This window comes from Chlorocebus sabaeus, chromosome X (genome assembly GCF_047675955.1).
Source record: "Chlorocebus sabaeus isolate Y175 chromosome X, mChlSab1.0.hap1, whole genome shotgun sequence".
Classification (NCBI taxonomy): Eukaryota; Metazoa; Chordata; class Mammalia; order Primates; family Cercopithecidae; genus Chlorocebus; species Chlorocebus sabaeus.
Genome location: NC_132933.1, coordinates 43,826,673 through 43,970,851, shown reverse-complemented (window position 1 = coordinate 43,970,851; position 144,179 = coordinate 43,826,673). Strand labels below are relative to the sequence as shown.

At 39.9% G+C, this 144,179-nt stretch overlaps 1 protein-coding gene across 1 annotated transcript; it reads right to left on the bottom strand.

Moving 5' to 3' along the window:
- Positions 1–37,213: 37,213 nt before the first annotated feature.
- GUCY2F (guanylate cyclase 2F, retinal) lies at positions 37,214–137,173 on the bottom strand. Its single transcript, XM_007992542.3, has 19 exons — positions 136,178–137,173; positions 126,176–126,477; positions 114,444–114,798; positions 112,960–113,044; positions 109,043–109,139; positions 104,305–104,436; positions 95,745–95,834; positions 73,637–73,813; positions 68,957–69,113; positions 63,182–63,331; positions 59,970–60,118; positions 57,559–57,722; positions 56,584–56,776; positions 53,160–53,334; positions 49,891–49,989; positions 46,837–46,931; positions 40,813–40,901; positions 40,632–40,720; positions 37,214–37,629 (listed from the first exon to the last, which is right to left on the bottom strand). The coding sequence occupies exons 1-18, from the start codon at positions 136,905–136,907 to the stop codon at positions 40,633–40,635; spliced, it is 3,327 nt and encodes a 1,108-aa protein (XP_007990733.3). The 5' UTR covers positions 136,908–137,173; the 3' UTR covers positions 37,214–37,629; position 40,632.
- Positions 137,174–144,179: the final 7,006 nt, after the last annotated feature.

Below are 144,179 nucleotides of genomic sequence, written 5' to 3'. Positions count from 1 at the left end.
ATCTGGTATTTGATAGCACAGCAGGGTGGCTATTGTCAATAACAATTTAATTGTACATTTAAATATAACTAAAAGTGTGTAATTGGATTGTTTGCAACACAAAGAAATAATAAATGCTTGAGGTAATGGATGTCTCATTTGTGATTGATGTGATTATTATGCATTGTGTTCCTGTATCAAAATATCTCATGTACCACATAAATATATACAACTACTGTGTACCCACAAGAATTAAAAATTTAAAAAATAAATAAATAAAAGAAGAGTGCTGAGAATAGAACCCAGGGAAACAATGACATTCAATGGTTTGATAGAGGAAAAGGAGCTTGCAGAGAAGACTGAAAAAGTGCAATCTGAAAGACGGCGGGGGGTGCGGGGGGGGGGCGGGGGGGAATAGGAAAGAATACTGCCATGGAAGTCAAGAAAGAAAAAAATTTTAAGTAGAAGCCAGTGACCAATAGTAGCAAATGACGCAGAAAATAAAATTAGGTAATAATTGAGATATGCACATTCAATTTCACAATTATTAATAGATAATCTTAAAGTATGTTCAGCCAGATTGCAACAAGTTGTAATAGGTTACGGGAGTGAGTTCCCACTGTAGTGAGACAGTGAAATGGATAGAATGAAAGCTGAAGGAGTTGTTTCTTGAGGAGTTTTTCATTGTTGTTGTTGTTTATTTCTTGTTATTGGAATAAGACTTGATGATTTTTAAATTCTGAGAGGACCCCAACTAGGATATTGGAAAAGATTAAAGTCAGAGTTGAGCAAAAGGAAAATTAGTGAAGAAAGATCTCTCAGACTACATATGAAGTGGGGAGTTCTAGAGAACAAGTAGAAGGGAAGAAGACAATGGTGGGTATAGGTGTAAGTGTATTTTTCACCATGTCAAGGTAGAAATTTTGAGATGCCCCCTCCCATATGGCCTCTATTTACCTGATGATAGAAAAATTAAAGCAACCTGCTGTAAGAGTAAGGAGTAGGTGAGGTGGAGAGGGAGTCTAAAAAGACAGGTTATAAATTTTGGAATAAGCATTAAAAGAATGGGGAATGTAACTGACTGAGGCAATATACAGGTATTTCTGGGTAGTACTGTAGTTCTGCTTGCTGAAAACTAAGCTTTTGTAAGAACTCCAGTGTGGTTGTGTGATTATCTTTTTCTAGGCCAAGCAGCCAGACACATAAGTAGAGATACAATAGCTTGAAATACAACTTCGTTTAATGAATACAATTTGAAGACTGCTGGGGAGTAATGAAGTCTCATAGCTCAACGTATCTGGCCATTAAAAATGGTATGAGTTAGCCGGGCATGGTGGCTTGTGCCTGTAATCCCAGCAATTTGGGATGCTGAAGCAAGAGAATTGCTTAAGCCCAGGAGTTCAAGACCAGACTGGGCAACATAGTGAGGCCCTCTCTAAAACAATTAAAATTTAAATTAGCTAGTCCTGGTGGCACATGCCTGTAGTCCAAGCTACTTGGGAGGCTGAGGTGGGAGGATCGCTTGAGCCCAGGAGTTTGAAGCTACAGTGAGCTATGATCACACCACTGCACTCCAGCCTGGGCCACAGAACCATATCCCATCTTTATAAAATGGTATGAGTCAATTGTGTTTCACTACTGAAGACTACCTCAACTGTGTCATCTACATGTGTGATTCCTCACATGAAAAGTTCAACATTATTGTCGAGGCTAAGAAAGGGAAACTTGTCTATATTAGGAAACCCATTTCCACTTTCTAGGAGTGAGATATTGCCAATATCAAGTAAGATAATGCTAGTGTCTAATATGTTATGTAGTCCACTAGTCTCTTTCTTCTCTTGGAGAAGACTAGAGTTCACATTAGAGATGGAGGCACATTATCTCTTCCCATTCTGCAGATGGCTCAACGTTTGTGATGTAAGTGAACCATGAGAAGTATGACCACTTCTCCTCTTGTACCACAAACTCTCTGGCCCCCCTAATCAAGGTTATCCCTCTATGACAACTTTGAATCATGGAGATACTCATTATCACAGTTCACACCATCACTTCCATCCTGAAAAGTACAGATGGTTTCTTAATAGGAAACTGTGGTATGTTAGTCATATCACAGTTGGTGCTGTCCAGATCATCATTGCTGCAAACACTGACACCACCAAGGCTGTGGGAAGGGTCATTCCTGTGCTGAATGGGAAGCTCATTGGCATGGTTTTCTCTATCTCCAACATGTCTGTCATGGACCTGACCTGCATCCTGGAGAAAGTATACAAGTATAGTGACATCAATAAAGTGTCAAGTCAGGCATTGGAAGGTCCCTTAAAGGACATCCTGGCCTACACTAAAGACCAAGTTATCTCCTTTGACTTTAACAGTGACACCCATTCCTCCATCTTTGATGCTTGGGCTAGCATTGATCTCCATGACCATATTGTTAAGTTCATTTACTGATAGGACAATGAGTTTGGCTATAGGAACCAAACTGCAGACTTCATGGTTCATGTGACCATTAGGGAGTAAGGGCCCTGGACCAGTGTTCCCAATGACAGCACAAGAGGAAGAGAGAGGTCTTCAGCTCTGGGGAGTTCTCGCTCAAATCTACCCCTCAACACAATGAGAATCTCTGTTCTCAACATGATTCCCATCTCAATCCCCCTGGAAGAAAAATGCCATCAATATAGTTGACTATAACCACCAGGAAAAAAAAAATGATATGGTTTTCCATGAGCAAAAATTTTAGCAGTCCATTGACAGTTAGAGTATGAGGCATTACAAATAAAGGCTTTAGTGCAGACGTCATTTAGACATGGTGTAGAAATGGGCCTCCACTCACGGTTTCTAGGCATGACTGTTTAGGCCCTGTGGAATACATTGAAACGCTTTCTCCTTTCCTTTTCTGTGTCATTCTGTGCTGTATTTTTTTTCTCTACTGCTCTACTAATAGGGGTTAAAACTGGTTGTACATGTCTCTTTAGCCACTAGCACCCTGCAGCTGTGACACCATTGTGAATGTCACCTTTTAACCTAGGACACCATGATATATGTCACAAGGTACAAAACCTAGTTATACTACCCCACTTAATAGAGGCAGTTGGCCCATTTAGGAGGAGGGAGGATATTTCCCATGTGGGCCTTCTATGTGATAGGGGAGGCTCTTTGTCATAAATGTGTGTATATAGAAGCAGGGGGCTTCCTGTGAGCTCCAAGGGTGGTCTTGAAGTCAGGGACCCTTCAGGTCATATTTCTGCCCATGTTTTTATTTGTGCACCCGTTAAGAACAGATCTTAGTATGACCTAAGAATACTGTTCCTAAGCCCCTCACCAGGCATTAACTCTGTGGGAGGTCTTAAGCCAAGCACAGAAACTATTAACCAAGTTGGAGTTTAGGAGACTCTGGGAGTATAAAATGGGAGCCTGAGGAAACGTTGGTCTCGTATAGCAAATTTGGAGTTAGTCACCCTGGCCATGTGTTCTGTGGGTCATAAGGAAGAGCCTTAAATTCCCAAATAGCTCCCCATTGAATTATACCATCAGGATCCATTATTTTGGATTAAGTCATTACTTTCTCTCTTTTAGGGTATTGGGGAAAATGCTCTTTAAAAACATACAACTAGAACAAGCAGAGAGTAAGTGGAAGCACTAGGAGATTTAGGAGAGAGCCAGAAAATGTAAGTTTGGGCTGATGAGGTCAAAACTCTCAACTCTGGGAAGGGCTGGCTCAGAGCTTGCTTCCTTCCTAGATTGCTTTCTGTACTCAGTGTGAGGGAGCATCTGTCAGACCCAAGAAGGTACAGAACCACAAGTGCCTTTCTCTTTAGGATGAAACTGGATAGTTGTTGAGCAGGAAGCAGCCTGGCACATAGAAAGAAGTGATTTGGGATTCCACTGAGGGAAGAAGATAAGACCTGGGTAAGTCATGGGCTTGGGCTGGCTTGAATTTCAAGTGGATCTTTGGGCTTTCAGCACTGTGAAAAGCAGGGAGCTCTTGAGAGGAAACTGAGGGAAGAAAGTCGAGATCATATGTTGTTAATTAGAAAAGAAGGAATGACAAGAATGCTAAGCTTTAGCTTCAGTTCTCCTTGTAGGTTGATGACAAGCCACGTGTAAAGTTTAAGATGGGTATTTCTGAACTGATCCTTCTGCCCACTGGAGCAGTTCCAGCTGTATGGTAAAGAAACAAATGTGGCAAAACAGGATGTTTCAGGCTTTTACTTTCAAAGGGCCAAATGGAAGTAGAGATCTGGTCCTTTGGTCTCCTAATCACTGAAGATTGAAGGCTTTGTGACCCTCTAGGGCTGTATTTCTCACCCTGAGTAGGCATGCTGTTTTTTCAGGTGTGATTACAGGAGGGAAGAAAAGAGTAACCTCAGGTTAAGTAGGCCCCGTGAGGGAAGAATATGGGATTTCTCAGGTACAGTGGCAGAAATAGGTGACCACTTCTGAGTCTACCAAGAATCCTTGGGCATTTCACTAAAACTGTCACTCAAAACTCCAAGATGGAATAATCTGTAGGTCTACAAACAGAAAGACGGTGTCTTTCCTGGACTGAAAGCTTCTAGATACCTAGATCTCCTCTGGATAGAAAGAAGGAGACGCTTGACTGTATATGCCTTTGCCTGGGGAGAATATAAGGAATTTTAATGATTTCCTGTGTAAAGTCGTGAGGGGCCTTGGGTAGCCAGTATAAACACAAGGCATTTCAGTTGATTGGATTTATGTTCCTGAAATCAGGAAACAGGCCAATGTAAGCCTCTGTTTAGCTCCATTCTATGGGATTGGAAGTTGGAATGCAAGGAGATGCTGCCTCAGTTTTTATCTTGTAGTCAGTGGCCACTCTGTTCTTTTTGGCTTTTGTTTCAGCTACTTAAATGAGTGTGTGTGTGTACAGTGTATACATATATATGTATATTCACATAAAAATATATATACACACACACATATATATTTAAGCTACCTCACTTCTCAGGGAGGTTAGGGGCTGACAGAGGGTCTGACTTCCATGGATAGGATGACTAAGTCACAGAAGGACTCCTTCAAGCCTGGGATAATATTTCTGAAAGATACAGGGATTAGATCATATGTTCTTGAACATCCTTTTCAGAAAATCCCTTGTGTAAGAAGCACAAAGGACATCCAGGATCTTCCATTCTTCATTTGTTATCCAAGCCTATAGAGTCTTCATCACTTTATCTCAAACTCATTTTTACCCTGTCTTATGCAAAGAACTTGACATTAAGTTAGACAGCTCTGGAATTCAGCTTGTGCTCTGCCATCAGCTAGTTGTTTAAACTAAACAATTCACTAAGTAAAAGTAGCCACCATTGACTGCTTACTTACTGTGCCAGCCCAATGCTCAGTGCCTTACATAGATGTTCACATTTCATCCTCACAACCCTGGGAGGTAGGGACTACTATTATCCTCGTTTGAGGAGGATACTGTTTTCTAGCTGAGAAAACTAAAGTTTGTTATTGACTCAAAGTAAAATGGCTAATTAGTGGCAAAGTCCAAATTACAATCCAGAACTGTTTCCAAAACCCACTAGCCGAAGCATTACAGTGGACTGCTTCCATTCATACACTTTGTACTCTTTGTGTTCTGAGTCCTTGTACAATAGGAATAATTACTTGAAAATAGGTAGCCTGCCTTCTTTACAAGAATGTTTCCAGGACAAAATGAGAGGACAGCTATCCCATTCCATGAACATTTATGTGTTATGGACAAGGCATTATTCCGGGGTGTGGGTATTCAAAAACAAATAAGAAGAGGTTCCTTCCCTCCAGGAGATTACCATCTGTATATTCTGTCTTGAAATCTTACCATCTGTGAAACTGCCTGGAAAAACATAAAGCATTATGCAAGTGCCTATTTCCTATGATACTGTTTTATTGCATGTACAGTGAAGGAATACTAACAGCCATAGGTACAGAACAAGCCAGGGTAAAATTAAACATGGCTTTCAGCTGCTCCCTACAAAACTTGGCAACCAGCTGTTGCCAATCCCAAGTGAGAACAAAAGGAGACGAAACGGGCAGTAATCTGAAGAGTGACTATAACGTAATGTGACTGCTGCTTTTTCACAATCATATTAGGACGTGCACATCTGAAAGAGTGGTGTTCCCTTCAGACTAGTACCTTGGGAGGCTAAATCCCTGTACATTTATTGAAATGATGTTGCCATTGCTCAAAACATTTTTTGGAACTCCTCTTTAGTAATTGAGTTCAGAGCCAGCGGCACATCCTTTTGAATAACCACAGTGGTGATAAATCTTTGTCCTTTGAGGGTAGATTTGATTTTAGCAAACAACCAAAAGTCATTCGGAGCCAAGTCTGTAGAATAAGGTGGGTGATCAAGCTCAGTGATAGAGTCTTTAATTAAAAAAAAAAAAAAAAAAGAAAGAAAGAAAAAGAAACAAAAAAACTTCCTCTCTTCTTCATTCCTTTCCCCACTCTACTTTTCCCTTTCTTCCTCTCTCTTCTTTTCCCTTCCAAGTATGACTGTGAGCCATGAAGACCAGTTTTCTTGTGTGGTTAATAACCTAGTGTAAGCATTAAATGACTGCTATACAAGGTCACAAGACTATGTAAGGGGTGAACTAGGATTAAACACTATGTCTTCTGCAAATCACAGCATTAAGAACCTCAGCTAACAGGGAAACTTTATGATGACAAAGGAACCTAAGTAATGGAAATAGATGAGCAGAGGACTATGGGTTCTTCATCTCTAAAGGTTTTACTATATCCCTCACAGAGGACACAAGTATATTATTGCTTGATGTCAGCAGACATGTCCTGTGACTTGGTACTTCCTTCCAGACAAATCCAACTGGGGATAGGCCAACACCTCCAAAAACTGACTTTCCAAATAGATTATAAGGATGAAACAAGAACTCTCTGCTTCTCTACCCACTCTGGAAACAACAATATTGTAGGAGAGTCAGGGCTGTCCCTGAGCAAACTTGTGAAGGCAGGGAAGAATGTGTCTTTGGCAACCACCTTTTCATATCTGCCTCCTCAATTGCTATCACCACCTTCTCTTTATCTCCCTATTCCCCAGTTAAGGAGAACAGTGTCCAGTTAGTGCATTCATGTTAAGAGGTTACAAAGACCATATACATTTTAGAAGAGGGCATCAGGGCTGTGATTAATCCAAAAAAAGAGAAAAAAAGGAAACCAGAAAAACAGAAGATCTTGCCACATCAGGGAAGAGATACTTTAAGGCAAGGCCAGAGTAGCCCAAATCACCCAAGAGAGGCAACATCTACCACTCCTGTGTATAACATTATCCCTAGAGTGAGTTCTACCACAGGCTTCTTTCTCTCAAGTGTTGGCTTCCATTTTAAGAGCTAGACTTTGAACCACAGAATTTCAGAGCTGCCAAAGCTGTCAAGAAGACACCATACTGTCATTTTAAAAATTGAAGGCTAGGATGGGTGCCAGGGAAGCAGTAGGAAGAGTAACAGCCTGCTTCCAGATCACAAAAGAAATTAATGGCCCTACTGGAGCTAGAACCCAGGTCCCTGGCTTCCCACCACAGTGGGTTTTTTTTTTTTTCTCTCTCTCTCCAGGCCAGCAGTGGTTTGCAGAAATGCGTGCTTCAAAGGCTTTTTAAAGCAAGTCACACTTCCCATGCTAGTTTCCTCTTGATACAAGAAGCTCTTGTGTTTCTCAGTGGAGGAAGGAATGAGAAAAATGTCAGAATTCTATTCCATTTAGAGGCCCAACAGCTTCTCTCTTTTGAGGACAAGCAATCCCCTTGGGGACTCAGGAGCATTGCTTTTGAGTTCAAGCAACCAGCATGCCTTTCACAGCAACTCGAGTTTGTATGTGTTATTGAATCCCCAAGATGAACTATTAGAGAACTATGTTTCCATGGGGCCCAGAGCACATGGTCTTTATTATAATGTGCAAGAGCAAAGCAAATTTCCCCTTGTGAACGTCTGAAATAACTTGAAATCCAGCCAATATTGTTCCAGCAGCCAATGCCTGGTTTCCAGCTGCTGCTTGGTGTAAATTCAAAACTCAAGATGACGTGTGGAGGGGTAGGTAGAGGTACAGAAAGCCAAACTGGGGAATAGAACCATAGGAGGACTGTGGTCAAAAAAGTACTAGGTCGTAGCTTCCCCTGGCTTCACCTCTGTCCCATTTCCAGACCTCGACAAACTCAGGAAGAGCGGATTGCAAGACCATCCCAGTATGGGGTTCTATAATGAGACCCACTGGACACCAGATCAACTCCTACCTCCTATATAAAGTCTTTCCAGACTACTCTAGCTCACAGGAAACCCTCATGGCCTCTCAGCTCTTTCAACAAGAATATGATTACTCGCCAGGCCCGGTGGCCCACGCCTGTAATCCCAGCACTTTGGGAGGCCGAGGCGGGTGGATCACAGGGTTAGGAGATGAAGACCATCCTGGCTAACATGGTGAAAGCCCGTCTCTACTAAAAATACAAAAAATAAGCCGGGCTTGGCCGTGGGTGCCTGTAATCCCAGCTACTCGGGAGGCTGAGACAGGAGAATGTCGTGAACCCAGGAGGCGGAGCTTGCAGTGAGTCGACATCACGCCACTGCAGTCCAGCCTGGGCAACAGTGTGAGACTCTGTCTCAAAAACAACAACAACAACAACAACAATATGATTACTCACCACTGAATACATCTTTCCACTATTATATCCAATTCTTTAGTCTCCAGTGGGTGTGTTACCTTCTTCCTTTTCAGCTATATTGCAAGACTCTTGAGATCAGAATCTCTCTCTTCCTTTTTGCATATTCTATAGTGCCTGACTCAATTAAGGCCTTGCAGGTGACTGACCACAGAGAAGAGTTTGGACAAGGCACAGAAGCACAAATGGTCCTCTCATCTTTTGCTGACCTTTTCCATCCAGGTTGCCACTCTGATCTGCACAGCTATGTTGGACATGTGAACTACAGGAAAGGCCAGCCCCACCAGAGATAAGGCAGTGGAGGATAGGTGAGTGCTTTAGTAGGGTTAGGCAGTGAGGCCAGGCAAGTTGGATACAGGGCAGGCAGAAAGACATTAAGAGGAGGAATGTAACTTCTCTCCCCATTTTTATCGAGGGTTGGTTAACTTGCTGGAGGAATATCTGTTGGAGAAGGAGGAGTTAAGAAGAATCTAACTTCTTCTGTCCTGATGTTTGCTAATTCCAGATTTGAGCCTTATAGTTCTTTTTTTTTTTTTTTTTGAGACGGAGTCTGACTTTGTCACCCAGGCTGGAGTGCAGTGGTGCGATCTCGGCTCACTGCAAACTCTTCCTCCTGAGTTCAAGCGATTATCCTGCCTCAGTCTTCTGAGTAGCTGTGATTACAGGTGCACACCACCATGCCCAGCTACATGCTTTTTGTATTTTTAGTAGAGATGAGGTTTCACCATGTTGGCCAGGCCAGGTATCGAACTCCTGACCTCAAGTGATCCACCCGCCTCGGCATTCCAAAGTGCTGGGATTACAGGGATGAGCCACTGCACCCTGCCCAGCCTTATAGTTCATATTTGGGTACATCTAGGAGACCAAGTATTGCTGCTGTAGTTGTTTATGTATCGGGGGAGGTGGACTCAGGAGGGGAGGTTAGAAGAGCCAAGAAACTTATGGAAGCATGTCTGTGTGTGTCTATATATTTGCACTCTATTTTTCACCCTGTGTCCTAGCTTGGATGCTACCAGACAGACAAATTCCTCTGTCACCTCTTCTCTAAAATGTCACTAACACATCCCAATCTACACAGCTCCCACCGCCAATAATATGGTATATGTATAATAGGTTAACTGTCACATGCTAAGTGGAAACACATGACCTATTAATCAAACAGGAATGAATTCTTTCTCAAAGATTCAGAGCATTGGTAGAAAATGAACCCCAAGGTAGATGCCAAGAACGGGAAATAACTTCTCTACAGATAAACTGGAGAGAGAAGCTGGTTCCCTGTTTGGTTTTGCTTTAGTTGTGTCATGAATCTCTAAAGCTCCCCGGAAATTAGAAAGGGCTCTGACAAGGATTTCTGTGAGATTGCTCAGAAACAATGAGGGCAAATATGGTTCTGGACATTTTTTGGGCAAATGTCACATAACTCACGGAGTTTCCTTGCTAATAGTTCTTAGCCTGACCTGTCTAGGACAACCACCTGTGCCATGTCATGCCCTCAGGCTGGAGTTCTGAGCTAAACAAACTGCATTCAGGTTCTCTATAAAGCATTATTAGAGAAAGGCCACCAGATCTTGGAAGTGAGATCTATTTTTTCCTCCTTTGTATACCCCATAGTGCCTCACTTAAGACTACCCAATCATTGCGACCAGCATCACTTGCAAACCAAGAAGTAAGAGCTTGTAGCAGCACACTGACTAAAAGGCAAAAGGGAGCATTTACAAACAATAATTAAGGGAGTTTCTCAAGAAATGTTTTAAATGAGGGTGTTGTGGCATCTGTCTGGGGTGATTTAAGCTGTTTCTAAAAGTTCCTTCTTGCCCTGGGATTTCACCATCTCTAAGTTCTCCCTTCTAGAGACCCAGATGGAAAACAATTTTCATCTAGGAGCCACGTGGCCCACCCTCATTACCTCCTCCTCTTTCACTTAGAATGTTTTGCTCCCTGTTTTAGACACATGTTTCAGTCCTGACAGCTTTGTTGAAATATGTTGGTACTTGTTAGGGGTGCAAGGCAACAGAAGTAATTGTATGTGTGGGATGGTGGGTATCTACGTGTCAGGAATTCCTGGAGTTTGAGCCTATCTTGGTGGGCAGGATGAGGTGGGCTGAGGGCACGGATGGAGAAACTTCCTTTGGATAAGTCTCTATATCTCTTTAGGTATCTCTTTTCCCTTGGAAAGAAAGACACACACACACATACACACACACACACACACACACACACATACACACACACATACACATACACACCCCCTTCCCAAACAGATTACAGGAAAGCTGAATGATAGACCTATATCCTTATCATTAGGGATAAGAGATCAAGGGAGTCAAGTTTAATCTTTTCTAAATAAAATAGTTTTAAAATGACAGTACTAGTTACAGAATCTTGGGGCTAATAAGGAATCTTGAAAAAAAATCTGTTCTAGCACCCTTGCCCTCAAATCTTCAGAGTGTATTTGTTTACTCTCTGTTCATTGAGGATGCATCTGCTGCTTTTTTTGTGTTTGTGTGACGACAGAACCAACATAGTTTCTCAGAATGTTGGCCTTAAGGTCTCTACTGCTGCATTAAGTGTAATGGATACTGGGTCTGGAGTTTCACATGAAATCACAATGAGGTATCAGATCTCTACAAGCTGCTGCAAGAAGACTACTGCTGACATGGAAGTGGAGACAGATAGCAGTTTTGGCCAATAGGTAACACAGTGGGATATAAGAAATCCAGTGCTCCATCTCTAGGCTGGGGCATTTCAGCTGCATAAGGAAAATCACGTAAGCACTTCTATAAAGCTATTTAAACTATATCACTTCACATCTGCTCCGCTTTCTTGGAATTGTCCTAAAGTCCTTTTGGGTATGTTTAGATAGCAGAATGAGGCATACCAGGGCAGGGAGGGCCTCCTAGTTCTTAAGTTCCTGCCATAATCGCAGTGCTCTGAATTTAACAGTCACACACATTCTGGTTGTCTAGCTATGTGCAAGTACTAACTATCTCAACACAGCTCATTGTCATGGCCCAGGAATACTCAGATGCAAGGTTTGCTTTCTTTTATGTATTCCCTTCTTTCTTTCTTTCCTCCCAACCTCCTCCCTCCTTCCTTCCTTCTTTCATTCTTACTTTCTCTGTCTTTATTTCTTGCCAACACCTCTTTTAGGACCAGAAATTGAAGCCGGTTCCTGGAAGTCTGTGCTGCACTCAGCACGGCTGGGTGGAAATACGTGTGCTAACTTGGCTGCAACAACTCCTGCATGGCACAGAGCTGACTGGCCTTGAGGTCTGGCGAGACCTGATTTGTCAGGTCAGGGAAGCCCTACCGTTCTTGCACTCTGCCCTCCATTGCTCTGGCTCAGCTCAGAGCGGAGCGCAGTGGCTGACCTTGTGTACTTTGGCAAGGCAGCACTGTTGTAATAGGCCAGGATGAGGTTTTTCTCAAGCCGCTGTACAGTCCCCTGGGAGACTGTGGATGGCCCAACCTAGCTGACAATTCACTTCCTCTTAAGACTTCATAAAGAAATTGTAAAATGTTCAATGACTGCCTTAAAGATTGGAAAGAATACAGCTACTGTCCGGCCTGGAATACTCACCAAGGCAGGCTTTCCAAAAAGGGAAGAGTTCCTAGGTTAATGATGGCAGTTAGCTCAGTAGTCTAGGGAAGAAGCAAAGCTGGGTGGAGGCAGTTAGTCAGGATGGGTAATATGCATTCTCTGTTTCTACTGACAACAGCACAAGAGAAAGCGCCCTTAAACTGCAGCATGCAGGTTTAGAGAAACTTTAAGAGACAGTCTGAGCTGCTGGCATGCAATGGCCTAGGCTTAAAGGAAGACATGGAGAGCAGCTCCAGAGTGGATCTTTGACAGCTTGGGGGCTAGATATCTATACCTTGTGTGGAATGCAAAGACCATTCTCCAACATAACATTTGGTACCTCTGATCAAGAAGGGGCCTTGAATGGGTCAGGCCATGGTGCCCAGCCAGAAAAGACTTCTTTTTATCTATCCTTGGGATAGAAAACAGAAAAATCCCTTTCTGCTCGAGGAGACTAAAGGAATAATACATGAAATGATTGACAAAATTGCTTTCATCTCAAGGAGTTGCTGAGTATCAGCACCTGCTCAAATAGGGTGCACAATACATGAGCCTGACCTAAGAAACTGAAAATGCTCCCTCCCAGCATTGCTTTGTCCTTCTACATGGGGGAGCAGCTTCAGCAAGAGCTAAAGATGAGGTTTCTTTTTGGAAACATAGCGTATCAGGCATCTTCAGGTTGTTCTGATCATTACTTCACAAAAATCTCTGCGCTGGCTTCCAAGCCTATGTTCCCTCTATCCATTTTATCATTCATTTATTCCCTCATCCCTGACTTTCCAAATCATTCTCTCTGCCATCTCTCTCTTTAGAGTTCAGTAGTTTCTGCTTATCCTCAGTTTCCCTGTCTATGGTTTCAGTTATGTGCAATCAACCTCAGTCTGAAAATATTAAATGGAAAACTCCAAAAAATATACAATTCATAAATTTTTAAATTCATGCCCTTCTGAGTAGAGTGATGAAATCTTGCACCATCCCCCTCTGTCCCACCTGAGGGACAGAGGTGGGACGAATTATCCCTTCGTCCAGCGTATCCATGCTGTAGATGTTACCTGTGCATTAGTCACTTAGTAGCCATCTCAATTATCAGATCCAAAAAACAGAGTATACACAGGCATACCTTGTTTCATTGCCTTTTACTTTATTGTGCTTTGCAAATAGTATGTTTTTCAAAAATTTAAGGTTTGCAGCAACCCTGTGTCGAACAAGTCCATCAGTGCCATATTTCCAACAGCATGTGCTCACTTTGTGTCTCTGTGTCAGCCTTTTTTAGCAACAAAGTGTTTTTTAATTAAGGTATCTACATTGTTGTCTTAGACACAATGCTATTGTACACTTAGTAGACTACAGTGTAGTGTAAACATAACTTTTATATGCACTGGGAAACCAAAAAAAATGTGTGTGACTTGCTTTATTGCAATATTCACTTTATTGACATGGTCTGGAACCAAAGCTGCAATATCTTTGAGATATGCCTGTATAGGGCCTGGTACTATCTGTGGTTTTTGGGATTCTTGGAACATATCCTCTGAGTATAAGGGGGACTACCATATGTATATGTTTCTAACTATATATGACAGTTATATGCATTAATCAGAATAACGTTATGCTATGTTGCAATAACAAATAGACTTAAATCTCAGTGGTGAGGCACAACTAAAGTTTCTTTCATATACACATAAAATCTGATGAGTGTCATCAGGGGGTTCTCCTCCAATTTTGGCAATTCCAGGCTCCAGGCTCTTTCCATTATGTGATGGCAGCATCTCAATATGGTGCCCCAAGTTCTCTATAGTAAGGGGAGAGAGGGTTAAAGACTCCTGTGAGATATTTTAAGGGCCAGGCTAGGAAGTAGCTTATGTCATTTCTTCCAAATCCCATTGGCAAGAATGTAGTCACATGGCCCCCATATAATTGCAAGGAAGGGTGGGAAATGTAACTTTTCTATGCAAGCAGAAAGAGGAAAAAAACAAGACTTGACGAACACATAACATTGTCTCTTCCAGAGTGTATGTCTGTGGTGCCATGCCTCCTTTTCCATCTTGGTGTCAGTCCCTTGAGGAAGCTTGTTACCTCCCAGCCCACACACAGTGAAGTATGGGTGTAACAAAGTATTAGTGAACATGAACATGAACATTATCCCTGAGCTAAACTAATTAATAGGTAGAGCATGGCACCACCAAGGCCACAGTAGCATGTGAAACTAATCTGTGCCTTTTTCTTTAACAGTAAAATGAGGATGTAATTCTTAACTTGCAGTGTTGTCAGCATTAGAAATACCACATGCCAGACACAGATAGAAAAGGGACACCACAGTAAAAGCCTTCACTTTGTCCCATGAAGATTCATGGTCACAGGGTGGTTCCAGAAGCATTCAGGCTGGCTTCCTCAAGATGCAGTGAGGCCTGGAGCTAGTCCCTGATATGAGGGCTGAAGATGGCTGCCTGACTGTCACTGTCAGTTTGGGTGTATATATTTCACTTTTCTGAAGAAACTGGCTGTTTTTTCTTACACCTAGCTGGGGAGACTATCCAGCTCTGCCCAGAAGGGCAGTAAGAGCTTCATTATATAGCTATGGAACTGTTATAAAGAATTGCAATAGCTACCATTTATTGAATGTTTGCTATATGCTAACTACATTATATTCTTGTCTAATCTGCATCAAAACTCTCCAAACTTTGCAAATGGAAAAACTGAAGCTCAGAAAAGTCAAGAAAATTGCTCAAGATGGCACAGCTAATAAGCAACAGTGCAGGGCATGGATTGAGATCTGTATGGCCTCTAGTGCCCCTATGGGGGTATTGCGTGAGGGGAAAGGAGTGCTTTGAAGAGTGGCCACTTCTGTTTCAACTACATTTTTCCCTTCTTCTAGAAACATCCACTCAAAGAGCATTTCTGGGCCCAAAGCAATCTTGTCTGTCTTAAATGGATAAATCAATCTATTAGAAAAATGGAATATAGCTGGAGACCATGAAAATTAGTGAAGTGCCCTTGGGTTCTCAGCCCATAAACTCCAGCATGAAGCACTCTTTCAGTGATATCATGCACAGTTGAAAGGGAAACAGGCCTGAGCTGACCTTGCTGAGCCTGCAATGGTGCATGAGAAGAGGAAGAACAAGGTAAGGAGGACTCTGCCACCAATCCAACAGAGACCAGATAAGAATCATGCCTCTGTCGGCCCCAAATGAACTAAAGAAATTAACTAAGGCCAGCTTGCGACAGAGGTGGGGTGGAGTGGAGAGGATATCAGAGCTACTTGCGCCTACAGATAAGCCTAGTTCAATTCTCCCATTATACAAGTGTGGAAACCAAGGTTCAGGGAAAGGAGAAAACTTGCCAGAAATCACGCTAGTGTCAGAATCAGGACTGGAACTTGGGTATTTGGATTCTAAGTGGAAGGTGCTTTTCATCTTGTCAATACATATTGCAGGCAACTAGTATTAGAAAAAGAAAGGGTGTCCTAAGAGAGTGTGTGTGTGTGTGTGTGTGTGTGTGTGTGTGTGTGTGTGTGTTTGTGTGTGTGTGTGTGTTTGGAGAGGTGGGGAAGGGACCACACTGTGGAGAAGAGTTTCCACAAGAAAGTCTTCTGGTGCCACCTTGCTCTATCCAGGAGCTATACCAGATTATTGCTGGAAAACCATCAATTTGTCTGTCCATAAGACATTTGCACTTTTAGCATATCCCCCTGTCTCACAATGATAGTGGAAAGAATGATCCTTCCATCTTCTTGCTTTCTTGTCCCAGAAGCTTCCTATCTTATGCCTTTACATCTGATTATTCTTCTGGGAAACTAACCAATGTCACCCCAGACCAGCCAGTAGGTGCCTCCATAAAGCTGAGATTGTTAGTTCTCATGTAGACCAGAACTTTCCAAAAACCAATGTGTGTACCAATTCCAGTTTGTGACCATGTTTCCACAGGAATGAGGACAATGCAGTGAGTTTTTTATGAATTAAATTTACTCTAAATCTATTCTGTCCTTTCTACATCTTTGGAGTTAAAATGTCATTTTTAAGTGAAATGATAGAGCTTCTCACTTGTACAGGTTTTTTGTTTGTCTGTTTCACAAAATAAATGCCAGTCACCCTATATGAGTCCCAAATTACATGATTTTTACTCTTCTACAAAACTCTAAACTCTGAGAACAATATATCTGCCCCTTCTCTGGGCCTTATTACCTCTACTTGCTGCTGATTTTCTCAACTTTGCTTCCTGTCCTGAAAGGTAAATGCAAAGCACACAGCCAGTGTCAGGTGTTAGTGAGGATAATGCTAATCACTGCTCTATCAAATGCTTAATGAAGTGCCTAGGGGAAGGCACACACATCATGCATGTTTGTTAATGGAATTAGGGGCAGTCACAGTATTATTAATAAACTAATTGCCTCGTTATGTGACACGCACACACCCCTCAGGCTCATCCACCTAGTCATCGGCGCTATTAAAAGAAATAATTTGTTCCACTGGGGACACCCCAAGGGAATTTTTCAATGCTAAGCCAGGGGGTGGGGGAAGTTAGAAAGGTGCTCAAGTATATCAAAACATCATGCTATATACCTTAAATATATACAATTTCAATAAATTTTTAAAAGAAAGTTGATTAGGGTTTTTATGACCATTGTCATGCTCTCACCTTAACATTCTAGTTTATATAAAAATCATTTTTTTTCATGTTAGAGCTGGAAAGCAAGACAAATGCAAAACCCTTAGAGCTGGAACATGAGAGCTGCAAGGCAAAAAGACCATTCCCATGACCCAAAGCCACTGATCTCTGAAAAGCCAGTGGCATCCACAGAAAAAAATGAGTAATATGCCCATGGTCTGATGAGATACTGGTATATGTTTGACTATATGATTTTTGATCCCTTCCAGCTCTGCCATTCTGTGGGTTTATGCTTTATAGGCTGCCTATTATAGTGATCTTGGATCTTTAAACCTTCTGATTAGACTAAGTCCTCCCTGAACAAAGCAGCATGTTTCTTAAACCAGTGAGTTTTACAGCTTCCTGAGTTCTAAAAACCCTAAATATAACACTAGTGGGTTGGTTGGTGATTATCCAGTTTGGGAAAAAAGTGTGACATTCCCTCAAGAAACATTTCCCACTGTGTATCAATTTTAAAGTAGAATGGAAAAGCTAAGATTCTTAACTTCCTTGGGTCCTTGGTAAAATAAAACGAGGAGTGAATGAGTAAACGCATGCAAGCATGCTAAAAATCTGACTCTATTGACCCCGGTTCTGAGAAGCAGAAAACAGGGAGTGAAACTCCTGGCTTTCACTAGCCTTTCAGTTCTTTTTCTTATTGCTGGGGTTTCCATTGTCTTTATCACAGGCCAAATAGCTGACCTCCACTCTTGCGGTACTTCTTCATTGGCAACCCAAGGAGGACAACTTACGTCATAGGTTATGACACTTGTGAGGAAATGGCAAGAAAAAGTTCTTGATGGTGCAAAGCGAGGGGGTGCTCTGGATGAATGAATAAATGTAAAGATCTTATACATTCCATAAATCCTTGGTTTACAGACCTTTGTCCCTTCCAAACAAACTGCCTTGGTTAACCACTAAGCCATGAATCTGTCATGTGTGCATGCTATTTTTCTTAGTTGCATCTAGGGCTCTTATACTATGAGCTTTTGATTGACTAAGTTAACAAACTTGACTAAGGCTTTTTGTTTCTGGGAGGGGAGGCAGAGCAAAGCAGACAGTAGGGTGGGAAGGTACCCAGAAAAAGCCAAACTTTCCTCAAAGACATTGGCCTTTTACCTTCACAAAGACATCTTATCTGTTAGCCGGGCATGGATATTTGGCTTCAGCCACAACGCAGAGATCACCAAAGAAGCTAAGAATGTTCATCCTGGTATCTAGGCTGCTTTAGTACAGCCTGCTGGGGTATAGTGTCTCACATATGTCTCACAAAGCACCCCCTTGATGGGGCAAACATGCATTGGCACCCACTAGCAGGGGTCTCAAAAAGCCATGCCACCCAAGGCTTTTTCACTTACCCTAATTGTCCTATGGTCTGCAGCATCTGGCTTTACCAGGATTCAAAATTGACATTCCCTGGAATTTTTAATAATCTGGATGAGTTGCTTGAGCATACAGTACCTGGAAAATTAAATGAAACCCTACATGTCAAACTGCATATAGCCTTAACCACAGGGGTGAAGACTGGGGAATCTTTCAAGTTTTAAGATAGATAGATAGATACATACATACATACATACATAGATAGATAGATAGATAGATAGATAGATAGATAGATAGATAGATGAAATTTGTCAATAAGTATGCATGTCTTTTGTAATATCTGTGAATGTATATTTGGTACCAACTTAAACTGGTTGAAGAGGGAGGGCAAGCTAAGGCCATAAGAAACTGACAGGGAGAGGAGATGAGAGCACTTACATCCCAGAGCCTGGGTTTGGTGTGGTCAGCATGAAGCAAAGCCATGAGACCTCCTCCAAGGTTGGGCAAAGACTAGGAACAGCATTTTACTCCTAGGGGCATTAATGGATTCCTTTCACCATTACCACCCACTCCTAGAAACAAAAGGTCAGAGTGATAGGTAGTCAAGGCAGAGTTGGAATGAGGTGGGCTGTGAGCAGAGAGGATGAGGAAGTCTATTTTCTGCCCCTTTTCCCTATCTTGGAACCCACTCTTAAGTTATTTTAGACTCACAGGTCTTAGGCAACAGAGGTCTCCTTAGATGTGCCTTTTTCTCTCTTCTTTATTCACAAAGCAGGCTCAGCCTCTACCCACCACTACCCCACTACCTTTAAAGTTCAAGATTGTTCTTGCAGCATGGAGTACTCAGTCTCACTGGGGGCATTAGCCAATGGCTGTGAAGTCAATTCATTTGAAACTTTGGGGAAAAGCAGATTTGTTTTTTGTTTTTTATTTTATTTTATTTTATTTTTATTATACTTTAAGTTCTAGGGTACATGTGCATAACGTGCAGGTTTGTTACATATGTATACTTGTGCCATGTTGGTGTGCTGCACCCATCAACTCGTCAGCACCCATCAACTCGTCATTTACATCAGGTATAACTCCCAATGCAATCCCTCCCCCCTCCCCCCTCCCCGTGATAGGCCCCAGTGTGTGATGTTCCCCTTCCCGAGTCCAAGTGATCTCATTGTTCAGTTCCCACCTATGAGTGAGAACATGCGGTGTTTGGTTTTCTGTTCTTGCGATAGTTTGCTGAGAATGATGGTTTCCAGCTGCATCCATGTCCCTACAAGGGACACAAACTCATCCTTTTTTATGGCTGCATAGTATTCCATGGTGTATATGTGCCACATTTTCTTAATCCAGTCTGTCACTGATGGACATTTGGGTTGATTCCAAGTCTGTGCTATTGTGAATAGTGCCACAATAAACATACATGTGCATGTGTCTTTATAGCAGCATGATTTATAATCCTTTGGGTATATACCCAGTAATGGGATGGCTGGGTCATATGGTACTTCTAGTTCTAGATCCTTGAGGAATCGCCATACTGTTTTCCATAATGGTTGAACTAGTTTACAATCCCACCAACAGTGCAAAAGTGTTCCTATTTCTCCACATCCTCTCCAGCACCTGTTGTTTCCTGACTTTTTAATGATTGCCATACTAACTGGTGTGAGATGGTATCTCAGTGTGGTTTTGATTTGCATTTCTCTGATGGCCAGTGATGATGAGCATTTTTTCATGTGTCTGTTGGCTGTATGAATGTCCTCTTTTGAGAAATGTCTGTTCATATCCTTTGCACACTTTTTGATGGGGTTGTTTGTTTTTTTCTTGTAAATTTGTTTGAGTTCTTTGTAGGTTCTGGATATTAGCCCTTTGTCAGATGAGTAGATTGCAAAAATTTTCTCCCATTCTGTAGGTTGCCTGTTCACTCTGATGGTAGTTTCTTTTGCTGTGCAGAAGCTCTTTAGTTTAATGAGATCCCATTTGTCAATTTTGGCTTTTGTTGCCATTGCTTTTGGTGTTTTAGACATGAAGTCCTTGCCCATGCCTATGTCCTGAATAGTATTACCTAGGTTTTCTTCTAGGGTTTTTATGGTATTAGGTCTAACATTTAAGTCTCTAATCCATCTTGAATTAATTTTCGTATAAGGAGTAAGGAAAGGATCCAGTTTCAGCTTTCTACTTAGGCCAGCCAATTTTCCCAGCACCATTTATTAAATAGGGAATCCTTTCCCCATTTCTTGTTTTTCTCAGGTTTATCAAAGATCAGATGGCTGTAGTTGTGTGGTATTATTTCTGACGACTCTGTTCTGTACCATTGGTCTATATCTCTGTTTTGGTACCAGTACCATGCTGTTTTGGTTACTGTAGCCTTGTAGTATAGTTTGAAGTCAGGTAGTGTGATGCCTCCAGCTTTGTTCTTTTGGCTTAGGATTGTCTTGGAGATGCAGGCTCTTTTTTGGTTCCATATGAACTTTAAAGCAATTTTTTCCAATTCTGTGAAGAAAGTCATTGGTAGCTTGACGGGGATGGCATTGAATCTATAAATTACCATGGGCAGTATGGCCATTTTCACAATATTGATTCTCCCTGTCCATGAGCATGGTATGTTCTTCCATTTGTTTGTGTCCTCTTTTATTTCACTGAGCAGTGGTTTGTAGTTCTCCTTGAAGAGGTCCTTTACATCCCTTGTAAGTTGGATTCCTAGGTATTTTATTCTCTTTGAAGCAATTGTGAATGGAAGTTCATTCATGATTTGGCTCTCTGTTTGTCTGTTACTGGTGTATAAGAATGCTTGTGATTTTTGCACATTAATTTTGTATCCTGAGACTTTGCTGAAGTTGCTTATCAGCTTAAGGAGATTTTGGGCTGAGACAATGGGGTTTTCTAAATATACAATCATGTCATCTGCAAACAGGGACAATTTGACTTCTTCTTTTCCTAACTTATTACCCTTGATTTCTTTCTCTTGCCTGATTGCCCTAGCCAGAACTTCCAACACTATGTTGAATAGGAGTGGTGAGAGAGGGCATCCCTGTCTTGTGCCAGTTTTCAAAGGGAATTTTTCCAGTTGTTGCCCATTCAGTATGATATTGGCTGTGGGTTTGTCATAAGTAGCTCTTATGATTTTGAGATACGTTCCATCAATACCAAATTTATTGGGAGTTTTTAGCATGAAGGGCTGCTGAATTTTGTCAAAGGCCTTTTCTGCATCTATTGAGATAATCATGTGGTTTTTGTCTTTGGTTCTGTTTATATGCTGGATTACGTTTATTGATTTGCATATGTTGAACCAGCCTTGCATCCCAGGGATGAAGCCCACTTGATCATGGTGGATAAGCTTTTTGATGTGCTGCTGGATCTGGTTTGCCAGTATTTTATTGAGGATTTTTGCATCGATGTTCATCAGGGATATTGGTCTAAAATTCTCTTTTTTTGTTGTGTCTCTGCCAGGCTTTGGTATCAGGATGATGTTGGCCTCATAAAATGAGTTAGGGAGGATTCCCTCTTTTTCTATAGATTGGAATAGTTTCAGAAGGAATGGTACCATCTCCTCCTTGTACCTCTGGTAGAATTCAGCTGTGAGTCCATCTGGTCCTGGACTTTTTTTGGTTGGTAGGCTATTAATTATTGCCTCAATTTCAGAGCCTGCTATTGGTCTATTCAGGGATTCAGCTTCTTCCTGGTTTAGTCTTGGGAGAGTGTAAGTGTCCAGAAAATTATCCATTTCTTCTAGATTTTCTAGTTTATTTGCATAGAGGTGTTTATAGTATTCTCTGATGGTAGTGTGTATTTCTGTGGGGTTGGTGGTGATATCCCCTTTATCATTTTTTATTGTGTCTATTTGATTCTTCTCTCTTTTCTTCTTTATTAGTCTTGCTAGTGGTCTGTCAATTTTGTTGATCTTTTCAAAAAACCAACTCCTGGATTCATTGATTTTTTGGAGGGATTTTTGTGTCTCTATCTCCTTCAGTTCTGCTCTGATCTTAGTTATTTATTGCCTTCTGCTAGCTTTTGAATGTGTTTGCTCTTGCTTCTCTAGTTCTTTTAATTGTGATGTTAGAGTGTCAATTTTAGATCTTTCCAGCTTTCTCTTGTGGGCATTTAGTGCTATAAATTTCCCTCTACACACTGCTTTAAATGTGTCCCAGAGATTCTGGTATGTTTATCTTTGTTCTCATTGGTTTCAAAGAACATCTTTATTTCTACCTTCATTTCGTTGTGTACCCAGTAGTCATTCAGGAGCAGGTTATTCAGTTTCCATGTAGTTGAGCGGTTTTGATTGAGTTTCTTAGTCCTGAGTTCTAGTTTGATTGCACTATGGTCTGAGAGACAGTTTGTTATAATTTCTGTTCTTGTACATTTGCTGAGGAGTGCTTTACTTCCAATTATGTGGTCAATTTTGGAATAAGTGTGATGTGGTGCTGAGAAGAATGTATATTCTGTTGATTTGGGATGGAGAGTTCTGTAGATGTCTATTAGGTCTGCTTGCTGCAGAGATGAGTTCAATTCCTGGATATCCTTGTTAACTTTCTGTCTCGTTGATCTGTCTAATGTTGACAGTGGGGTGTTGAAGTCTCCCATTATTATTGTATGGGAGTGTAAGTCTCTTTGTAAGTCTCTAAGGACTTGCTTTATGAATCTTGGTGCTCCTGTATTGGGTGCATATATATTTAGGATAGTTAGCTCTTCCTGATGAATTGATCCCTTTACCATTTTGTAATGGCCTTCTTTGTCTCTTTTGATCTTTGATAGTTTAAAGACTGTTTTATCAGAGACTATTATTGCAACCCCTGCTTTTTTTTTGTTCTCCATTTGCTTGGTAGATCTTCCTCCATCCCTTTATTTTGAGCCTATGTATGTCTCTGCATGTGAGATGGGTCTCCTGTGTACAGCAGACTGATGGGTCTTGACTCTTTATCCAGTTTGCCAGTCTGTGTCTTTTAATTGGAGCATTTAGTCCATTTACATTTAAGGTTAATATTGTTATGTGTGAACTTGATCCTGCCATTATGATATTAACTAGTTATTTTGCTCGTTAGTTGATGCAGGTTCTTCCTAGCCTCGATGGTCTTTACATTTTGGCATGGTTTTGCAATGGCTGGTACCGGTTGTTCCTTTCCATGTTTAGTGCTTCCTTCAGGGTCTCTTGTAAGGCAGGCCTAGTGGTGACAAAATCTCTAAGCATTTGCTTATCTGTAAAGGATTTTATTTCCCCTTCACTTATGAAACTTAGTTTGGCTGGATATGAAATTCTGGGTTGAAAATTCTTTTCTTTAAGAATGTTGAATATTGGCCCCCACTCTCTTCTGGCTTGTAATTCCTCCTTTAGCTCTGAGAAGTTTGATGGACTGAAGCCTTCTTCTCTCATCTCATCAAAGTCATTCTCCGTCCAGCTTTGATCCGTTGCTGGCAATGAGCTGCATTCCTCAGTTGATAATGCAGAAATCACCTGTCTTCTGTGTTGCTCATGCTGGGAGCTGGAGACTGGAGCTGTTCCTATTCGGCCATCTTGCTCTGCCCCCCCCCCCAAGATTTGTTTTTATATTTCATCAAAGTGATAGGGACAGGAGGTAGAGAAATTCTAGACAGAAAAGGGAGGGATCCCTGGTGAAGCCCCACCATCAAACCTGGAACCACGGCCCAAAGTGAGAACATCCCCATTTTCCTGTTCTAATGTTACCTTTTCCAAAACCACCCATGACCCACCCTGCCCCACATCCTATACCCATAAAAACCCCTGACCCAACTGGCAGAGGGCAGAGAAGGAGAGAAGAGAGACAGCAGCCATATGTCAGAGAGAAGTAGCTTGACTTCAGAGGGATGGAATGACAACAGGACTTCCAGGGGAAGACCACCTTCCCATTCCATCCCCCTTCCAGTTCCCCTTCCCACTGAGAGTCACTTTCTTTGGCAATAAAATCCTCCACATTCACCACCCTTCAATTTGTTCATGTAACCTCATTTCTCCTGGACACTGGACAAGGACTTGGGTGCAGGTGCAAAAGACTGTCACACTGACCGTTCACTGAGCTGTTAGCACTTCAGCCATCCACAGATGGCAAAGCTAAAACAGCGCACTGTAACACATGCCCTCTGTGTCTTCAGAGGTCACAGGTACCACCCTAGATTCTGCTACAGGGCCACACAGAGTTTTGCTCCTACCGGTACTGAAAAGTGTTCACTCTGGCTCCTGCACCCACTCACCTGTGTGCTCCCTGTCCCATGAGGGGTTGAAAGTTGCTGCAGACAAATAAATGAGGCACCCCTGATGTGAGGCCCACAAAAGAGTCAAGGAAAATTTCCTATTTCAAAACTAACTATTCCAGCCTGTGATCCCTAAAGGCATGCACAGGTGATGGATGGAAAATGAATAAGAATATTTGTATGTACAGACCATAGCACCTTTCACATAAATTTAATTCAGATACATTATCAGCAACTTGTTGTTTAGCTGTATTGGGTTTGGGCTCGAGGCAGGTGGATACACACAAGGACACCGAGATATCTGGTGACTTCTGATTACTTGTTCAGTATATATCCATGGCAGGCCAGAGGAGGGTAGAACAGGATTCTAGGAAAGAGGCCAACTACTTCCATGGGCCTCGTGGCCCTAGGCCATTTGAGAGACTGATTCATTGACCAAATTTTGAAGGACTAAGGGGCCTCTAGCTTGATTCATGAGGTAGCTGAACTCAATGGATCATTAGCCTGAGTCCCCGCCTCAAATATGTAGCTCATTTCCAGGACCAGCACAAGTTTTGGCAAAGAGAATCAGTTAAGATTCTGGCTTCATTAAGACCGACTTTTTGACCTTTAGGCATACTCTGCCAGGGAGTGAGATTGGCTAGGTCCATTGGCAGGTAGTTTATTTGCTTCTTGTCCGCAGGGGTTTATCTTAGTTTGAGAATGTGAAAAGATAACATGATGTTACATGGGGTTAAACTAGTGAAAACGGTTTCTGTTTTAATAAGGTTATCACAGAAATCATTCTCCATTAAGGTGACATTTCAGCAGAGACCTTAAAGAAGGGGTGAGCAAATTAAGTGAAGGCAAAGTATTTCAGACAGAAGGAATGGCATATGAAAAGACTGAGGCAGGAGTATGTGTGGTATGTTTGAGGAATAGCAAAGGAAGCCAGTGAACATTTTTCAGTGTCATCATGTGCATACTATTGTATTTGGAAGCAGACAACTCTCTTCCACCTTAGTCTGCTGCTCATGCTCTCTCAGAACACGGGTGGGTTTATGGGTAATGTGACCCATGGTCTTCAAGACAGTGTGGCTGAGTTGTTTAGTCAAGGCAGAGCTGGGCTCTCCAAACACAGAGCAGATCTTTAACCCTGGAATCTCAGTGGCATCATTAATCAAGGACTGAAATTTACTGGACTGTGTATCAATTCCATTCACATTTGTTATTAAGATTATTTTGAAGTTTTTTGTTAGTTTGGGTTCAATCACTTTATAAAATACACAACATTGGTTCCTGTTTGAATTAATTCGCTGTATGTTAAGAAAAAAAACAACAATAGCAAACATTGGTTCAGGTCACAGTTCAGTAAGAATATTCGGCTTCGGTTGATCTGGGGTTTAGCAATAGAATGTGGCTACTTCCCATAGTTTGGTACCTGGTTGGGTTCCATTCAAATTCGAGTCAATATTCAATATCCACCAGAGACTCCTCTGTATACAAAGGTAGATCCTTGAAGCACTGATGGTATCAGTGATGTGAAACTTTTATTTAAAAATGATTCAATAGATAGTTTTCCTTCTGTCAAATGTTTTGAAACGAAACTTCTTTAAAAGGCTAAAACTCTAGTTAACAAAAATGTTCGGTTTTGTTTATTTCATTTTAAAATTTGAGAGAACTTATTTCCACCTACCAGGTCAGACAAAGCCAAGAGAGTACACTGGTTGCTGAATATGCTTGCCTCACCCCCACCCTTTGACGTTCTCCAGCAGCTGCCTCATCCATCAAGTATCTGTTGAACCAAGCCTCAAAGCTAGGAAACTGTTCCCTCAAGTGGGAAATAAATTCAGAATTCTAAATAGTCCAATGCTTTGCAAAGTCTGCAGCAAAAAATGTTATCTTGGTCTCCTTGGATAATTTCACATCATTTGAGTATAGTAGAATGAGAATGGGCCTTGGAATCAAGATGGGTCTGGGTTCGATTTTGCTGGTCACTTATCACCTCTGTGGCCTTGAGCAATTTGCTTAACTCCTCTGAGCCTTAGTTTTTTCATTTGTAGATTGGGGTTGATAATAATACATGACTCCCTGGATTGTTGTGAAGATTAGAAGATATCACACATGTAGTTTTTGCCATATAGTAGGAATATAGTGATAGCTGTAATCATGATGATGAGATTTTCTGCTAAAGGGAATAGATTAGCAACTTCCTGATTTGAAACTGACATGTTGCTAACTGGTTCTTAATTAATGGTGCCTGGAGTTAACAGCTATACAACAAGGATGATGAGCTTAAAAGGAAGTAAAGATTTGGAAATTCCACAGTTATTTGATTTCTCATAGATAATCCAGATCATTTCAGTACCCAAACTGCAAATAAAAACTCACTTTGGAGACAATTTACCTGGTTTGGCTGTTTCTCTGGATCTGATTAAGAAGGTATTTGCCAGATCTCCTTGCCATATGTGTCAACCTTGTCTTGATTCCTTGGCTCTGACATGGAATTGGAAGAGTAGCAGAAAAGAAACTCCAAGTCTTGCCCATCTGCACTACCTGTTTGACACTGTGATTTAAAATAAGACTGGAGAAACTTCCAAGCACATGCCAAGGACTACCAGGCTATATAAATACCTAACTGGTCTTCATATAGCATGGCAGAATGCAGATTAGCCAATGAGTTACTCCAATTAATAACACCTAGGACAGAATCTAGAAGATAGCCTATCCCAAATTATCTCATTGCAGTCAGTTAGGTGGATGGTCTATTACACCTCTGGTTAGTAGTCTGTCTCGCTGGTTAGCATTCAACATATTAAATCATCCTTCTGAAACCTAAGCTTATCTCTATGTAACTGACCAGAGAGAGAAACAGGTAGAACAGGTCAGAACTAAAGTTCTACTGAAGTTAATGTTTTCATTGCCTACAGCTGACTTTGAATACATTCAGGTTTCTCTTTCCCAAGACAGATGACACCACTCTGGTGAATGTCACAATTAAGTGAATTAGCACTCATTGATATAAATACAAAATGGAATTTTAAAATCAGTTAACCTAATACAATGAAAGCATTAGTTTAAAAAGTTAATCTGAAAAGCTGCTATCGAGCAGATCTGGCAGTTCTTAGTAGATACTTGTACTAACTGTAACTTTTCACAGTCAAAAGATTTGGGTCAGAGGAAAAGGAAACTAGTTGGTCAAAATGTGATCCTAAACTGATCCATAGATTGGCAATTTCACAACTTTCTCCCATGGGGGAGGAGAAAGCTGAATAAATACATTACTCACGTAAATAAGTGAATAATATGCTTACTTACTTGTAAAGCCTAAAGACTAAGTCCATTTAAAAAATATAAGGAAATTCTTCAGATCATAGACCACATAATCAAAAGTTGAGGTCTTTCCTTTCTACTGATGTGATATAACTAACCAACTGAGCTCATCCAAAACATAGTCTGTGTGGCTTTTTCAATCGATGCCAAAGAGGAAGGGATAAAATGCAAGATCAAGGAGCAGGCTACAAATGATACTGCCACATGAAGACCTAATTAGTCACTAATGATTCATCAGTTTCATAATGGAAAGGGTTTGGAATATACTGAACTGAAATACAGAAGTTATTAAGGACACTTGGTGCATTTTCAATAGTGGATACTCTGCTGACAGCCAGTTTTGGAATTTAACAGCAACTACGCACCTGAAAGAGGGAGAAAGGAAGTTCTAGTCCCAGCTCTGCCACTAGCCAGCTGTGCAAACTTTGAAAGGGTACTTTCTTTTCTGGGATTAGTTCCCCAGTCTGTGAAATAAGAAAGTTGAACCAAATGATCTTTGAAATCCCTTCTAGCTTTGAAATTCTATGACTCTATTTATTGGAGTCATAAAAAGGAATCACAAGGTACAAAAACTAAATATTTGAAGCCCTATCAGCAGGACATTTTGGTAAATGACTAAGGATCTATACTATTGTCATCAACCACCAGGAATTTCTGTTAGCCAGAATTCTTGTCAATTGAGAAGAATGGTGTGATTAGTTACTGAAATGTTTACATTTGGCCTTATAATTTGGGGTTGCATTTTTATTTGAAAAGGTGCTCCCAATGCTTCAGGACTTTACACCATAAACCAGAGATAGCCATGTATCACCTAACAATGGAAATACATTATGAGAAAAGCACCGTTAGGCAATTTCATCATTATGTAAACATCAGGGAGTGTACTTACACAATTTTTGATGGTATAGCCTACTACACACCTAGGCTGTAATGTATAGCTTATTGCACCTAGGCTACAAAACTGTACAGCATGTTACTGTACTGAATTCTGTAGTCAAATGTAACAATGGTAAATGCAGTTGGCTCTTGAACAATGTGGGGGTTAGAGGCACTGACCTCCAACGCAGTCAAAAATTCACAAATAATTTTGACTTGCCAGAAAATTAACTACTAATAATCTGTTGACCAGAAGCCTTACTCAAACATAAATGGTCATATATGCACCTACTATGTATCCACAAAAACTAAAAAAATTAAAACAGCCAATTAACACATATTTTGTATGTTATATGTATTATATATTTTATTATTACTATAAAGTAAGCTAGAGAAAAGAAATGTTATTAATAAAATCACAAGAAAGAGAAAATATATTTACTATTTATTAAGTGCCCTTGGATCATCATAGAGGTCTTCATCCTCCTCGTCTTCACATTGAACAAGCTGAGGAGGAGGAGGAAGAGGAACGGGTTGGTCTTGCTGTCTCACATGTGGCAGAGGCAGACGAGGTGGAGGAGGTGGAAGGGGAGGCAGGAGAGGCAGGAACACTCAGTGTAACTTTTATTGAAAAAATCCACATATAAATAGACCCATGCAGTTCAAACCCATGCTGTTCCAGGTTCCAATGCATTTGTGTATCTAAACATAGAAAAGGTACAGTAAAAATGTGGTATTATAATCGTATGGGACCACCATCATATATGTGGACAGTCGTTAACCAAGTCGTTCTTCTGTGGCACATGACTGTATTAAAGCCGCACTGTAGAGGGCAGATTAGGAAGCATTGGGAAGTCCAGCCAGCCCTTCCTTGCTTCCTTTCTGCATGCTGAATATGGCACTCTTAGAATGATTTATACCAACAGTCTAAGAGAAGTCCCAATCTTCCCACGAGACTTGCTATCTTTTCTAACCATGTTTAACATAAGGTTTGCCATAATTAACTATTTGTTTCCAAATATCTTTATTTCTAATTCTTGTGGGAAAGCCTAGTTTATAAAATGGAGTAAAAAGGAAAAGAAATTGTGTTAATAACAAAACAGGCTTGAAATTGAGTGATTCTGATAATTCATCCGTCCAAAGAATAGAGTAAACTTCTATGAAACAGTGTGACAGGGTGAAAGTTATGAATGTGTTTATGTTCACAGCCTTTTCCCTGCCCGAGTGCATCAAGAAGAGGTTGGTTTTTCTTTTTTCAGATTCTCACAATTCCAACCACTCTCTCCTACTATTGGCAAAATTGATTCTTGACCTCTTGGGTTCAGAATCAAGAAGAGAAAACAAGAACACATGAGAGGCAGGGGGGAAAGAGTTAAGCTACAATCTTAGTCAATATGCATAATAAAGCCCTCAGAGAGGGGGAGTATTGAGAAAAGTATTGTTCAATCTGAAAGTACAGGAAAAGTTGGAGGGTGGTGATGAATTGAAGAGAAACCCCTGGAATATGATGCAAAAATAAATAAATAAATAGAGGAAAGGAGATTTTAATGAGTTCTCCAAGGTTTTTGCTTAATGCAAGAATTTAAACTGTTTTAAAATTACTTTTGGTTGCTAGACTATGTCTTTGATCAAGGCACTACTCTGATACTCATTGAGAAGGGTCCTTACTCCATAAAAGCTTTACTAATTTCATAAATTCATCTCTCTGTGAAGTTGAGTGCCTTGCCCCTATAGATATGCAATGACACTTCATAGCAGATCTGGCAAATTGGCTTTTCCCAATAGCTAACCACCAAAGCCAGTAAGTAACTGGCAGAGACCACACATTCTCCTTGAGGCAACCTTCAGGAAATTCGACAATAAATGTTCTATGACCCAGGAGGATCACTTGATACAGAAGACACTTGAGAGCTTATAAGGGTCATGTTAACTGTCTATTCTTGTAGGTTTTCTGTGCCAGGTCCCTATGTTAAGCCAGATCAACAGAAAACAAATTACTGGAGTCATAATACCTTAGCTTTCTGGGTGGGGGAGATCCTTAATGGCTTAAGATTTGACATTTTACAGCCTTTTATTTCTTTTTGAAGAGGAAGAAAAGATATTTCCATTTGAAGATTGTGTCTATATCTTTTATAAAACCACATTGTCCATTATAATACACAATATCTATTATACAGGATTCACATGATAAAGTCCTCCTGGAAATAAGTGGCAGGAAAAAGAAATCTCTCTAGGCAGATGAACTCATGGGCATGTTGTTGTTGTTGCTGTTGTTGTTGTTATTGTTGTTGTTGTTTTGGTTTTTTTTTTACTTGACAGAGAACTATGCAACTCAATTTTGGTTTTTTCTTCCCTTTTTGCTTTAACTACCAAGAAACTCAGAGTGAGATTTAGTGGGCAAATACAGTGATTTATCATGGGACTGCCTGAAGGTTCTAGTTATGTTTCTTATAACTTTTTCTGGTTTGGGGTTTGAACTGACCTGTTTTCACGTGTTCTTAACACTTGAAAACCACTTAGGTCTGTTTTAAGAAGGTGTGTCAAGGAATTGTAGAACCAAAAGCTCTCAGAGTGGGAATAGAACTTGAGATATCATTTATCCTAACTCCCATACAGTGCACAAAATATCATCTACTCTCTTCCCATTACATGATCATTTAACTTCTATTTGAATATCCTTAATGACAGAGAACTCACCACCTCTCAGACTCTAACATTCATTTTCAGATAGCTCTGACTACTAGAAAGTTCTGCCTTATGTTGATTTTATGTCCCCAGCTTCCATCATTTGATTCAGATTCTATCTTCTGAAGCAACATAAAACCAAAAGAAATCCTGTTCTCCATGGTATCCCTTCATATTTATTAAGAGAGCTATCTTGCCCTTCCTTTGTCCCTTAGTGTCCATTTCTCTTGGCTAAGTATTACAATTCATAAAATCAACTACCCTCAATGCCACAAGTTATAACCATAGTAAACAATAACTAGATTGTTTTCAATGCACAAATGAGGAATGTTTTCACTATCAAAGGTTAATGGTCCTCAAGAAAAAAGTTAACCAAATATGACATACTAAAAATGTGACTTAATTTAACTCTTTAGTATTTTATGAAGGAAATATAAAAACACTCGAACACTTTTCAGATAAAGAGCGAGGTATCTAACATCTAACAAACACAAGAAATACAATATATACTTTGTTTTTAAATAATAGGTATGAAGTTACATTATATATATGTGAGTATATATATATATATATATATCTTCACAGGTGATGAGAGAGAGGGTGATAGTAAATAGATGGATGGGAACACAAGAAAAACATTAAATAACAAAAGAAGGGGTAAAAGTGCTCAGAAAAAAGACACATACGCAGAAAGACATAGAAATATTCATTTATTTATTTAACATATATTTGTTAAGTGCCTGTCATATGCATGCATCAGGCACTGTGCAGAGTATAAAGATGAATTAAACATAGTTCCTGCCTTCAAGAAGCTTATAAAATTTTTTTAAATCTAGGTCAAATATAGTTGAGACAAGAAGATAAGTAAACAACTGTAAAATAAGTTAATGTTACATAACCATTAAAGAAGTATAGCTAGGAATTTAGAAATGGAGACATGTGATTATAGTGAATAAGGAAGGCTTTTGGTGAAAAGAGATATTTGTCTAGACTTTGAAGAATGGGTAGAATTTGGACATGTGGTGGTAGGAGACAGAGAAGGAATTTTAGGTAGAATAAACAGCATGATTAATGGCATGAAATCAGAAAATGTCAAAGGAAAGAGCTAATAATAGATTGTGACTAGAGAATAAACTGCAAGAAGAAGGGTAGAGAAAGCTAGGTTGGAAACCAACTAAGAAATTTATAAAACTAGAGGAACATTGAAGTTTCTGGAACAGGAAAATTACAGGAGGTGAACTGTGATCCCAGAAAAATACACTTAAATGCAGCAAAGATATACATACAGAAGGAAAAAAAGTTACTTCTCTGGAGTAACATAACCTTCTTACAATATGGTTTGGAATACTGTTACTAAAAACCATTAGAATAGTGTTGTACTTTCTAACAATAAGCATAAGTGGGGATATTTTGTATTAATGTTTACCCTGTAGGGTCAGTGACTAAGTCAACCCAAATCTGACCAGTGAGGTAGGTTCTACAGTCTCACAACCATCCAAAAAACTTAATCTGACTCTAGATTGCTCCTGGACCAAGGGATGCCCCACCAAACAAGTTGGACTTATTTCTAAACCACATCAAAGATGTCCCAATGAAATTAAAATACTGCCACTAATAGTGAGCCAAAGTGAGTATATAGGTTAATGGTCACCTCTCCCCCCAGTCTCTCTTTGAAAGAGATTCATTATTGCTTGACCTACAGCAAACCCAAACTAGCTCCATCAGCTAGTCCCTGAGAGAGCTCATTCTTATTACCAGTGCTGCTTGAACAATTGTTTTTCCTATGATCTCTCATTCCAGGAAGCCATGGTCATGAGAAGTTCACCTGTGTCTATTCCCCATGATAAGCTCAACCACCCCTGAAGTAAAGCCCTTCTTTGGCTAGTCTACACCCAGTGGATACAAAAGTGTACTCACAACTCAGGAAATTTCCTATCTCTGGAGGAGAAAGTTGGTGTCGACAAGTAGTAATCAGATTCAGTTCTTATCTTGCTTTAAAGTTCACAGGTTTGGTTCTCCCCTGACTCCTCTCACTATATATAGGAGCTACCATTTGGATATTGGGCACATTGAAAACATTCTTGGTGTTCTCCAAAGTCAGGCATCTCCTCATGTATTTCTGAGACTTTAGTTCTATAGGACTTGGGTCCTGTGCTAAAAGCTACAAATGAATCCATAGGGCCAGGCAGAATTAGAGGTTTATTCTCCATTCACTTGGGCCAGATCATCTTAGATAGGGATGTATATGGATTAGATCCTGTCTGCATGGTAAAGCTGATTTAGTGATCAAGGAATCTGCTATCTTCCTTCTGTACTCTATTTCTTTCTGGATTGTGATGTCAGCAGTCATCTAGCTCAAAACACCCCAAACCAGAGTATTCCTGCCAAGCCCACGCTTGTACATACACGGTTAGGGATCTTACCCCCAGAATTTCCAAGAAGTATTCCTAAGGGTCAGAGGTTTTCCTTGACAATTCAGATCTGTTTTTGACTTGTTAAAGCAAGTTCTTATTTACTAACTAGATGGTAACTTTAAAAGGATAGCTTCTCCTCTCAGAATCTTCATATTCTACTTCATACTATAACAGGGTTGATAGTTTCCAAAGGCCCTACCAGCTCTATGCTTCTATGTGTATATTCATTTGCTTGGAATTAGTCACCTTTGAAAGATCTTTAGTGGCAACTGGAGCCACTCTAATTTATAGTGAGCCAAAGTGAATATATAGATGAATGGTCACTTCTGCTTCTCTCTTTGAAAGCGATTCATGGCCTACAGCAAATCCAAACTAGAAAATAAGTAAGATTGCAGGGGTTTTACAAACTACTCTAGAAGAAACACAAACAACACACAAATAACAGACATATAATGTCTTATAAAAGGTAACTTGTGTCCATGTCTATGGTCTACTCACCAATTATCTTGACCCAAGAAAAAGGCATGGACCACAGAAGGGGTGAGAGAGAATTCTATTGCACAGACTCCACTATTGTAATGGGCTATATTCAACCGGTCAGATGGGAAATGCATTGATTAGGTCCACAAGCTTTGGCTGGAGAAGAGGTTAAAGTAAAATGGTCAATCCTCTGTGGACTTTTGGCTAATTAATGCTTACTTGATTCAACTGAGTGTTTAAGTTACGTTCAATTATTTGATGTCACATAGATGTGACCACCCAGTGAATGAAGTATTACTGTTTGGCTGTTTGCCACCTCCTACTCCTTGGAAGTTGATTCCAGTTGGATTAAGGACAAGAATGTAATTATATGAGTAGTTTGGTAATAAAGTTGTTTATACTATGTCTAAGACAGGGTAGGAAAAATGAGAGTCCTTGCAACAATACTTCTTGTTAGAGTTGCTTTATGTAGTAAACCAAGTTATGGCCCTCTGATGAAGTAGATAGCCATCTGCTATCTCCTCCTGCTTCACTATCCCAAGTGCAAGAAAGAATGACTGGATCACTGAAAGCTTCCCAAAATCTAAACAGATTCAACTTCTACCATCAAAAATATGAATAATATTGCCAACAATAAAATAAAATAAGAGCAAAGTGGGTAATTTCAGAATCAGCTGAGTTCAGGTATTCTTTGGCTAGGTAGATGCTATAATAACATGCAATAATCTATGAAGTGAAGCCAGACAGGGAAGATAGAATAAAGGATCTAAAGGAATTTTGAACAATCCTAACTTCCTGTGTGCCTTTCTGTGTTTTTCTAAATTTTCTACAATGAACATATATTGCTGCTGAGGTCCATAAGGAAAAAAAAAATCTAAAGAAAAGGACTTATATAATTCCCCATGGGATGATCACTTTATTAAGTTATGTTGTAAAGTACAGTAAAACCTCAAATAAGCAAAACCTAACTTGCAGTCCTTTCACATTTGGCTTTGTTTTTCCAATAATTTATTTTTAAAAGATAAATCACAAGAAAACAAGCAGATATGAGGGATGTGATAAGACAAATTTAAATTTGTTTGAAAACTTTATTTGAATTATTTTCTAAATAATTTATTTTATACAAGGAATACAAGGGTACTTAGGAAAACAACTGGGAAGAAATTTTTACTCCCTCTTAATGACCAACTCAAGCCAGTGTGCTAGTAGCAACAGACAAATAGAGAAATAATCAGCTGTATGTGAGAATCATGCTGTACCTCACTAAATAAATCAAATAGTATATGAGAGTAGGGAATGGTTTTTCTTCTGATCAGATAATTAAAGCACTAAGAAAAATTGAAGGAAACTTAGTTTTGGTCAATGCAGAAGGCCTTAATGAAAAAGAATCTAAAAATGGATGGAATAGTTTTACAAAGGGCCTCATGATAAAATCAAGCAAAGGAAGATGTGATCATGAACAAGACAGAATTAGTAGGCTTGACAAGATAAACTTGGTTGACATGCTGGACTAGAGAAATACTAAGGAGGGAAATAGGGGATAGGATCAGATACAAAGTTAGGAATCACTCTCAGTGGGTTTTGTTGCTTAATAAAAGATTTTGGCTGAGCAACGTTCATTTTGCACGCCCACGCTGGAGCTGTAGGTCCTAGGGCTAAATAACTGAACTGTGTTTGGGAGAATACAAATTCATGGAGGATCTGGAGCTGCAGCCCCACTCCCACTCCCTTGCCCTCAATTATCCTTCCATACGTATACTGCAGGATAACCATCTCTGGAAGAAGAGAAACTTTTTTATTGCCTCGCCAAGAGAAGATTCAAATCTTGGAGCCCTTTGCCCTAGGGCAAGAGAAAGAGAAAACAGTAAGTATGCCTTGTATATCCTAGACCTTTCACAGGATTTCAATACGAATAATTCCAAGCCCCACACCACCACTATATTCCATAAACAGCTTGCAAATTCCTCAACTTTCCTGGATTGTTAAACAAATAAACATTATTACATTTGTCGCCCAAACTTCTAGTTAGGTCTTAAAAGCTCAGCTTTTGACTAAGACCTTGATAAAAATAGAGGATGATATTTTATGTGTCCTTCTCTGATATGTCTGGAAAAAGGAGTTAGAAACTCAGCTCAAGGAAGTTGAAAGGTAACTTAAGCCTTTTCTGCGTCCTCTTGAACAGCTTTGGCATAGTAAATAGACCACCTGAGGCTGGCAGAAGTTGGATTCTGTTAAGAGATAAGTAGTCCAAGGGCCTTTGACTGAAGGTTGAAGGAAAACTGCTGGGAAGAACTTTTGACTCTAAGCTCAGATTCAGGGTGAGTTGATAGTGGAAAAATTAAATAATAGTGAGAAAGGTATCAAATTATACCTTAGGCATTTATTTCTTTAAAAGGGGTTGTACTAAAAAGAATTAACTGCTTTACTAGCTGATATGTTTGGGTTCAGCTGTTTTAATAAGGAGATTTTTTTAATATAATAAACGAGAGGAAAAGCTTGCTTAACTATTTTAAACATGCCTGAGACTTAAGCCTTATTGCTTTGGTCCACGTGACTGCGGCAAGCCACTGCCAATAACTCCTTGAAAGTGGAATCTGGAAAACTAAAAGCATAAAGTAAAAACAAATGTTCAAAGGGATTTATTTTAGGAGAAGGGGTAGAGGGTTGAAAAGCAGGGTGAGCAGGAAAAGGGAGGGAAAGTACAAAACTTTAAGGGAATCGCTCAGTTCAATCCATTTTTATATATTTTACCCTGACAATATATCTTACATTTATTCTGTCATGTTTAGAATACTACCCTGAGTCCCAATGAAATACTCATCTAGCAAGGACAACCCAATTATGTTGCCTAACTTAGGAAAAGAGACCGTGACAGTTTCGGAAAGATTTTGAAAAATGAGCAATAAGGAAACAAAGAATCTTCTTAGCCTTCAGTTATCCAAACAACACAATTAACCAGACTCTTCTCCCTCCTTCTTCCTTATGCATTCCAGCCAATTGAGGTCACAATAGACTGGGATTCAGATGTATGTTTGTGCAGGTTTTTTTTTTTTTTTTTCTGGCACTAATCTTATAGTATCTGAGTTATAAATTATGTTCATTAAATACTTTCTAGAGATTAAAACAAAATGAAAAAGAAAACATAGTGCCTCCTACTTTTTTTCTGTGAAAATAGAGAGCTTCTCATCTTCATCCAAGTTGGGCCTGCTACTTTGGAATGACTAAACTTGGAGGTGGCTCTCTACTCTTCAATAAGGTTCACATCTATTGCAGTTTACATTCATACGGCCTTGCTAGTGATAGCTGGGTACTGAGCGAAACTTTTAAAAATACTTCCCAGTGTCCTGCTCACACCGGAATTAGGTCATCCTCAGAGGTGTAGTCATTCACTAATTTCTTGCCCAAGCAGAACAATTTGTTGAACTGAAGTGAGCTTTTCCATTGCCTCACCAAGAGAAGATTCAAATCTTGGAGCCCTTTGCCCCTGGGCGAGAGAAAGAGAAAACAGTAACCATACCTTATATATCCTAGGCCAAAACAGTAAGCATACCTTATATATCCTAGGCCTTTCACAGGATTTCAGTATGAACGATTCCAAGCCCCATACCACTATTATATTCCATAAACAGCTTGCAAATTGCTCAACTTTCCTGGATTGTTAAACAAATAAACATTATTACATGTGTCAGATTTACATGATTAGACATTGCTATTTACAAGGGTTTTACAAATTTAACAAAAAAAAGAGGGCATGTTAATATACAGGTGGTCTCAACTTACTAATGAGGTACGTTCTACACATTTATAAGTTGATGATTTGGAACTTGGAATGGCTTCCTCCATAGTAACAGTGCTATATGTGTGGTGGTCAGGTTTCTAGCCAGTCCACAAAGGCTGATTTAACCCACATGGAGCAGAGTTATATTAAAGCTCTTGTGGGGGTCCTGGGTCCTGATAGCAGAAGGAAAATGTGCTTTCTCTCCATTCATTGAGTCCAATAAAGACTCAAAAGGCTTAAAAGAGGTGGAATCTAAGCTAACTTTTCCATCTTCATACTTACTTTCACCGTTTTCCTATTTCCCAGGTATCTACTGCTTTTGTGTTAAACCAAGTCTGCCAGTGTGACCCTTCAAATCTATTTGAAGAATAGATTCTTCAAAACTGCCAACTTCGCCATTTCTCCTTGTCCTAATCAAAATAAAACTGCCAAATCCTCCTGAACAGTTAGCTCAGTTCACCTTCATTATGATATGGGTGATTAATTGCTTCTCACCCTCAAAAAAGCACATCTATGATTAAAAGAGGGGGCTTGTCAGCCCAAAATTAACCCCAGTTGGTGAAATGTTAGGGAAAGTAACCAGATGATACAAAAACCAGGTTTGAGAAGTAGTGGATATTTGGGGACACAAGGTAAGAGTTATCAGGTAGGGCCCTGCTTGAGAGGCAGCCCCTATAATCACTTCACCAAAGCTGTGCCCCCTTTCATAGCAGTTTTTCATCCTTCCTGTCCAACCTCACAGGGCTCTCTTAAAGGTTTCAAGTTTTTCCTCAACATCTCTTACGATGGTGGCAGCAAGTCAGTGGCATTCATAGGTGTCATAGGTCTTTTGTAAGTTGGGTCTATCCCAGTGTCAGCCTGTCAATTCACAGAAAGTTGGAAACATTCTGGAATAGGCGGTGTTAGCAAGTAACAGCAATATAGGCGTGCTTGGCTTTAGGACAAGCCTTCTGAAATTTGTCAGGGGTGTACTTCTTGGGGACTTTTGTGATTTGTATAGGCCAGCAAGGCCATGTGGTCAGTTAACAGGCTGATTGAAGTACATGTGTTAACAAGGCCAGGACCAGAGGTGGAATCCTCTCTTGACCCAGTGGCTTCGATCTGTTCCATATATCTACAGTACACAGAAGCTGGCCCTCTGTCAAGGGGTTCCAGATGAGTGAATTTACAAATGACCTAAGCAACATTCATCTGTATGTCAGGAAAGCACTACCAAGCACACAGCCAATGACGGTGAGTTGCAGTATTTTGTGCTGCAAACTCCAACACATTCTTAGGAATGGATGGGTTCTTGTACAGTGCCTCCAATGCCACACTACCCTTCCAAAGGGATAAATCCTTCAAGAGCTTCCAAACACTTTCCTGAAGAGAAAGAGGGGGGGGGAGAGGGAGAGAGGGAGAGAAGGAGAGAGGGAGAGAGGGAGAGAGAGAGAGAGAGAAAGAGAGAGAGAGAGGCTAGAGAGTATGTGTCTGGATCTGTGTGTGTGTCTGTCTGTGTCAGAGGTTGTTCCTGTGTTTCCCTACTCAAAGGAAAGAATGGTTCTGGAAATTGGAAGACTGTAGAACAAATCCTGGCCCCAGGTGTCAGGGAGCCAGAGGGTGATGCAGGAGGCTGCAGAAGAGCCACACACTCAATACAGAAGCCTTTGTAATGCATAAATGTTTACGACTAGTTCAGGGTACCTGTTATTATTGCAGAAGTGAAGATGCACTGGGGTTTCCTTAGGACAGGAACAGTCACAAAGAATCAACAAAGTCATCAGAGGCCAGTAGGAGAATATGAAAGTATGTGGATGCCTTTAGTAGTTGCTGCTAGAATTGTGATTATTCTGGGACAGGTTAGAGAACAAGGGAGCAGGAGTATGTGGAGATGCCTTAATGTTTACCTTAGAATCTTGTGATTTCCAAGGATATGTGGAGGGAGCGAAGTATTTCAGGGTCAAAGTTTCCATGGAAGAGAGAATAAGAAAGCAAGATTTTAAAAAAGAAAAAAACAAAAAGCAAACACGATAAAGAAGATAAGAGATACTGAGAAGAGACAAAGAACACAATGGATTCCTCAGAGATAAATATGGATAAATATGTGGAGAGAATTCCTGATAATTAGGTGGTTGTTGCTGCTTCAGAATTGTACCATCCTAGTAGGGGAGAAAGGATGGGAGAAATTGTCCTGAATACAAGCCAGGCAGTTAAAGAGTAGCCAGTCTTATTTTGCTTGGCAAGGCCAACCGTGAAAGGGATCAGGCAGTGCCTCTGGAGGAAATGACATAAATATCCCCTCCAAGGTGGTCTTGCCAACAGATCCCAGGAATAGCAGGTAGTCCTATTACTATTGCCTAGACAGATTAAGTCTCTAAAGATCTGATGTGGCTCACCATGTGGCCCAGGTGCTCAACAATAAAAGAGACAGGTGTACCTACCTGATAACTGGATAGCAAGGCCAGCTTTGTTAGCATTCAAATGTGTTGTCAGGGCAAGAGGCAAGGGTCTCTCTCGGGCCAGGGCAGGCAACTTCCCTCAAGTGCAGTTCACCCTGCAGCAGGCCTCCCCACAACAAGATTTTCACCCATTTTATTAGACCGTGGAAATTCTCCAGCTCCATCACACTATGCCAACAGAGTGTAGGCTGACACTGGCACGCATGCCAAAGGAAGCCCCAGATTCGAAAATTTGGCAAGCTGCTGTGCTGTTTTCCTCCTGGCTCTTACCTTATGGCTTGTTTCTCACCAACTGCCTTTCTGCTTTTCTTCTTTGGAAGGCTGCAATTTCCACCGGTTGTAGGCCATGGCCCACTTGCCTGCAGGGCAGGCGAGACATCAAATAGGTAGTGAAGAAAGTGTGGCAGAGTATGGCATAGGAAGACTCCAATTAAATGTGAACTCCACTTACCCATCTTTGTCCACTGGTGGGGGCACAGGAAGGGGCTTCGTGAAGCCTTTTTTCCCAATCAGCCAGAAGGTCTCCTCTGTGCCTTTGCCCTTATCATAGAAAACATGAAAAATCTTAAGCATGTTATAATCAATATTCCAAAAGGATACAAGCATTCAGGTTGGCTCAGAAATTGCCTCACCACTCCCTGGAGTCTTCCTCCCTACGGGGCTGAGCCAGAGCAGCCAGATGAAAAGTGAACACCATATCAAGCTGTCATCCAGATCCTTTGTCTCCCGCCACCATATAGCTTCATCATTGGGAATGTGTGGATGTTTGGCTTCACAGCAACCAAATATCTGGATGCCCAGTTGAAGATTTTATATATCATTTGTGCCCTGATCTTTTGGCACTAGGCAAGCCATTGTCTTCTGTATCTAGGGTACATATATTCAGATTCTACCTACCTCCTTACCCTCTCATTCAATGGCTCTCACCAAACCCATAAAGAGAGTAGAAATAGAAAACAGGCTGTTAAATTTTAAGTCTAAATTATCCTGGCTATTTTGAGAGGTCTACATTTGTGCAGTGTTCTTTTCTTCCAGCCAAGGGACTCTCACAGGTAGGGCAAGACCCCAAGTTGGCCTCCATTTATAGCTCAGTTACTTGGTTGTCAAGAACCACAGGTCTAAGAAGAGAAAAGGAGTGTACACTCAAGCTAGTCACCCCAGGGCCTGAGTGACGACCTCAGAGGAGTCAAATTTTCTGCCACTGTTCTGCCTTCCTCTCTTTCCAGTAAACTTTCCTCTCAATGTGCTTCTCTCTCCTCCTTTCAATTCTCTTTCATCTGTTCTCTCATTTCCTCTAATCCATAAGAAAAAAATGTGTTTACCAAGACTGAGGAAAGTAATGGGATGTTTCCAACTCATTAATCTGAAATATGGTCTCACTCTCAGCAGCTCTCATTTGGAGCAGTTCTGAATTGTTTAACTTAGAAATTCCAATTAGATTTGCCCCCTTTAAATATCAAATCCACTGTTCCCTATTTTACATCACATATACTTATCCCTTAATAATAATGACAACGACCATAATAATTAGCACATTTAATTGGAGAATCTCAAAGCATTTTGCAAATATTTGATTCAAGGCTTGAACAAGCCTTCTATGAGGCAAGTAGAAAGAGCATACCACTATAGTCTAACCTCCATTAACTGGCATCAGACTCTCCCTAAGTCTCAAACAGTTCAAATAATTGGACTATTTGAGCCTACTCTGTTTTCAGAAGAGGTAAACAACTTGAAAATATATTCCTTCACTCATTCTTTCATTTATTCCACTCCTCCTGTGCTAGGGCTGGAAATACAGAGATGGCTCCATCCTTAAGGAGCTCACAGTATGGTTAAACACAACCACTAGGCCATGTTTTAGGCCCTAAACACATTAAGCCCAACTCTTCTGCTTCCAAAGCTTTTTCTTTTTACACGGTACCTAGTGTAGTATCTTATACAGACAGTTGCTCAGTAAATAATCAAACTGTTTCATTAATTGAAACTCTCAGCCCTTGTGCACTTGGAACAAGGTGCCATTGGATCTTATTTTGGAAAAACATACTATTAAAGTTCAAACTCAAGAGTCCCCCGCCCTCAGCCATATTTGACTGTTTGTCTTGAGATCTAGAGGCTATCAGGACAGCATGCCAATCTCCAAGGGAGCTTTGTAGATGCCAGAATTGTCCAAAGATTTGGGTGGGTCTTAGGACACACTGGGATGCCAAAACTAATGGTTGCAAAAGAGGATGGAAGTGTTATGGACTCAGGCAAGCTTCCAAATCAGAGTATGCAGGGGAGCTCCAGGGGCCCTCTGAGGTTTTGGAGCCCATCCAAAAGAATTCTTAGAATCCTAGTTCTCTGTTTACCTACCTGACTTCCACAATTTTGCTAAAGGGAGAAAAAGAGAGAAAACAAGTATGGCAACAACTAAAGCCTGAAGCAAACTCTTTGACCCAATATCAATCCCTAAGCAGTCCTAGAGATCCCCCAAATAATAGCATCTTACTTTGGCATGATGCTTCTGAGACATTTTGGTATCTCCGATCTTACTTAATCCTCACAAAAATCTAGAATATAGGTTAATTATTAATCTCATTCTGCGAATGGGGACACTGAGGTTCCTGGAGATTAAATGACTTGTCAATAAATAGGCACAACTGGGACTTGAACCCATCTCCTAGACACCAAATTTTAAATGCTCTTCCTTCCATACCACAAAACCTCTCCAACACACTGGAGTCAAAAGGCAGATCTAGAGGCCAAAAAGCAACGATTGGGAAATTTGAAGCTTGTGGGATTAATGAGCTTCCTGATAACCATAAGTCAGATGAGGCCTCGATGTGGACAAATGAAAGCACGGAGAGAGGGTGAAATTACTTGTCTGATGTCAGACATTAAGTCAGTTATGGGGCAATAATTTGAGGCAAAATTTTCTGACCTTCACGGATCTGTCAGTACAATCTCACCATTTCTTAATTCAGTTGCTGGTGTGTGTGCATGCGTGTGCTTATATGTACACGTGACTGCTTATGTGTGAACGCTAGGGGTTGGGGTATGAGTAGAAAAGATTGGGGAAAATAAAACAAACACTAATACTTAGGAACCTGAGAACCAAATACTGTTTAACCCCAGAATTCAAAGACAAGTTCAGAAAGTGCCCACCTCTAGAATGTAAATTAGTACAGCCATTATAGAAAACAGCATGAAGATTTCTCCAAAAAGTTAAAGTAAAATTACCATATGATCTAGCAATTCCACTTCAGGGTATTTACTCAAAATATTGGAATTAGTTTGTCAAAAAGATATCTGCACTCCCATGTTCATTGCAGCACTAGGCACAATAGCCAAGTTATGGAATCAACCCGTTTATCAACAGACGAATGGATAAAAAAAGTAGCATATACACACAATGGAATACTATTCATCCTCTAAAAAGAAAGAAATTCTATCACTTGTGACAACATGAATGGAATTGAAGAATGTTTGCTAAGTGAGATAAGCCAGGCACAGAAAGGCAAATACTGCATGTTCTCATTTATATGTGGAATCTAAAACAATTGAATGAGAGTAGAATGGTGGTTACAGAAGCCAAAGGTGGGTGAAATTAAGAGATGATGGTGTAAGAACACAAAATCTGTTCAGTTAGACAGGAGGAATACGTGTGATTTTTTTCAGCTCTATTGCATATCATAGTGAATATAGTTAATAATGTTGTACATTTCAAAATCACTAAGCGAATGCATTTCAAATGTTGCCACCACAAAAGAAATGTTAAGTATTTGAGGTGATGGATATGTTAACTGGTTTGATTGAATTATTCCACATTGTATTACTAAATCATAACATCACTTTGTACCCCATAAAAATACACAATTATTAATTGTCAGTTTACAATAAAAAATTACAAAGTATTTATAAAGTGTCCACCTCTGACAACAACAACATAAACTGGCTGAAGAGCAATTATTTGAGAAAGTCTCCCCAGAATGTAGCTCTACCTAAAAGCTTCTGGTAAATACAGCTGATAAGCCTAGATATATACAAAAATCTCAGCAAGGAGCTCCACACTTGTCAGAAAAACAGTGACTGAAACAGGACTCATGTACGAGAAGAGGTAATACAGTGACTTATCACTAGCCCATCAGGAGAGAAATATTGAAAAAGCAGAACTGGCCAGCTAGGCATTGATAATTTGTTGCCAGTATAGTAGAAGAGGGGGTTGAAGTGGGCAATGGGCAGTGGGCACAAGAGGCCGAGCTTCTCATCTCTAAATGAGTCCTCCCCCAAGCTACTTCAGCTTCCTCACTTTGTTCTCTTTCTTTGTAATCTCAACCCAGCCAATTACTCAACTGCCCTATGTTCTCCTCTCTCACCCAATTAATCCATGTTTTTGATTCCACTAAGGGAAACAACATAAAGTGTCATCAACCTAGTGGAGGAGATGCGGTAGGGGGAAGAATGTTCTTACTGGATACAAGCCTTGAGCCCAAGAGAAAAGGCTTTAATGGAGGAATTTCAAACATCAGTCAGTTGGAAGGAAAAGACATTTCTAGCCATCAACTTTGAAATCACACCAGGCTCACCATCAAATGTGATATTTCTGCCCCATGTACTAGAGCAACTCTTGCTTCTAGTAGCACAGAGTAGATAAGGAGTGAAAATGTTGAATAAGAATTTCTGAAGTGTGCTGGTGACATGGTCTTATTGGGGGTATATTGCATGTCCCTGGTGGACCAGAAACCCCATGCCCCTCAGCCCCTATGATGCAATGTACGACACCTGTTTCTGGTGGTGAGGTAGAGGGTACACACACAGAAAGGATCCCTCCGCCTCTCCTGACCTTTCCTTGGGCCTTACTTCCTCTCCTCTTCCTTGTTCTCATTGCCCCTTCCTTTCCTCTGAGGCTCCCTCTTCTCTTCCCTCTTAATCTCTCCTCCTTATAAGGACCCTGACACTACAATAACCCAGGCCCAATGTGGCATCAGGGAAAGGCTCCTCTTCCAACCTGCTACAAAATGTTCCCAGATTCCCTGGGGTTGAGGAAACCATGAAACTGCAAAGGGCCCTTTTGAAGTTAAGTCCTGATTTTGTACTTGAAATACCCAAAGATGTGAGTGCTCCTGAGCTGAATTTGTGGGACAATAAAAACCATGGGGACAGGGATGCATTTTCGTTTTTCAGTTTCAAAAGTGGCAACTCTTTGGTTTTTAAATGAGGGATCTCTGCCCAGCAATGCAGAGGAAAAGGTCTTCAGGAAACCAAGCTGCATTTCTACCCCTCTGTTGAAATATGACATAATGTATAGAAGGATCACAAAAGCTTTGGACAGTTAGATTTGCTGCCCAAGTAATATCCCTGTCCCCATCATTTCACTGTCTGAGTTCTCTGAAAGAGGTGGGAAAGGAGCCTCTGTCCCCTTGTAAGTGACTCATCCAACCTACTGGAAGATACTAATAACCTATTGGAAGGAAAAAACTAGGACTCGCCATAGGAGGAAGTTATCAACGAGAATTAGACCTTCTAAATTTTGACGTCTAAAATCTAGCTGCATGTAACCATTTAGAAAAGGAATGCCAAAGTCAGAAGCTAATTGTGCATCACTTAGTGCCCTGCTCTTGCTTTACCCAAAAATAATCACTGAGAAAATCATCTTCATGGAGCATGATGTCATGGAAAGTTCGCTAAAAAGGAAGTCAGGCTTCCTGAGTCTTGACCTGATTCTGCTATCAGTTGACGGTGTGACCCTGCTCAAACTACTTCACCTCTCTGGACCTTGGTTCTTCATCTGAAAATGAGGGAGTTAGATTGTTATATCACTGAGCTCTCTTACAACTGGGTCAACCGGTGGTCTTTGGGTCATTCAGAAATAGATAAATAGAATGTAGTGGAAATGGCAAAAAAAATAAAACTAAAATTATTCTAATCCTATATCTCAGGTCAAGCGATAACTCTAACAGGGAAAAAGGAGTTACAAAATGTTTGTCTTTCATAGAAACTGACTTTGTTCCTCCTGGTTTCTTAGGGAAAGAAAACGTCTCTCTGCAAATAGTGTGCCAATGGGTGCCTTTCACCCAGGAAGGGTGGCCACTGAGAAAGTGAATAGAAAATCCAAACTAACAAATACTGTGGCTTATTGAACAATGGCTGGCACTGCCAAAGAGTGAACAAATGCAGGTTAGAAAATGTAAATAATAGTGCAGCTCATTGGAAAGCCAAATTTTGTGCAGTTCTTTAAGAGAGAAAGATACAACTTACAGTCTGAAAAATGCAGAAAAAATCTCAATACTCCCCCCCACTGTAGCCATATTTTAAAGAGAAGAAAATTGAGGCAAAATGGAACAATCTTTTGGGAACCCCAAATGGGGCTGAAGATTCTGCCCAAGTTATAGCTCTGAGTATCAGACTCCCAGGTAAACTCTTTTAGGAGACCATGACCTCTCCAGAAGCAGATGTATCCAAATAGTCTGGCTCAAAAAACAAAAAGACATTATACCTTGAGTTCTGTTCTTCCTCGAAGCTCCATTTCATAGCCCTCACTCAGATTTTGAAGAATTGTAACAGTGCTGAGACTGACATGAATGCGATAAGCTGCAAAAGAAGGAGAGACATGATTTGAGCTCCTTTCTTATTGGTAAAATTAATGAAAAAATATCAATGTAATAAATGTCTTCACTTGTAAATGGACTGGACCATCAGCAACGTGCTGAGAGAGGTTTACTTAGGGTTTCACAAGAGGTGGAGAGGGAGTGATGGCCTTCCTCACCAGGTCCAAATAAGGCATTAGTTGTAGCACCTATCAGCCTCCTAGACACTATCTCAAATGAAAGGCCATGCAATAGGAAGGTGTTAATTTAACTCAAAGGTTGAGATGGAGAAACCAGCATCTACTGTGCTCTCGGCTGAAACGTGACGTCATTTGAAGAAAGTTTGACTTCAGCAGTTTCTTTCACAGGCTGCTACTATGGCTGAACTCTCATGCTTTACGTATCTTAAGAGGCAAAAGGATGTCTTTTTCATATGCATTCTTACAACTATCTCTCAACATTGCTATACTGAAAAATAAAACATCAATGAGAAATATGCCAAGAACTCTTTCAACAAATATTTTGTGAAGACTGTACATTTATAGCTGACCTTTGGGTGGGGGCACCTAGCTTTGTCTACACATGAATGTACTATTTTCCAACCAATGATCTCAATCTGGGATAAGAGATTTACATGGGGAACTGCCACATTAAAATTTTATTTAGAACCTAAGAGTAATTATTTGATGAAGAATAATCACTTGTTCACTCAGGTAAGATCCTTGACATTTCTAAAAACTGTCACCCCATGAAGCGAGACCTTGTTGAGGTTGAGTCTTAAATAAAAGTCCAAGGCTAGTTTTCACACATGCTTGAGAAAATCATTAAAAAAAAAAAAAAAAGCTGATTACAACCTGAGTAGGAAGGCATGGCTTGAGAGACCTGCAAGGATTTTCTGCTGCGTATACTCACAATGACGTTCTTTCTCTTGGTAGCTCAGTACTGTTGTTTGTTTGTGTCTTCCTCATTAACTCATGATCACCCAAAGCCCTTATTCAAAAAAGGTTGTCCTATTCCTAAAATATACATGCCCAGCCAGTATATTCCTAGCCAGTCCTATGTGTGCATCCCACAAGCATCTGGTCTTCAGAGAACCTTTCAGTAATCTTGATAGTAGGGAACACACAGCTTAAAAGAGAGATAGCTCATACCAACGACCATCCACTTGTATGGTAAGGAGAATCACTCCAGGGCTGGGTCACGAGTCACTTCCATTCCAGAATCTCAGTGGTTTCAACTGAGCACAAAGGAGATATTGATGAAATAATGTTTCTATTAACAGATGTGTGGCATATCCTGATTTCATATCCAATGTGAGGAGAGGCTACCTCTCTACAATCTCCATTCAGTTGTAGAGCTTAATGTCATATTTGGGTCATAGTCATTAGCTTTTAGAAAAGCACATTAACCAGCTCCTTTAGCACAGAGAGCATGTGTGTATACTTCTTTGTATGCTTCACAATAACTTCCTTGCACAGTCAGTGCTTAATAAACTCCTGCTGTGGGTGATTCACTCTATTTTCTTCTTCCTAGCTGATCACTGGGCAAGGAGCTGTCTAAATCTCAAAATTCAATTTCTGGTCTCAACTTTGTATTTCCAATGTGAAATGTGTGGAGTTTTCCCTGGTTCAGACCAGAATATGACTTCAGCCTTCTACAAGCTTACATCAGTCCAGAATACTGTGCCAAATCTGCATTGCAGTTCCATGATAAATGTCACTTCATCTTGGGTTGCACTTTAAGAGTAAAATCATATGCAAAGCCATATTCATGCAGCAGTTCCTGGATGGCTACTTCCACGGCCTCTGCCATATTTAAGGAGTTTGAAGACTTTCCCAGATGTCAGAAAATTTATTCTGACAACAGCTTCTAAGTTCCATACTGCCTCCTTAATCATGGCTGCACAGGCTAGATTGACTAAGACTGGACCCATTGTGTAAGCCTGTTTCTACACATGAGTGATGGGAAGTGGGGTCAGACAGGGCACCACCCACTGTTATACAGGCCACCATAACATCAGGGACTAGGTTTGAGTATATTGCTGAAGTTTGGGGAGAACTTTTCTTGCCAGAGCTAGAGCTTCTAAGGGCTTAAGTGATTTCTTCCCTTTTTTGGTATAAAATCCATGAAAACTGCATATAGAATTTACTGTTATTCTCTATGCTCTTCCCATAATAGCATAAAAAATGCTTTGCTCAACCATGATATAAGCAAAAGGCACATTGTGATTCTGTAGTGGCAGTAAATAACCAAGTAAGAGTGGAGCCAGCATCTTACAAACAGACAAATGGCATATGGTTTGTACAGTTTTCTTTTCAAAGAAGCAGAGAAGAAATGGTATCTTTGATACCATGCCTGTTTTGATAGAAGCTAAGGGTTTTATATACAGGGAAGTTGCAATAAATTATTTCAGAATTCCAAGCTACTTGGATTGAGGGATTATTGCTAGCTAAGTTCTAGAGGGCTATTTGACGAAGCCAGAACTCCTGGGGTCCTAACTGGTTCAAAAAGGGGACTGCAACAGCAAACAGTAGGCAACTGGGAGGCAGCTGGCTTCAGTGTGTCTCCACAAACTAGTTGAAAAACGGAAAATGTCAGTCCCTCATGTAGTTCTTTTCTCAACATGACTCCCACAAACCCACAAGCCCGGCCAATTTTTTTCTTTACCCAAAATACTATTTTAGTTGTTTTTATCAAATTGAGTGGCTGTTTTGGTGTCACTTAGCTACAGCTTCATTTCTAGAACAAGAAAGTACATGTTCAGTCCAACATCACCCCCTACTGGTTTGCCATTAGAGACCAGGAAAATGTGTGATAAATCTCAATCTTCTCAAATTATCTTTTATTTTTCTTTAAAACATTAAAACATCAAGTACCCTGCTCTCTTTCATGTCTGTGAAGAAGAATTACCTTCTCAATAGCAGGATGGTGCCATCCTATCCATCCCTCTATTAGGTACTCACGTAAGCCTGTTGATTCCATCCGAGAAGCTGTGTTCACAGTGTCTCCAAACAAGCAGTATCTGGGCATGGTGAGGCCCACCACTCCAGCAACAACCGGCCCTGTAGAGTAGCAGGGGGTTGGAATTACAGTCAACAGGTACGCACCCAATGCTAATAGAGGAATGGTACAAAGAGGAAGGAATGTATCTTTGTAAAAGAATAAAAGTTGCCATCATATAGCTCTGGGAATCTGAAGAAAGACATAATGAGTAATGAACTCTTTGCCCTACAAGAAAGCAAATTTATAACAGTGCAGACATGACTGCCCTTCTGATTTGTACCTTTGTTCCAAGTAACAGTTACACTCGAGATGCTTATATCTGTCAACAGGGACAAAAAAGTATCAAACCCAAACCAGAAAGGCCTGGACAGGGACTCAGGGTCCAAACATGTTTGTTGTAAGGAAAAAAATGTAATTTTTCTCGTGCCTTAGCGTTGGAAGAAAGACTTTCATGGGTTTATCTGGCTCCCAAACTGTGTCTATCAAGAGAATTATTCTAAAAACAAATAGAGTTCATTTTCAATTGTCTGTATTGGGGCATGGAAAAGCAGTATGTATAAATAATCAAAGAATATTTTGCATTTAGAATTTTTTTGTTCTTACATTTTAATATGGCTGTGTTAAGTGTTCAAGGTAATTGAGAAAACTTCAGCAGCCATACTGAAAAGTCAGTTTGGGAGTATCCAGAAAGTTCTTCACCTTCACCTTTCTGGTTTCTGCTCTGATTTTTTTTCCTAAAAACAGATGGGGGTCTCACTATATTTCCCACGCTGGTATCAAACTCCTGAGCTCAAGCAATCCTCCCACCTCGGCCTCCCAAAGTATTGGGATTACAGGTGTGAGCCACCATGCCTGGCTTTCTGCTCTGTTTTTATGGCTCAGCACCAAGGAGAATAAAAAAGAAAAGTAACACATAGTCTTAGTTCTCCAGGAATTTATAGTCTAATTGAAGAGAAGATACTATCAAAGAGGAAGCAATTAAGCAGTAACCCAAGACAACATATGGCTGAGGCAAGAAGCACAGACAGAAGTGCTATAATAGTTCAGAAAATGGGGGGAGGTGCTTATTAGGACCTGACTCAATCAAGAAGGGTCCAGTGGAGAAGGTAGGATTTGATCTAGGTCTTGATGGGTAAGTAAGATTTGAACAGTGGAAAAGAGACATAAATCAAAGGCCTGTGGTTGGGACTGAACATGTAATTTGGGAAGCTCTTAGAGAGAACAGTCTGCCTAGTTCACATGGCTCGGGAGAAACTGGAGACAAGGTTGGATTAAGTGGGTTGTACAAGATGGAGGATCTTGAACCACTAGAGAATTTTGAGCAAGGAATTACATGATCTTTTTTCTCAGATCAGTGTATAAAATGCACTGAAAGGGGAAAAAGTAAAACCAGGAAAAACCTTTAGATGGCTGCTGCAGTAATCCAAGCACAAGGTACTTAAAAGGAGGCAATGATAAGAAGTGGATGGCCACGAAGTAATAAGAGAGACATAAAAGAATCAACAGACTTGTTGGCTGTCTGATTGACAACCATGAGAAAATTGCCATGGGCTTGTGAGTTTATGCTGATTTGTGGAAAAAGATGACTTGAAGTTTTAAATATGTTAAATTTGAAATAATGGTGAACGTTTCAAGAAAATGTAGGCTGAGGGGGGTTGGAAATATGAAACTGAAGCACAGATGACAGATGAGGGCTTTTCTCTAAAAGAAAAAATCAAACACCTGCTATGTGCTAAGAACTCTGGATACAAACATGAGTAAGATATGCTTCCTGCCACCAAGGAGCTTAAAGCCTAATGGAAGGACAGACAAGGAAACACAGATTATGCTGATGACTATGAGAAGGATGGATGGTAAGGGGCAAGAGTGGAAGCAAGAAGATGCTATTGCAGTGATCCAGGCGAGAGATGTTGGTGTCCTAGGCTTGGGTTGTGAGAGTGAAGAAGAGACAAGATAGATCAACACATATTTAAAAGGTAAAGTGTTCAAGACTTAGTAGTTAGTTGAATGTTAAAGGTCAGAGTAAGGGAGGAGTCAAAGAGAATGACTCCCAAGACTAACTGGAGAAACTAGGTCAATGGTGGTACCACCAACTGAAATAGAGAATAAATATAAGAAGAGCAGGAAGTTTGTATGAGTAAAAAATAATTCTGTTTTAGATGTGTTGAGTCTAAGGTCCATGTGGAACATTCAGGTGGGCATATCAGCAGGAAGTTTGATATAGAAGGCTGAAGCTTAAGTGAGAAGACTGCACGAAAGCTGTGGAGTTGGAAGTCATTAGCGTACAAGTGGTAGTTAAACCACAGGTATGAATGAGATCACCCATGAGAGTATGTAGGAGGAGAAAAAAAGTGCATCATGACAGAACACTGGAGAATACCAATATAAGGGACAAATAGAGACACAGACTGTGGTAGAAAATGAAAGTCAGGTTGCTGTGGGTTGAGTAATAAATTAGAGGTGATACATGCAGACAGCAAAGAGATCACAAGACTGAGAGCTTTGCAGAAAATGTTAGAGAACAGGAAGAGTCAAGAGAACCAGTAAATAAAGTGAAAAGCAGCATTCACAGAGTGAGGAGCATGTCATAAAAGCCAATTGAGAAGCGTTTTAGGGAGGCTTGTCATGAATTCCAGATGCCGCAGAGGTAAAGGCAGACAAGAATTGGGGAAAGTGGTGAGAACTGAAGTCAGATTGCAAAGGAGCTAAGGAGGGACTGGACAGTGAAGAAATGGCACAGTGGATGTCATTCATTTTTTTAAAGAAGTTTGGTAGGAAAGGGGTAAAAAGGATGGGGGAAAGAAAGGAGCCTAGAAGAGCAGAGCAAAGAGAAAAAGGTAGGGAGTGGATACAGAAGCAAGAGGAGCTAGTAGGTAATGAATATGGGAGGAAAATAGTTCCGAAGTTGGGATTTTAATTAATTAAATGAATTATCCTAACTACAAGATACACTTGTTGATTTTATAGCATAGTCAAACATGGAAATATTGCCTCTAACCAAAATGGTAGATTAAAAGGGTTTAGTACCTGGAACAAGGAGCTGCTGCCCACTGTGTTAGTGCAGGTACTGGGAGGAGAGTAAACTTGGGTAGGCATAAAGGAATTATGCAGCCCTGGACACCTAGATAATCCAGTGGCCAGGGATCAATGGAGAGCTATCCTTTTCCCTTTTTTTTTTAGTCTTCTTAGAAGCACATGAGAATGTTTCCTTACTTTAACTGGTTATTACCTGAGTGCAGGCCAATTCGAATTCGGACTGGCACCTCTGGCATGTGCCGCATCTTGAAAGTGCCCACGGAGCTCAGGATATCTAAGGACATGTTTGCAATCTCAGCTGCATGCCTACTGCCATTCCTCTTCGGGAGGCCTGAAGCCACCATGTAGGCATCTCCAATGGTCTCTACCTGGGAATTAGGAAAAATAGAATTAGCAAACAACTTATTTGTGCTTTTTTTTAGCACAGAGCTGTAAGGGTATAATGGAGGCCAGGTGGTTTTGTTGTAAAGTGAGAAAGGCAGAGAGGGACTGTCAATGATCCACAAGTCTGGCTGCATGTTAGAATTGCTTAAGGAGCTTTATTAAAAATACTGAAGTCTAGGCCCCACACCAAGAGATTCTGAAATGAGTATAGCTACCTCACAGGCTCCTGATTGACCTTAGAAAAATACTAGGCTCTGAGACATTTGTGGGGAAGAGAAAAGGGAGATTTCTAGTACTGTCCCTAGGGTGTCCATGGGGGAGCATCCTAGAAGGTGGCTATGATGCTTCCCAGCAAACGTTTCTATAGATTATTTGGGGTAAATAAGCTAGGGTAGCCTTAAGGAAAATATAGGGAAAGGGAAAGGAAGAACAAGCCTGTTCCCTCTGCTTTGCCTTGCTAGTATGATGAAGTTAGTTTTGCTGGCCTATTGGGTATAAAAAATTAGTCTCTTCCCACCAGTTACCTCCTCCTCTCCTACTACTACCTCCCTGAGGAGCAGCAGTACTGGCCCTCAACTGCTTTGCAGGGGATGGTTAGGGCTGGACACTTGAAAAAAAGGGAAATCTATGCTCCTCGCCTTCCCCACAGAAGTGCGCTCACTGTTTTAGATAACCAGTAAGTTGAAACTTTTTGGGTAAATCCAAAAAATAACTAAGCTGAAGGGACTTTTTGTGAAATGTGCCAGTCAGACTGTGTTACTACAAGTCTGAATCCAGTTAAAACCCATGTGTTCCTGGAGAACTGCACCCACAGAATACAACAGTTAAGAACATGAAACTCTGAAGTTATACCATCTTGGTTAGCATTTAAGATTCAACACTTGCAAACTGTGTGGCCATGGGTAAATCACTTAATCTCTCTGTACTTCAGTATCCTTATCTGTACGATAGTGTTAATGATAGTAAAAACTTCATAGGGTTTTCCAAGGAATAAATAATGTAATATATGTCAAAGCATTTAAAACCTGCCTATTAGATAATATATATTTAGTTCAAGCTATCACCATCATCATCATCATCATCATCATCATTATCAAATAGGTATGTCTCGAAACTAGCCTTGGAACTGTGGGTATGATTCAGCTCCAGAGAAAGAAGTTTAGCAATCAGCAATAGGCTCTTCATCATGAATTTCTATAGCCAATAACAATGATCCTTTCAATCTATAGGACTTTCTGTCTCAAAATGTTTCCATCCAAGGTCTCCCTTACCTTGTGCAATTTGAAGAATGGATACCTGCCCTCATGTAGGCATGCCAGCCTGCACACAGGAAGGAAGGATTACCATGTAAATGCTATATGGAAGGGGAAAGTCAGTGGCTGGCCATTATCAGAGATTAGTGGTTGACCCTTTAGCTTTGATGAGTCAGTCACCCAGGAGGCCCCAAGGATATGGATGAGGAGATTAGAAAGAGCAGGGAGCATGGGCATGCATGGTCTTGGTGTGCAGACTGCTGTGGAAAATTGAGGGTTGCTGTGGAAATTATCAGTCAACGTAAGGATGCTGAGAGGGAAAAGGAGGTTTAGAAAGGGGTGCGATTGAGATGCAGATAGTGGCAGGAGAACTGAAACGGAATCACTAACTTCATAATTCTATAGTAGCCCTCCATTTCAGATTATCCATTCCATTTCAGATTATCAAGTACCGGGGGGGGATGATTCAAATTTTACAGGTAAAGAAAATGAAAATACAAATGAGTTTGGTCATTTGCTGCTGGTTCGATTTTTATTTCCTTTGCACTGTGTCATTTTTAATAAACAGGGCTGAAAAAATAAATTTCATTTTTGGATTTATATAGCTTTGCTCTGTTCTGGGAACAGCCCATTAACTCCCTACTGCAACCATTAAGTACCAAAATATCTAATAGCCTATTGCTAAGACCCCCAACAATTGTCTGAACAGAATCAGCTGGATTGATTAAACTGGTAGCTGTGTTACAGCCCACGCTGAATCATCTTTGATTTTAGTTTCAACTGAATTAGCTTTCAGTGATTTGTTTTTCTCTTCAGGCTGCTTGAGTTCAACAAGTTAAGACAGGTACTCTGATTCCATGGATTTTTCCTGCATCATGGTTTCCATGTGTGCTTCTTGATTAGCTTGTAGCTCCTGCTGATTGACAGGTATGATGTTTATTTCTGAGCCCTATTTAGATGGCTTGGCCTAGCCCTGAGGCTCCCTATCTGACCTGAAAAGGCCCTGTCTAATCTGAGATAAACACACTTTCTTGTGTGTGATTTGAGAGCTAGAACATTTCAGACTACTGTGAAGAATCCAATGAATGGAGCTACTCATTCTCCAGCTCTACTTTGGTCCTGGGATAGAGAAGCTGTCTAAAGTTTAGGATGCCTGGGGCATCTTTCTTCTTCAATAAGACAAGTATCCATGATGCAGACAACGTAGAAATGTCCCTGCACAGCTTTGAGATTTTTAGTCATTTTTTGCCTAGAGACAAGACAACATATGTAAACAAAGGTGAGGAAGCATGGCACCAAAATTAGTCAATGTAGTCATTTTGCAAACTCTAATAGAGTGACAATTCACAGGCTGGAGGAGTGAGAGAAGGTGGAAACAGGGGCTTGCCACCCCACAATTAATCACTTCCCCAGACCTCAGACCAATAGGCAGCCTTTCAGTTACCCTGTAGCAATCCCAAAGAGCCTCGAGTCTAATATTTCTCTGCTGTAATGCCAAGTTCTCTCCCGTATAAAACAGTACCTGAAGGAGGAGACCAAATTTTTATAGCATGTATTAGATCTACACAAACCTTACCAAGAACTCTGTAGCAGTCACCAACTATGGGCAAAACACCAATACTTCCTCTTTATCCCCTTCAGTGCCTAGTAGAGTACTGCCTACACTGTGAGTACTCAGCCACTGATGTGCAATAACTCTCTTGGTCCCAACATCTTCTTAGTCCCAATTCTAGAAAAAAAGTTCAAAAGAAATCTGACTGGCAATCTTTTGCTGGGTTGAAAGTTGTTATTTTGTAAATTACATGCATTGTACCTGGCTTTCATTTCCAGTGACATACCAAGGGAAGGGGTGTACTATTTAATTTTTTATTCCTAAATAACAATATTCCATAAATTTTATTCTTCAATTTTGGAATACACATGGATGGGCCTCATGTAAAAATTTCACTATGGAATATATTTTCCTGCTAATTAACCTACCTTGTAGACATCATGACTGCCAATTATTGCATCAAAGAGTGTGTATAGGTCATTCAGAAGATCCACCACCTCAATGGGCTCACTCATGGCTGAAATGGTTGTGAAGCCCACAATGTCGCTGAAGTACAAGGTGACCAAGTCAAAGCCCTCAGGTTCAACTGTGCAGCCCTTTTTGAGAGATTCAGCAACTGATCTGAAAAGCAGACACAGCTATTCCTAAGATGACACTGGTCTCCCGTCATGCCACATCCACCTGCTAAAAATACACCAAATAAACCTCTAAAAACCACTGCTAATAAATGATGAGGAAGAAAGTGTTACATCGATGAAAACATTAATTCGTTCATTTATTCTACATATAAGTTTTAAGTGCTTACAATGGGTCAGGAACTATGCCAGGTGCTGGAATACAGCACTGGATGAACCTGGTCTGTGCCTTCATGTGGAGGTTTTTCAGCTCTCTAAATGGCTAACTCAGACACCTGGGGAATGCTCCCAGGTGACTGCCCTTTCATGAGGCTAGTTTCCTTAATTATCTCCTAGAAGATCACGTTACAACATAATAAGTAAGGTGCCCTGGAAAACTTGGAAATTTTAGCAACAGATAAGGTTTTCAGCTAAGAGAGGAAAGACCTGGAAAAACAACCTTGCTACTTTCCTCTAGGAGCTCAAAGAACTGCTTTCTTTTAATCAGTCAACCTCCTAGGAAAGTCACGAAGTGATATACAGAAAAATCAAGGCACAAAAACTTAAATGACCAGCATGATCTACAGGTAGTGGAAAATTAGGATGTGTGCTCTGCTCCCTTGGTTTCCAATTTTACTTTGATTTGAAGGTGTGACTCAAGTCCACTAGAGGGTGCAGGACAAGGGGAGGGAGCAGTTAGTTGATGGGTAATTTTTTCTTTTCTTTTTTTTTTTTTTTAACAGAACACACTGTTATAAGGATTCACACTCCTCAGGTGTTCTCACATACGGCGGTAGCATCTGTGTTAGAAGCTTTTCCGTTTTCTGTTTTTCAATTTCCAGCTCTTCAGTCCGCTCCCGAATCAAATCTTCCAAGTTGCTAGAATATTGCTCCAACATCCGAAGCATAGAATCAATGATATTGGTCTTCTTCCCTTTATTAAAAGTTTTAAACTGGAAGTAAAATAGAAAAGGGAACCAGAAAATGCTTATTCCTCAAACTCAGAGATGATGGAGCAGGTCCCCTTATCACAAATCCATTCCACTAAAATGCCAGGGCAGGAAAGGTGAACCCAGATATAAATAGGAAAAGTCACCACCCATCCTCACTGTCACCCTGACCCATTTACAGGGCACTTCCAGTGCACCTCTGCCCCCTCCCCATCCCCGCACACCAGTAGTTCTTCCCCTACACTTCTGGTTCTTTCAAGCCTGAGCAAAAGTGCTCTGAGCAGGCTCCTTCAGTTCTGAGATGCTATTATATGCATAGTAGCCACTTCTAAGACAACAGGATTTGGTCTTGAGCCCAGGCCAGCTGTGTGTGAGGTAAGGCGAAAGAGGGCCGAAAGTGCCGTTTTACTCTTCTGGATCATCAGTCTACTAAATCATTCTCATCTTCAAATGCCACTGTGTCGCCAGTTTTTGAACAGTGAGAGGTTCCTCAACCTCTTACAGAGGGCTCCAGATCCACATGATAAAATCAACCCCTATTTCTTACCATGGAGGTCCAAGAATAGGGGTGTCCTCTAGCACCTGTCCTTCGGTCAGTCAGAGTGATGTAAAATTCAACTGATTTTGCCCCCATTCTATGCCCTAATGCCTTAGAGATGTCTGCATGTCACGAATTTTCAATATGCCTTTTTGGGACCTTGACTATCTACAGTAACAGGGAGCTAGGCATAGTATTAGAATCATGAGGGGTAGCCCCTCTATACTGTTATAGCCAACATGCACATGACTGTGTTCACAACAACAAAAAATCGGAGGTGGTTTTGCTAAGCAGACATCTAGGGCTCTGTCCCAGTGAACCTTTTATATATAGCTGGGCCACACATGCTCCACCTAGCACCCAATGCCCCAAGGCCAACACTAGGAGTTTCCCTTCTGAGCCTGGTTCACATCCGCAGGTTCATCCAAGTCCTGGGGATAACCTTGTAGCCAGTTTAGATCCTTTGGGCTCCCCCTATTGCCTAACCCAGGGAACCTCCCTCTCCTCCTCCTCCTCCCACTTAAGTGTTATTAACTGCAGGAAGTTAGGAGGCTAGCCTTGTCATCAGACAGCCTAAACTTCCACTGAAGCATTTTAGTGAGGGCAGCTATAGCAATGTCTTGTTTGAAAGTCTCATGATGTACACTCCCCCTATCTATCACTGGCTTCTCTGCTGCCTTCTGAAATAACATCTCTAGCATCAACACAGGGGCAAATGCTCTTTCTCCTGCCTCATGGTAAGGTTTCAGAAATTTGACCTTCATGGTCCTTCGCCTTTTCCATACTATTGAACACCTGTTTGAGTGTCCTCAAGAAACTTAGCCGGGCTAATGGAGGCATTGTTAGCTGGGGACACGGATGACTTCATAAGCAGGGCCACTCAGGCTTTCAATCCAACTCTTTCTTTCTTTCCGCCTCAGATACCTGCCACTCATAAAGCATCTCAGTGCTGTACTCCAGCCAGGCACAAAAGCCTCTCTGCCAGAGCTGACACAGCACTCATGGTGAGCACCCTTAGTTTTGGTGTCCTGTAATTTCAACAAAGCCTAAACTGCATGGTCCAACATTGGAATTGCACCTTAGTTTCCACAGCAGGGCTCACTCTGTCCTTTCCTTCACTCCCCTTTCAATCTCCACCTCTAGGGAAAGAATCACCCTCTTTAGAAATTCAGTATCTTAAGGAGGAAGGTTATCACTTTTCATGTACCCCATTGCCTGGGAACTTAAGGAATTTCCTGCTTTTGCACGCCACATTTGCACTTTCTCTTTCTTCCATCTTGAACACCAGAGTTGAATACCAGAGTTGAATACCAGAGTTCTCTGGTATCCCCAAAGTAAACATGGCTCTGTGAGGAGCCCCATCTATTCCATGATACCCATCATCTAATAGTTTCAATGCCATTGCCTTACAAATGCCTAATGGTTCAATTCCATCTCTGAAAGGTTGATTAGGTCAGATTGTGGATGGTCAGGAACAGAGCTTCAGACACAGAAGAACACTAGAACCAATCTTTGGGCTCTTGGAGGATGTGCTGATGACACTCCAGCACCAAGAGCCTCAAAGTAGCCACTCCCAGGCTGTTTCTCCGAGAGGAGTGCCCTTCCCCCTTGCAAGAGGTTCCTTCCACAATATGACAAGGACTAAGGAGTTAGCCTTGTGTAGGTTGACTTCAGGAAGGCTCCTGGGCAATGATAAGATTCAGAGTCCTTACCTGGTTAAATATTTCATCAAACGTTGGTCGTTGTTCTGCAGCCTCAGCCCAGCACTGCTTCATCAGCTGGAGACATTCTGGAGGGGCGTGCTCAGGAGGAACTACTGGTCTGTACACAGGAGGAGGCTTCTTAAGTCTGTTTATGATTTCTGTCCAGATGCAAGAAGAGAAAAGTTTACAAATCATGGAAAAAAGGACCAAGATTTGGCAAAGATAACTGACTTTTAGCCAAGAAGGGGGGTAGGTTAGCAGATAACACAGAAGGACCATCTCCTTTGCTCTCTCCTTAGGTGACCTGAATATAGATTATATTTGAGCAAAAGCTGCATCAGGCAATGGGGGAGGAGTGAGATATTAATCAGTTGGACTCTTGGTATCATTTAGGCACAACTTTATTCTGTTTCTGCTAGGTTTTAGATACTGCCTATCTGATGTCAACTCTAATGCTCTAACTTCAGTAACCTGGCTCCCCTCAACCATCCCCAATCATCTAAGCCGTCCAATCCCCACAATAGACCCACTTAACTTTCCTTACAAGCCCAGGCCCAGCCCAGGTCCAGGTCTCTACCTTGTGTCTAGGCAAAGGGAATTAAGAACTACAGTAAACAGTTCAAGGCCTCATGAAGATCCTCCTGGTTGATGGTCCATGAACTCCACTTCCAGTAGAATATTTCCTATATACCAGTAATGTGCTGAATACTTTGCATGCATTATTTCACTGTATTCTCACATACAAACAGGTGAGGTAGGCACTCTTATTTTAATTTTATAGCTAGGGAAACTGAGACATGAAGAGAGTAAGTAACTTACCCAAGGTCACATGGCTAGAAAGTGACAGAGTTCAAATTTGAACCAAGGAATCAATCTGTTACACTGTCCTGCTTCCAAATGTCTCAGACTTCAACTGGGAATTCTTAGACTCCCTATTCAGACCCAACAGCCATTAGTGACAAAAGGTCTGGAGCAGTCACACTGACCTTTTTACAAAAAGAAAACTCCCTGGCAGCAGGAAAAAAAAATCGTTATCTCTCAATATCCCCAGCAACCCACACTGGGCCTCAAACTGATCTCTCTGCTTCCAACCTACCCTTCTCCAAACCTTTCCTAAAACCCAGATCTGGTCATGTCACTTTCTTGCTCAAAAGCCTTTTATGACTCCCCATCACCCACAGAGTAAAATCCAGGCTCTTGTCCTATCTCTTCAGGCTCATTTCTCATCTTTAGTCCCCTCCCCACCACCTCCAATTCTAACTTTCTAACTGCCACATCAGGAGCCAAGCTTTGTTTGCCCCACCAGTGTGACCTTCCCATTCCTGAATTGGCTATAACACTCCAACAGTGCCGCTTTACCCCTGATATGAGCCCCTTGCCTCCATAAAAGAATTCCAGTTGTTGCCTCTGACTTCTCAGTTCCTTGTGACATTACACATTCTGTTCCTTTAACCCAGGTCAGGCTGTACCAGTAATGGTTCCTCCATTACAGCATTGTGCTCTCAGTACAACAGATTCCATGAGAATGTACTCCCTGAAACTTGACTGCCTCATCCATTCTCTGGCAGATGGAGTCTTTGTCCCTTTCTCAGAACACCATCAAGTTGAATGGGCCACCTTTCTGCTTAGGCACAGCATGATTCATGCACTTGAGGATCTCACAGTCCAATTGCAATAAACAGTGGCAAACAATATAAGTGCTCTAGCTGAGACAGGCACTTGTGAGTACAGAAAAGGCACCTGACCCACACTAAAGAAGGTTTCCCAGAGAAGGTGACATGAGTTGGATGAGGCAAGGTTGGGAGGAGGTGGGAAAATTCCACCTCCTAGTATGTGAAAAGGCACAGAGATGGGAGAGACCATGATACTTTCAGGGCCCTGCCAGTCATGTGGTTTAGCTAGGATATAGAGGGTGACAGAAGATAAGCCTCGAGAGGTAGCCAGGGGCCAGATTGTGAAAGGCCTTGTATGTCATGGGAGGAGTCTCACCTTCACTTAACAAGTGATGAGGAACTGTTGGAGGGCTTTAAGTAGAGGAATGATGTGGAACCCTGAGTGGGACACAGCCTAGCTAAGTGGTTTTAGTTTTTCTTTCTTTTTCATTTTTAAAAGATTTTATTCTGAAAAAAATTAAACTTCCAGAAAAGTTTTAAAAATAGTACAATTTCCTGTACACCTTCACTCAGCTTCCCCTATTGTTAATAACTTACAGAACCATAGTACAAAGGAAATTAACATTTGTACAATAATATTACTAAGGTTCTTATTTGAATTTCATCAGTTTTCCCTTAATGTCCTTTTTCTGTTCCACAATCCAATTCAAGATCCCATATTGCATGTAATTATTGTCTTTGTCTCTTTCGGTCTGTGATAGCTCGTCATTCTTTTCCTGTCTTTCCATTCTTTCCTGTCTTAGATACTTTGGATTAGTCCTAGCCGCTTATTTTGTAGAATGTCAGCTGGGGTTTGTCTAAAGTTTTCTCATTATTAGATTGAGGTTGTGTATTTTTTTTTTTGTCAAGAATAACACTAAGGTGACATTGTGCCCTTCTTAGTGTATCATGTCAATGGGTATATGACATGGGTGTGCTGTATTACTGGTAATAGCTTATTATTGGTAATCTTGAATGCTTGCTTAAGGTGGTGTCTACAGGATCCTCTACTTGTAAACTCTATTTTTTCCATTTGCAATTTGTAAGTATCTTGTGGGTTCATACTTTGAGAATATACAGATATCCTGTTTCCCCTCAAAGTTTTGTCTACTGATTTTGTCATTATTGATAGATATTGCCTAATAGCCAAGTGTCTTGGTGGGAGATTAGGATAGAAGCCTGGGGCATGTCACAGGGAAACAGTGGTAGGGCCTTGACATCCAGAAGCAGCATGAGGGATACTAAAATACTTGGCAGAGTGTCTCAAAGGAGTAGAAGGGACTGTGAAATTAAAAAAAAAAAAAAAAAAAAAAAAAGGATTGGCATCAGTCCTGTAGGCCCTTGGCTTATGTCACAGTCTGAAAAAAGACCAGCTTCTTGGGTGGGGGAATTTCTTCCAGATGCCTAAAGTTGTCTGGCTATAAGTCCCACCTGTACATAACTTGAGCTGCTTGCAGACTATCAGGCTGTTAGCACTAACACTCTTCTGGAAAATCATGACAGCCTGAGTTGGTCTGATGATCTTGGCCGTGGTGGACCCCTAGGGCCCTTTTCTCACTTCCCACTTACCTTGAGCAGGCAGATCCATCATGCAGAATGGGGTACCCCGGACCATCACTTCTTGCATGATGATGGCAAAGCTGTAGACATCTCCTGCAAAAGAACCTAACCTGCCGCCTCTTGGGGTTCTCAACAGTTCAGGGGCAGTCCACAGCAGCTCTAAAAAGAAAGCATTGTGTAATGAATGCAGGGAGGATTAACTGACAACATCTGCAATGCCCTTTAGGGCTCAGAGGGTACTGTTTTATTGACTGCCTTATATTTTTATTAGACAGACTGCCATGCTAGTGCCCCCCCATCCCCCCAGGTCTGAATCTATTCTTCTAAGGAATTATGAACAGAGAAAACATACTACTCTCTCCAACCCAGAACCACGCAGGCAGACACAGCAGCAATGTGGGAAAGGACGCAGAAGCTAAAAGTATAGAAATTCTCTGGTGCTTGCTTTCTTGAGCCGGCAAGTAGCAGTTGGCAGGTTTCCAGGGAAAGGCAAGTGTGCTACCACACTGGTTGCCATGGATTTGCTGTTTGCTGAGATCTATATGTGTCTGGTAATTTGATTGTGCTGGGGCTAAGAGATTCACAAGTTGCTTTCTCTAGGTCTCCTCTAAAAGGATTAGAGGAACACCAACCTTCCTGTTCCTTGCAGTGCAAAAAGGTGCAACAATTCCTTCAACTCAGTTCTGCAAATATTTATTGACGGTCTACTAGGTACCACACACTGTGCTAGGTGCAGAGGTGGTGCCAGAGATGAATCAAACTTGAGGAGTTCACAGACCAGTAGGAAACACAGACATATGCACCCCTAACTGCAATAAAAGAGAGGGAATGATGAGGGCCACTATATAGTAAAGGGAAATGAATCCAGTAAAGGTCAAAGTCAAACACCCATCGTGTGCTCTGCTTCATTTCAGGCCCCATCAGGGACAAAAGACTATTTCTGCGTTCAGAGTTTATGGCAGTGAGAATGTCAGAAATTTTTCTTGGGGGGGCACTGTAAGCAATATATAAAGAAATGTAATTTAACAACAGAAATATGGTACTCAAAACCTGGAAGAAGAGTGTTTTAGATTGAACTATATAAAGTTACCATTTCTGTGAATCAAAAACAGTTAGATATCGGCAATTTCATCAGGTTCAAACTAATAAAAAAAAACTGAGCTGAGCAAATTAATCCAGGAAGACTTCCTGGAAAAGTTAAATTTTAAATGTGCTTGTTAGGAAGGTCAAGGATGCAACTTTCTGGAGCTGAGAAGGTAAGGGCTTTTCAGGGAGAAAGAACAGCATGTGCAAAAGAACAAGAGGCAGAAAGGAGCAAATTGCGGCGGGGGAGGGCGGGGTGGTGGTAAGCAGATTAGCTTGGCTGAAGAGAAGCGCTCTGTTAAGGAATAATGAGAAATGAGAAGTGGGGTTGATGAAGTGGGGGAGGGCGGGTGGCTGGAAGAATGGCAGCAGAAGGTGAGAGGGCCTGAGAGCCAAATGAAGGCATTTGGAGTGAATACAAAAGGCAGTAGGGGTGCTGGAGCTGGAGAGGGATTTGATGAAAGCCCTGTTGGGGAAGATTAATCTGGCAACATGCACAAGCTGGATTGAAGGAGAGAGGCTGGAATCAGGGAGACCAGCTAGGAAGTCATTGCAGTAAGAGCAGGTAGTGAGGTGAGAGGGGCCTAAATGGGGGTGGGGGTAGCAGCAGCAACACAGGGAACCAGAAACATTGGAAGGCTACAATGGAGAAAGCAGTGACAGGGCTAAGGATAGGCTCCCAGTGCCTTGAGAATGAGAGGGAGTTGGAGTAAACAACAAGGTTACATCTAGATAGTGAGGCTGGAGACAAACGTCTGCTAAGAGTGAGGGTATCAGGGGGAAAGTAATGGCTAACTTTTCATCTTGTTAAATTTTGGGTATTGGGAAGAGAGTCCAAGAAACAAAGTACTATGAAATAGGAAGAAGGGTAAAAGGTGAGATATTATTTTTGGTTTGTTAGCAAAACCCAGGAAAGAGAAATCCACCATGGAAATTCTTATTTTCAGCCAATCCTGATCAAAATGGTGAAATAAGAAATTCCAGCTTCACCACCAACCATGCACCCATCTTCTCTCTTTGCTCTTTAAGCGTCCCCAGCCTTTGTCCCCCAACCAGGCCCTTCTGAGCTTCCACCCACCATCCACTACTCACCTACACCCATGAAAGTCTCCAACACACTCACTATAGTGATTTTTGCCCCTATGTCTCCCTACCTAGGAAGATTTATATTTACAAATCAAACGGAAAACAATGAATGATAGTTTAATGACTGAATGTCAAAGGAATACATTTATGGTTGTGGGATTTTAGGCACCATGGTTTTGGAGAGGAGTGCAAGGGTGAATATTTGACAGCAAGAAAAATGGCATGTGGCTGCTTCTTTTTGACATCCTTTCTCCCTGCACCTTTAAAAGCACAAGATGGAAAAAGAGAGCAAAACTCTCTGGTAAAAGCTGGGTGATTAAATACAATCATTACCAAATAGTATTTCCAAAGAGCACTTACATGTATGTTGTTAATGGCTATAATGAGGCTTTTCTGCACTATACTTACATAATTGAGAGTGGACAGTAATGAATACACTTACAACCCACCCCCATTTCCTCATCTCCACTCCAGAACCAAGTAAGAGCCACTAACTACCATTAGAGTTGAACTCTTGAGAAAACTAGAGAAATTACTTTGGCTTGTTTTTTATCTGCTGGAGCCAGTATTAACTCTGAGCTTTGCTAGGGCGATAGAATTGACTTTGGAGAGCTACTGCGGTATAGTATAAAAGAACACAGAACTGGAAGTCTAGAGACCTGAGTTCAAAATCTTAGGTTGGCCACTAAGTAGCTTACCTTTCTGAACCTTGGCTTCCCTATCTATAAAATGGAAGTTGAGTCAGATGACATCCAATGGCCTTTCAATTATAAGATTCTTTTAGCCTCATCATCTAAGGTAGGGAGACAAGTTCTTTTATTTCATTTTATTTTGTTGTTCTGTTGATTCAACAAATATTCTATCAGGAACTATGAAAGGCACTGAGAGAGGCAAACCTGTTTCCTGCCCCCACAGAGCTTGTAGTTTGGGTGGGGGGAGAGAAGGCTAATTGAATGAGTAATGCTAATGGACTATGGTCTCACAACAAAGTTCAGGGCCCTGAAGGATCATAAAGAGGGTAACCTAGCCCAGCATAGGGGTCATGGAAAGCCTCTTGAGGCAGTGGTACTTAAGTTGAATGCTGAAGAAGGAGTAGAATTTAGCCAGACCCAGAAGAGTATATGCAAGAGTGGGAAGAGAAGAGTGTCCCAGGCAGAGGACACAGCTTGTGTGGAGATTTGGTAGTAAGAGACAGCCTGGGGTAAATAAACAACTAGAAGGAGTTCAGCATGGCCAGAGCATAAAGACAGAGGGGGAGTGGTTAGTATGGGAGGTCAGCAAGTTCCAGGCCATGCGGGGCTCAGCTCGTAAGCCATGTAAAGGAATTTGAAATTTATCCTTAGAGCAATGGGAAGCCATTCAATAGATTTAGGCACAGCTGTAACATGATCAGATTTGTGGTTTAGAAAGCTCCTTCTGGCTGCAGTGTGTGAGGAATGGACTGACCATCCATACTGCCACTGCAATTTGGAGAATGGAGTAAAATGATAATAGGGAGAGACAGAGACAGAGACAGACAGACATAGTCCCCTCAAAAGCACAAAACCAGAAAAGAGAGTCCTGCAGCTATCTTTTACCCACCTTAAGACTAGATTTTCTTAAGTTTCAAAGCTGCCAATCTGGAAATTAAACGGAACTCTGAGAAGCTAGGCATTGTTGTTTGTTTGTTTGTTTGTTTTTGAGACAGAGTCTCATTCTGTCACCCAGGCTGGAGTGCAGTGGCACAGTCTTGGCTCACTGCAACCTCCACCTCCCGGGCTCAAGCGATTCTCCTTCCTTAGCCTCCCAAGTAGCTAGGATAACAGACGCGTGCCACCATGCCTGGCTAATTTTTGTATTTTTAGTAGAGATGGGGTTTCACCATGCTGGCCAGGCTGGTCTCAAGCTCCTGACCTCGTGATCTGCCCGCCTCGGCCTCCCAAGGTATTGTGTTTTATAGAGAATTGATTTTGACAGAATGCTAAGTACTTGCCATGTCTACAGGATAGGGGTCACACTTCAGAAAATCTGAATTTGAAGTCCTAGAACTGCTGCTAAGTCACTGCAGGTTTGGAGGAAATCATGAGTTTCAATTGTCTCATCTGTAAAAGGAGGGAATTGGACTAGACGACTCCCTAAATTTAATAACCCACAAGTCTTATAAAGAGCAAAGATGATACCACCAATGACTGGATTCTCTGTCTATGCATGGGTGTCTCCCTCTCTATGTGTCTTTCATTCTTCTTTTCTTTTATGTAGTAAAGTCAGCAGTTTAAAAACTTATGCCAAAGATAATTTTAAGAATATGGATATATGATGTAGTTTTGCATCTCTCTCTCTCTCTCTCTCTCTGTCTTTTTGGGGCTGTTTGCTTTTCTGTCTTTTTGTGTCACTATCTCTCTTCTTTATGCTTGCAATATTGGTTAAAACATTTAATGCCCACATTTCCTATATGTATTTCATCATGTTTGTTCTCTTTCTTTTTTCCTCTTTCTCTCTCTCATCTGTCTGCTCATTCCTCCGTGGTTCTCACCCACCCACCCCCCATCTCAGATTTCTCCTATTTCTTTGATCTGTTATGACTCCTACAGGCATTGTTTAGTGCTACCACTGGTGCACTAGACAGAAGACAAAAACACAAAATGGACATTGTTGGTGTGAACATTGATGATATGAACTGGAGTTATCTTATTACATCCAATTTAATTGGAGTCCAGAAACCACAGGAGAAAAAGAAAAGCACTTGGGGTACAAGTGTCTGCCCAGGGATAATCTTGCAAGCCAGATGCCGAAATGACCTTCTATAATCTTAATATCAGTTTTACCTAGTAGCTGATGAAACAAACTTCCATGACTCTAAGACTAGTTTTACCTACGGCCATCACTTACCAATCGGAGCTTTCCTGCTCCCCAAAACTTTGGTAGTGTCAATGAGTTTTCTTTAAAAAACATATATAACATTTCTCTTTCCAATAGAACCCCCAACTTTTCTGTGTTCTTTGGACATACCAAGGACCACCCCCTGGTCTATGTGCATGCCACAAATTGAAATACTGTTTTCCCAAATAAAATGTTTCATTTAAAGATTTGTCTCTATATTTTTATTTGACTTTGAGACAGGCATGGCTACTTATTCGCTAGAAGGCCACAGTTCTGCCTGAAGCCTTCCCACATAACCCATAGAGCATTTATTTGCTGAGAGATCACTCCTCAATTCTTCCTCTCTGACAGAGACAGTGCTGGTATGCTCTAGTGACATCCCATTCTAAAATGTACTTTGTGGGGGTCCAGCTTCCAAATTACCCTCCATTCAACTTGACAAGTATTTATTGAGCACCTACTGTGTGCCTAGTGCTCAGCAAGTTTTTCCAGGGACTGCTGGGGTCTCCAAACAATACAGCCTAATCCTGCCACAGCAGGAACTGAACATTATTACACTGGCTTTGTTCAGAAAGCCAGGCTGGGCCGAAGTTACAGCGGGCCTACTTCATTCAAGTCCCTTAGCTTGGAAATGAGTCTGGATTTTCAACAAAAGTGGAGAGTTGAAATCAGCCTGAGGCTTTAATTCAGTGCATATTTTCATTTGAACTTTGGAGTTACCTCGTGTGCATCAGAAGGGTACAATTCATTGCTTACCTTCCACACAAGATTCCCCTTCAGAGAGTCTCAGCATTTCTAAGATGTCGTTAAAGCCATAATCTGTCACTTTTAGTACAAAACGCCCATCTACCACACAGTTTCGAGACTTTAGCCTCCCATGAACAAACTCTCTGTGGTGTAAGTACTTCATGCCCTGTAGATGACACAACAGGATTTATTTAGCAACTCATTTAACTATTTTGTGCTTTTAACACCAATTTCTTAGACTGTTAATGGCATGAGTTATGATGATCCAGAACTCAGCTTTTTTCTCTTCTATGCAGGCAAAGTAAACCTTTGACATGAGTCAGTTTTCAGATCCCTTGTAGCTCCAAAATTTTATGTTTTGGTGAAGAATGTTATCTTGTGTGTACAGAGAATTACGTGTTACTAGGAGATTTATTAACATTTCAGATACAGAATACATCCATATTCATATAATTGCCAGGAATTTGGAGAATTTCCCCCAGAAGTTCTAACCCACTCTCACCCATTATTGGCAAGAATGGAAACTGGGACAAACTTGTGCATGGGCAGTTTGGCAATAGCTATCAAAATTATCAAAATTTAAACTATATGTACCCTATGATCCAGGCATTGTACCTCTCCTCCAGAGAAATGCTTGCATGTATACACAAAGAGACAAAGATAAGATGGCTTGTTGTAGCTTTGCTTTTATAATAGTATATAATTAGAAATGCACTAAATATCAATAAGGGACTGGCTAGAGTGTGATACATTCACACTAGGGAATATTCTACAGCACTTAAAAAGAATAAGATAGACCTGTATGTAGCTGACATAGAAACAACTCTAAGCCATCAAGTAAGTGAAATATAGTAATTGCAGAACTATGTGACAGCATGTATATTTAACAAACAAAAAAGTCATCTATAATGCTATAATGCATATAAATACACATGAAATTAATTACAAGGTGGTTGCCAAATTGTTAGCAGTAGTTAACTTTGAGGGGGAGTATGAAGAAAGAGGGTTGAGTAGATGTATTTTTCCAATATATATCATTTGAGTTTTACATCTTATATATTATTTTTATAGTTAAAAATAGGCAACCAGAAAGAAGAAAGCTGTCTAGTACTGATCTCTGCACTTGCTTGGCAACCTTCACAAGGTATTCAAATGTGACCAGGACTCTCATTCAGATGGATTTATTCATTCTGCATATACATACATTTATATTCTAGTCCAGTCATTTCAGAACTTTGTTTGCTAAAAGTCCTTTTAAGTATCTGTCTCTTTTGCAGTGTGACATCCCTTTGTACTTGGAATTATTTTCACCCTGTGCTCTTGGATAGTCTGCACTCTTCAGTACTTCTGAGTAGAGTCTACAGTGGGCAAGATTTCCCCCATGTTGTCTAACGGTTGCTTTTCATTTATCATGGCCTTGAGAGGATTGTCATTTAGAGGCTCCTCCCTTAACTCACTGGGCTTAGCTTACAGTGTGAGCAGAAAAAGTACTAGAATAAGAATCAGGAGATTTGGATTTTATTATCAGCTCCACCACCTAATAGTTGGCTGAGAAATATTTATTGAGTACCTACTATATGTGCCAGACACTCTATAACAACGTGTACCTCATTTAGCCTCCCTGAGTCTCTGTAAAAGGAGGCTAATCACACCTATCTTAAAGGGAATTGGCATGAGAGAATGTCTTTCCCTTTCAAGGCCCCTGAAAAAGGATTAGGCTAGCAGAAAAAGATCAAGACTATGATCAATATGCAAGAAGCCCAAAAAGTCATTGATTATGCAGATCAGCCCTGTAAAAAATGCACATATACACAATTTGCATATCATTCCGTGGCATTCATGGGATCCCCAAAAACTCCTCCATGGGACTCATCTATGAACCCTACCTTGGCTGTCAGGAGTCTTTGGCTCAGAGAATAAAGGTGATCCTTGATAGATCCACTGGTCTTTTGGTTTTCCAGTGGCACTGAGTTCCACATACACAGCCATGGTGTGTAAAGACCTGTCACCTAGTTCTAGACTGAGCCACCATTTAGAAGGGTGAAAACTAGGAGGTAGAGCTAAGTAGCACCAAATAATCTGGGAATGAGCACTTTCTCACATCCACAAAGCAGAGAAATTGGATGAAAGAAAGGACGGCTTAAGGCAGAAGAGTGCTCAATGACAACAGGAAGTAAAGAAAAATCTGGACCTCAAGTTGGGGAGAGGACAGGTAAACCTTTTCTGTATCTGTATCATATAACAGATATGGACAAAAGAACTGTGAGAAGTGTGGTGGGGGCAAAACTTGGGAAGGAAAGTGATATGGTTTCACTGGGTCCCTACCCATATCTCAACTTGAATTGTATTTTCCAGAATTCCCATGCATTGTGGGAGGGACCCAGGGGAATGTAATTGAATCGTGGGGGCTGGTCTTTTCCATGCTATTCTCATGATAGTGAATAAGTCTCATGAGATCTGATGAGTTTATCAAAGGTTTCCACTTTTGCTTCTTCCTCATTTTCTCTTCCTGCTACCATGTAAGAAGTGCCTTTTGCCTCCCATCATGAACCTGAGGCCTCCACAGCCATGTGCAACTGTAAGTCCAATTAAACCTCTTTTTATTCCCAATCTTGGGTATGTCTTTATCAGCAGCATGAAAATGGACTAATATAGTAAGTTGGTACTGGGAGTGGGGCATTGCTGAAAAGATACTCAAAAATGTGGAAGCGACTTTGGAACTAGGTAACAGCCAGAGGTTGGAACAGTTTGGAGGGCTCAGAAGAAGACAGGAAAATTTGGGAAAGTTTGGATCCTCCTAGAGACCTGTTGAATGGCTTTGACAAAAACGCTGATAGTGAGATGAACAATAAGGTCCAGGCTGAAGTAGTCTCAGATGGAGATGAGTAATTTGTTGGGAACTGGAACAAAGGTGACTCTTGTTATGTTTTAGCAAAGACACTAGTGGCATTTTGCCCCTGCCCTAGAGATTTGTGGAACTTTGAACTTGAGAGAGATGATTTAGGGTATCTGGCAGAAGAAATTTCTAAGCAGCAAAGCATTCAAAAGGTGACTTGGGTGCTGTTAAAAGCATTGTTTTAAAAGGGAAACACAGCATAAAAGTTTAGAAAATTTGCAGCCTGACAATGCAGTAGAAAAGCAAAACCTATTTTTTGAGGAGAAATTCAAGCTGGCTGCAGAAATCTGCATGAGTAGCAAGGAACCTAATGTTAATCCACAAGACCATGGGGAACATGTCTCCAGGCCACATCAGAGACCTTCATGGCAGCCCCTCCCATCACAAGCCTGTAGGCCCAGGAGGAAAAAGTGGTTTCGTGGGCTGGGCCCAGGGTCCCCATGCTGTGTGCAGCCTAGGGACTTGGTTCCCTGTGTCCCAGCTGCTCCAGCCATGGCTGAAAGGGGCCAACATAAAGCTTGGGCTGTGGCTTCAGAGGGCAGAAGCCCCAAGCCTTGGCAACTTCCATGTGGTGTGGAGCCTGCAGGTGCACAGAAGTCAGGAACTGAGGTTTGGGAACCTCCGCCTAGATTTCAGAAGATATATGGGAATGCCTGGATGCCCAGGCAAAAGTTTGCTGCAGGAGCAGGACCCTCATGGAGAACCTCTGCTAGGGCACTGTGGAAGGGAAATGTGGGGTCAGACCCCCACAAAGAGTTCCTACTGGGGCACTGCCTAGTGGAGCTGTGAGAAGAGGGCCACCATCCTCCAGACCCCAGAATGGTAGATCCACCAACAGTTTGCACTGTACAACTGGAAAAGCCACAGACACTCAATGCCAGCCCATGAAAGCAGCCAGAAGGGAGGCTGTACCCTGCAAAGCCACAGGGGCAGAGCTGCCCAAGACCATGGAAACCCACCTCTTGCATCAGCGTGACCTGGATGTGAGACCTGAAGTCAAAGGAGATCATTTTGGAGCTTTAAAATTTGACTGCCCCACTGGATTTCGGACTTTCATGGGCCCTGTAACCCCTTGGTATTGGCCAATTTTTCCCATTTAGAACAGCTGTATTTACCTAATACCTGTACCCCCATTGTATCTAGGAAGTAACTAGCTTGCTTTTGATTTTGCAGGCTCATAGGCAAAAGGGACTTGCCTTGTCTCAGATGAGACTTTGGACTGTGGACTTTTGGGTTAATGTTGAAATGAGTTAAGACTTTGGGGGACTATCGGGAAGGCATGATTGGTTTTGAAATGTGAGGACATGAGATTTGGAGGGGCCAGGGATGGAGTGATGTGGTTTGGCTGTGTCCCCACCCAAATCTCAACTCGAATTGTATCTCCCAGAATTCCCACATGTTGTGAGAGAGACCCAGGGGGAGGTAATTGAATCGTGAGGGCTGGTCTTTTCTGTGCTATTCTCATGATAGTGAATAAGTCTCATGAAATCTGATGGGTTTGGCAGGGGTTTCCACTTTTGCTTCTTCCTCATTTTCTCTTGCCACCACCATATAAGAAGTGCCTTTCACCTCCTGCCATGATTCTGAGGCCTCCCCAGCCATGTGGAACTGTAAGTCCAATTAAACATCTTTTTCTTCCCAGTCTCAGATATGTCTTTATCAGCAGCATGAATATGGACTAATACAGAAAGGAGTGAAATGATCACAACAATCTAAGGAAGATAAAATATCCCAAAACATTAAAGTTCTAATCTACAGAGAAAATCCAAGATTTCCTCAGTCTTCCCATTAACCTTTATGAGATCCAGCAGGAGTGATGATTTAAACATCCAGTCGAGTTTCACATCTTGGTTTGTCAGTATGTCTTCTAGGCTCCCTCGGGAACAGAATTCTGTCACAATGGCAAACATCCCCGAATCATAGAAGAAACCCAATAAAGGGTTAATATTCTCATGACGCAAGTCCTTCATCTGGAAATGAGAGAGAGAAATGAGAGTCACAGCTGTCCTGTCTCAACTGGGGACCAGAGTTGAGGGCACATAACTTTCTTTTGACCCTTCTTATGATTGGTTGTGTGGTTGACAGAATTTTGACTCCCATGATCTCCAACCCCTAGTGTTACTCCTGTGATTGTGTTTTGTTATACAACAAAAAGGAGATTATCAGGGTGAGACTAATCTAATCACATGAGCCCATAAAAGCTTCAAAAGAAGACTGTAGAAGATAAGTCAGAGAGATTCAAAATATGAGGACTCAACAGGCCATTGTTGGCTTTGAAGATGGGGGGAAGGAGGCTATAAGCCAAAGAACGTGAGCAGCCTCTAGAAGCTGGTAACCACCCTCAGCTGACACCCAGCAAGAAAGTGGGGACCTCAATTAATACGGTTTTGCTGTGTCCCCACCCAAATCTCATCTTGAGCTGTAGTTCCCATAATTCCCACATACTGTGAGAGGGACCCACTGGGAGGTAATTGAATCATGGGGACAGGTCTTTCCCATGCTGTCCTCATGATAGTGAATAAGTTTCACAAGATCTGATGGTTTTATAAAGGGGAGTTCCCCTGCACACATCATCTTGCCTGCCACCATGTAAAATGTGTCTTGCTTCTCCTTCACCCTCCGCTATGATTGTGAGCCCTCTCCAGCCATGTGGAAGTGTGAGTTCATTAAACTTCTTTCCTTTATAAATTACCCAGTCTCAGGTATGTCTTTATTAGCAGCATGATAATGGACTAATATATCGATCCTGTGACCCCACTGAACTGAATTCTGCAGGCAACCTGAAAGAACCTAGAAGTGGTTCCTCCTCACCCCAGCCCTGACCCCTGCCACAGGTCTCCAGATAAGAGCACAGTGCAACTGACACCTTGACTTTGGAGTTTTGAGATGCCAAGCAAAACACCCAGCTGAGTCGGCATTGACTGCTGATCTACAGAACTGTGGGATAATAAATCAGTGATGTTTTAAGCCACTAAGTTTGCACTAATTTGTTACAGCAGCAATAGAAAACAAATTTAATGGCCAAAGGGGAAAATTTCAGAAAGGGATCTCTTTTAGCATAATTATAAGTGAAACTGAAGCTGCAGATTTCTCCTTGATTCCTTTGGGACTTTCTGGAATGGAGCTCAGTGGCTCAAGAGGACTAAAGAGAGATGATACAATAAAATGTAGAATAGATTGTCTTTCTATGAATACTCATCTACCTAGCACCTATTAAAATAGTTTCCCTATATAAACATCAGGCCAGAGCTTATACAATTTTTTTCAGAAGAAACATTTAGAATTTTGGCCATACTTTCTCTTTGCATTCATTCATTTTATTTCACTAATGTGAGAAGCATTTAGTGCATGCTCACAACATCCAAGACACTGGAATGCATGCTAGAGAAAGAGACAAACAAGGTAACATCACTGTCCTGAAAAAGCTTACATTCAATGAAGGGTGATAGGCAAGTAATCCAACAATTGTATTTCATTGTGAAATGTGTTCTGAAAAATGGGGGCATGGGATGCTGTGAGAGCTCAAATGTTAAGTATCTAATTCACCCTAGGGTAGTCAGAGAAGGCTTCCCTAAGGAGGTAACATGTGGACTCTCTCAAAGGACAAGTAAGAGTTGACCAGGTGATGATGACATGATGAGAGGGGTTGAGAGTGATAGCACATTATGTTGAGAAATCCACAACAGGTTTAGGTGGTCAGAATGGAGTGTAAGGAAGAGAATATTAAATACTAGACTGGAGAAACAGACAGGAGCCACATCCCATGGGACTTTATGAACCATGCTATGGAATTTGAAATTTATACTGTGGGCACTCAATAATTATCATTTATTATTATTACTATTTAAATGAGGGATGAGAGAGGGGAAAAAAGACTCTATGATCACTCCCAGATTTTTACTTGGATACCTGGGTAGACAGTGGTGCTACATATTAATATAGGGAATTCAGGGATGAGGTAATAGTGGATATGTTGGTGCCCTATACATAAGCCTTTAACCATGCATCCCCCAACGGCTGTGACTGTTGACTGATAACTCATAGTTGCTCCATTAAAAAAAAAAAAAAAAAAAAAAAAAAAAAAAAAAACTGTCCTAGAGCACAAATTAATGGTGAGCCACCTTACCTGAGAGGTTAGGTCCCACCCACAGGCCTCAGGCAATAATTTACTCACTGAGGACAGTACAAAAGTCCAACTTCCTAGCCTCAAGGTAAGATTCATGGTATAACTTGTACTCCAGCACTTCCCCATAAGATCATACTATTGCTAGTTTCCACCTGAAATCAAATGTTTGCTTAACTTTTACCCTGTCCTATCCTACTTCCCTCACTCTTTACTTGAAAGCATTTTCTCCATAAAAAATTTGAACAAGAATTTCCATCTCAGGCTCAGATTTTGGGTAATCTCAGCTAAGACAGATGGAAAAGCACATTTGGTGGTGGAAAGGCTGATAAATTCAGTTGGAGACATATTCAGAATGAGGTACCTACAGAACATAAAGGTAGAACTATTTCAAAGACAGTTGTATAGTCAGAGTTGGAAGCTCAGGAATGAGTTCTGACCAGTATAAATACATGTGGGAATTGTAAGCAATTAAATTTTAGGTAAAAACAGTGGGAATAGATAAGATTACCTGAGGAAAGTATAAAGAAAAAGAGAAAAAGGAAACATCAACATTTGAAGGGTGGGAAAAGGAAGAACAGCCTGCAATAAGACTTAGAAGAAAGGCCAGGAAGTAGGGAAAAGCCTATTTAAAACAATATCGTTAAAACCACAGGATTAGTTTCAGGAGAGTGAGAAAAATGCCTGCCAGAAAGAATTTCAGGAAAGTGTGATAAATACCAGAGAGGTCAGGTAAGATGAAGAAAAGTGTCTGGTGAATTTCACCATTAAAATTTATTAATTATAGAAACTTAAAAGTATGTTTACACAGATATGTATATCTATATCTATCTAAATAGAGAGAGAGGCTTAGAATGGTAACAGTGTAAATGAACAGCAAAAGGCAGATCTGAGATGTCTTTTGGAGCTAAAAATCACATGACTTGTGTGGGGAGGGGAGGAAAGAATGAAATCAAGAATTATTGTATTTTGAACATTGAACTGATGGTGGCCCATTTATTGAGATGAATTACACTATACGACTTAGAATATGAGCTTGCTTCTTAGAATATGATACAAGCAAATGTTAAATTATCCCTGGTGGGAATGTCAGCTATTGACCACCAAGGTTGCCTTCTAAGTACAAGAGCCTGGCACCCATGACAATTCTCTTCATCCACTGCAACCTAAACTAGTTAAGGCGGACAGAAACTCAGCCCACAAACAGCAAAATAGGCACTGCTCCTAAAGTTCTATTTTCTTATGAAGCAAGCAGCCAAAATTACTGGGCTCTGGAACTCTGTTGGAAGAAAAAGTAAAAAGTTGTCATATTCAATACTACTAGCTGTTCAACACAAATCTATTTTCTCTTCTTCTTGGGCAGAGAGCTAATCCATATTTTCCAGTCTTTCTTGGAGCTAAGTGTAGCCATATGACTGAATTCCAAGCAATGAAATAGAAGAGGAACCGATATATGCCACTTCCTCTAGGCAATTAAATGGGAGAGGAAGTGATATGTGCCATTTCTAGGCTAAGGCTTTTATACCCTCTTCCATATTATTTTCCCACTTCTATGGATGAATGCAGATGATGATACGGCCCTAAGACATAGCAGAGCCATGAGATGGTTATAGCCTGGGTCCCTGAGTCATGATATTGGAAGAGAGTCACCTGCCAACAGTACAAGAATATCCACCTTGTGCTGTTATTTGGGTGAAAATTAAACTTCTGCTGTGTTTGAGACATTATGTGTTTGAAGGTCTATTTGTTAAAGCATCTAGCATTACACTAATGGTACTAGCATGGGAAAAATTCTGTCTAGATCTTTGATAGATCTTTATATGCATCCATCCTCAGCTGTAACCAATAGAGAAGATCCCGTATAAGGGGCAGGTAGATGCCTACATGCAGTCATGTCCTACCAAGATTCTGGACAACCTCAGGACGCAGAGAAAGTTTGCAACATCAGCTTTAGCAAGATGAACATTTACCGGGTAGACACGTACTTTGCCTCTTCCATAATACCTATCTGGCTGGCTACCATCAAATGTTTAAGAGTTGAATGTGTCCTGTCTCTCAAGGATTTTGTTAGCTTCATATTTGACATGATATCTTTTTTTTTCTTTTTTTTTTTTCTTTTTTTTTTGAGACAGAGTCTCATTCTGTCACCTAGTTGGAGTGCAGTGGCACGATCCGGCTCACTACAACCTCTGCCTCCTGGGTTCAAGCGATTGTCCTGCCTCAGCCTCCTGAGTAGCCGAGATTACAGGTGCATGCCACTACACCCAGCTCATTTTTCATATTTTTTGTAGAGACGGGGTTTCGCCATGTTGGCCAGGCTGGTCTCGAACTCCTGACCTCAAGTGATCCACTCGTCTTGGACTCCCAAAGTGTGACATGACACCTTTAAGCATACAGCCACCAGAGACATCTGTTCCTAAGTCAAATACTGACTTAAATTATCTGAAAGACTCCTTTACCCACTTGAAAAAAGTTCCTAGGATGTCATAACACCAGAATTAATCTCTCCGTGTCCCTCTTCCACAGCAGCTGAAATTTCATCCTAGAAGTGGATATGTATACCTTTATGAAAATGTCCTTCTCCACATAGGTGCTCACCCGCAACTATATCAGCAATTGCTGACTATTTTGACAAGAAAATGTTCTTTTTTTTTCTTTTTTTCTTTTTCCTTTGTTGTTGTTGTTGTTGTTGTTGTTGTTGTTTTAAGACACAGTCTCACTCTGTCGCCTAGGCTGGAGTGCAATGGCACGATCTCAGCTCACTGCCACAACCACCTCCCAGTTCAAGTGATTCTCGTGCGTCAGCCTCCCAAATAGCTGGGATTACTGGTGCGTGCCACCATGCTCAGCTAATTTTTGTATTTTTAGTAGAGACAGGGTTTCACCATGTTGGCCAGGCTGGTCTCGAACTCCTGACCTCAGGTGAGCCGCCCACCTCGGCCTCCCAAAGTGCTGGGATTACAGACACCAGACAGTGTGCCTGGTCTCAACAAGAAAATTTTCTACCTCCATGAGTTAATTGGTGATTCATGTCTGTTTCCTGCATTTATTTTTATTTTTATTTTGTTGTAAAGAGCTATTGTTCAAGACCTCCTATCCCTGGATCAACCTACCCACTATCTAACACCCAGAGGTCAATTGTCATATCGAACACATTAACCAGGTACTAGTGAAAGACTTCTGATCCTATATTTCCCACTAGCAATATTTTATTCATTTAACAAAGTTTTTTAGTACCTATTATTTGCCAGGTCCTGAGAGAAAGACTGGGGACAAATGATGAACAAAATGTTACATGGTTTCTGACCTCTTGTTTTAACCAGATGATTACACAATGATACAAAATTTGTGACTCTGACAAGTCCTATAGAGGAGAGTTACATAATGTGAGTATGTATAATTGGGGCTTTAACCAATCAGAGAAGTTGGGACAGGGCTCATGGGAAGTGAGAATTGATCTGGGAGTTAAAACATGAGTGGATTAAACCATGCAAAGCAGGGAAGGAAAAGTATTTGAGGGATTGTAATAGTACAGGTAAAGGCTTTGTGCTGGGAGCATATCATAATCCAAAGACTAAGTAAACGCCAGTGTGCCTTAAGCAGAGTGGTTGAAGGAAATATGATGGTGATATAAGACTGAAGAGACAGGGAAGAGCCAGATTATACAGAATGTAATAGGTCATTTTAAGTTGCCATTTACTTATATTAAAAATGATTATAGGGACATTGAATACCAAGTAGGGTGTAGTAGGTTATGGCAGACCACCATTCCTGATGCTACAGCTTTTAACAACTAGAAAAATTGAAAAAAATATATTTAAAAAAAAACCACTGGGGATATGCAGGTGCAAAAAAAATAATCTAAAATTCAAAGATGCAAGAGCCCTTCTAAGATAACCAGGCTGTTGTCAGCCATTTTCTTCCCTGAGGACATTTGCTGATTTCCAGCACAAGCCGAAGATTGGGCTTAGCTTAACAGAAAGAATTTGCTGGGAAAATGCAAAACCTGGTAATGCTTTTGGCAATTGTGGAAGACTGGTATCACAATTAATAAATTTCAGGAGACCTAAATGTGAGCTAATTTTCTCCCCACAGCATATTTTCTGAGTCTGGGGGCTATAGAGGAGACTAGAAAGCTTCTATAAAATTGTTTGAGATCTTCTGTAGTTTTCCGATATTTAGGAGACAAAGTCTCACTGAAGAAATAGAGCCTGCGACAAACATTCGGTTGGTGTCTTCCTCAAGAAATTTGCCAAATTTGGAAGCAGCATGGATTGAGAGTAAAGGAAAAAGGTTATGAAGTACAGTCTGAATATCCCAATCTTTCAAAGTGGAGGAGACAGACTTGTAGACTCTTGGAAAGATATGCCTGAGAAACAGTAGAATTTGTGGTGGACTGAGTCTAACTATAACTGCAACACAGCTTCAATCCAGCTCAATCTTTGATTCGATTAATGTGATTAGTTCCTTACCCAAACCACCTAACAAATGAAAAGAGAAAAATCCTTGCTGGTAGAACATATGACCTGGAGCTTCTACAGTTTATTTACATAAAATATCTAGCATAAAATAAAAAATATTAGATATTTGGGAATGCAGAACAAACTCAGAAGACAATTGAACAATGTCTTTAAATACTCAGTAGACAAAGAAACCTATAAAATATGAATCAAATATTCTAAAAACCTGAGACAGTGGAGAGTAACTGAAAGCAGAAATGGAGGTAGAACTATATTTGAAAGACAACTAAAATGAGTAAAATTTGGATTTACCTCCAAGAACAAAAAAACAGTTCTTCAGAGCAACACCACAGAATCCAGAGTTTCTAAAATGTATTATTCATAATATTCAATAATGAACCAAAAAGCCTTAGATGTACAAAGAAATAGAAAAAATGTGACCCATACTCAGGCTAAAAAAAGGTCAATAGAAATTAATCTCAAAATGACACAAATGTTGTGATTAGCAGAAAAGCCCTTTAACACAGATTTTATAAATATATTCGAAGATTTAAAGGACAACATATGCAAAATGAATATATGGGTATAGAACATGGCAGAGAAAAAGAAACTATAAATACGAACCAATTGAAAACTATATAGCTAGAAAATATAATAACTGAAGTAAAAAAATTTTACTTTTTTTCCTAAGGTGGGCTTAGGAAATGACATAAGAGTAATGAACTTGAGGAGAGATCAATAAAAAAATACCTAATCTGAAAAACAGAGGGAAAAAGGATAAGTGGGACAATATCAAACAGACTAATACATAAGTAACTTGAGTTCTAGAAGGATATAAAGAAAATGGGGCAAAACAATTTTTATAGAAATAGTGGTCAAAACCTTTGTGAATTTAGTAAAAGACATCAACTTAAAATTCTAAGGAGCTCATTGAACTCCAAACAGAATAAACACAAAGAAAATGCCCTACATACATCATATTCAAACTCCTACAATCCAAAGATGAGCTTAAAATCTAAGAAGTTCAGTGACCCACCAAAGAGATTAAATACAAAGAAAGCAATATCTAGACATTTAACAGTCAAAACCCTGAACTATGATAATAAACTTTTGAAGGTAGTCAGAGAAAAACAGTACCCACTACATACAAAGAATGAATAATAGCTGACTTCTCATCAGAAACAAAGAAATACAAAAAAAAAACACCAATGAAATGAAATATTTAATATGCCAAAAGAAAATAAATGCAGCTATCAACTCATAATTCTGTACCAAGCATAAGTATCATTCAAAATTGAAGACATTATCAAATAGACGAAAACAGAAAATTTGTCATCAGCAGGCCTGCAATACAAGTAATGCCTACGGGGAGGATCTTCAGGTTGAAGAGAAAAGATGCTAAATGGTAACTTGGCTCTATTAGGAAATAATTAAAGTTATCAGAAATAGTAAATATGTTGATAAATATAACAGAATATATTTTTATTTCATTCTCTTAATTTGTATGAAATGCATATGAATGCTTAAAATAAATCTTACCCCTATATTATATGGTTCACAATAAATGTAGGTATATATATGATAATAATAGGGCAAAGAATAGTAGGCTAGTAAATGGGACACTGCTGTTACAAATTTCCTATGTTTTAGGTAAAGAAGTGGAATATTAATTCTGAGTAGTTTGTGATAAATTCAAGATGCATTTAAGCAATTCCTAGAACAGTCATTAAAAAGTGCAAAAATGTATCGCTAAAATGCCAATATAGGAAACAAAATGGAATATATGAAAAACACTTTTAGCCCAAAGGAAAGCAAGAAAAGGGAAACAAAGGAACAAACAGAGACATAGATGAGTCAAATAGAGAACATATAGCAAAATAGACGATGAGAAATCCAACTATGTCAATAAGTGCCTTAAATGTAAGTAGCCTAAACATTTCAATTAGAAGACAGATTGCAGAATGCGGAGATAAAAAGAAAGAACCAAATGCCTGCTCCCTAAATAAGATGAACAGTAATCCAAAGACACAAATGCATTGAAAGAAAAAGTACAGAAAAAGTGAATCATGCAAAAACTAATCAGAAAGCTAAATTGGCTATGTTATTATTGAAGAAAATAGAAATCAAGAAAATAAGTATTATCAGACATAAAGAGGGACATTTCATAATGATAAAATAATCAAGACATAATAATAAAATGTATATGTGCAAAGATGTGCTGGATCATAAGAAGAATATTTTGCGTATTTCTTACCATCTCTGTGTTCAATGACATCACATGGGTAGTCCCAAATTAGTTACAATGGAGGTACTTACAGCACAGAAATCAGGAAATGCTCCAAATTAGGGATCTTTTTCAGAAAGCCTGTTGTTAAACATTTACTAGATGTACTTAATAATAGAACTTCAATGCACCTGAAGAAAACACTCACAGAATTAGAAAATAGGAAAATTTTATGGTAATTGATGAAACATATTGACAAAAATGCAGTAAGGATATAGAAGATCTGAATCACACTATCAACCATCTTGACCTAATTGATATTGATAGGATTCTACACCAAACAACTGTACAATGTGCATTAATTTCAAAGTATGTGGAATGTTCACCAACATAGACCACATGCTTGGCTATAGCCAATGTTTTTGATACATTTCAAGATTAAATTTGCAGATAATATTCTTTGACCACAACAGAATTAAATGAGAAATCTATTAATTATGGTATCCAGAAGGGCCACAAATATTTAGTAATTAAGCATATATTTCAAAATAATACATGGGTCAAAAAAGAATAATGAAATTATAATTATTTCAAGCTGAAAGGTCAATGAAAATGTAACATATAAAATTTTGTGGGATGCAGCTACAGCAGAGCTTAAATGTAAATATGTCATTTAAATTAAAAAGAAAGAATGTTCAAAAAATAAGAATGAATAAACCAAAAATAAGCAGAAAGAAATAACATAAGGGCAGAGATCATAAAAATAGAAAACAATCAAAATGTAGAGAAAATTAACAAAATCGAAACATTGTTCTTTAAAACAAAAGTAATAAATTTAATAAATCTCTAAGAAGACTGATCAAGAAAAAAAGAAAAAGAAAAAATTATTAATATCTAGAATGAAAGATATGGTATCACTACAGATCATACAGATATCAGTAAGGTTATAAAGGAATTTATAAGCAATTTTATGCTAATAAAGTCAATAACGAATTTGACATTTCTTGAAAAACACAACTTATTAAACTTGGCACAATATGAAATAATAATCCTAACAGCCCTATATTTAGCAAAGAAATTGAATTTGTTTTCAAAAACATCCCCACAAAGAAAATCCAAGGACCAAATGATTTTATTGATGAAATTTATTTAAAAATTTAATAATAAATATTACCAGTCTTACACAAACTCTCAGAAAAAGACAAAGATGTCCAAACTTGTTTTATGAAGCCAAACATAATGCTGACAAACATTAAAAGTATAGACTAATTCTTCTTAAAAACATAGATGCAAAAATTCTTTTAAAAGATTAGCAAATATCGTCTACCAATATATTAAAAAGATAATCTATCGTGACCAAGTGGAATTCATCCTGGGAATATTAAGATGTGCTTAATATTTCTTTTAAAAATGATGTAATTCACCACGTTAACAGAATGAAAGAGCAAAACCATAGAATAATTGCAATAGGTAGCAATATAAATATAAAACCTCTTTATGATTAAAAGAATCATAGAAATGCAGACATGTGAAAAACTTTCAGGTAACATCAAACCTAAAAATAAAACATTGATTCCTTTTCCTCTAAGGCCAGGAACAAGGCAAATATGTCTGCTGTTACCATTTCTACTCAACTTGTACAATAGTATCAAAACTTTGATAAGAAAAAAGTAAAGAAAACTTAAATAAATGGTGACATATACCCCATTAATGGACTGAAAGACTCAGTATTGTTAAGACGTCCATTTTGCCTAAATGTCTCTATAAATTCATTGCAATCCCCATCAGAACTTACAGAAAGCCTTGTGGAAGTAATAGACAGGCTGATTTCAAAATTTATTTTAAATTTAAAGAATTTACAATGTCCAAAACAATCTTGAAAAAAAAAAGTTAGAGGCTTACACCACTTGACTTTAGGAGGTACTCTATAGTTATGATAACCAAGGGAGTGTGATATTGGCATTATGGTTACACTAATGAGTGAAGGAAACAGAACAGAGACTCCAAAAATATATGCACACATACCTAGTCAGTTAATTTTTCTCCAAGTTACAACATTAATTCAATGGAAAGCTTTTTAAAAACAATTGTTACTGGAACCCTGGGTATCTATATGCAAAAACTGAACCTTAATCATTGTCTCAGTCTGTACACAAAAAGTAATTCAAAATGGATCATAGGCCGAAACCCAGAATCTTGGACTGGGGGAGGGAGAGAGACAGAGAGAGAGAGAAGAAAAGAAAGAAAAAGAAGGAAGGAAGGAAGGAAGGAAGGAAGGAAGGAAGGAAGGAAGGAAGGAAGGAAGGAAGGAAGGAAGGAGGGAGGGAGGGAGGGAGGGAGGGAGGGAGGGAGGGAGGGAGGAAGGAAGGAAGGAAGGAAGGAAGGAAGGAAGGAAGGAAGGAAGGAAGGAAGGAGAAAGAAAGGAAGGAAAGAAAGGAAAGAAAGAAAGGAAAGAAAGGAAGGAGGGAGGGAGGGAGGGAGGGATGGATGGAAGGAAGGAAGAGAGAGAGAGAGAAAGAGAGAAAGAAAGAGAGAAAGAGAAAGAAAGAAACAGAGAGAGAGAAAGAAAGAAAGAAAAAGAAAGAAAGAAAGAAAGAAAGAAAGAAAGAAAGAAAGAAAGAAAGAAAGAAAGAGAAAGAAAGAAAGAAAGAGAAAGAAAGAAAGAAAGAAAGAAAGAAAGAAAGAAAGAAAGAAAGAAAGAAAGAAAGAAGAAAGAAAGAAAGAGACAGAAAGACAGACAAAGAGAAAGAGAAAGAAAGTAGGAGGGACAAAGGCGGAGGACAAAGGGAGAAGAAGGGGGAAAGGGAGGGGAGTTGGAGGGGAAAATAAAATGATAAATTGGACAATTGGACTTCCTTAAAACTAAAAATGTTGCTCAACAGAAGACATCATAGACAAGCCACAAATTGAGAAAAATAATTACAAAATAAATAGTTCAGCAAAGGCTATTCAGGATATATAAAGAATGTCTGTAATTTAAAAATAAAAATACAAAAAAATCCCAATGTTTAAGAATGGGCAAAAACTTGAAAAGGCTCTTCACACAGGAAGATATACAAGTGAATTGTAAACACGTTAAAAGGGTGCTCAACAATTTTAGTCATCAGGAAAATGCAAATTAGAGTATAAGATACCATTTCATACACACTAGAAAGGCAAATATCAAAAAGACAAATGTTGTTAAGAATTTAGAGCAACTGGAACATTTCCGATGGGAACGTAAAATGCCAAAACCGATTTGGAGAACAGTTTGGATGTTTCATATAAAGCTACACATACAACTACTCTATGACCCAGTTCTATTCTTATGTATCTACTCAAGAGAAGTAAAAATATATGTTCACAAAAGACATATATAAAAATCTTTATAGTTTTCTATGAAAAGACGGCCACCACCACTAATTAATAGAGAAATGCAAATCAAAACCTCTGGGAGATATCACCTTAACCCCATTATGATGGCTACAGAAAATAAGTGTTGGCAAAGATGTGGAGAAATTGGAACACTTGGGCACTGTTGGTGGGATTGTAAAATGGTGCAACTGCTATGGAAAACAGTATGAAAGTTTATACAAAATATTAAAAATAGAACCATCACATTAGCCAGCAATCTTACTTCCAGATATATGTACAAAAGGATTGATAGCACAGTCTCAAAGAAGTATTTCTACAACCATGTTCCTAGCAGCACTATTCACATTAGCCAAGAGGTGGATGTAACCCAAACATTTAACAATAAACAAATGCATAACATACAATGGACTATTACTCAGTCTTAAAAAAGAAGGAAATCCTGTCACATGCTACAACATGAATGAACCTTGAGGACATTATGCCAAGTGAAATAAGACAGTCACAAAAACATAAATACTATATGATTATACTTACATGAGATATCTAAAGTAGTGAAACTCATAGGAACAGAAAGAGTGGTAGTTACCAGGGGCTGTTGGAAATAGAAATGGGGATATTTTCAAGATCAGATTTGCAAGATGAAAAAGCTTAAGATTTGCAAGATGAAAAAGTTCTGGAGATATGTTTCACAACAATGTGAATATGCTTAACACTACTGAATTGTATACTTAAAAATGGTTAAGATGGTAAATTTTATGTTATGTGATTTTTTTACCATAACGAAAAATGTTTATAGTTGCCTCATTCATAAAATCATCAAAAAAACTCTTCTAAAAAATTAGAATCAAGCCAAATGTTCAACAGGAGAATGATAAAGAAATTGTGATATAGTCATAAAACGAACTACTACTGGCAATTTAAAAAGTGACCTACAGGTATATGCAAAATCATAAGTTAATCTTAAAAAGAATTGTGCTAACAGAAAGAAGGCAGGCACAAGATACTGTATCATTCCATTTACATAAAATCAAAGAACAGAAAAAAATATTAATTTATTTTAATAGACATCAGAATAGTGATTGCCTATGGGATAGGAGAAATTACTGAAAAGGAGGACAAATGAACTTTCTGGTGTAATTTTTTTTCTCCAAAAAAGAACATATTAGTAACTTTTTTGGAGAATGGTTACATAGATACATGCAATTGTCAAAATTCATTGAACAGAACATCTAGCATGTGTACATTTTATTTTATATTACACCTGAATAGAAAACATATTTTATAAACACAATGAAACATTATGCTAAGTGAAATGAGTGAGTCACAAAATGACAAATACTGTATGATTCTACTTATACAGGATATACAAAGTAGTGAAAATTCATAGGAAAAGAAAATAGAATGGTGTTTACCAGGAACTTCAGGAAGGAGGAAATGGAGAGTTGTTTAATGGGTACAGAGTTTCAGTTTTTCAAGGTGAAAAAGTTCCAGAGATATGTTGCACAACAATGTGAATATACTTAACACTACTTAACTGTACACTTTAAGGTGGTAAATTTTATGTCTTTTTAGCACAATTAAAAATAAAAAAACACTATGAGAGAACCTCATCAACTCACTAGAATGACTAAAATTAAATTGACAACATCAAATATCGGCAATGATGTAGATCAAAGGGAATTCTCATAACTTGTGTGCAGGAAAGTAAAATGAGAAAATATTTCACAGGGTGTTATAGAGTTAAGTGTACACTACGCTTTAACCTAGAAATTCCCTTCCTGGTATTTCTAGGAGAAATTCTCAAGAGAAATTCAAATATGTGTCCATAAAAAGACTGGTTCAAGATTATCCATTGCACTTATATAGACAATAGCCAAAATTGCAATCAACCCAAATGTCCATCAGCGGTAAAATGGATAATTAAATTGTGCTATATTTATGCAATGGAATACTACTTAGCAATAAAAAGGAACAAGCTACTTATACATGGATGAATATCACAATCTTTCTGTTGTCTGTTTCCACTTATATGATGTTTTAGAACAAGCAAAATTAATGCAAGTTAAACAAGCAAACAGAAAAACAGAACTGTGGTTGCCTCTGGTTTTCGGTGAACACAAATTTACTAAGGGACACAAGTGAAATTTTGGAGAGAAGGGAATGTTTTATATCAGGGGTCAGCAATCTTTTTCTATAAAACTACAGATAATAGATAACTTGGGCTTCGCAGATAATACATGGTTTCTGTTGTTTTATTTTTTCATAACCCTTTTTAAAATGTAGAAAATATTCTTTGCTTCCAGACTGTAAAAACAGGCCATGGGCCATAATTTGCTAATCTCTACTTTATATCATGATAGAAGTCTAGATTGTATGGGTATGTCATTTTATCAAAATTATAGAGAAATGATATGGGCATTTCAAAGTGTGTAACTGCACCTAAAAATACAGAACTGAAAATTAATAATAACTACCACAAAATTAGGGATGTGAGAAATGGGTGAAGGTATAGATGAAAAAATATAGGATAATGATGATTGTTGAAGGTGAGTTTTGGACACATAAATGTTATACTATTTTGTTTATTTTGCATATATTTCTTCCTTTCCTTTTTTTTTTTTTTTTTTTTTTTTTTTTTTTGGTAGCAATAGGGTCTCTTTATGTTGCCCAAGCTGGTCTTGAACTCCTAGGCTCAAGCTATCATCCTTCCTCAGTCTCCCAAAGTGCTGGGATTACAAAAAGTGGGTTTTTTTCAAAAAAGAAAAAAAGAAAAAATTCTGGATTTTAGCTGAAGCAGTGCTTAGAGGAGATTTTCTAGCTGTAGGTGAGTAAATTAGAAAATAAGAAAGGTTAAAATCAACCATCAAAGCTTCCAACTCAGAAAACTAGTAAAAGAGCAACAAATTAAATACAAAGTAAGTAGAAGGAAGGAAAAAAAAGATAAGAATATAAATCAATGGGACAGAAAGCAGGCATACAATAGAAAACAATCAACAAAGTTCAAAGTTGATATTTGGAAAATATGAATAGAATTAATATCCTCTAGCAATGCTGATTAAGAAAAAAACGTAAATTATCAGTATCAGGAATGAAACGGAGAACATCGTTACAGATCTTAAGGATATCTAAAAGATAGCTTGAACATATTATATATACAACTTTGTGCCAATAAGTTTGATAACATATATGAAATGAACAACTTCCTTTAAAGCCATAACTTACCAAAACTGGCACAAGAAGAAATAGAAAGTTTGAATAGTCCAATATCTATTAAAGAAGTTGAATCTATAATTTGAAATCTCCACACAAAGGAAAGAACAATAGGAATCTACTAAAGAGATTTAAGCAGTGATAAAATCAGACTCAATTTTGAAAAGAGTAGTTTGCAATGTGAAGAATGGATTTGAGAGTGGATGTGATTAGAATAGTTAAAAGACAGTTGCAAGGTGTCAGGGGTTAGGGGGAGACAGGTGTGAACAGGTGGAGCACAGAGGATTTTTAGGGGACTGAAACTATTCTGTATGTTGCTATAATGGTGAATACATGCCATTATACATTTGTCAAAATTCACAAGATATATAACACCAAGAGTTTACCCCAATGTAAACTATGGACTTTGGGTGATAATGATGTGTCAGTGTAAGTTCATGATTATAATCAATCAGCCACCCTGTTAATAGTTGGGGAGGCTGTGCATGGGTGGGGACAGGAGATAGATGGGAACTCTCCGTGCTTTCTGCTCAATTTTCTGTGAACCCAAAACAGTTCCAAAAAATTAAGTCTAGATGTTGGAGCGGATGCAGTGAACAGGGAACACTTTTTTTTTTTTTTTTTTTTTTTTTTTTTTTTGAGATGGAGTTTCACTCTTGTCACCCAGGCTGGAGTTCAATGGCATGATTTTGGCTCACTGCAACCTCTATCACCCGGGTTCAAGCAATTCTCCTGCCTCAGCCTCCAGAGTAGCTGGGATTACAGGCGCCCACCACCACGCTCAGCTAATTTTTGTATTTTTAGTAGAGACAGGGTTTCACCATGTTGGTCAGGCTGGTCTCGAACTCCTGACCTCAGGTGATCCACCTGCCCCGGGCTCCCAAAGTGCTGGGATTACAGGCATGAGCCACCATGCCCAGCCAAACAGGGAACACTTCTACACTGCTAGTGGGAATGTAAACTACTACAACCACTATGGAAAACAGTATGGAGATTTTTTTTCTCTTTTTTTTTTTTTTTTTTGAGATGGAGTCTCACTCTGTCGCCCAGGCTGGAGTGCAGTGGTGTGATCTCGGCTCACTGCACCTCCCAGGTTCATGCCATTCTCCTGCCTCAGCCTCTGAGTAGCCGGGACCACAGGTGTCCACCACTACGCCTGGCTAAGTTTTTGTATTTTTAGTAAAGATGGGGTTTCACCATGTTAGCCAGGATGGTCTTGATTTCCTGACCTCATGATCCACCCGCCTTGGCCTCCCATTAGCCACCGTGCCTGGCCAACAGTGTGGAAATTTCTTAAAGAACTAAGAGTAGAACTACCATTTGATTCAGTTTTCAATCCCACTACTGGATATCTACCCAGAGGAAAAGAAGTCATTATGTGAAAAAGATACTTGTACACGCATGTTTATAGCAGCACAATTTGCAATTGCAAAAATATGGAACCAGCCCAAATGCCCGTCAGTCAACGAGTGGATAAAGAAATTGTTGTGTGTGTGTGTGTGTGTGTGTATGATATATATGTGTATATATCTATTGGTATATATGTGTATATATATCACATCATATATACATATATTTATATATATGATGGAATACTACTCAGCCATAAAGAGGAATGAATTAATGGCATTTGCAGCAACCTGGATGGAACTAGAGACTATTAATTCTAAGTGAAGTAGCTTAGGAATGGAAAACCAAACATCATATGTTCTCACTCATAAGTGGGAGCTAAGTTATGAGGATGCAAAGACATAAGAATGATACAAAGGACTTTGGGGATTAGGGGGAAAGGGTGGGAGGGGGTGAGAGATAAATGACTACAAATTGAGTTCAGTGTATACTGCTTAGGTGATGGGTGCACCAAAATCTCACAAATTGCCACTAAAGAACTTATTCATGTAACCAAATACCACCTGTTCCCCCCAAAAAACTATGGAAATAATTTTTTTTAAGAAATTAAGTCTATGAAAAGAAAAAAAGACAATCTTAGTAGCTCTAGTGGGAGATGATGGTAGCTTGGACCAGGATAGCAAGAGTAAAAATCGAGAAAGAGAAGGACATTGGAGCTTCAAGGAAAATGGAGAAGCTTTGATGTATGGGTTGTAGGAAGTGAATTAACCAATAAAGTATAATGGAATTATGAGGTAGTAGTAAGGGACATTTAAATATAAGAAACCATGAATTTATAGTGGAAACAATATACTTTGTTGCATAAATTTCTGCTATAATATTTGACTGTTTAAGTGCAAGCACAAATAAAGTTAAGAGTTGGGATCATACAGAACTAGAGTTTTGCAAGTGGGTCTGACCAAAAAAACAGAAATATTAATAAGAGCATGTTCAAATGATAGATTATAGAATCTGAATTGGACAATAAAGTAAATAAAACAAGGGCTTGTGAGTTTGGAGAAAGCAGAGGTCAGTAGAGTGGAAGACCTGATATAGTCAAATATAGGCACAGTTGGGATAAAAGGAGGTTATAATCAGAGAGTGTGATGAATTCATAATTTGGGAGGTGAAGCTTTTTGTTTGTTTGTTTTTTGTTTTTTGTTTTGTTTTTTTTTTTTGAGACGGAGTCTAGCTCTGTCGCCCAGGCTGGAGTGCAGTGGTGTGATCTCGGCTCACTGCAAGCTCTGCCTCCCGGGTTCACGCCATTCTTCTGTCTCAGCCTCCTGAGTAGCTGGGACTACAGGCGGCCACCACTACAACCGGCTAATTTTTTTATATTATTAGTAGAGACAGGGTTTCACCATGTTAGCTAGGATGGTCTTGATCTCCTGACCTCGTGATCCACCCGCCTCGGCCTCCCAAAGTGCTGGGATTACAGGCGTGAGCTACTGCGCCCGGCCAGGTGAAGCATTTTCAGCAGCAGTTATAGAAGATGGAAAAGCAGAAGGTATTAATATAATGGTAGCAGTGTTTGACCAAAGTAGAATGGAAGAGAAGATTATTAGGACGATATGACAAAGAATGAAATAGTCAAGATATATAGTTGTCCACAGTCCATGTCCAATTGATGTCACCAGCATAACAGCAGGTCTTGGAGTAGAGAGGAGGACCATGATCCATATCCCAAAATATTCAATAAATTAGGGGTAGTGAATATGGAGAGTAGATGGAAGTAACAGGAGGTGTAGAAGATGCTAAAACAGAGAGTGGCATTAGCCTCAAAAGCTTGTGAGTGTGTTTAACAAAGGCAAGAGAATCATCGTTTGGGAAGCATCGCCAGTAATCAAGGGATACAATTTCACTACATGATCATGATCCTGAGGTACTGAGGCATAATAACAGCCACCACTGGAGAAGAAGTGGCTACAGGGAAGATAATATTCTCAATAGAGGCTCTAGAATGGCCCCAAATATTTTTTCACAAAGTAAACATTTTGTTTCACAGCAACTGCAGTTTACTCTTCTTCACATTTCTTAAAGAAAGAGATAATCTCTAACAACAACAACTGAGAATTTCCTTTAAAGAACTCCATGATACTTTCCATTTGCCTTTAGAGGAGTACAGGGAACATGCCAATCAGTTCCACATTATGGGGAAGAACACGAGACTAAGAGATACGGCCTAATTTTTCTGCACACAATTTTGCAGAAGTTGTGATCTTAAAAGATGTTGAAAAGTATCAGCTCTGTGGCCTTCTGACTCCAGCTGCTTGTTTTTCAAGGACATCCATCCCATTGTGCACTGCTCCTTTCTATATCTGGCTCAGAAAGATCTGCTTTCCATCTGGATCCTGGTACCCAGCCCTAACGTTATAAAGGTCATGAATACATATAAGTAGTCAAGGCAGTGCTGGACTCACAGTGACAGTATGATCAGATCCACCTCCAGCTTCAAAAAAGCATTCAACTAAAAAGCATTAAAGCACGCCCACATGGTAAATTGGTAAATTCTAGAAAATCCTGGCTTTCTCTCTAAGTTTGAGTTACACTCTATACCTGACATGGCAACACAAGTCAGTAAAGGGAACACACAAAGAGATGTCATGAGGATAATGGGAGGGCAATTTCTTCACTGTCAGAGAAGGAAATTACAAATATGGAAAAGTAAAAAAAAATAAAATAAAACAGAATTAACCCTGTGGCACTGGATTAGAATTAGAGAGTTTAGTATGAATTTATGGTTTTAGATAGACAGATTTATTGATATGAATATTATAGATACTAATTGAATAAAATAAAAACCTATATGTGCACACTGATATAAATAAATGAATGAATAAATAAATGAGGAAGAAGAAAAGCTTCTTTCTTATAATAAAATGTCAACCAGTAAATGTAGAAACAATGATGGAATACGACATTTATCAATGGATGTCAAAATTATTGGGTAAAACTTTGATGAAGAACAGGATATTTACAAAAAGTATCTCTCCCAATATTATATATTAATTACAATAAGATAAAAGCAGTTACTCTACAGTGGAGGAACTTGGCAGGCAGCACCTAAATTAAGTAATCAGGTTAACATCACCAATAATGGGATGATCACCATCATCCTCATAAAGTGCCTCCTGATAAAGTGCACTGAAAAAGACACATAACTTCTGTAGTATTCTGGCTGAAGATGCATAGTTTAAATCAATCTTGAGGAACCCAGGCAAACTCAAATTGAGGGACAGTCCATGAAATAATTGATCTGAATTCAGCAAAAATATAAAGATGAAGAAAAACAAAGAAAATCTGAGAAACTGTTACAGATTAAAAGCAACTAAAAAGATATGACAGCCAACTAAATGTGTGAGTCTGGATTAGAAACTGATATGTTGGAATATTAGCTGTATTGTATAAGACCATTAGTAAAATTAGAATATGGGAAGTAGTTTAGATAGTAGTATTGTAGCAATGTTAAATTTTCTGATTTTGATCATTATACTGTAGTGTTTTTAGGAAGTACACACTGAAGTGTTTAGAGATAAAAGGGCATAGGGTCTACAACTTACTCTCAAATGGCTCAGAAAAATAATGTACATAAATATATAAATAGATAATAAAAAGCAACTAGGCAAAATGTAAATAATTGCTGAATCTTTGAATTATTCTTGAAGCTTTTTGTAGGTTTGAAATTATGTCAAAATTAGAAGCTACCCCAAAAAAGATGTCATGGACACACTCTACCTTGAGTCAATACTTCTAGTGTATCAGCTGTCCCAGGTTTGGCCTGTTTTGGCTCCATAATTTGGACCTAGATTTCTGTTTAGCATCCTGGATTACCAAACCAGTGTAGAATTGTCTATTTTAGTTCTGACCTTGATCCCCCTTTTGGACTCATGTCTCATTATCTTGCCTTCATCTCCGGGTATTACAATCACGTGTAAGAAAAATACCAAATTGGCCGGGCATGATGGCTCACGCCTGTAATCCAAGCAGTTTGTGAGGCTGAGGCGGGAGGATCACCTGAGGTCAGGAGTTCCAGACCAGCCTGACCGACATGGTGAAACCCTGTCTCTACTAAAAATATAAAATATTAGCCGGGCATGGTTGTGGGTGCCTGTAATCCCAGCTACTCAGGAGTCTGAGTACTCAACTACTCAGGAGAATCCCAGCTACTCAGGAGAATCGCCTTGAACCTGGGAGGCAGAGGTTACAGTGAGCTGAGATCGTGCCATTACACTCCAGCCTGGGCAACAGGAGCAAAACTCCGTCTCAAAAAAAAGAAAGAAAAATACCAAATCATAACATCTCTTCCTAACCTCTAGGACATGTCCTATCTTCCACAGGCCACATATCTTCCATTTCCTTTGTTTTCTCACTTGTTCAGTGCTCTGGAAGTAGTAGTTGCCTCATTCAGATTTGTTGGAATGATTTGAAATGGCCCACTTCATAAATGTACAGCAATCTGTGATTGCCTTTTAAAATCCCACTTTCAAGAACCTGAAGGAACCCAAGATAGTATTCACAAGTCTTGTATGGACTCAGTCCAAGGAGGAGCCAAGATTTTAAAATGGCTTAGGAAGGATCATCAGTATCCTTGCCTTATCTACAGGCTGCTTTCTTAAGCAAGCCATCCAAGGTCTCCTTGAACATAATTAGTGGGATTAGGGAAATAACCACCTTTCAAATAGAAATTACCAAGTGACTGGAAAATGAAGATTTGGAATGATTATGGGATATTTACTTGATAATAATCCTAATAGTTACCACTTGATAAAGAAGCTATGCGCCAGGAAATGCACAAGATGCTTTACGTGTATTGTCTCTTTAAATCCTCATCCAACCTAAAGGGTAGATATTAATATAACCCTTTTATAAATAAGGAAACTAAGGCTTAGGGAGTTTAGATGACTTGCCCAAGTTAATACAGCTCTTACATGGTAGAGCTGAGATTTGAGTGCTTCATGTCTCTTTGACTCCAGAGCACATACCTTTGCCATTGCATAATATGATCATGCCAACCCAGTAGCAACCCTGCAGTTTCCCTGAACTGATTTGTTAAGGGGTCTTCCTAAACAGCTCTGATGTTAGTTACTTTGGAGAACAGATTTATTTTAGTGGGAATTTACATAAATGAAGGTTTCTCATACCATTTCGAACACATCACTTGCTCTTGACTTGATGGACTTAATGTCTCCAAAATCTCCAGGGGGGAGCTTTTTCAGCCACACCCAATCACCCTAGAAAGAAAAGGAGGAGAATGAATAGTGGTTAAACTTAGTTCCCAGCAGTTTCAGAAAAATGTCCCTTCCACATAAAGGGTTTATAGCTATACCAGCAATCCAAATAGACATTTTCCTTCTCTCCCACCCTCCACCTCACAGACATTCTGTATTCTGAGCTGAAATGAAGTCATACACAGAAGTTAAACTTAAAAATTACAGTTTCTCAAGACAGGGAAACAACTGCAGATATGTAGACTCCAGAAAAGGAATGATACCACTCTTTGCAAAGCCTTTCTTAACTAACTGCAGGAAGTGCTAGGTCATTTCACTTTTTCATAGCTAAGTGATGTAGCACCAGGTTCCCCATGATTAATGGTGATGGTTAGTGGTTGCAATTCCCACTGCCTTGAGGCGTCTGTGGAGGGAAACGTAGGGTGGGAGATGTAGTGCAGCAAATGTTTCCTGCATTTACCTTGATCCATTTTTCTCTTGTGGAACAGGCCATTTGTGTGTGTGTGTATGGGGGGGGGTTGTCTTATGCTTTAGTCATAATCCAATTGGCTTAAATCTAGATTAAACATTTCTTATTTGAATGCTCAATGTACTACCATAGTAATGTGAGTAATCTAGAGTCTTCCAAAAGTCTGTTTCTGACTTATTAAGTAAAAAACTGCTATTTTAAGGCTTCTGTCAAGTTAAAAACAACAATTATTTTATTGTTTTCACTTCAACACCAGCGCCTGATAATTTTTTTCTATGTGCATAGCCTCAAGGATTCATCAGTCATAAAGCCCTATTTAGTTTCCATCCAACCCAAATTTAAAAAAATACAAATATAGATTCTTTCTTCTCCATAATAGTAATAATGCCTTACATTTGCACAATTCTCTCTACTCTTCAAAGTGATTTCACATCCATTACCTATAGCCTGGAGATTCCATTTCGGGCTGCACCAACTTGTCATCAAGTAGAGATAATAAAGCAGAGAGCTCTGTGCAGTCAAATTCCAAAAATAAAAGAGTATAATCAGGCCGGGTGCACGCCTGTAATCCTAGCACTTTGGGAGGCCAAGGCGGGCACATCACGAGGTCAGGAGATCGAGACCATCCTGGCTAGCACAGCGAAACCCCATCTCTACTAAAAATACAAAAAATTATCTGGGCATGGTGGCGGGCGCCTTAGTCCCAGCTACTCAGGAAGCTGAGGCAGGAGAGTAGCGTGAACCTGGGAGGCAGAGCTTGCAGTGAGTGGACATGGCGCCACTGCACTCCAGCCTGGGCAACAGAGCAAGACTCTGTCTTTAAAAAAAAAAAAAAAAAAAAAAAAAGAGTGTAACCACTCTCTTATCAAGGAATATATCTGGCTATGGCAGTGCATCTGGAAACCTGCCAGAGGCAAAGGCTAATGGAAGCTGCAGGCTTCTGAGTTAGTTGCCAGCACTTTGTATTATCATTTACTACCCAAGGAGCTCAAAGCCCTTTAACTAAGAAATAGCCCTCCGAGACCTTCAGCAGCTGGAAAAAACGAACAAACAAACAAACAAACAAACAAAACTCAACAAATGCACTGGCCAGGCTCAGTTCCCAGAGCGTTCAGAAGGGTAGTCCCGGATCAGTGCCTGCCTGCAGCAGAATGGTCAAAGCATTCAATCCACTAAATCTCCAAGTGTGGTCCCTGGACCAGCTGCATTAGCATCACCTGGAAACTGGTTAGAAAGGCCAGTTCTCAAGCCCCACCCAACACTTAACGAAATCAGAAATCGTAGGGTGAGGTCCAGCAATCTGTGTTTTAACAAGTCCTCCACGTGACTCTAATACAGGTGAAAGTTTTTGATCCACCATCCCAGCCTTTGCCTTTTCCTCATATTTATGGAACTCTCCTCACTCATACTCTCTTCATTTACCTCTTACTAAGTTTCTTTCATCAAAATCTGCTCTCAGTCGGGGATCTAAAACTCATTCACAGAAGTCAGGAGGGCCTGACACAAGCTTGAAGTTTTACCCTTCAGAGAACTTGGCCCTTTAGAGGGACCAAAGGCTAAATATTAAGCTGAAAGAATAAAACTCTAACTGAAAATTTATGGAATCAACCAACATGTGGGAAAGACTAGTGAACAAAAAAGCCTTCCCGGCACCTTTGCAGTTATGTTACTGAGCCCATGGTCACTGCTAGCCACTATGGCACTTTTGTGCTGGTTAGAAAGGGTATTTTCTCTCAAATTTAAAAAATCTGAACTTTGTGAGTATATTATCATACAGCCTGTGGCAGCCCTGTGATGTTAGGCAGAACACCCTGGCTGTATACATACACATACCATACTCTCATTTATGGACACATCCCCCAGACACCAGGGAGCACATTCCACGAGCAGCATGGATGCTCTGCACATCACCAAATTCTATCTGCCCAGTGAGGCCTCTGTCAGCTTTGCAGTCAGGCATTAGGAGTTGGGTTGAGAAGTTGAAATTGGTCCTCTGAGAATATTAGGCAGGAGAGAAAAGCAACCTCAAGAAACTTCTGGAAAATAGTCAAGATAGTACATACCCAGCTACACATGAGTTTACCAGTGACTGTGCATGTGCATAGCTGGGAGTGCCAGTATAGATGTAGATGTGAGAAGGCTCTTCTACCACCTCATTCCAGAACTAGACTGGGAAGCCAGAATCTCTGTGCCCACTTTGGTACCACTCACACATAAGTTGGCATATGTTACAATGTGAATATTACCCTCTTAGATGTAGTTCCCTTTTGCAGAGCACAACCTGAACATCAGTACTCACAGTCCTGACTCTGCCTCACACCTGGTACCCCATACCTTCTTCCTAGAGCCAGCCCTATTGCAAACATGGGCTAACCTTCTGTCTGGCTTATTAACTGCCACCAGCAGCTAAGCAGAGCTTTTTCCTGCCAAATCAACAAATGTGAGAGCTGGAAAGGGTCATAGGTATCCCTAACACAATCCCTTCATATTTTGATAAAGAAACTGAAAACTTAAGAGATTAAGTGATTATCCCAAGGTCAGAAAACTAGGTAGTAACAGAGCCACAATTGACCCAAGGTCTTCCATCTCCTACTTTGTTGCTCTTTCCTCTTGTTGGGGTTTCTTTGGTTTGGGAGATTTTTGTGTGTTTGTTTTAAGATTTAAATAATTCTCACAAAGTTTGTAAGCAAATTTTTGAGTCTGTGTGCATTCTACTTCATGAATAATGAGGAAAAGGGAGGAAATGGGCAAGTTTTATCTTCACCACACATGCACTATTTGTTTTGTTTTTTTCTTCTAAGAGAGAATGATAAAATACTTCACTCATCACTCACTTTTTAATTAAGAGCAAGAAACATCAAACTCTATTCACTGAACTTTTTAGAAGTAATTTAATGTCCATCAGTTTTGAACTAAAGCCATGGTGTATTAATAAGGGGAAAGAGCACTAGATCCTAGACCTGGCTCTGCTTCAAACTCAAGGGTGGCCTTAGAACAGCCACTCAATCTGCCTGAGCCTCAGTTTCCTCACTGACAAAGCTGGACTTACTAGATGATTCCTTAGGACTTACTAGATGATTTCTGGACTTACTAGATGATTTTTTTTAGCTCTGATGATCTGTGATTCTGTGATAAGAAAGAAAAGATGGTTGATGGAAGGGAGGGGGCAGGGAGAGAGTTACAAGGGATATAGAAGGTGAGAAGACAGAAAAAATGCTCTGAGAAAGAGAGATGAATGGAGAGAGAGAAAGATGAGACAAAGAGGAAAACACAGGGAGAAGCAAAGAGGAAAAAGTAGTCAGAAAATGAAGAGGGAAGATGAATTCAGTGGGTTCTCTCTGAATGTGTCAGGGTTACACTGCTGCCCACCACACCTCGTCTCACCCAGACTGTAACTATTAGAGCAGATCATGACATGTCCCCACTGCAATGGCCATTCACAGCTCTTTCTGCCTGGCAGTCAGCTCATCTGGCTTTCCTTTCACATTTCAAAGGCTATCTGTGAAATAAGGGCTGATTTTCCCACACAATTCCAAAGGTTATGCATCTGTGTGTAAAATAAAGTGTGAATTTGTGAGTGTAGTACAATGTGATAGCATGTCCTAGGGAAACTTGTCTTTTGCTATTAGATATCTGCTACTCCAGGCACCTTATCTGGAAATTCCAGGTCTTCCAATGACAATTCTTATGAAAATCTGATTTATTTTAAACAGAAACTAGACAATGAGTCTTCTTTAAAACATTCCTAATAGAGTACTGTTTCAGAAGACACACTACGTCTTTGTTTCATCTGTTAATTCTATTGGCTTATGTCCCCTCTTTGAGTCCTCTTTAACCTCTTTAGTCAGTCCTCTTTAGTCAGGGCAGTTTTCTAGCCTCAGCTGCCTTCCTTCACACCATGCCATCAGCCTAATATTGACTTCACCGTGTAGGTATTATTCTCATAACACCCTCCTTTTGTAAAAATAAAGTCCCCATTTGGCCTACACCATTTAAAAATACTCATGATCTGACTGACCAATAGTCATTCTTAGCTCTCTGCCTCCTTCCAAAATGAGAAAATACCTGACAGACTGTTAAAGGCCAGTTACATACAGATGTTAATTTTTTTCCCCTTCTCAATTCTACACTATAACCTTCCAGCCCCACCAAATAAAACATACCACAATTTAACACATAAATTATTCCACAGAATCAGAGAATGATAGCATATTCAGCCAGAAAAGGCCTTAGAGGTCTGTTAGACCAGCAATTCTCAACCCAGGCTGCACATATCAGAGAACTTTTAAAAAATACCAATACCTGGCCCCACCTCATGCCAACTGAATCAGAATTGCTGAGGGTGGGGCCTGGGAGCAGGTATTTCTTAAATTTCCCCAAGGAGATTCCAGTAAGCAACCAAGGTTGAGAATTTAGTTCAACCCTTCATTTTACAGATAAAAGCCAAGGTTATGGAGATTTACTTCAGAATCCCAGAGGTGTCAATACATTTCTAAAGCCATCAGTTCATTCCATTTGACATTCAAAAGCCATCTGGTTACCCTATCTTAGATCTTTGAGAGAGTAGAGCTGACAATTCCCCAATACCTCAAGTTTACATTTGAAGCGGTTCTCCTCTTTGATTGAATTAAGTCCAAAGCAAGATCCAGAGGTTTCTGCCACTAATTTAAGTCAAAGCCCTCACATAGGCTGAACAAACATACACCACGCTAATGTTGGTGTTGAAGGCCTATAGTCCATTTGTGCTGCTATAACAGAATTCCTATGACTGGGTAATTTATAAAGAGAGGAATATATTTCTCATAGTTCTGGAGGCTGGGATGTCCAAGATCAAGGTACCAGCAGGTATGGTGGTCTGGTGAGGTCTGCTCTCTGCTTTCAGGATGATGCCTTGTTGCTGCATCCTCCCAAGAGGAGGAACACTATGTTTTCACATGGCAGAACACAGAACAGCAAGCTAGCTGAAGGCTGCATTAAGCCTCTTTTATAAGAGCCTTAATATCGTTCACAAAGGAGAAGCCCTTGTGGCCTAATTAGCTCTTAATATCATCACATCAATCTGTGAAATCAAACAAATCATATGCTTCTAAAATACAATGGTGGGATATGCACAAGATAGACATTTCTATTCCAAAAGTCAGAAGTAGGCAAGAAGAAAGAGGTAACAGGTCCAAAGTAAGTCCAAAATCCAACAAAACAAACAACATTAAGTCTTAAGTCTTGAGAATAATATTTGACTCCATGTTCCAATTCCCAGACACATTGGGGTGGGTGTTGGGCCCCCAAGGCCCCAGAGGATTCCACCTTCATGGCTTAACTGGGTACAACCCATGCCTCAGCTCTCACAGGTAGGAGTCAGTATGACTGCAGCTCTCCCAGACTGGCGTTGCATTCTGGTGGCTTTACAGGTCTAGGGTGTCAAGGGTGGCCGTGCCCCAAAGCCCCACTAAGCACTATGCTACTGGAGGATCTTTGTGGTGGCCCTGACTCCACAGTTTTGCTGAGTACTGCCCTAGTAAGGACGCTTTGTGGTGGCCCAGACCCCACAGTTCCACTGGGTATTGTTCCAGTGGGGACTCTCTGCAGTGGCCCTGCCCCTGTGGCAAGTCTCTGCCTGGGTGCTGAAGCTGTCCAAGATATCCTTTGAAATCTAGATGGATGTATCCATGCCTCCATACCTCTTGCACTCTGAGAGCCTGCAAAGTTGGCACCACGTGGGTACTACCAAGATTTATGGCTTGCATCTTCCAGAGCAGTAGGCCAAGCCAAACCTTGGACCACCTGAGTCAGAACTGGGAAGGTCAAAGAGCCCTGCACTGAAACATGGGAAGCAGAGATTTGAGTCAGCCCCAGGCGGCAAGCCCTGGGATCTCACAGGTGCCCTGGACCGCATCAGTGTCCTGGGCCTCTACTTTGAAACCAGTTCGACGCTCAAGGCCCTGGCTCTCTGGGCCTGTAAAGGGCATGACAGCTTTGAAGATCCCAAAATGTCTTTGGGGTCATTCTCCCATTCTCCCGTCATCTTGATGAATAGCATCTGGCTTCCTTCTATCCATACCAATCTCCTTAGCAAACTTTTTTTCTTTTGTCACACTCTTGGTTTTCTCTCCTAAACATGCTTTTTCATTCTTCACATGGCAAGGCTGAGAATTTTACAACTCTATATGTTCTGTTTCCCTTGTTTTTTTTAAAAAAATGCATTCTGTCTTTAAGTCATTTATCACTTTTTGCATCTTACTATAAGCAGTTAAGAAAAGCCATGCAGCACCCTGAATGCTTAGATGTCTAGAGATTTCTTCCACCAAAAATCCTCATTCATTGCTCACGAATTCTACCTTCCACAGGGTCCTAGAATATGGACATAATTCAGCCAAGTTCTTTGCCAATTTATAAAAAGAATGGATTCTTTTCCAACTTCGTTCCTCATTTCCATCTAAGACTTCCTCAAAATGGTCTTTAACGTACATATTTTTACCAATGTGGTCAATCTGTTCACGACCACTTAAGTAATCTCTAAGAAGAATCAGGCTTTCCATACAGTTCATCTCTTCTTCCAAATCTTCAACAGAATTTCCCTTACTACTCCATTCTCAGCAATCAAGACTTTTTCCAGCACTCCCTTCAAAAGTGTTCCAACCTCTCCCCATTACCCAGTTCCAAAGCGACTTCCACAGTTTTAGGTATTTTTTTTGTAACAACTCACTGCTCTGGTACCAATTTCTGTCTTAGTCTGTTAATATTGGGTAATTTATAAAGACCAGAAAATTATTTTTTACAGTTCTGAAGGATGGGATGTCCAAGATCAAGGCGCCAACAGGTTTGGCTGTCTAGTGAGGGCTGCTCTCTGTTACCAAGATGGTGCCTTGTTTCTGCACCCTCCAGAAGGGAGGAATGCTGTGTCCTCCCAGAGCAGAACGTGGAAGGGCAAATTAGCCAAACACTGCATGAAGCCTCTTCTATAAGGGCTTTAATTCAATTGATGAGAGAGGAGCCTTCATGGCCTAATCACCTTCTAAAGACCCCATCTATTTATACCATCACATTGGCCATTAAGTTTCAACACCTGAATTTTGAGAAGGACACATTCAAACCATAGTAAGGTCCCTGTCAATTATTTATCTAATGGAGAAGAGTATTCATTTGAAAAATCCAATGTGGTTGACAATCTAAAAACTCATTCTGTCCTGTTTTGGACTTTCTTTGTAGTTACTGTTGAAGTTGAGAGTGTTTGCTGCTCTTGGGAGTATCTTCAAACAAAACAAGGAAACCACACTGAGAAGGCCTCACTTAGAAGGAACAGAAAGGCAGTCTAGTTTCCCTTTTACCCCCTGCTTAACTCATTCATGCTGAGAAGAAACAGTTCATCTCTCTGATGCAAGATTTGTTCTGGTTGCCAAATTCTAGTATCTTAGATCAGGTGGTACAGGGTGGCCTCTTAAAGCTTGAAAGACAGAAACCTCAGTGGAATGAAAAGGATTTCTATTTTCAGCAGCAGAAAGTAACCTGTTACTCCAAGAGGCAGAACAGGTGAAGAAAAATAAATAACTGAATAATTTTTAAAGTCTCAATATCAGAGGATAACAAGTACAGGAAGAACAACTAGAATTTGAAGAGAAGGGTACCCCAAACTCTGCCGTGCACACGCATGTCTCTAGACATCTCATTACAAACAATAGACTCAGGGAGTCATTTCTTCTATTATTATCTATATATCTTCTGGAGTGAGTGACACATTTAAATGTTTGGGTCTCAAGAACTTTTTTCTACATGCATAATAAATATATGGAGTTGAAAGACCAGTGAAGTTATAAATAAGTAGATTTGTTGCTGAGGAAAATAATTGCCAAGAATGTCAACTAAACAAGTCCATAAGCAAACACACACACCAAACTGGAAAGACTTGCCAAAAGCCCCAGTATTTTTACCTAAAGACTAATTACTAAATCATTGCCTCATTTTAAAATCCAAGAAAACAGTAGATTAGACAGCTGTTAAATATCTTACCTCATAAATCGCTATGTTGGAGTTTTCATAGGTAGCTGGAGTTAGACTGCCTGAAGAAAAGGAGAGTCTTGGGAACCTCCCACTTTGAACCTCTGAGGTAATCTGGAAGCTTACACTGGCACGACTTCCTCTCTGTGAAAGGATTAGGAAAGAAAAGTTATGAACAAAATACTCATGATTTAGCACAGAGCTTATCTGAATTTTCTTTTTTATTCCTAAGAAAAGAACCGTATGAGTTGAACCCTGTAAACATGAGGTTGATTGATTTTCCCTATCCTTCTGAACTTTTTTTTTTTTTTAGTTCAGGGTTGGTACCTTATTTAACCACCATGTAGCACCAAAAAATTATAAAGGTGCTTCCATCACCTAGAGAGGATTAAAATTATAGATGGGGGCAAGAAAGAATGCCAGTCATAATTTAATCTGGGACCCTCACTTTATAGACAAAAAAGTAAGACCAAAAAAAGATAAAATAAGTTTCCTAATATCATACAGCTAGTCAATTGTTCAGTTACAAGAATTATTGTTTATAAAAATCTAACATTAAAAAAAGTCGGCCGGGCGCGGTGGCTCACGCCTGTAATCCCAGCACTTTGGGAGGCCGAGGCGGGCGGATCACAAGGTCAGGAGATCGAGACCATGGTGAAACCCCGTCTCTACTAAAAAATAGAAAAAAATTAGCCGGGCGCAGTGGCGGGCGCCTGTAGTCCCAGCTACTCGGGAGGCTGAGGTAGGAGAATGGCGTGAACCCGGCAGGCGGAGCTTGCAGTGAGCCGAGATTGCGCCACTGCACTCCAGCCTGGGCGACAGAGCGAGACTCCGTCTCAAAAAAAAAAAAAAAAAAAAAAAAAAAAAAAAAAAAGTCAATAGCAGACCTAGGACAGCATCCCACCTTGCTGACTCTCAGGAGTGGCTCTTTTTGTGATACTATCCTGAATGGCATCCTTCTTTGTGCAGGTAAAATTAATGGCAGAGGGATCCCAGAAAGCAATAATAGTAGAGAGTGAGCAGATCACATGCCTATATATAATTTATGAGTCTGATGCTTAAATGGGTCAAATTCTCTATTCCTTGATTTTTGAAGTTGCACACATAAGTCTGGTAGGAAAGGGCTGGGAACTGCACAGTTGAATGACAAGAGGAAGAGTTACCTGCAATCTGTGTTAACCTTTAAAATTGAACCTCTGTATCTTCAATTGAACCAGTAGACTTATTTCACATGAAGACATATAAATCAACAGGTTCCTCATATTCTCCATACCTCCAAATGTGCCTTTCTTAGAATTAAAGCAATCCAGAGCTAGTAGTTACATTTTGGTATTGTCTAGGAGTGCCCCCACCCTCAACTCCAACATCCTTGTTTTATAATTAGGAAACAAAGACCTAGAGAGGTACATAGGGACTGGGACAAGAATCTTGGTGTTATATCTGGTCCTGTGCTCTCTCTACAACTACATTATGCTTTATTTTACTTTGCTTGCCAATAAAAATTAATCTTAACTACTTCCCAACACTCTACCCCTTAATAGTCTTTGATCAACTAAAGATTACAGCTGAGTTAGCTCAGAGTTAAGCTCCGTCTATGAAGACTATCACAAAGTTCCAAGACAATGGTAAACTCCACCCAGCCCGCAATGTGCTGAAATCTCAACAGCTCAAAATTCAGACAAGATGGAAAACTTGACTCTTCACATAACCCCAGCATCAACCTGAACACTCCCCAACAGAGCAAGGTCAGGGAGGAATCTACTTCCCTTTCATTCTTTATTTTCATGTCTCAGCAGGAGTACCTAGATCTGTATATTGAGATATAGACCTCTCCATGAAGGGCAAAGGAGAAAGCAAGGGAATTGCCAAAATCCACACACATTTTGACTTCAGCTTCATTTTCTTCTAAAAACTTCCTTTCCTAACCTGACTTCTCCTGACCTGCCAATTTTTCTAGACAGAATTAATTTTATATTCACTAAGAGTTTACACTTTCAGACATTCCATTTGGATGGAATTCTTGGCTTGGCTTCTTGACTGATTAGGCACAGCCAGCTGCAAGTTTGTGACTACACAGCAATTAAGGAAAATGTATGCTTCCCCTATCTCTTCCCATCAGAACCTCTGATATAAGCCAAATGCCAAAAGGGATCTGGAGGCCAAGAGCCATGTTCTTCTAGGGTAATGCCATCCTTTTCCACCTGGGCCAAAATAGTAAAAACATAAAATAAAATAAAACAATTATTTTTTTTCAATTTACAAAAGAACATTCCCTACTATAAGGCTACCAATCCCTTATAACAGTATACCAATCCCTTAGTAACAGTAATAGTCCTGTTATTATTCATTTTTCTCACTCATATGGTAAAAAGTGATGACGTTTTATTCTCATGTCAAAATGTATGCACAAGTGAAAAAAAAACTATCAGGATGAGCAAGATTTTAAAACCCTAGGTACTTTGTTTACCTGAAGGTAGCACTGCTCAGCTATTTATGGTGACTTTGTGAGGCCTGGTATGCTTTAGTCACCCAAATATGGTTTATGTCTCAGTACAAATGAGAGGAGGAATAGGTGGAGGTCTTATAGACTACACTGGACTATCGCAAATCCTATACAAATTAAAGCCTCATTCAGTCCAAAATTGAGCTATGTGTATCATTTTGATATGTTAGAGCTAAAACATCTAGGCAATTGATATGAACTGTCATTTTGACATGGATATCACCAAAGAAGTGGGGATTTTACAAACAGGTTTATTGCTTTTGACTGAAACTTTACTATATTTTGCTACATTTAGACAATAACTTCTAATCATCTACTTTTACTACTGAACATCCATTTCTGGATAAAACATCTTGTCACAAAAGTGAATACTTTTTTCTTAGTATTGGGTTATATATTAGTATTGCTTCAGAGCTTGTATTTCAACATCTATACTTTCTACTTAAAGCAGGAAATTTTATGCCAGGCATATTGAGTATGGCAAATCCAGACAAATTCCACTACCATGAGTCCTAGGGTCCTTTGGTGGCTCCAAAAATGGGGACTAATATCAATAAATTTTTATGCCACAAGGGTGGAGTGTAGGCTTCAGCCACAGTGACAGTTTTGGCTTTCAGCAATACGTTTCCAGGAACACAATATCAACCTTACGAAAAGATCTGATGATTTAAACAAGTAAGAATTAGGGTTATAATTGAAAATTAAATCAAACAGCTGAACAACTAATTTGACTCCAACTGCTCAGGGTAGTACCATGTAAATCCATTCTCACCCAGCCAACTAATTAAATATACCCTTCAATTTCACATTCAGGCAAAAGACCAGTTTGGTCACTGAGATAACAATTAATTATCAAATCTGGCACAGTTGTGTAGCAAGAGTAAATGGCACATGAAGACAGTATAAGGTGTTTGTATACTCTTCCTACATCCACTACCATACTATAAATTACAGACTAGTGTCTTTACTGTGGCTACATATACTAGCACAAAGAGACACACTAGCTAGCTTTGACAGTACTCTTCCCCACATGTTCTCTTCTCCAAGCTTCTATTTATGCTATTTCCTCTGCCTAGGATGCCTCACCTATGGGGCCAGATAGGTAATATAAAGAGGTGAAATATGCTGAGTATAAGACAATATAGAGTGGTGGGAATTGTATCAAACTGCAAAGAACATGCCTTTTCCACAAAACACAACTACTACTGAGTTATAGCCAATTGTCAGAATGAGATCCAAGGTTGACAGATCTTCCAACTTTTAAAGAAAACTCAGAAATCCAGATTTTTATATGTAATTTCATAATTTCAAAATTCTGGCTTTTTTTTTAATAACTGTGAGGGTGAAACAAAGGTGGTTACCAGTTTGTGACCTAAAAAATCCCTATCCTTCCTTCATTAAGACTCAGTTTTTGTGCTGAGTTTCTGAAAAGCCTCCCTCCACTGATCTGCCTCCTCTGAAGTTCTACCACGCTCTAGTTTCTTTGTACAACATGGCGCTTGTCGTCTCTCTTGTGTGGTATGATTTGTCTCTCTAACTTAACTGCAATCCTCTTGAAATCTAGGACTACATGTCATCTTTCACAAAGCCTAGCCCCAGGGGTAGGACATAGTAGCAGGCCTTTAATGAAGATCACCAATACATTACAATCACAACCAGTGAAGATCTTTTGGTGAAATGCAACTCTCTTTCACTAGTTGATTAATTCACCAAACTTTTACAAGCACCTACTATATTATAAGCATTATGTTAGGCTAACATTTTAAAAGATATATTGCTGCCCTTGAAGAAATAACCATCAAATGTTGAGTCCATATATACAAAGAACTACATTAAGTCAAAGCTAAACTACTGCTCAAAGTGCACTGCATTCACTTGCACAACAATGTTCTAAGGCTGCACTATTTAATAAAAATGTAACATGAGCCATATATGTAATTTTAAGTTTTCTAGTAGTCACAATTAATAAAAGGAAACAGGTAAAATTAACTTTAATAATATACTTTAACCCAATATATCTAAAATATTTAATTTTGACATTTACTTAACTTTTGTAATTGTTTAAATATTTTTTTAAATTTAATAAGATATTTTACATGTTTTTGTACTGTCTTCTAAACCCACTGAATATTTTACTCTTATAGCATATCACAATTCAGACTAGCCACACGTCAAGTGCTCAATAATTATCTGTGGCTTGTGGCTACCATACTGGACAGAGCAGCAAAAGAAAAGGATACACCTTACCTTACTGCCAAAGTGGGGGTTGATAAACGTTACATCCTCCAAAGTCAGTAGAATTCTACTGGGTCCTTTGATCAACTGGATTTTATTTATACGACGCCTAAAACAAACATGAAATCAGAGTGTCACAAGGGACTGGGTGTTTTGGCAAAGCCAGGGTTAATTTGCCCTAAGATAACAGTTAAAGAATATTCAAGGTATACAAAATAATTGGGAGGATAAACACACATGGATTTTTACCATAGTACCTACAGGAAAAGAAGGAAGCCCGGCCCGCACAACTTGCAGTTACAAAGACCAAAAGAGAAAAATTAAAATGCTCTTGAAGACGCATCAAAAGAGAGGTGCGAAGGCACTACATGGGAATGGTATCTCAGGCTAATAAAATGGTGATCCCACATCAAGGGCACATTCATAACAACACGTCTGAATACATTTAAGGAACTCAATACTCTTTCTCATATGCCATAGTATTTATCCTGATAATACCAGGGCCAAGAATCATTAATCTCCATTTTATAGACAAAAACACATTAGAGAAACAAAACAAAATTGAGCAAATTGGCATGAGATCCCCTAGCCTGAGGCAGAGCTGGAACTTGAATCCTTGCTCCCTGGCTGTGGGCCCAGATTTCTACCCATAAGACGCTTGTCTTGTAAAGTTGCCAAAGCAACAGGTTGAAAAGTGGAAAAATTCAATCAGTTGGTTGCTTTGTCTACATGATTCCAAACAAGTAGGCTGACTGAGTTTTCTTCTTTTACTGAATTGGTCTCTTGTCTGAGCATTACAGACACAGTTTAAACCTGATTCTCTCTAAACATGCCCATTAATTTGTAGTGAATGTAATTATTTTCTACAAATCAATTACTAGACACATAGGAGTTTATGATGTGTACTCACACAGTCAGGTAGGTCTGACTGGGCAACTTGAAGACCTGGAGGGAATCTTGATTAGTCAGTGTGCTCGTTTTGTTGTTTTGTCTTGGGGGCTCTGACAGCTACAATTTGGCTTTGCTTTTTCCGTAACCCCATAATGGTTACTCTGTGGAATGTGTTAAAGCCAAGAGCCATCGTGGAGAAAACAACCACTGAATCAAAATGCTTTGTCAAGTTGCTTTAAGAAGTTTACAATGTCACTGTAGCTTTAAGTATCAGCAACTCAGTTTTTCTCAGTGATTCCACTGGTTTGTAAACAAACAATTAATGTGTTTCTAATTGTCTGCCAACAAATATGTCCCTTATCACTGTGGGAGCTGCTGCCCTGCAGAGAAAATTAAAAGAGCCCTGTAGTGGATTCTTGGGTACAGCACATGAATCTTTTGGCAAAGTAAAGCATCACTCCCTAACTCATCTGTTTCATATGTGTGGTGAATTGTCTTAAAACAGGCACACCTGTAAAAATAATCATGCTACAGAGTACACTCTAGTAAAAAGCAAACTGGACTCCCAGTCCAGAGATCTGGGATGTGGTGCAGATTCTGTCATTAATTAGCCAGGTCCAGGTGACCTTGGATAAATAATTTAACCTCTGCATGGCTCAGTGTCCTCATCTAGCAGGATAATAGTCCTTGCATTACCTGCTTTATAGAGTTGTTTTGAAAATCAAATCAGATAATGTATGTGAAAGTGCTCTGAAAAGCATAAAGCACTATGAAAGTATGAGGGCTCATTATTATCATTATCATCATTAGTATAACAAAGCACGGGAGAGCTTTATAGAAAGGCGATGCAATCTGGTTCCGGAGGAGTAGGGAGAAAGGAGGAGTTCAAAGAATCCTTTGTTTTGGGGTGGTTGGGTTCTTTGCATGTCTTTCTTTCTGAAAAAAAACTTAAACAATCAAAACATACAGAAAAGGAAGGAACAGAGAGTTACTCTCCTGCAAGTAATCACCGTCTATTACAGAATCTCATCAGCCGCTCAGCTCTTCTGATTGCAGCCGTGGTGGGCAGAAAGAGGGAGGAAGGCAGCAAAGAGGGGGCATCTTTTGTGCTTTGTTAGCTGAAGAACCAAGGACCAAGTGAGTCTGGGAAATGATGTACCTCTTTCCCATCTCTAAGTTTTCTGTGACCACTTGAAGTACCAATTGTCTCAAACTCATTTTCCTCTCCAATCATTTTCCTCTCTAATCAGGTCCCTCTCCAATAATTTTCCTCTCCAATCTTTGCCCTTCAGCCCACAAGATTCAAACAAACCCCTCCCCACTGGTTTTTTTTTTTTTTCTTTTTTCCTTCCTTTTCCAAGAATTGCAGACTAGGCTCACTTAAAGCCCAAAGAACCAGTCCATACAGTGGGAAAGATGAGTGAGAACTGTCAGTTGGGGGGTTGACAAATAACATAAACAGCTGAGTGACTACATTTTCCACACTGCCACGGGATGTTTTGGCATTAGGTAGACAGAGTCTGTTACTCCTCAAATTTCTCCAGACAGGGAAGCTTTTTGATTGGATAGAGTTTATTTTTGCTAAGTATCTAATGATGTTAATTAAATATTCTTTGGCAGCAGCTAAGTTAAAGATATTGAATTTCTATTCTTAGCAGGAATATATCCCAGTTACAGAAATTAAAAGAAAAACTTCCTTTGAACTAGTGTCTTTATCAAGTGTGTTTTAACAATTCATAAGCTACCTACGACTCTGTGTGACTTTATCAAATTTCTAATACTGGGGAAATTGGATAATAGAAGTTTTCCACAGCTATGCCAACATTTTAAACACTAAGAGTAACATCTGTTACGGTTTCAATCCAGGATTTCACAGACTTATTAAAATATCAGAGCTGGGAAGGCTCTTAAACATCATCTAATCCAATTTCTTCATTGTGCAAATGAGAAAATTCTGGCCAAGAAAGGTTAGGTGGCTTGCCCAAGGTCACACAGCTATTTAATACACTATAAAAATTTTTTTGTAGAACTTAACAAAATAGCCTCACTCTATTCCCTACCAATCCAGGCCATATTGTTGTCAGGACCACCCTTACTAAGAGGTGACAATGATGTGGTTTGCAGGGTGGCAATGGGAAAATGAGATGGCTATAATTTATTTTATTTTTCACTTTCCTCCAATTGTTCTAGTATGGAGAGAGTCCAAGTGTTAAAATGCAAAGTTTATAAGAAAGAGCTGTCATGTTAGGCCATCTTCAGCCACTTATCCCTGGTTCTGTAGTACCTCATTAGATTATTTGGTCATGTACTAAGGGATCTGAGGGAGGAAGGTAAAACTTGATGATAATAAAGATGTTGATGGTTAGACAGGATAACTTTTGCCCAAGGAAGCAAGATGGTAGAAATCTGGAATGTGATACCCTGGACAAAAGGCATGAGTATCAAAGTGAAGATCCTGAGCTTCCAACAATCAGCAAGAGAGTTCCTTGTTCTTGGGAAGGGGTTGAGATTTTACCATTTATTGAGCACCTACTATGAGTCACATACTGTTCTAGGTGCTTTACTTATTTTAGTTTACTTAATCCCCATTATAGTCCTATGAGTTCATACCATTATTCCTAGAGCTTGGATTTTAGCAAAGTCTGCCGAATTCTTGAAATTCATTAAAATATCTCAATTCCATTCCCTATCATCACATATCATTTGGGCAAGGAGACTCTGCTAGGAGAAAGGAGAACAAAGATAGGGAGTACACAGGCCCTAAAGTACTAGTTCTCTTATTTCACCATTGTGTTGAGAGCCAGATCTATTCACAGGCAACAACACTGACAACACAGCTGAGGAAGTTATTCTTGGCATCATGAAAACACTTCACTCTAAATGGGGCCTGTAGGAATGGTAAACCACTGTGGAAAAAAGAAAATCAGTGGGTCATGTAATGAGACAATTGTAATGAATCAGGACTTCCTGGAAATCAATATTAACAAGGCTATTATGGGCTTGTATTTTTTTATATACAAAAAGAACAAAAAATGTACCTTATAAAGTAAGCAAATCCATTAATAAACAGCAGGGCTATAAGCAAAGTAAGGCAGACCATCATGGCAAAGGCAGCATCGATGCCTGCAGAGAGTGAGAGGAAGAGGAAGAATGGCATTATCAGAGAGAGGCAGTAAATAAAGGGCACCGCAGAGTGACTCCTCATGCTTTCTGGTGACTCTAAAATCAAGCCACATCTACCTAACCTAATTCCATTTTTTCTCAGCACAGTCTGTCTTGTTGACTTTATGGACACAGAAAGCAATTTCACTGTTCTGAAGCAAAACCACTCACCACTCTGACAATAACAAATCACATGAATTAAGGCTTACCAGAGTGTTTCTTTGGAGGAAAAAGTCCACGAATGGAAAACTTTGAGTACCTTAATTTAAGTTGGACAGCAACAGAGTTCTTGAGAATAAATATGTTATCTCACCTGTGAAGGGTAAGTATTACCTTGCCTTCATAAAATAAAAGGCCTTTTTAATTCACCTGAGCCCATAGACCTTGCAAGTTATAGATGAAAAACACAGAACTTCTCCTTCAAGGGTGAGGGTAAGTCTGATTTTGATAATTAGTGTTTTCATCAGAATGTAAATTAGCCTCCATAAAATCTAAATATTTGGATAGATTAGTAAGATTTTTGAGGGAAATATGATGTGAGTGAAGACGTAGCTGGGTATATCATGCTAAAGCAAAGTAGAAATCAAAGCCCCTTTCAAATAGATGCGTTTGGTTTTAAGTGTATGGTATACAGTTGCATAATAATATGGGTCCTTCCAGTGATCCCCTCTGACTCTCAGAGATTTGACCAAGTTTCCCCTCTTCCACAAGCTAGAGGAGTTCCACCAGTCAATCAAACTGTAAGTATTTACTGGATACCTACTGTGTTGGGCAGTTGGGCACCATAAAAATTCTTAGCTATGGTCCCTATCCTCAAAGAGCAATATATTTGGGAGTGGGAGTGGAGACAAAATCAGTACACAAGAAACAATTGAAAAGCAATTTTGTGCTAAGCTGTGAGGCACAAACTTTTATTTCAATGGGAGTTCAGAGAGGAGAGAGTATAGATATGGTATTTCTGTGGTGGGACTTGATTGGCAGGATTTGGAAACATCAAGGGATGGATAGGGGACCTTGAAAGCAGGAGAAATAATCATAGGTCATAGCCTACAAAAGAGCAAGAAGAAGGCTAATGTCTTCCTCTTTTTAGAGTAAACTCTTTGGGAAAGAGTGGGATTCTTTTTAAAAAGAGTGGTGGGGAGGCTTTTAAATTGTGGATGATTATTCAGGGCTGCAAAGTACCTCTCATTGTTCTTATTATTTTAAATTAACTAGATACAGTGCCAAGAGGTGTACGTCACTCGAATGCAAATGACTGATTTTATGCATGTTTCAATATTAAAATACGCCTTCTCCTAAAGAGGTTCCCTTGTAACCCAAGCTGAGCCAAATTGACTACTAGCAATTTTCCATTCCTTACCTCCGTGGCAGATCTTCCCTTCTGCAAACCAGCATTTTGCATCTGCTCTAGGGGGCCTGCCACCAGGGAAGTGAATAGGGATCCCTCCGAAACGTAGCAGCTCCATTTCCATGTCCACAGTGTAGGTGCTATGGAGTTCCCATTCTTTCCAGTTGGTGTCCAGGATTACATATTCTGAAATTCCATTTCCATTTGAATCTGTCCTTATCAACTGGTTGAATCCATAGAACTGCATGTTTCTGGAATGCTGAACCAGGCTGGCAGCACCAGCCTGTCCATTTTCTTTCATAGCATTATTCATGGCTTGTGCGATAAAGTAAATTGAATTGTAGATGGTTCCAAACAACGGTGAAACCTATTTTTAAAAATTACAATTATCTTGAGCCCTGGTCACCCTAGAGCGATCTCAGAGTATATTCTAAGCCTGTGTTCATTATTATGGTCTGCACGTCTGAGTGAAGTAGAACTATGAAGACCCAGAGGAAAAAAATTGTTTCTAAGGACTTGCTCAGTTTCTCCCCTGAATTTTCCTGTTTTTCTCCCCCAGGCCGTCACATCTTTAAATATATCAAATATGACAATTTTATGAGCAAACCAAGTCATACACAATATATTTTTATGCTTCTAAACTAAGAAAATGATTTAGAATTATAAAGGGCACTTAAGAAAAACAACTATAGAATAGACAAGGGGAATTCAAAGGAAATATGCCAGGTTAATTACTGGTGCACTGTGCATGGTAAAATCATTTTGCTGGCACTACTGGAGTGGTAGGTGTGTGTGAAAAGACTGTAAATAATGTGTCTCCACAGTCCATGTCTGTATCCTGTCTTAGTTCAAAATGGCTATTTTTCTGGACACATGCTCCCCAGAGAAAGTGAACATTAGAATTCAGTTTTAAACACATACCTACACATACACACTCACATGTATGCACACGCAAACATCCACCCTGACACATACGCACCCAGCTATCTAGAACCAAAGTTTGTAGAGTATAGAGAATATGAATTTTAGTCAGAAAACCTATTGATGTGCACAGTGGCAAAGCTTCGACTTAAAACAGTAGGACTGCTAGGGTGGATAGCATAACTATGCCTGCTAAATAAATATGGTAAAAGCAACAATGTTTTTGTATACTATGCCCAGATGCACAGCCCATTAACCTTGTAAGTCTGTTTTTGTATAAAATCTTGTATCTTTTTTCCAAAAAGGTAGAGGATGAGAAAACAATTCCTCCCTTCTCTGTACCTCCCCCTACATGGCCCCTCACACACGCGGCCATGGCTTCATGGTTTTCCATGTCACTTCATTTCTAGGATGGAGTTCAAGAAAGCTATGGTCATGCCATTTTTCTGAGCATCAGAGAAAGCTGATACTTGCTACTTTGGTTTCACAAGGTCTAGAAAGCTAAGCTCCTGTAACAACCTTCATGTGAAAAAAAAGGGCTTAAAATTGAGTGAATCGTTTTTTATTAGAAATAAAAGTCAAGATGCAGAGAGGTGTAGCAGATAGCAAGACACTGCCATGTCCTGTTAATGTAGAGTGGGGGTTTTCAACACCAGCTGCACGTTAGAATTACCTGAAGAGCGTCAAAAATAGCAGTGCCAAACCCAACCCAGACCAACAAAAAGAGATGCTTTTAGTTTGATACCCCAGTAATCAGCATTATTGAAAGCTCCTCAAATATTCTAAAATGCATGCAGGATTTTAAGACATCAGTATAGAAGATGATACCCTGTCCTGTGATCAGTGCCTAATGCCAGAATGTTTGAGAAAGTCATTTATCAGCTTTCTCTGCGCTTCCGTTTCTTCCTCTGTGAAAAGAGAACACAGAATCATGAATGTCTAAACTTTAGAAGTCATCTTGTCTAACTATCTTACATTATAGGTAAGAAAGGGAGACACAGAGAAGTTACATGATCTGTCAAGTTCACATACCTGAGCATAAAATAAGGAGTAAAATTCAGGTCTCCTGTTTCTCAGTTTAGCATTCTTTATTGGAATATATGTCCCCTGTGGTCCCTTCTGGCTCTGAACTCCTGTGAAAATTCCTAATACTTGGTATAGTTCAGGGACAAAATTTAGCTTGTAGACATTTTTATAGCCTGTTTAAGGGTTCTTCTTCATCTCGCTGACCTCTCTCTTCACGTTGGAGTGCCCCAAAACTCAGTCTTTGGTCTTCTTCTCTGTCCACACTAACTTCCTTGGTGATCTCTTTTGTTCTCGTGGCCTTAAGTACTAGATCTATGCCATAACTCTCAGATTTATCCTTCCAATTCAGACCTATAGCCTAAATTCCAGATTTATATACTCAATTGCCTACTTTTATATCTCCACTTGGATGTTAAAAATCAGCATACCTAATGTTGAACTCATGATATTCACCCCAAATCCTCCTGATCCATCTACAACTAGTCTTGTCAATCTATGTTAATAACTACTTCATTCTTCTAGTTGTTCAGGCCAAAACCTTGCCGCACGTAACAGAGCTAACTACTAGCAGAGCAGAAATCAATGCCTCAGTCTCCAGAGGGTTTTATTCCAATGATCTTCCTTCATCACCCTGTGTCAAGATGCACTCTGTAGAAATAGATCATGAATGGATGGCATGTGCTGCCACCAAGGTATCCACACTTAGTTGCCTAGCACACGCTGAGCTCCCTTAAGAGGTTTTCACTAATTCCCCTCCTGACATTCTTGGATGCTCTATTTGATTGTCTTTGGAATTTCTGCAAAACCCTGACTGTTTTCTGGGGGCTTTGGTAGGTTATGACAATAAGTGAAGGATGGAAAGTGGAGTATAAAATCAATACTAGTAAAACAAATAAGTGAAAAAAAAAAAAAAAAAAAAAACCGGGCAGCAAGCTCCTGAAAGCAAACAGAATGCTAGTGTTCTGTTTTGAAAGGCACAGAGCCTTCTGGGAAAGAAAACTGCATCTACCTACAGCCAAAAGTGAAGATTAAAACTCAAAAACAACATTCCCAACTCTGAGTTTCTCCAACACACTGGGTTTTCAGCTGGCCAGGCTGTGCTGGCTTTTGTGCTCTGATTGACCTATTGGAGCTGACTGACAGAAACTCTCCAAGATGACTGAAACTGAAGCCTGTTCTTCAGGATTCTCTAGCCTAGACAACACATGTACTCACAGCCACAACACTATGGTAGAGAGACTTATAGCATAGCTATAGTAACAACATTCACTTGCAAAAGAGGGGCTGTCACAATGGTCCACTGTCACTTCGAGGCCTTGGAGTTGTGCTGTAGTTGGTCTGAGTTCCTGTTTTACCCATTATGCCCTTCAGCAAAGGGAATTGCCTCTTCCCATACATCAAGGGCATACTCTGTTGGCATCATTCACAAAAGGTCCCTAGTTGCACTTGCCACAAATAATGAGAAAGAGAAAAGGTAAAAGGTGGAACACGGGAAGAAGAAGCATTCTCTACAGGCCTCTATCCAGCTTCTCACTGAAGCTCCAAAAAAGTAAGACAGAATTAGCGGGAACTTCTGTCAGAGAGATGATCTTGTTGACATCGCAGTCCAAAATGGTGAGACCACTGATGACTAAGCCTATTGTTTTTGCCTACTCTATAGACCTGAACCTGAAAGAATTAATTATGAATGATAATTAAAACGTATCACTGGTTTTTATTCTGTTACTTTAGATAGCTCTACCCTAGGCTTTTAAAGTTTTTATCCAAGAGAATAAGGTCTGGATCAGGAACAGTAATATCTGAATTTGTTCAGTATAATGGTTCGTGCTGTTGTTAAGTTGACTACCATCAGTTCAGATTTACTGTGTCTGAGAAGACACAAAACCGGCTTCCCAAGAATTTTGTCCTCAGAAGTGTACATTAAAACATGCCTAGCTTGAAAAGCCATCACCTGAAGGACAAAATGGCACATCAATTATGAACAAAAAGTCAGGCACATGCACAGATCAAGAAACCAAATGATAATTGAATTCTTGTTATTAAAGGCAGTACCTCCAATAATGCATGATCTCAACCCTTGGGCATAGCCAAGAGATGGATAAAAGACCAATGTGTTTGATGCGATGCACATCAACACAAAACCCTTATTTTGTATAGAATGGGGTAGAAAGACAATCTTAGCCACTGTGAGCTGCAGGCAACCTTTTCTGACAACCTTGTTTGGTGTGCCCCATTCTGGAATGTTCCAGTCCTAAACACATCTGCTGCAGCCTAGCATCCCCCTGCCAGGCACCCATATTTAGGGTAATGGAAAACAATAGCAATAACGAGCATAAGGTCCCCAAGTTTGCTAAGAAATCCTGAGGATTTCCTTTGCTTAATCAAATAACTGTACATTTGAAAAAAATCCAAAATGTGTGTTCCAGCCATATATCTTTGTGGCCAATAGAATTTAACTGAAAACAAGCATTGGGAATACAATGAAAAGGAAGAATGCAAGCATCAAACCCTAATTCAGAAGTCTAATTTGTGCCAAAATTTAAAGGTACAAAGTTATAATCCTTGCCCAATCATCCTGAGACCAAATTAGGAAGTTCATCACTGGTGTGCCCACCCCTCAAATCTCTCTATTCTGATTTATTGTTCTCTTTTCACAGGTCCTCATAAGGTCCTAGTACCACCTACATTACAGGAAAACAATTCAATAAATCTATTCAAATCAAAGTATTAGTCACTTAGCAATGTTACTTTGCCTGAGTAAAGCATTGGCATTAGATATTATTAGCACAGTGGAATAAAACAATAAAACACAAGCCTAATGTGTGGTTAAATGATCAGGATCTGGTAGTAGCCTTGGGTTGGAATCCCAGCTCTGCCACTTGCCAGCTGTATGACCTTGAGCAAGTTACCTTGAGCCTTAGTTTCCTCAACCACAAAATGTAGATGTTAATATATCTAATTTGTAGGCGTTGTCTGACGATTCCATTGGATCATTTATGTAAATGACCTGGTACAGAGTAAACACTGAATATACAACAGCTGCTATTGTTTGCATTTCAGAAGAGGAGCATAGGGCTCTGGTAACATCATCCTGGAAGTATAGTGTTCAAGTCCCTTGTCCTAGTTTTGAACTGGTGACCAAGAAGTACTAGAGTCCCAATTTTAGATCCAATTTCCTTAGCACCTGAAATGGAAAAACTGTTCTCCTTCATTGGGGGAAAGATCTCATTTCTATTTTGATCTCTATTATATCCCCTGCAGAGTGCCTGACCCACAATAATAATAATAATAACTTTAATAATAATAATAATGGCTAACATTAATTGAGGGGTTATCAGGTGCCAGGCAAACTATTTAGTGTGTTCATTCATTTAATCCTCACAAGAACCCTGTTAGATAGGTACTATTGTTATTTTCAATTTTTAAAATGAGGAAAAGAAGACATAGAGAGTTTAAATAAACTTAAGGCAGTCTGCCTTCAAAACCCATGATCTTAACCTTCATATTAAGTCTGAGCTTAATAAATACTTACTAACTTAATTAATAGGCTTTGGTGAACTCAACAGTAAAATAATATCACATGCACCCTTTTGTGACTTATTTTTTCCTTTATGACTTTCCATATTCTTCCTGATTAAACATAATGAAATCAAGATTTTTTTTTACTTCACTCTCTTTCTCCTCTCAAACATCACTCTCAAACAAAGAGAACAAGGAACAGAAACACTAAATCTCCATATCTAATGGTATCAGGAAACATCTGTAACCCTGTACCACAGAATCTGAAAATAAAAATTTGCTACAAACATGGCAACTGATTTAGCAAAGTGGAGAACAGTCAAACCTAAGTGCCTGTAGAGGGGAATTATTCATAAGCAACAAGCAGATCTGCCCTGTAAGAATCCTGGAAAGACTTAGTAATTACAACCACCAAGTTGTAGAAGTGAAGGTGAGGCCAAACACTAAAAGAGGGAGAGCTCTTTGAATGTCTGTGTAATAAACATGTAGACATCCCCCATACCCGCCTCTACTGGGAGGTGCAGACGTCTACAAGAAACAGATTAAATTGATTCAGAGTAGCTCCAGAGCTGGGGCACTAGACAAAAAGGAAGTTGGAAATGAGGTGGAGCACAAAAAAACAGTGATGGAGTTAAAGTTTTCATTCTTTTTTTTTTTTTTTTTTTTTTTTTGAGACGGAGTCTGGCTCTGTCGCCCAGGCTGGGGTGCAGTGGCCAGATCTCAGCTCACTGCAAGCTCCGCCTCCTGGGTTTACGCGATTCTCCTGCCTCAGCCTCCCGAGTAGCTGGAACTACAGGGCCCGCCACCTCGCCTGGCTAGTTTGTTTTTTGTTTGTTTGTTTGTTTGTTTGTTTTTGTATTTTTTAGTAGAGACGGGGTTTCACCGTGTTAGCCAGGATGGTCTCGATCTCCTGACCTCGTGATCCGCCCATTTCGGCCTCCCAAAGTGCTGGGATTACAGGCTTGAGCCACCGCGCCCAGCCAAAGTTTTCATTCTTAATGGTGAGAATCCCAGTCTCCTCCCAATATTGCTTCTGGAATACTGACAGCTATGATTATGACTCCCGAGAAGATTAGAAGACTCTTCTCTGAAGAAAAAGACTACCTCAAAAGCCAAGGCAGACAGATATTGACCAAAAGAAGCAAACAAAAAGCAACTGGTTAGCCAGTTGCCCTGTACTGAAGCCCACTTGTCAATATATCCATCATGCACATAAACCTTCAAATCTGCAGACATCTAAGGAAAACTTTCAACATGAAATAAAAACATGAAAAAATAGGAACTGAGGGAAAAACAGATAAAATAGAGAGCAGAAGAAAACGTCAAAAGAACTATAATGAGTACCTCAGTGAAATAGGAAAAATACTGTATTGATAAAACAAAAGCAGAATGCTATTAAAATAATCAAACAACAAGAATGAACTCTTGGAAATTAAAAACATAATTAAATCATTCTTAAGAATTAGTAAAAGTGTTGGAACACAAAGATGAGAAACTCTCCCAGGAAGGAAAACTAAAAACAAAAATATGGACCATATAAGATAAATAATAAGACAATTAAAAGATCAACCAAGGACATCTTATATCTTATATATCTCATAGTATTTCCAGAGAGAAGAAAGACAATGTTTTTCAAGAAATTAACAAATAAACAATAGAAGAAAATTTCTCATAAGGAATCAGCTTCTAGATTGAAAGCCTCCACCAATACAGCATATTATGTGTCAAAGACTCATACATCATCATGAAATTTCATAGCATCAGAAATAAGGAGAACATTTTAAAAGTTTCTGAGGGGATAAAGAGGAATGAAAATAGGTTGTATCAAAAGATTAGGAATAAGAATGACGTCACTGTTCTCAATACCAACAGTGGAAATTGGAAGACAACGTGACATGTCTTCCAAGTACTGACGGAAAATGATTTCTATCCTAGATTTATATACTCATTCAAACTATCAATCAATAGTGAAGATGAAATAATGACTTTTCGGACATGCAAAATCTCAAAAATTTACCTCCTGTAAAAAGCCACTACAGGGTGTGCTCCACAAAAATGACAGATTAAACCAAGAAAATAGGACGTGAGATTCATAAAACAGTAGATCCTGCAGAGAAGAGAAAGAGACATTTAAGAATTGTGAAAATAGAAAACTAGCATAATATTAATAGTTGTGCAGCAGCCTTAGGGAGCAACATGTTTAGATTGGAATAGGAAGACAGAGAGCCCCAGCAAAAACAAATGAAATTGATAAGAGATTTAATAGGCTTTACTATGTATAAAATTGTTTTGAGAGGATTTTACAGCCTTATCAGAAAGTATGGAAAGACTTAGACATTCAAATTAAGGTAAGCAAATTAAAAAATAAAGCAATTATTAACCCTGGTAAAAATGAAAAGTTACATGTGACAAGAATTATAACCATAGTATATCATGTGGATCAGCAATAAATGATATTTACCTAGGTACTATGTTAAAAATACTAAATGTGGATTTAACTATAAATCATGACATAACCATATTTAAGGTTTAAAGGAGAGTAAGGAACTACAAAAAAACTAAGAGTGCTCCTCAACTATAATAGTAATGCAACAAATAACACTCAAAATTGATTAATCAAGAGTCACCAGTAGCAGCATAGCATTTAGAAACATAGAAGTAAATACCAGAATAAAGAGCTAAAAAAATATGAAAGTGGTTGCTTCCAAAGAAGGGAAGAAAGAAGGCCTTATAGACTGCTTTGTTATTTATATAAACCTTTTAGCATTTCTTGACTTTTAAAACTATGTGTATGTATCACTTTGATAGCTTTTTCTTCATTTCATTTTTTACTTGTTAAAGAAGCAAGGGTATAAATTAAGAGATGTTGCAGACAACTGCTGTAGGCAATGCTCCTTGTATATAGAAATCTCCATTTCATTGAAAGTTATTGGGCAAGGGAGAAATACAGTGATCCTGTTAATGCATTTGCTTAACCATTTATTATCTGTCTCTCTCACTAAAATTTAAGGTCTATAAGGGTGGCAATGAGTGATGTGCTAATAAGTGTTTGACAACAGCTATATGGAGAGGGAAAAAACTCTTATTTGTAGCATTTGCCCGTTTCTGTGGTGTAACTACTACTATCATGCCTGATTTCAAGCTACCAATTGATGTCACTGAATACAGAGCTGGGAAAAGATGCACAAAATCAGCTTTTCTGGACTGGTTCTAATATACCATTGCTAGAAACCCGTCTGTCTTGTTTAGTGTTCTACCTAGGGTTCAGCGTAGTACCTAGCACATCACAGATGCTCCATAAATAGTTGTTGACCTGTTGACCAAATAGGGAACAAAAAACAGAAGCCCAGGGATAGGCAAATATCAAACCACATAATTTGATCTGAGAATATGCCATTTATAATTTTGAAAGCTGGAAATACTGAGAGACTCTCTGCCAGTAATCAGAAAACTTCAAGAGAGTAGGAAGCTAAAGTCAGATTGTAACTTAGATGCTAGGTCACCACCAATCAATAAGGTCATCCTAGCCTCAAAGGAGAAAAAGTGGAAAAAAGGTAGCTGTGAGCCAGGCACTCTGATAGTCACTTTTTACATGTTACTTTGTTTAATTTTCACAGTAGTCCTAGAAAATATAGCTCACAAATCCATTTTACACATGGAGAAACTGAGGCTCAAATGTCTAAGTAACTTGCCCAAGGGCACCCAGCTAGTAAAAGTGAGAGCTAGAATGTAAACCCAAGTTTGTCTAAAACCTTAACATTTGCAGTTTCTGCTATACTGGCTGCCTTCTAAAGCACCTTTGAGCAAGATAATTTAGGGAAAGTGGGGGTTTTGTTTATTAGAGACATGAAGATAATTATCTCACCCTTTTATCATTCTTCAGTTATGAAGGTCCAGACTGGGCACCTGCAAACTGAGGGGTACAAATGCATCCAAACAGGCTTTTTCATAAGCTCTGGATTCTTTGTTGTAGCTATTCTATTTCCTTGTGTAAAGCAGAGTGCAGGCTGCCTAGCAACCAAGCTAATGGCATCTTTTTTTGCCTTAATTACCTTATGTTTTCCACAAGCTCAAAAGGATTGACGCAAATATCAAGAGAAGAAGGTCTGAGTTTTTATATCAAAATACCTGTTCATATATATACGAACAATACACATACACATACATGTGCACACACACACACACACACACCCTCTCCTTCCTTTGATTCTTTGATTAAAATAGAAAGATGACTTTAATTTTATCTATGTGATGCCATACCATTGGCTAAAAAGTACAAAAATTCACCATCTAGTTGCTTGCCTATAAACAAATCAAACAACAGGTTTGACCAACCATTCTTAGCAATTTGAGGAGTTTTGCAATTCTTTACTAAACTGACCAGTTGTTTTCAGCTATGTGTGTGTGCGCATGTGTGTGTCTCCTAAAAGAGAGTAATACTTATTATAAACTTATCAGTAACAATAAAGTCCAAATCTAGCACTCTTAATATCTCTGTTATTAATTTATTAGAACAAGAATCAGAAAAATATTTGATATAAATCCTCCAAGCAGAAAGAGATACATAAACCTAAATTTCATTTGAATCACTATTCAGACAGAGAAGCAGCCCACAGGATGATGAAATAAAGGACAGATAAAAAAGAATATGAATATCAGACACAATCAACTGCCTACCTAACAGCCTTCTTTCTTGCTAACAGAATCTCAATTTTGTTCACATTTTTCCAGCAGCTATATATTTTGTTCACACTTTTCAATCACAGTTGTCACATTCCTCCTTCCAGATTATTGGTTTAGGCATGGGCATAGGACACAATTGTGACAAAGAAGGTATGGGAAAAAGTCTGCTTGGGAGATTCTGGGAAAGATTTCCTCACTCTTAAAAAGAGACACAAGGGAAAGACAGCCTCCACTTTCACCTCTGGACATTTCCACCTGTATGTGATGTCTGGAACTGTGGCAGCCACCTTGGGACCATAAGAGGAACAAGCTCATGAGGGCAAGTTTAGCATGCTACGGCTTGTAAAGTGGAAAGATGAAAAGAACATGTTTGATTGATGACATCATTGACTGCTGAATTAACCAACCCTGGGGCCGTCCTATCTTCAAATTTTGAAAAAGAATTATTAAACCATTTTGTATTGAGCTATTACTTACAGCTGGAAGCGATATGACTAATACAGTATTCTAGCAAATGCCAGCACTGTTAAACTTACATGTATGTTGTTCTAAGTACTTTTGAAAATGCCTACTTTCTACATCTGGCCTCCAGTGTACAGAAATGTCCCTCTGTACTTTTTCCCATCTAAATGGCTTCCTTTGTCTCCCCATCTTCCTCTTGTATTCCTCGTCTTCTTTGTATTCGTCCTCTTTGTTTTTGTCTTTGCTCTCCATTGTTTTTTCTACTTTCTTCCCCTCCTCACTCCTTTTTTTTTCTCTAAGCCTTCAGTGGCTATGATTGGAATCTGAAATATGCCTATACATATATTTATCTACACATATATAAATACTATTTCTTGTATATCAGAAGGGAGGACTTCTTCCCCATTCCAAGTGGCCTGTGTTCATCCACTTACTCGTTCCTCCCCACAAAGGAGAAACGAATTAATCTGACTGGTTAGTTTGGAAGGAGAACTAAGTATGTGTAGCTCAGCCCCTCCTGTCTTCTTTCTCTTGGGAGCAGACTACCTACAAGAAGCAAATGCTCTGCTGTTCCTCTCCAGACTACACATTTTACAAAAGGCCTGCCCTCATGGGGCAGGACTGCAGTGGTCCAGCAATGCCATTGACCAGATGGAGAAGTTTGTTTAATCCTTGGGTTCAGTATTGGGAAGCTCAAATGCCTACAGGTAGAAGCCATATCCTCCAATACCAGAGTTATCAAAAATAAAGGTAATAGTTTATTATATACTAGCTCTTTTGCCTTATTGTTAAATTAATTCAGAACTTACACCACAAACAGGAGCTCTTTTTATTAGGCTCCCTTGAACAGCACTAGTATATATTAAAGTTTTGTTGCTCTGTTCTTAAATATATTTCTTTTTCCTGACTATATAATGTCATCATGGGCTGCTTAAAGATAAAAGAAAAAAATCTTAAATAATATGCCTTTGTTTCACAAATGTTTTCAGCAAACTAAAGATGTTTTTAATTTGTCTGTGGTTGCCTGCCATTGATTGGATCTCCTATGGAATTGAGACTGTTGGTATGAAAATAATTTACCATGCTGATGTTTTAGGTTCTCAGCTCATGATAACTTACGAATGTTTACTTACTTGATCGAACTCCAGCTTCTCAGGAATTTCACCTCTTGCTGCTGCCTCTGTAAAGGCTTGATAGAAGGTCTTTTCTTGGGACTCCACTGTAATGGTCAACACTGCATCATAGGCTTCCCGGAGCTTTGGGTTGTTCCTTAGGACCTGGTAGGGGGTGTGCTTATAAGGTAAACTGTAGAGCAGGGCATCATAGGGAACAAAGACGTAGGTTCCATCAGTCATTTTCAGATCATGAGCCCATTCCAAGAGATGCGTCTGAGTCTCTCCCCCAATCAAAGCTGAATGCATACACATGATGATTACTGAAACCAACAAAGCAAGGAGGTTATGGAAGCAATCTGCTAGTAAAGCACAGTACCAAAAAATACAGAGAGGAAAAATAAATGTGTTCTAACCAATTTGTAAGTGGTTTCTTATGCCTCCAAGATAAGCAAGATGTTGTCCTGAGCTGAGGCTGAGGTATGTTCATGGACTCTGGATTGGGGACAGTGACAAGAGAGATGCCTACAGGCTGCAGAGCCTAATACCTAGACAGGAACAAGAACTAGTATAATAAATGGGGAGTAACATAAAAAAGAGGCTTTAAGGTTGGAAAAATCAACTTTACATCGCAACACCACCAGTTTTAACTGTGTACCCTTTTCTAAATTACTTAACCTCTCTCTGTCTCGTCCATAAAATGGAGATAACAATATGTACTTATGGGGTGGTAGTGATGATTGAAGAAAGGAGACAAGTCATTTACTTAGTACATAGCACCCAATAAATAGTAGCTACTATATACATAAGAATTAGAAGAGAGAATAGTAAGAGAGGATGGGAGATGTTACCACAGCCACTATTGCTTTTTATTGTCCATCTCCTACAAACATGCACTCTAATACATTTTGACCAAGTGTTCTCATCCTTACCAAGGTTATTATAGACAATGAAAAGCACTAACTCCCTCATCTATAAATGTTACCACAGGTTGAGTACTCCTTATACAAACTATTGAGGACCAGAAGTGCTTCAGACTTCAGATATTTTTTGGATTTAGGATATTAAGTATAATATTTGCATTATACTTACCTGCTGAGCATCCCTAATCCCAAAATCTGAAATCTGAAATACTTTAATGAGTATTTCCTTTAAGTATCATGTTGGTGCTCAAAAGTTTTCAATTTTGGAGCATTTCGGATTTCAGATTCTCAGATTAAGGATGTACTCTCTGTAATATTATGGGTGAGCTGTTCAACTTTTTAAAACCTAACTTCCCTGTAATTGGAATTACTATGCACTCAATTTAATTCTTCCTAGACTTATGAAACTATGTTGTTTGGCAAGGTTATGCTAGAATAGAGTGGATTCAAGGGGGCCACGGTTGAAAAATGACAGCTAGATCATGAGACTGAAAGTCTTATATCCAATTTTGCCCTTGGCATGCTAAATAAGTTTAGTTTAAGCCCACTTGTGCTTCAGTGCCCACATCTTTAAAATGCAGATTCCAATGCATTTTACAGGTACACTGAGTAGTTTAATTAGATAGTGCCTGGCAAGTATTCTGAGCTCCTTGAAGAAAGGCAAAGACTCTATTGCTACTGGTAAATATTAATTATACATGTTTACACGAAACCTTTAATCTCAAGAACTAAGGATGCTTAACTGCATTCAATGACTTGTCTTTGGCATTTACATATTGTTTCATCTATTTTCAAACACCTTTTTACACTTGTTAAGCACCCCTAGAAAGTTTCCCTTTGAGCTAGAGCTGGTACCTTTTATTTTGTAAAATGTAACTAATAAGTTATGAAGTTGATTTAAACATACCGCACACATATGCACATACCACAGCATGACATGAGTTTTCAAATGACCATTAACTCCTTCAAAATAATTACACTAAGAGGTTCTACATGTATTCTGATGCTCAGACCTTCCTTAGAATTCTCAAAGGATATCTTTGGAGCTAGTGCATGAGCCACACAAGGAATTCAGCCTTACTTGTTTATAATCACACATTGTATAATGGGAAAATGGAGTGCCAGAGATGTTTGACAATGCAAGAGTTGGATTTAGAAAGAGAAAGTAGAATTGAAGACTTCTCACTCTCTCCATTTGGCTGAACCATTAAAAATAAATTAGTTTGGTCAAATTAGCGTAGTCACAGGGAGTTTAGTCAGAGGCTTCAGTTGGCCAGTTTATCCAACAGTATCCTCAGCAAGTAGATCAGTATTAGCATCTTTCTTCTGCAAATCAGAGATTGAGTGATTTGTTCAAGGTTACTCAACAGTGATACAATTTGATTTTATTTACTTAAAGGGATATTAAAATGACTTTACTGCATGGAAAATGTTAAATAGAACTAGTGTTTGATGCTGATTGCAATACAGCAAATATTTTACCATACATTACATGTAGTAGGTGCTATTACGATGTGCCATCAAGATACACACTTCAGCACTGAAGCCCTCATTCCACTAGCTGCTGGGTGTGTTAGCAGCTGATAGGTGATTTTTCTCTGAGATTTGGCCTCAGCTAAGGAAAAGCACCTCTCTCAAGGTTACATGATCTCAGTAGTGTGTTGGGGCTCACTTTTGCTGGTTCAACTTCCAGAGATTTTGTGAGCTAGTTAACATCATGTTATTAGCTTGAAATTGACCATTGTGGGAGTGACTACACTATGGAAATCAGCAAACACTACAAATCAGAACTTTTTTCACTCTGAAGATCTGACTGTTAAACAATTATTATTACACACTGTGCCCCTTTCTGTGGGTGCAACTGAACCTAATGACTATTCCACATGGAGGTAGAAGAGCCCAGACTCCTCATCTTAATTCTGGACAACTCTGCAGGGTCATACCAGCTCTAGAGCGCCCCCTAAGACCGGCTGAGGCCTTTGTTGTGGCTGCACTGCAGTTCAATTCTCTCTGCCCAATCCTACTGTCTTCTCTTCCTCACAGGTGTTCTCCTTGAAAATACTCATTAAATAAGCTTCCTGCACTCAAAGCTCCATCTAACAGGCTGCTTTCCAGGGAAACTGACTTGCGACACTGGATTAGAGCCCCCACCTTACCCTGAGATGATTTCTACCCTGGCACTTACAAGATTTGTTGCTCTTATTTACCTATATCAGCTTCTACTACCAAACTGTGAGCTCCTTGAGGTCAGGAACTGTGTCTTATTTATTTCCATATCCTTGTACATATTATGCACACAATGAATGTTGTTTAGATGAATGTTTGTAAACTAACAGCCTCTTCAGGAGGAGAGCTTGTACACTTGGGTATTTTTTGTGCGTTCCTTGAGATATGAGATATGAGCATATATTGATTGTTAGGATGGAGGAACAATTGGAAGTGATATTTGCTGGGCAGGTAGATACTGCCATACCTGTTGTTCATGCCTACCATCATTAACTATGCCCAGTACCTTACCCTCAACCCTGAATCTCTCTGCTTTATTTTTCTTTCATTGACCCACACTGACCATATTTCAAAGGGTCCAAAGTTTTATGACTGAAAAGACCCTTTAAGACCAAGTAGACCAACCTGTCCCCATCATTTTATAGAAGAAGAAATAGGAAACTCAAGAGGGAATAATCACAGGCTCCTCTATTTTTTGCCTAGCAAGATTTTGCCATTGAACATGATTAAAGTAGAAAGCATAAATACTGAATTCAAACAACAGCATCTTAATTTAATAGATTGAGTGCTTCGTGAACAGGGATTTGTAGATACATCTGTTCCACAAGATAATTTTACTAAATAGTTTTATTATGTTAAAATTACATTCATTAAAATGGGATTTGACCTGTAAGTTGTTGTCAGGAAAGGATTAGTGTACAGAAACCTTAAATCCTAAACAAGGCCTGGGTCAACAGGTGGTCATTGAATAATACTAATTGGTAAGTTTCCATCCTGTCAAGCTACTTTATAGTCAAAACAAGGACCAGGAAATACACCCTTCTGAGATCGCATCTCACCAGGATATGACATCAGCACTTTCTCTGAGCTACTTGAGCTGTCTAGCATCTATGTCTTCATATTGTGGCACCAACCATAGCAGGCTGTCTAGGACCCTTTCTTTCACTGGCAGCAGGAAATGTCATGAAACTCCGGGAGAAGTAAATTTCCATGTCACTCAATTCCTATTTCTCTTCCTAAATTAAAATATTCTATCAAATATTTTCTTGAGAGAGAGTAACTGTGTTTCTGAAAAGGCAAAGGTCACTTTATTTCTCTCAGATTACTGACTATGGTGTCCTCCATGGAGGAAACTGGTCCCAGTTTCACACCTTGCGAGATAGAAATGATTCCACTTGCTGCTGCTATAGAAGTCCTTAGGAGCCATATTCTTATTTGTGAGCCATCGATATTGCTCACAAACCACAGAGACACCCCCCATTGTACTGTCTTTGCTCTTTATTGTAGCCCCTTTGTGATATTTCCTGTCACTGTCATTCATTTTAACAGTTGCTAAGAGGGCAGGGAGGGGAGGCAGACCAGAGCAGGAGGGCAGCATGCAGATTTATCCCAAGTCTCACCTTCTCTCAGGATTCTTTCCTATCTGGCTATATTGTGAAAGAATACATTCCTACCCTCTCCCTCTCAGTTTTCTCCCACCCAGCCTAATAAATGGCTGTGTAAGAAGAAGGTGGGAGGCTCTGGAACATGCATGTTTCCCAGGCCCTATCCCCAAGTGTGACTCAGTGCAGGAGGCCCTCAAAGTAGACTTTTAGAACACTACACTAGGGGATGTGCGGCTATCAGCTAAGGACAACCCACACATTTTTGGCCATAAGTCCTGAAGCTACCACTTACTTAACTACCACTGGTGTTGAACTGGTCCAAGTAGCTCAGCATGATGGCACACAAATATAACATTCAAAGACTATTCCATCTACATCAGACTATGCTTTTTCCATACTCAAACTTGTATTGCAATTGCATTTGTTGCCTTAACATTGCTGTCCAGCTTGAGATAAGGTTTTATATTTCTCCATACCTTGAAACATACGTTTTCTCCTGTTTTTCCTAAACAGCTATATACATAAGGCCTCTCAAATGCAAGAAGTCTAGATGTTTAGAGATTTCCTCTTGTGTCAAGTCTTCAATAATTTGATCATTAGTGATCATTTGCCATTCATGAAAGCAAGTGGTCCTCTTGCCATTTATATTTACTTACATTTGGTGTTACATTATAGCAAATCCTATACCAAATTCCCTATTGGTGCAAAGACTCCTAGTCATAGTATTATCAGTATCACTGTTGTTATTAACATAGGAAAACAGGGATGACACCTGTACGTTGAGGCACATGAAAGAATTTTATCTATGGGTCCAAACGTTACGAAAGAAAGGTGGAAGGGCTGAATTATATGCCACATATAGAACACAGGCTCTCAAGTGAATATGCTTCAGGAGCATACCACAAGTGGACGGGAGGTAGTATAGTATTGGTCTAGCATTAGACCAGTGGTTCTCAGTGTGGTCCGTGGACCAGCAGCATCAGTGCCACCTGAGAATGTGCAGTATTAGAAATGCAAATTCCGGGGCCCCACCCAGCATTCCTGAACCAGAAACTCTGGAGGAGGAACCCAACAATCTGTGTTTTAATAAGTCCTCCAGGGGATTCTGATGCCCACTGAGATTTGAGAGCCACTGCTTTAGGCTTTCTCATTCACCAGTAGTGTGACATTGGGTAAGTTATTTAACCGCTTTTAGCTTCAGAAGTCTTATTCATAAAATAGGTAAACAATAATTGCCCTTACTTAATAGGGGTGATGCAATTATTGGATGACATAGTCCGTACAAAGCCCTTGAAAAATTACTAGCACATAGTAAACTCCCAATAAATATTAACTTTTATCATTATTTTTATTGCTATCTTTTTCTTATACACAAGAATCTTCAATAAATGAGAAGAAGCCATTCTGTCCCAGGCAATAAGATAGCAATCAGGTATCTAATTTTGGAAGAACAAGAGAAAGCTATTCCAATGGTGTCATATTTACTTAACATCATGTTGTAATGAAGCATTCCCAATTTGGAAGGATTGAAAGGAAATCCCAAATGGTCCAACATCCTGGTAAGCCCAAATTGAAAGGATTACACAATCAGCCAAGCACAGGGCTGATCAGCAAGAAGATGAGGAGAAAAGAGGGCTTAGAATAGCCATTTGAAAAGTTCTCTAAAGAGCTGCAGGTAGGGCCTCCTGCTAACCTTTGCAGGAATTAGAAGAGGAACCCCTTCTGAATGAATGCAACCCTACAGGTGCCTTGCTTGGTGAGTAAATGCCCTTTTGTGCCATTGGACAAAAACTTCCAACAGGGCTCATGGTTTGAGGAGCAGAGAGTGGACTGGATTTTGGCCCTCAAGTCTAATCAGCTAGGTTTCCTTGTGCAGGGCACAACCTACATAGCCACATACAGCAGCGCTGACTATAAATTAAGGCCTTCGTCTTTGATTAATATCTCTCCTATTTGACTTTGTCAGAAGCAAAGAAAATTGGTAGTTGCTCCCAAGGCTTAAGAGAGTTGAGTTGAGAATCTGGGAGAGACTGAATCCCCCTATTCTGGGAATTTATTTATTCCTTCTTTGGTGTTGATAGTGCTTACACCTATGTACTTATTACTGTGAGACTCGCAGATATTGTAAAACTTGAAAGAAAATGCCTATCTCCTGGATAATCCTGAGAATTAAATGAGATCTATGTGCAAATGTCTTGTAAAATGTAGAGAGCTGTTTACATGTAAAGTAATAGTATGGTTGCTCTTATTGTCTCTATGGCAGCATATAGTAACACCTCTGCTGTTTCCCCACCCAAGAGCCCATGGCTATTATTATTGCTATTATTACCTACTATTAAATATATCATTGCATTGATATTATGTAAGTGTAACTTAGACCTGTCTCTGAGAAAGACACTTCCTCTAACTCCAGTAAGGTGCCAATGAGAGTTCCTAATTGGAAATATTAATTTATAAGAATCAGAAGTGTCATACCAGCCAGTAATAGGCTGCTCTTCTCTCCCCTCCCACACCACTACCACCATCACTACAACCACCACTGCCACTGCCACATGGCAATGCCATCACTACTTTTGCGAACAGATCAGAAAAAAAAATAAATAAATGAAAACTAAAAAATAACCTTTCAATTATTTCTACTACTTCCAAATATTTCTAGGCCCCTCCAAAGGAAGGGGACCCTTTCCACTGTGTTTTGCACGTCACAAAAGCTCCTCTCTGAAGGTTTGCTTGGGGGTCCACAGTGTTAAAAAGCAGCCTCATATCCAGCAAAATAGGGAAGAAGTCAGGCTCTGCCTTCTTCAGCCCTTCTCAGATGAGGTCACACAAAAAGTTTATCGTCTGTTTAGTTCTTCTCAGTCCCAGCAGTTGAGAAGAGCTGGAAAATTAGCTAAAGCTGTGATCTGGTATGTGCCATGCATGGTGTGTTGCAGTCTTCCTCACTGCTATGTTGACCCAATCTGTACTCATTGGCTTCTGGCGCAGTTTCTCACCAAATCTCCAATTTTCTAATGGGACCAAAGATGTGCCCTGAACTTTAGGCCACTTAATTAAAGCTCTGATAATCTATTTTTGTTCATTCTCTGGATCCTGCTTTACATGTTTCCACGGGCTGGGGCATTGTTTTCAACAAATGATCAAGTGGACAACAAGGGCAATGTCTATCTTACTTTAACACTCACTCCCCTTCCACCATTCCCTCTGTTACACCTCACCCACCAGTTGGCATGCCCTCAGATACAGACATGTGCCTGTACCAGGTATGGGTATTACACACTCCTTTGAACAAAGCACAATGAGCTGCCTGAGGTTGTACTCAGGCCACAGCCCAACGTATGGCTCAGTTCCCCTGCCCCCACCCCACCCACATTCTGACTCATGTCACTGAGGTCCCAGCATGCCTCATCTGAATCTGCCTATGTTTTGTCAAAAAACAAAGGAAAATCCTGCAGTGCAGAGCTTTTGTCTTCACTCCCTTTTATCTCTCTTTCTGAATCCCTCCTCCACTTCCTGTTGCTGTACTTGCTATTCAAGGTCTTCCTTTGCTCCATAACCATCCTCTCTAGTTTTTTTCTCCGAATCCTCAAAATTTCCATTCCCTTAGTGAGCAGATCTGTACTGTAATAAAGAAAACAATCTGACTAAGCGAAGTCATATTAAAACAATGGGAACTTAAAGTGAGAAATATTTATTTGCATTATTATTAAGTTAAAGCAGTGTTTCTCAACTCTGGCTGCACATTACAAGCGCCTGGGAAGCTATTTAAAATACCTTTGCTGGGAGCCACCACAGACCAATTCTAGTAGAATTTCTGGAGGTGGCGCTGTGGCACCAGTAGTCTTGAAAAGATGTCCAGGTAATTCTAGCGTGCAGCCAGACTGAGAACCCTTGACCTAAAGGAATCTCTAATGGTAGGACAATAATATGTGCATTTGCTTCCTCCCTGCCTCAAAGGGGTTGTGGGTGGTTAGCACTCAATCCTAATTCTTCTCAGTCTGGCAGCCCAAAGAGCTTCAGGACCTGCATTTATTTAACATTTTATGGTAGAGGCCAAAATGTCATTTCAAAGTATACAAATGGGTGGGATGTGAAACATTCATGGAATATAAACTTGCAGGAGACATTGGGCTTCAAGAAGATTTGTAACATATTATAAAGTTATGATACTAAATATATTAGCCTGTTTCTGGCATGGCTCCTCCCTGCAAATGATTTTATATCTTTCAAAATAATTCTATGCTCTGCTTTGAAAGTATCAAGCTCTATTATGAAGTAATCAGAGCCACACTGATTACTAAACATCACAGAATCTTGTCGACTGGAGCTGGAGGCAGATTACGGTAGTTCTGGAACTAAAAACTCCTCTTGCCCTCGTCCTCTTGTGATCGTCATAATTAAGGTCCAATACTGAAGCCACTTGAAACTTAAAACAGGCTTCTGGTTATAGGCCAGGCCAAAGCTGCATCATTCTCTAACAAACTCATTGTTAAGGAAATTACTGGGACCAGGACTAATCCTTGAAGGAATCAGTTTGTCAAATAGTTTCTGAGGTATCTGTCCTAAAGTGGTGGAGTGGCTGCAGTGGGGGAATGAGCAGTGTTTCTATGAATCATAGCCATCTCTAGAGGAAGGTAGAATGGAGGTTAAAAAACTGGAATAGAAAAAAATCAAAACCAGGTGTCACAAGGGCTTGCCATAAGTGTAAGTAAAAGAGATCTGATTCAAGAGGACCAGGAAGGCCAAAATCCACCCAACTAACTTTGAGAATGATAGCTTTAGTGGGTCAAGTCCTTTGCTTCACATTTGGTCTATTGTCTCTGCAAGAATCATCTTTGAACATTAAGCTTCCATTGGAAGGGGAAACTGTTAAAATTTAGACAGTCTTCTCATTTTAATATGCTTTCATTCATCAGCTAGGTTCCCTCCATATCAACTAGCTGTGTGCTGCAAAAAGAAAAGCCCTGCTTTGAGAAGAGGCAGAAGGTATGGACATTTTGGAGTCCAGAGAAGACAGATTCTAAGTAAGTGTCCCACAAGGACACTGGGTACCTTTGAAGGAAAGTATCCAGAAAGGAGTCAAAAGTAAATCTCTCCTCAGTGACTAGAACAAACAAAAATGAAGCCATAAGAAGACCCTCACCTCCCCATACCATTTTGGCACTTTTGAAGTTACCAGGGTCCTAAGGGCAGAAAGAAAGGATGTATGGCTACAGTGATCTTGACACCATCCTTCACTCAGGCGCTAAGAGCAGGCACTAGCGTCCACAGGCATATGAAGCACAGAGTTCTTTGTACTTTTATTCAGTTCATAAAATAGGCTCTGTCGAAGCAGGGCAGTCTTGGGACCTGAGTGTGAGTGAAAAAGGGCAAATGTGTGAAGAAATGGGAAGGGATGTGCTACCCTAGGGTGTGAGGGTAGGAAACCTTTTGGAGATTGTAATCTCTTTCCCTGAAGTCACGTTTAAATTTCAACCGGAGAAAGCACTCACTGCGAATTCGATCTGCCTGGTGAATCCTCTGGAGAGCTTTCCGAATGCTTTGGCTGTCTTGTCCTGTGGTCAGGACGACCCCTACAGGTAAGCCGTGGCTCCGCAGAGCACTTGCGACTCGATTGGCTGTATGCACCCAAATGTCTTCATCTGAGGAAATGACTCCAGCATGAGCCCACTGGAAATATTTCATGACAGTTACAAGCACCCGGATGGGAGAAGGGAGTGTCCGAGAAAAGGTCGGGTAGCTATTTTTATTGTCTAATTCATAATTCACACAAGCCCAAGAGAAAATCCCTTTGTCCCAGCTGTTTCCCAGGAGCGAGGCTGCCTCGCAGTAGCCAGGGTTGGTAGGTCCAATAAATCCTGAGGCCATCTGGTGGTGGGAAATGAAACTGGAGAGGGCCCTCGAAGTCTGGCAATCTTCATTGAGAATCACATATTCAAAAGAGTAACTCAGGTCAAAAGATGGGTCCCGGTTGATTCGCTCAATGGCTAATCGCGCAGCAACCTCAGGCAGGGCCTTTGAAAACAGCGAATCACAAGCCCAAGGGCCCACCACCCCTATCTTGTAGGGGAGTGTCCACACCTGCTGCGGAAGGTACATGACAACCAGGAGGCACAAGCACCACAGGAACTTGGAGGACGCAAGGCCATGGTGTCCCAGCAGTTTCCTGAAAGCCGCAAACCAGAGCACAAGGCGAGAAAAACGCCAGAGTCCCAGGAACATAGCCCTGTTCTAGCTGCTTCCAGCAAGCTAATGACGAGATACTGGGGAGTTATTCTGTTTTCCCGACACGGACAGTGGTGTTTCCAAATGCCTGTCAATGAGAGGAAAAGGTTTGTTACTCACATTGTTTCTGAAGCTTCTGGGAACAATCGGTTGTGAAAGAATGGCGAAGAAATGGTAGTGCCCAAACTAAAAGTTTCTTTCCCCCATCCTGACAAAACTCCTCCTCTTCCTGTACCCCTTATCTCAGTACATGGCACATCCATCCACTGTTTGCCCACTTGCTTCTTTCAGAAAACTGGAAATCACTGAGACTCCTTCTCTTCCCCCACATTCAATCTATCACCAACTCCTGTTTACTCAACTTCAGTAATAGCTGCCCACCTTACAGTGTTGTGAAAAGCACATGAGTTAACACACAGCAAGTGCTTATAACAGAGCCTGGCAAGTCATTGGCATTATATTAGACATAGTATCATTATTATAGTTTTAAATATGTCTATTTTTCTGTCCCATACAGTTCTCTTGGAGAGAAACAGATGTAAACAGATAATGACAATGCAAAGTAAAAAGTGCTTTGATTGAGGTAGCCCAAACAGAGAGACAGAGAGGATCACCTAAACCCAGATTTCAGGGGAGGAGAGGAGGGAGGAAGAACAGTCTCTCTGGATTGAGTACGGAAAAAAAGTTAGCCAGGTGAATGAGGTTGCAGGAGTAGTTTGGTGCTAAGATGCTAAGAGCCTTCCAAACAGAAGGAACAACATGCAGAAAGACCCAGAGGTAAAGATAGATAGAGAGAGAGAGAGAAAGAGAGAGATAGACATTATATATATATGGATTCTTAGAATTCTAAAGCATTTGTTCTGCTTGAGTCTGTGATGTCAGACAAGGCAAGGGCCAGATCACCAAGATATGCCATGATTTAATAGTGTACCCAATGGCTTTAAGCAGAGAAATGGTATTATCAGATTTCCATTTTAAAGGATTTCTCTAGCAACAACGTGGAGAATGAGTTGGAAGAAAGCAAGACTGGAGGCAGAGAGACCAGTTTGGAGTGCGTCATAATAATCCATATGAGAAATGATGACAGACCAAGAGAGTGGTAGTGAAGACCTAGAGGAATGGGATCATTTCCTCCAAGATTACAAATATCAAGGAGATTAAGAAAATAGAAATAACAAGAACTTGGTGACTGACAAGATATAGAAAGTAAGTGAAAAGAAAGCAGGACTCTAGGATGATTTTGAGCTTTTCAGACCTAGGAAACTGATTGGAAAATGGCACAAGTCTCTGAGATAGGAAACACTGGAGGAAGGAGGTGGGAGAGATGATGCATTTTGATAGAGATCTTGAATTGGTCAACAAGTGGCAATATCCAGTAGATCATATCACATACTGGAAGGCCTAGGAAAAAATAGAAAGCTGAACAAGAGTTATAAATTCTCAATAGAAAGCTGAACAAGAGTTATAAATTTGAGTGTAATCAATTGACAGAGGGTAATTTAAAACATGTCTTTTGTGAAGTAAATAAAGAAGACAAAGGACAAAACCCCGAGACCCCACAACACTTAAAGATAGGTCAGGGAGATGTTAATAAGGAGAATCCTTAGTAAATCCTTAATTCTAATCAAAGATCAAAATAACGGCATAGCTTTCTTCAGGGCTGATCATCAGTGCTGGTGTGCACCAGTCAGGTCAAACTGGTTGTTTATGGGCAGCAACAATTCTGTCTGTGCCAGCCCTGTTGGTTATTCTCTTGACTCTCACTCCTAATTTTATGAGAAACCTTGACTCCTGAAGAGACCAATCTGAGGCATATCTAGTGAATCTTAAAGACCTACCACAAATAGTATGCCCCAACATTCATATATTGGTGAAAGCTGATTTGAACGAGAGTCAAGAAAGTCTTGGGGGAGCAAACAGTTCACAAAACAACATAAGCCAATGGCTGAGGGGTGTGTGGGATGGCGGAGGACTTCTAACTTTGCTTTGGGGACAGTGGAAAGATGATTCTGGGCTGATTATATGCATAAAAGCCTCAAATTTATTCCTAGGCCCTCAAAGATAATCTAGTCTAACCTGCCTCCAAAACTTTAAATCTATTCTCTGCACGGTGTTGAATGCATGAGAGTGAGATAAAGGATGGAAGAGGTCTGAGGTGTTGACTCAGGCTTCAAAGAGCTCACAACCCAGGCTGAGCTCTAGTCAAGAGTCGCATGCTTCTCCTCCCAGCTTCTTCCGGCTTCCCTCTTTTCTCTGCCGTGGCAAAATTTGGGAGCCAGGACACTGTAGGAGCCACTCATTATCTGGAGTAATATAGGAAGGGTCTCTATTTCTGGTCTGTATTGTGACAAGGATCTTGAACTACATGATATTTCTGTCCTTATAGGCCTCACTCTTTTGACCACCAGGAATGGGCAACAGTGAGGACAGCTCTATATGGGAAACAGCCCTATTCAGGGCAACAGGGCCAGAAGGCTGACGTAATGCGTCTTCTTCCCCAAACACACTAGTTTCCTGGGTTCTTTCCCAGTATCTGTGCATTTAATCCAGAAATTAGCACTTAGAATAACAAAGTCTAAGACACATACCGAATTCTTGCTGTGTGTCAAATGCTGGGCTACACTCTTTCCGTGTATTGTCTCATTTTAAAAACTGAATTTAAAAAAATCATCACAGTCCTTTGAAGTATGTGTTATTATCATCACTATTTACAGATGATGAAACTGAGGCTCAGAAAGAGTAAGTAACTTGCCTAAGGGCAAACCATGGTAGAATGGAGATTTTCACCCCAGTTGACTGAGCAGTGTACTAGATAGAAGTTCTGCAGATAGCCCCTCATCTATGAAGTCAATGAGACCACCATTATTATACCTGCTATATTAATCAAACTGAGTTTGAATCACTCATCTGCAGTTTAAAGAAGTTCCCCCAGTCACCCATGAAAGAATAAATTAGGTAGAGTTGGGGAGGGGCAGAGTAAATTGGGAGGAGCCACCAGAAATTCATTATCCAACCAGAAGTAATTTGCTACTAGTGTTCAAGCCTAGCGCTGGGACTGCCCACTGACTCCTCACTCAGTGCACAGTGCTGCACAGCTGGGGGTGGTGAACACCAGTTCCACTGCATTCTATATAAAGCTAATCCTAATCTTTGAGAATGGAAATCTTGAGGGTACACCCTTCAGCATATTAGCCCCAATTTTCAACTTCCTCATCTGCAAAATGGGGGTAAATTTAATCATTTTGAGATAAAGAATTAAATAAGTTAGAATACTAAGCACACAGTTGTCTTTCAATAAACACTGCTTCTTCCTTGCTATTTGAAAAGAGGACTCCACTGGGAATCAGAAGGCCAGGGTCCTGGACCCAGTTCTGCACCGACTCATTGTGTCACCCGAACAGATTGTTGCCTACTCTAGGTCTCTCCTTTTTCCCCTTTAGCTGGACTAGCAGATCAGCAAGTCCCTTTCTTCTCTGACCTCCATCCATCCTGGGATTGTGTACTTTGTCTAGGCAGTTACTTTTCTAAACCTCTGCACTTTGAAACTGCTGAGTTCATTCAACATTTTCTAACATTTGCTGCTCGAATTAGCTTCTCACTGGAGTTGGATTCCCCCAAAGTAGTTTGCTCTTGCTTCTATCTGGTAGATCCAGTTCCTGATCATTTTAAATTTTGGCCTAGAATCCTCTGTCAAGCATCTGTGATGTGAAGACCCCACTCCCCCACAATGCTGGAGTTATGCTACACTGAAAACCTGGGCTCCTAAAATCACTGGTTATCTTATTATCGTTAATAACAAACACATGTTGAGAAGCTGGTCTGTGCTAAAACTAACTACAAAAAAAAAAAAAAAAAAGTGGGAGAGTATAAGGGTCTGGCCAAGAAATCTAAACAAGAAAAGCAAGCACGTACCTCAGGAGGGAGAAAACCAAGTTAGTAAGTTCCCTGCTTGCTTTTGCTTAACATTAAATCTCCAGTGCCCTTCGCAGTGCCTGACACATAGTAGGTGCCCAAAAAATATTTGTTGAATTAATACTGAAGAGGAGATATAGAGCACAAATAAAATGTTTTGTGTTACCATGTTATTTAAAATGCTCTATTTTAAGCCTTAATCAGGACCCACCTTTGGCAAAATTATCAAGGGATAAAGTTCGTCTTCAAAATTCTAGTACAGCTCTCTCTGCCCTCTCGTTAATGGAGAGAAAAACAACTCTAAAGAAACTCTTTAAATGATTTGCACTAGTATGTAAATGAATGATAATATTTGACACTTTCCTCTATTGCTCCCCAACCAGTGATGTTTGTTTTCTCATAAGGGGTGGGGAGAAATTTATGCCGAAATAATTAATCTCTAATAATATAATGTCTATTTCAAGCATCAGTTGCAGGTAGGCAGAGGAGGATGGACTACTTTTTGAGTAAAAAACTGAAGAAATTTTGGTGCCCCTCAGATCAAAGTGATTAACTGTCCATTCTAGGTCTAAGGCTGGCATTTTTGTGTTATAATCCAGGTCACTCCTAAGCACAATGCCCACCCCAAATTCTGAAAAGTTGGCTTTTTTATACCATTTCTCAAATTCGTACGACGTGGGTCCGTCCTCAGGCCACATGCCACAAAGTGCCCCTTGACATTCACTCTCAGTTGTTGCTCTTTTCCCTTTGTTAACTGCAAGATAAACATTCCCCAAGCTGAAGGTCTGCCCTTACATTTTTTCTGGTACCAGTGTGATGTATTTGGTCATATTTCTAGCTCTGTTAGGACTCCCTGGACAACCAGAAAGTTTTATGTTGCTGTAGGATTTAGTCTTGATCCCCCAACTCAAGATTTCACAGAAGGAAACTTATTCTTTAAAAAAGAAAAAAAGGAAGGAAGGAAGGAAGGAAGGAAGGAAGGAAGGAAGGAAGGAAGGAAGGAAGGAAGGAAGGAAGGGAGGGAGGGAGGGAGGGAGGAAGGGAGGGAGGGAAAGGGGAAGAGAGAAGGAAGGAAAAGAGGAAGGGGGAGGAAGGGAGAGGGAAGGAGGGAAGAACAGAAAGAAGGAAGGAAAGAAGAGGAGGGAGGAATGGAGGGAGGGAGGGAAGGAAGGGAGGGAGGGAGGGAGGGAGGGAAAGAAAGGGGCAAGACAGGGGGAGGATGCCTTGAACTTCCACCTGCTGATTTCGGTTTAAGGAAATAAACTAGCTCACTAAAGGCTTTCCTGGGGTTAATGGGAAATGTGGATATAACTAAAACAAAGTTTGAAGGTATGAAATTTTGGAAATAGAATACTAGTGACCCACAGTTGTTCTGGGGCCATTGCCTAGGTTACTCAGGTATGAACACCTGCATGGGATCAGGCTTCTATGGAAAGCGGCTAGAGCATAGGGATGTGTAATTTCATTTCAGGTAGTTTTCACAATCTGGTGGGAAGCCTGGCTTCACACAGAAAACCACTGTTCTTTAAACATGTACAAAGAAAGACTATGACAAATAGCTCTGAGGGAAATGGTTCCTCATACTAGCTTGTCAAGCCGAGGACTTCTATGAAAGATTGATTTGTCTTTCTAGTTACAGCCTGAATCAAGTTAACAGCTTGTATAAGACAACATCAGGAAGAAATAAAAAGGAATCATGAGACAAACTAAATGAAAGCTTGGATGAGAGCCTTTGAGCTCAAATCTTGACTTAAAGTATCTCGAAGGCTCTCTTTAACCCGTCTTTCCTTCACTCTTTAATTTTTTTTTTTTTTTTACTACATATTGCAGTAAAACTAATGTATCTCAATCAGAGTCTCAGCTCCCAGGTGGGCTGTGTTTTATTTCCCCCATTACAATCTTTCTTATAAACAAGGACTGTCAACTACTCACCAAGTAATTCACCGCTCAAATGTCTTCAGTTTACTGCCTGCGCATGCAGACCACTGGCATAGCTACCTCAGTGTGCCCATTTCTTTGCATCCTCTATGCATTCACAATCCCGTCAAGGACTCCAGTCTGTTGATAAATTCCATTAATGGGGTAAATAATTGAAAGCACTAGTAAACGTTTTGAAAATCACTCTTCAGCATCCGCAGACCAAGACTTGGATTAGGATTTAGAGTGACACTTCTAATCCTTTAAATTGATCCCACCTGTAGCAGAGTTAGTGCTGACCTAAATGCAATGACCCAGAGATTAACAATTAAAGTCCTCTGGATAAATACGTCCTCCACAGACTACTGCCTTCTTTTACCTTTCAAAGTCAGACACAAACTCTCAGATTTTGCCTCTGTGTTCTTCCTTTTTCCATTCTGTCTAATAACCACCAATCGCCCTTTCTCCAGGACAGTTCTAAATGCCAAAACATTCATCAGCTGTGAGTCAGCCTAGCCTATAAAAGTTGATCCAGGCTGGCTCCCTGCAAAATTCAAAGCAGGTGAATTTTGTCTCCTTCTCCTATTCCCCTTAAGTGCCTTCACTGCCTTTCCTTCCAAGAGAGATTCCCTACTTCCCTCTACACCTTTGTACAGAGACATCGTTTCTCCCATACTTTAGATGTATTCCTTTTCCTTAATAAGTTCCTCTCTGTCCTGGGCATCATTCACTCAGGGCCCTGTTCTGGATTCCCAATGTGTGAACTGAGATGTTAAGGGCCAAAAATGACTTCTATTAAATGAGAAATGTTTTTTAATAATAGTTGTATTGAGATATAATTTATCTACCACAAAAGTATACAATGTAGGGGTCTTTTAAATATATTCAAACACTTGTGCAACATTTTCATTATCCCCACAAAGAAATTCTATTCTTGTTTAAAAGTCACTCCCCATTTCTCTCCTCCTCCTAGCCCCAGGCTGCCACTAATTTACTTTCTCTATGGATTTTCCTATTCTGAACATTTCATATAAATGGAATCATGCAGCATGTGATCTTTTGTGAGTGGCTTCTTTCACTTAGCACACCGTTTTCAAGGTTCATGCATATTCTAGCATGTATCAGTACTTCACTTCTTTTGTGGCCAAATAATATTCTACTTTTTTGGATATACCACACTATCAGTTGGTGGAAATTTGGGTTGTTTTCACCTTGGGCTATTGTGAATACTGCTTTTATTACCTTTGTGTAAAAGTTTTCATATGGACATATTGTTTTTATTTCTCTTTGGCATATACCCAGGGAATTGCTGGGTCATATAATAACTCTATGTTTAACATTTTTTGAATTAGCAAACTGTTTTCCAAAGTGTATGCACCATTTTTCATTCCAACCAGCAATATATGAGGGTTTTTTACCTACATTCTTACCAACACTTGT

Bases quoted from the DNA above. Each gene is read 5' to 3' on its own strand.
- GUCY2F (XM_007992542.3), bottom strand. From the start codon at position 136,907: ATGTTCCTGGGACTCTGGCGTTTTTCTCGCCTTGTGCTCTGGTTTGCG. The intron at 114,799-126,175 runs GTAAGTAAACAT...TTTTAAAAATAG, and splicing joins AGAAGCTGGAGTTCGATCAA to GTTTCACCGTTGTTTGGAAC. The intron at 53,335-56,583 runs GTAGGTTAATTA...CCTAATTCCCAG, and splicing joins GCAGTCATGATGTCTACAAG to GTAGAGACCATTGGAGATGC.